This window comes from Diadema antillarum, unplaced genomic scaffold, assembly GCF_040938485.1.
Source record: "Diadema antillarum isolate AM-2024a unplaced genomic scaffold, OU_Dant_1.0 seq00001558_RagTag, whole genome shotgun sequence".
NCBI lineage: Eukaryota > Metazoa > Echinodermata > Echinoidea > Diadematoida > Diadematidae > Diadema > Diadema antillarum.
Window position 1 is genome coordinate 1,163,461 of NW_027272284.1, and position 110,944 is coordinate 1,274,404.

Consider the following 110,944-nt stretch of genomic DNA (forward strand, 5'->3'; position numbering starts at 1 on the left):
TGAGGCACACGGGACTGCAGCTGGTTGTCAGATGGTTAAAGACAGTGATACATTTACAATCTTAAGGAATTCTGTGGCCATTTTTGTAAAGTTTTGAACGTCGATGAAACAGCGTTTTGCTATACTTTCTGATCCTGAAGTTGACAACGATCAGTTTGAATATGCAAATATGCAACAAATATATCGTCAGGTGTCATTAAGACTTTGATGACAAGAAACAAACACAAATTCACCACCTTTTCTTCAAGTGGTTTGATGAATGAATCGGAATTCCACATGAAGATAACGATTTCATTAACCTTATAATCAAGTTTGATTCGTACAGATATTGAACCCACATTCAGCATCAAGTCAGTTTCAAAACATATGTATTTCCCCCTCTCCCTTACTTCTGCTCAGGTACATTATCCTAAGTGGTTGTAATCGGCAGAAGCAGATTGTCTGAAAAGTTCCAGATTTGACTAAACTCCGATGTGAGCAATTCTTAACACGAATATACGCAGAAATCCTCCCAACATTATTACTGAGTACAAAGATTATTATAAAAGTGAGTTTTTCTAATTGTCAAAACTTCGTAGTGGATACTATCGTTCGCCACTATATTACTCGAAAATACAACCTTACATATATATACATATATACATATATATATGTACATACATGGTGATATCTGATTAAACGCATGTCCTTTTACACACTCTAAAATGTTTGCCCTAGCAAGGTTTCTCTATTCGCATACAGATTGTGCCTCCTCCTCCCCCTCTCCCCACGGCCATGTAAATTCGGTGTATGTACATTCTTACTTAAAACCTCTTTAACTTGTTTGATTTGTGCTATCTTATCTGTGTCATTTTAACAAGGCGCAGACCTGGATATCTATAGCGCACATGAATAACTGAACAATGTGTTTGTAAAATTTGATGATGAAGCGCGTACGTGCGAAGCCTGGTGCGAAGGCAGCGATCAACAACGAGCGCATAAACGCATCTTTTGTCACAGTGGTGCCGATGCAGAACACCCGGATGTTATAAAATGTTCTGATCAGACTAAACGTGATGATGGGCTGATATTCTCACAAGAAAAGCAACGCTTTCACTGTTCATTGCTTGAACGATGAGTCTGTTGGAGGTAAGTTTATCATCTCATAATCTGCTTTTGTTTTCATTGTCGCATTTGTTTGACCGTAATTATGACAACTGCTTTTACTTTACTCCCCCACCCCCACAAACATTCGCAATGTCTACATCTTTTAATGTTGTATTTCACCGAGACAAGACATGGAAGTGAGGTCCTGGTTAAGTCCACGAAACCCTTAGTGGAGTTTTGAGAATGCAACCTCTATAGGTGATATGCGTACATGGAAACCAAATGGAGCAATGAACTGCAATTTGTTTAGCTGCTCTAGGCCAAGGTTAATTGTGAATAAGGCTGCAGCTACATAGACATAATAGTTATGTAATCACGTTATACGCATAGGATATACAGTGAGAAATTATTGATATAGATATAATTAGAAATGGTTTGTATATAGATATGATTATAACTCTTATCTTTGAATGTAGACGGAAGAAAATATCAACAGCAACAGAAAGGGTTTGGCAGGGAACGACTACCAATAACGACAGCTTACATTAATCAATCTCCTATTTGAATATTTGATTTTTGTTTGTTTGTTTGTTTGTTTGTTGTTTTTGTTTAGGTTGAATGTCAAAGGTCGTTCTCACTGATTGTCCTTACGTTGCCTTGCGCAGATTTAAAATGAAAACAACAACCTAAACAAACAGCGGGACATTCCTTCGTCACGTCCAGAGCGGTAGCTCTTCGCTCCCTGGGCCGGTGGGTCGGCGCGGGATATTCCAAGCATGCCGCGGGTCAATGAAACTTGTCCGCTGGCAGGATGTGGGGGAGGGGGAAGGGGTGGTGGTGGGGGGAAGGGGAGGGAGAGGGACGTGTCTGACATGACACCAGTAGTCAATAAAGAGAGATTAAAAAATGTCTGCACTGCGCTTCGAATTCAAATGTTTCCAGCAATTCTATGAGAATCACTTCTTTCACTTCAAAGCCTCACTCAAAACTGCACATTTTCAACGGACATTCAATTGCTAACTGTCTTGGAGGAGTCTGCTCCTTTGAATGTTTCTATAACAGATATATTCATGGGCGTCACCAGGGGGGGTGCGTTGGGTGCGAACGCACCCCCCTTCAGATCCTTAAAAAAAAAACAAAAAAAAAACAAAACAAAAAAACAGTCTGCGAGCGACCTCAACGCCGGACGCTAAATAATTATTCTTTTCTATTTTTTTTTTCATATTTTGCACCAGGGACACACACACACACACACACACACACACACACAAAAGAAAATCGTCGGTAAAAACAATTCGCACCCCTGGTTCTGGCAGCACTGATTTTATACATATCTATTAGTATTCTACAGTGTTTACTATTTATCGATGTACTGTACATCCGTATATACGATACGGACCACTTTGACGTTTGCATGTACGTGTGCTACTTACAAGTATATAGGGTCTATGTACGTTACTTCTGACCAATCCATATTGCCAGCCCAAGAGCGAGCCTTAGCCTCATTAAAGAAAAAAAGAAAACAATGGAGGGGCAAACATATTTTAGTTTTGCCCCCCCCCATATTTAATAATTCCCGAAATGAGAAGATTTTCTTGCTTTTGAAAGAAAACAAAAATGTTGCCCCCATAAAAATATTGGAAGGCAAGCGCACCATTTGCCCCACCCCACATAATCATAATTCCCGCGATGAAAAGATTTTCTTGCTTTTTTGTTAGAATCAAGAAACCTGTCCAATTATTTCACCCAAAAGCAGTGGCGTAACTACCGAGGGGGGGGGGGGGTGCGCCCCCCTCCAAATCCGCTGGTAAAAAAAAAAAAAAAAAAAAAAAAAAAAAGATTTACCGAAATAGTAGTTCAAGTGTTAGTAAACTGCTTTTGAATGTAAGGGTGATCCAGAAATAAGATATTTTTCTATTATTTCTTTTAACCATAATTAAATAGGTATATAGTGTGAAACATTGTTTAAAAAGCCCGGACCCGACAAAAGATTGTGATTCCTGGTTGGCATTCTGCGTATAAGCAGGATGTGCGCAATGTACTCAGTACATCCGAACGAAGAGTCGCTACAATGTTGCGCAATGTGATGTAGAATGTATACCTTTGTACCTTACGCTTCGTTTTATCAAAGCTAGATCATTGCATTTTGCAGTGTTGCTTTTACATCCTAGTCTATATGAAAATGTCTTGCATTGCCAATAAAAAGACTTGACCTGGGCTAATTCCTAACTTTTCCATGTATATAACACACGCACACAAACAAACACGCACAATTAGTTTAGGGGATGCTCTAAAGTGCAGATTTTGGACATCCTTTCCCCGCTTGATCACTTCGACGCCACCTCGCTGGTCATACCTCCCCCAGTCATAAACATAAACCCACACCCTGGACTACCAGTGGCGGATCCAGGGGGAGGGGCGCACCGGGCGTCCCCCCCCCTTTAATTTCCAAAGCGAAAAATAAAAAATAGAATAGCTGCAAACGGCAGTTTTTGGACAGTAAAATGTCAAAATTTTCAAACTCGCTCGCTCCTCTCGCTCGCATTTAGTCGTAATGCCATTCTCCGAAGTTGCTGCCAGTAATTGCCGGCAGTTGCGCCTGGTGCGCCCCCCCCCCCCCCCTTCATTTCCAAAGCGAAAAAATATAGCTATACAAACGGCAGTTTGGGGACTGTATGAAGAGATGATGTCAACATTTTCAAGCTCGCTCGCTCCGTTCGCTCGCATTTAATCTTTATGCAATACACCTGATGTTGCTGCCAGTAATTGCCAGCAGTTCCGCCCGGTGCCCCTCCCCCTTAATTTCCAAAGCGAAAAAATATGGCTAAGAACGGCAGTTTTTGGACTGTAAAATGTAAAATTTTCAAGCTCGCTCGTTCCGCTCGCTCGAATGTAATCATTATGCTCTCCTAATATTGCTGCCAGTATTTGCCAGCAGTTGCGCCCGTTGCGCCCCCTTAGATTCTAAAGCGTAGAAATATAGCTATACAAACGGAAGTTTGTTTGTTTTTTACTGTAAAATGTCAAAATTTTCAAGCTCGCTCGCTCGCTCTATCGCATTTAATTGTTACGCAATTCTCCTGATGTTGCTGCCAGTAATTGCCGGCAGTTGCGCCCGGTGCGCGCCCCCCCCCCCCTCCTTTATTTCCAAAGCGAAAAATATGGCTCCAAATGGCAGTTTTTGGACTGTAAAATGTCAAATTTTTCAAGCTCGCTCTCTTCGCTCGCTCGCATTTAATTGTTATGCCATTCACCTGATGTTGCTGCCAGTAATTGCCGGCAGTTGCGCCCGGTGCGCCCCCCCCCCTCCTTTATTTCCAAAGCGAAAAAATATGGCTCCAAATGGCAGTTTTGGGACTGTAAAATGTCAAAATTTTCAAGCTCGCTCTCTTCGCTCGCTCGCATTTAATTGTTATGCCATTCACCTGATGTTGCTGCCAGTAATAGCCAGCAGTTGCGCCCGGTGTGCCCCCCTTAATTTACAAAGCAAAAAGATATGGCTACAAATGGCAGTTTTGGGACTGTAAAATGTCAAAATTTTCAGGCTCGCTCGCTCGTTCGCTCGCATTTAATTGTTATGCAATTCTCCTGATGTTTCTGCTAGTAATTACCGGCAGTTGCGCCCGTTGCGCCCCCACCCCTCCTTTATTTCCAAAGCGAAAAAATATGGCTCCAAATGGCAGTTTTGGGACTGTAAAATGTCAAAATTTTCAAGCTCGCTCTCTTCGCTCGCTCGCATTTAATTGCTATGCCATTCACCTGATGTTGCTGCCAGTAATTGCCAGCAGTTGCACCCGGTGTGCCCCCCTTAATTTCCAAAGCAAATGAATATGGCTCCAAATGGCAGTTTTTGGACTGTAAAATGTCAAAATTTTCAAGCTCGCTCGCTCGCTTGCTCGCATTTAATTGTTATGCAATTCTCCTGATGTTACTACCAGTAATTACCGGCAGTTGCGCCCGTTGCGCCCCCACCCCTCCTTTATTTCCAAAGCGAAAAAGTATGGCTCCAAATGGCAGTTTTTGGACTGTAAAATGTCAAATTTTTCAAGCTCGCTCTCTTCGCTCGCTCGCATTTAATAATTATGCCATTCACCTGATGTTGCTGCCAGTAATTCCCAGCAGTTGCGCCCGGTGCGCCCCCCCCCTTAATTTACAAAGCAATAAAATATGGCTATAAAACGGCAGTTTTTGGACTGTAAAATGTCAAAATTTTCAAGCTCGCTCGCTCCCCTCGCTCGCATGTAGTCGTTATGCCATTCTCCTGATATCGCTGCCAGTAATTTGTCGTTTCACACCGTCACTCCAGAATCCATTTATAGGGGGTACAACCCCCTCCGGCACTTCCACACCCTCCCCCCACCCTTGCTCGCTCCCTCGCATACTAACCCCCCAAGATGAAATCCTAGCTGCGCCGGTGCCCCTTCCCCGCTTGGTTTCCCTCAAAAAACAGTAAAAGTCTAGGGATTGAGAGCTTCCTATATTCCAAATGTCTGTCAAAAAAATCTCGTAAACATTTAGTGTCAAAACGCACCCCCCTTGAAAAAAAGCTGGTGACGCCCCTGTATATGGCGCCATACAAATGCTGTGGATCATTATCATCATCAACTGACATTAGTTTCATTAATGTTCAACTTTGTTTCTCCCTAATTATTCGTCTCCTCTTGAAAGAACTTTAATCCTTTCTGTGTCATGGACTTAGGACAGTGTGTTATACAACGCTATGGAGTTTTCTGTGCCAATCAGTATTCAATGCATATAAAGAGTTAATGTGTTAAAACATTGCTCGGGAGCCACTGTAGCTTCACTTTTTCTCTTTGCTTGAAAAATGAAATGCAGTGCATGCATGGTTAAAGGGATCGTATAGTTTTAGTTGTGACTTAACTTCCAAGTTTTTATTCATTTATTTTTTTTTTGGTGAGATAGTGAGAAACCTCTTATGAAATATGAAAGAGCATGTAATTCCATGAGGATTTCAAAGTTTATTTGATGAAAATTGATGTTGAAATGGCTGACATATCCAAAACAGAGTGATCCTAATAAAGTGTGGGACCCACATTTTATCACGATCGTTTTGTTTTACTTTTTTTTTATGTTTCAGCTATTTCAAACCCGATTTTCATCAAATAAACTTTTTATTCCTCTTAAAATGGTATGCTCTGTATTATTTCATAAGTGTTTTCTTGGTATCTCGCAAGAAAGTTAAAGCCCAGTTTTCATCTCCACCAATACTGTATCATCCCTTTAACCATTTCTGTGTCAGGGACCATTGGAAAGTGTATTCAACGCTACGAGGTTTTTCACTCGAAGCACACAAAGGGTTAATGCGCGGGATTCCGACTTCCAGCAGTGAAAGGGTAATCGCCAGCCAATGATAGATTGAAGGGGGCGCGTCAATTCAGTACAATTTAGTATTTCAGTCATAAAACAATGTAAAAGTACATTACCAAGTAACATTATGTCAATTGCTATCATCCATGGTAAAGAAATATACAGTAGATTAAAAGAAAGCGTTGTGGAACATAAGTCCTCCCATATTACAAATCAATGTTACGTGGTTGTTACATCATTCATACACTGTAAAAACATCGGTGTTAGATTTAACACCACGGGTGTTAAATCTAACACCGATCAAACTTCAATAAAGGACCACACCCACAGGTGTTGAAAATGCACTGTGATGGTGTTGAAAAGTGTTCACCTGACACCTCGTGGTGTTAATTTGACACTGTAGCTGGTGTTATTTTGACATTGTACTGATGTTAATTCAAAAATGACACCACATGGTGTTGATTTGATATTTGTTGGTGTTAATATCAATGGTTTAACACCCGTCCAGCTTCAATAAGAGACCACACCAGCTGGTGTTACTTTGGTGTAAATTTATTTTCAAATTTTTTCAAAAATCTAGTATTTTAATGTAAAATTCTTGATCGTCTTGTTTCAATTAAAAATCAACAAGAAGTGCAGTTACTAAGAAACTCTTCAAAAAACAGTTTAAAATTTGGAAATGACACCCGGAGGTGTTAATTTAACACCATAAATGAGCACCGAAAATTTAACACCAGCTCGGTGTTCACTATTTAACACCGGACTTTTTGCAGTGTACAATAATAAAAACAATCAGTATATTTATATTGACACAAAAAATACAATTCATTCAGCTGCAAATGAGCTGTGTGCATAACTCTTTCCCGGTTTTAACACCCACAGAGGAGAAATATGTATCTTTTTGCAGAGCACCACCCGAAATCAAACTGAATTTATTGAAGTCTGGATGATTTTCCGTTATCTTTATCTCAATTCAATAGATGTATGACTTTGTTTTTTTAGTTCTTTTAACCCTTTGGGTAATTTGAGTTCCAAATAGCAAAGAAAACCCAGCAGAGAAAACCCTAACCCTAAAACCACAGAAAGGGTTAAATTAAGTGGGCTTGAAGATGCGCCACACAAAATAATTATAATATGTGAGAATTTTGAACTCTAATGTAAAGTGCAATTCAGTCATGCAACAAACCATTTACAATTTTAACTATACCGGGTGTCCCAAAAAAGCAAGAATCAAGACGTAGCATTCTCCCAAAAAAGCAAGAATCAAGACGTAGCATGCTGAAATTAAATACTACTTTACGTATATGGTATAAAAGTTTGACAATGTAAAGAAAGGTCAGGAATAAACTAAAGTTTCGGAAGAGCACCGGAACAAAGACTTGTACGAATAACTCGACTTTGACAATAGTCTGTGTCTGATAGGAGAAAAATATAGTCCTCCTTGCTCCTTCTAGGAGCTACTTAAGGTTTTCATGGATTCAAAGTTATCACTGATTCATGCGATGAACATCAGAACTCCTAAGGAGAATTTTGGCTTGCTGTATAAACTTCACTACAGTCGCCTCTTTGCTTGCATCTGAAATGGTTCGTGCGCTGACAGTGAGAGACACATTATGTGCGCTTCTTGACTGTATCGATATCACGTCAATAGCAACACAACGATAGTTAGTTCATTACGATGTCGCCTGCTTGGCGTCGGTCGCGCACAGACGACGGAACTCTCGCTGTCTTTGCTTTGTCTTTACTACGCGCGTAATTATCGCTAGGAATGTTTTCATCTAGCCGCCGTGACCCATCGCAGGGGTGAAGTTAAAGAGAAAATCCGCTTCACTCTCCCAGTGACTTTGCTAGGGCATATTGATCGAGAAACATCAAAGATACAGATCCATGAAATCTTCAAGAAAAGCAGGCGAAAATAAGGAAGTTGTAGAATGTTACAGTCTTGCTTTTTATTGTAAATGAAACAGTAATATCAGTTACATACACAGGAAGTATGATGTACATTTGTAATTCCTTTCCTAAAAGACAGCTATTCACATGCACAAGTTTCGTAAAATCTGTGTTTCTTTTCAAATGAATTCGCACTAACGAGTTTGTGCAGATCGATCGAATGATGTTAAAGATGCTACGTCAATGATTTGCATATTCTTATGCGCAACCTAATGAGAGAATTGTAAATCAGTGACGCCATCTGAGTTACATGTCACTTTTTCAGATAAAGGGCATGAAAAACTAACAAATGTTGTAACTCTTCTTTTCCCTTCCTTTTTTTTTTTTTTGGCGGAGATGTGGGTTCGAATTTAATGGAACGTTTACTGTGATTGCCGATATTTTTCTTTCTATAGGGAGGGGGTGAATTAACGAAAATATTGAGTAGACTTTCCCTTTAATTTTACTCTCTCCTCCCCTATACTGAAAGCCTCATGGAGGAGAAGAAACGACCATTTATATCTCTGAGTATAATGGCTTTATGACCGGATTCATCTCTGCTTATTGCCGATCGCTCACAGCGTCGGGAGTGAAATGCATGGAATGGGTGTCACAAACATTCTGATGTTAGCAGGGCAATTACAGCTGGCGAACTTCCAGGCTCGATAGAATGAGCGTCTGTCGAATTTCGTAAGCTGTAGTCTTTATAACACGCTCTTTGCAAAAACATTATAAAAAAAAACCCAGATCGACCCCTCCCCAAACATACACACAAAACAAAAGAACAACTACCAAACATAACAATGAATTAATACATTGCTGAATAAATGTTTATATAAACGGATACTGAGTAGATAGACAAAGAAATAAAATGTAACCTATGACACTCCTACTGCATTTGGCAAAACTTTTCAGTATCTGTTCGGGTATTGCCAACGCTTTGATGTTTGACATACTAGTATAGCAAAGTTTCTCGAATTTTCTTGATTTACTCACATCCGCGACCCTCTCTTTGGATGATGCGGGAGAAAGTGTTCTAAATGTATCTATTGATAATGTCAGTGCATCACTAAAAGAATTAAAATAAAGTACAAATAAATTTCAGAGGGTAATTTGGCATTCAGCGAGCCACATCATGAATTAAGGTTCGTCCATTTTTTTGAGAGGATGAAAATGAATGAAGATCACTATTATACGCTGCAATATAGAATTGAGTGTAACTGGTAATTATCGGTACTTGAAAAACATAGATAACCCGGCGGAAATATGAATGGACAAAGGAAAATGGAACATATACAACATAATAATATACATAAATAGATCGTAAATGCCTTGAAGCGAGACTATGATGAAAACGCATAAGCCAACGATAACAACAACAACAGTCAGAATGTCAACGATGTGTCGGCTATCTTCTCGCCACTGGCGAGTGGCTGATATTTGAATACGGCGAGTATTAGGTTGATTCTCGGATCAAGTGCCAGCGTATCAGTTTGGTGCTACACCTCGTTTGAAGATGCCGCCCCCTGTCGGCTGATATGTTTGGTCGCCGAGGCCGCCTTTTTGGCGGGGCGCTGCGGAGGAGAAAGCAAAGGTGTAGTATAGGTGTGGATTGCGTAATCACTTTCCATCGCGATGGAAATCGACACTGAAGTGTTTATGCGATCCATGTCAACATGCATTTACAAACGAGATTTACAAACGAGATTTGCAAACGAGATTTGTAAACAAGTTAAAGAGATTGAAATACGGAGAACACTATTAGCTCAGCGGTGAAAGATGAAAGGAAACTTGATCAAACGTATAATAGTTCCTATGTGAGAAGTGCTGTATAGTATGTACATGCGCTAAAATGGCTTTTCTGAGAAATCACGCCCTTGAACCAATATTCAGAGAAAGGATTTTAAGCTCCAAATACTATTCTTACATCAGGATTTATTAAGGTTATGTGGAATACACAAAACATACAACTTCTGCAAAGTTTACTCAAAGTATTTGTTTAATACTGCGTTTAATTCATTGCTCCATTATTGTCATAAAAAGACATAACTCTCATGCATCATCTTCAGTTAGTCTTTCTCTTTATTACAACAAGAAGGAAAGTTAAAACAATATTAAAGAGTTTGATTGCAAAAGGTGTTAACCGCCATTCATAGAAAATAGAAGTAAGTTATAAGTAAGTCTATCATCGGATAAAGCAAAACAGGCGAACTTTTTTTCTAAAGTTTATGACACCTGAGCGACTTTAACGTAAAAGAACGGCACTCTTCAATTAAAGGTTGATTAATATCAAGACCAACAGCTGCCGACAATGACCCAAAGTGTAAAGAACAGCTAGAATATCATACTTGAAGAAAGAAATCTCTTTCCTTTATTCCCTCTTCCAATGAAAGAGAAGTTCTTTTCGAAATTCTGCCTCAGTCATCTGCCTTGACTCTGAAATCGTTCGAAAGAACACGTTTGATTGCCAAAGCTTTAGTCCCAAACCGAGACTGTTCAAGTTTCTACATGACACGGAGTCGAACTCAGCAGATTATAATCATTTCCTCTAGGTCTGACGTGCAGAAATTTTGGAAGGTTTTCATCAGTGTGCTGTGGCGTTCAAGGTTTTGAAGGCGGTGGTAATCCCAATCTTTCCTTCTAGATCCTGATATCAGTATTTGTTTTGTAGACGACAAACCAGGTTCTCCAAGGAATGAATTTAACAGTATCTTGGAGTAATCTTAAAGGGATGGTATAGTATTGGTTGAGACGAAGATTGGGCTTTTGCCTTTTTGCAAGATACGAAGAAACATCTTATGAAATAGTCAAGAGCATACCATTCTAGGAGGAATTCAAAGTTTATTTGATTAATGATTTGAGTTATGGAGTGGCTGAGACAGCCAAAAACAAAATAAAACAAAGCGATCCTATTAAAAGGTGAGTCTCACCTTTAGGATCGCTCTGTTTTGGATATCTCAGTCATTTCAAAACCAATTTTCATCAAATAAACGTCAGATTTTCCTTGGAATTACATGCTCTTTCACATTCACTTCATAAAAGATTTCTAATAATTTCACCAAGAAATAATATAAAACTGAAGTTAGGTCTTAACCAAAACTAGAGAGGCACTCTGAGAGCGCAGACCTCCGCCAAGCATGCAGCTCATTTCCACCACTGATCTTGTTCTTCCATAGAGATATCAGTGACTTCCACTCATACGTACATTGTACTTATAGCATTGAGTGCTGAAAGTCGCCAGATTTCCCAATATAGAAAGTCTTTGTTACGTCATAAACCCTGTGCTGTACGGCGAGCCTCGCCCTAGCAGAAATTATATTTTGGATCAAAAATTTATCCTCTGATGATTGGTTGAAAGAGCTTCACGTGATTAAAGGTATTTTTAGCTATTTCCGAAAGTTGACACTCCATAAAGTAAAATTTGCAAAATGACGTCACTTCCGTGACGACATTTTGCAATAGCATACTATTTGCAAAATGATGTCACAAAGCAATTCTGAAATTGTGTGCAGCTTTGCACCATTAGTCTGTGAAAGGTAACAATTTGTAACAAAACAATTGTGACGCCACAAAGCAATTTTGACATTGCGAACTACTCGTACCGTCACTCTGAAAATATATCAATTTCTATGCGCACGGCTCTTACCGTCACTCTGAAAATGTACCAATTCCTAACAAAACGATTGTGACGTCATATATAAAAACAACACTGACATTGCGTAAATTGCCTCGCACCGTGCGTCGCGTCGCGCTTGTCAAATTTAAAGGGGCATAGTCCCGGTAGCGTGTTTTTTTTAGACGGCACAGATTGGGGAAACTAAAAATCTATCGGGGACCCTATCCCTAAACCTAACCCTAATCCTAATCCTAACCCTAACCATCAAACCCTAACCCTAACCCTAACCCTAACCCTAACCCCAACCCTAACCCTAACCCTAACCCTAACCATAACCAAAAACCCTAACCCAACGTTTTTCCCATAGGTTTAACACGCGCCATGCCCCAATCTGTGCCGTCTTTAAAAAAAACGCGTCCCGGTAGTGTAGATGGCGCTGTTGATGACACTGCCGATCACCGTTAGCATTGATACGAAGATTACCGAAGTTGAGCTGCCATCAAGAGTAAAGTGCGTAGGTGTTGCTAAGTAACCTTGCCTTTGTTGTCTTCTCTGCGCATCGCGCAGTCTGTAGTAATGCCAGGGTGCGTGCATATGTGCTTGTTATTATGACATCACAAAAGAAGTTTGCTAAAGCTGTCATCCCCCTCAGCCGAATCATGAGCCGAACTGTGATCGGACCACTGACTACAGTGAATCGGACTTCTTCGGACTCGGGAAAGTGGGCCAAAGCGTAAGCGCCAAAGAGAAGTCGATAGCGTAGGTCTCTATAGGAAACTTGCGCCGTGCGCCCGCGTACGCATTTGACTAAAACACGGGGACCATGCACCTTTAACAATTTTTAACAACATCAGTTCTGCATCGTACGCTGCTAGCTAGCTGCAAGGATCCCTTCACAACATTGCATCCACCATGACTTCTGGCTTTCCATTTCCTTCATTTTCCTTTCTTTTGTTTGTAGTTTTGATCCAGAATATAAAAAAATATATATACTTTACCTAATTTCGAGTTTCTTGTTCAAACTATAGGCCTTGGTGACTCCAAAAGAACTATTCACTTCGGGGCTGCGCCCCTCAGTGAATAAAAACTTAAAAACAGGACATTTTTCTCAGCAAGTCACATTCCCCTCGCAAGCAATAGTAGTATCCACACCGTCGCTGGGTTCGTATGGTACTGCGCGCCTACGTGAAAATCCTGTAGATATAATTTGTCGACATCGACGACCAGGGGGAACTATTTGACGTGACCTTGATGTACCCCAGTGTCGCAACCATAGTCGCAACTCTCTCTATCAACCCGCTCTGGGTATACGTATTTGCTGCCCTCTTATGACAATCATCATTACATGTCCTGCGCACTCACTCTGTGTGATTTATGTGTGGTTTAATTGTTCGCCTGTCCCGCACTCTCAGACATCCCTGTCATCAAAACTCAAGTGGGAGTTAGATCAACTATCTGGTCCATGTATAACTACAGAATGATTACCTCCGCCAAGGGGGGAGGTTATGTTTTCGTTACCGTTGGTTTGTGTGTTTGTGTGTTCGTTAGTTAGTTAGTTAGTTAGTTAGATAGTTAGTTTTTTTCCAGCGGATCGTGTTTTTTTTTCTTCTTTCTTTAAGGCAGAAATTACTAATCAGTCACAGACTTCTCACATCATTCACTAAGGCTGCAGCCACTTATAGGCTTCCATCACTGGTCAGATATGACTTCGGAGTTGAATGATGATGGGTGATGGAAGTTGTGAGAGAACCTCGGTGGGAAAGTTCCCTAAGGGATATAAGTACCCAAAATCAGCGGATTGAGAGATCATGGGTAGACATGTGGTGTGGTGCCACAAACCTGTGCTATGGTCTGTTTGTATTTCTGGAAGCAGAAGGATAGTGAAGCTCCTTGGATGTAGATAATGTTGTACAGATTTCGGCACTACATTACAACTTCCTACCTATAGGATCAATGACGACTTAACATTATTCGTGGGTCAGTGGAATAACCACAGTCTGCAGACGAAGGGATCGAAGCAGATCACCATTACATTATTATCTGTGCAACACGTCTTGACGCTGCAAGGCAGCAAACTTACAGCAATTCAGGATATGTTTGCAGAGTCTGCACATCAAGAGCTGCCTCCAGCACCAGAAGGCTTGTATCTTAAAAATCCTGTGGAGGTTCCCCCTGTTGAATGTCCCATTATTGAACACCAACTTAAACAGCTGAGGGAGTTGGTAGAACTCCTTGGAAGTTTTATGCCCGGACCTTTGATTTTGTTCATAACTTGTAGATCATTTATATGTGGTTGTTACAACTCACAGCTTTGCGTTTATCTCGCTTCAAAAGGCTCCTAGAAACAGGTTTCTGAAAACCTGTTTCGAAAAGCTCAAATTTGCGGCTTTCGAAAAGGCTCTCCGAAAGGGCTTTCAAAACAGCTTTGCGTTTATCAACTCGTAAAAATTCCTTGAAAACTGTTTGGAAAACCTCGTATCCGGGTAATTACCCCAGAGGGCAATTACCCCCCGGCCAAATACTGGTTAGTGGTAAGGTTAGAGTAAAGATTAGGGTTAGGGTTAGGTTTAGGGTTAGGAGTTTGGAATAGGGTTAGGGTTAGGTTCAGGATTAGGATTAGGATTAGGGCCAGGGAAAGGGTGCGGGGTAATTGCCCAGGGGGTAATTGCCCTAGACCCCCGCAAACCTGTTTCTGCCGAGAAAAAGAGTTGATAAACGCACCCTTATACACAGGCAATTGTCCAAGTGTACACTTTTGAACTCAAAATGGCGCTAAATATAATTATGAAATATTAAATGTATGATAACTCAGAATTTTGCACTTTTTAGACTTGACGAGTTTGTGTGGTTGTTAATAAAAAAAAAACTACATTTGTGCAATATCTCATTTAGTTGCCACATGGGGGTCACAACAAGCAAAAATTAGTGCTCTTTTTCTTTTTGCATCTCGGTCTATTGTATGGAAAATACTCCACCACGGGCAGTTTTAGACCAGGCTCAAAAGGTGGAAGTGCGAAAAGTGCCACATGCAAAAAGGTGTTCAGCCTTTTTATTTGTGAAATACTTATAGAATATAGGCAACAATATTGTTTTTTAACTTTGTTTGTTATAATTCTATTCAACGATGTATGCGATCATGCATTCTTTTTAAATTTGTATAGAAAACATACAACATTTCATGTTGCGACTTCCCCAGAGGCTCATTGTTTACCCTCCAGAAGAGAGGAAAGAACTGATGCAGTCAAAAGACATGGTTAGGCTCCTTGAAATAGAAATCGATGACCCGAGAAGGACTGGGTGGGGTGTCAATTAGTGAAGCAGTTTTTTTGACACACACCAAACTTGCGCTTTTCACACGGACAAAGACTTTTCTTTTTTTTTCTTTTTTTTCAGATAAAGTGGTTTTTATTTCCCACATTGGCGAGAGAATGGAGCAACCTATGTAGTGTAAACTTCCGTACTGCTGACACTACACTATTAAAGTTGTTTACTGATCGAGAGCCCCTACCAAACTACCGTCTTTGCAATGGACTATGGAATTGATGAATAACCCTATTCAGTACACCACCCTCAATGTCGTTATGAATGATGTTCATGTTGAATTTTGCAGACTGTTTTTTTAAGATTCCTTATATCAAATGATTTAGCAATTTCTTGAGTCAGGAAACTGTATATCGTATTTTTCTCGCTCCTTGATTTCAAAAATAGATGGAGATGGTGCAGTGGCAAAGCTAGCTATAATGTCACTCCCATACTGGGTATGCTCACAGTGACGAAAAATAGCAAGTTTATTACTCTTCATCATAATAGCGTGTCTTTTCCTACCTGCGCGGAGAGCCAGCTAAAATTTATTAGCCATCAGCTGGAAGCGCGTTGCACTCAACATCCTAAACTGGTCATCGTACGAACAAATATTATTTATTATAATAAGAAGAACAGGAATAATAATAATAATGATATTTATAACAATGACGATGATAGCAACAATAATAATGATGATCACAATAGCGATAATAACAATAATGATAATAGAAACAATGATAACAAGGTATAGTTTACTGATATGCCTGATGTCACGTATAATATAGATATGAGATGTTGATAATACTATAGCAAAGGGCCTGTACAGTGCCGTAGATTATAGATATCAAATGGGAATCTTGAGCATCACTTCTATCACAAATCTGCACTTTGCGAAATATAGACTGGTAAAGCATTCTGCTTGTCTGTCAAATGTTTTTGTGAAAGCATTCAAAGGGGAGACAGGAGCTTCACCAAACACACTGTATCAGAAACACTTCACTCCTCACCCGACGAATAAAATAAAAGAGACAGAAAATCGTCTTCATAAAAAAATGATGATAATAAAGGTAATGGACTGACTTCTTTTTTTTTTAGTACGATGTTATGAGTGATGAAATGTTCATTGCAACTCCTTTCACAAAAGATCTCAAGTATAAAATAGATAAAAATGGAGGAAACACCCCTGATCGTACACTTCGTGAACAGTTGCGAAACTGCGATTTGTTTGCTTTTGTTTGGTTTTGTTTTTTACGTGGGGGGTTGGATGGCGGAAAATTTGTGTCTATCGTGATTCCATTTCTGGACCACCTAGAGAATGGTTTAGCTATTTATGTATTTACATATATTGTTGATCCGCATTAAATCCATCTTTAAGTGTATAGCAATATCAGATTAAGGGGAGGATGGGGGGGGGGGGGGGTATGACCCTCTTTGCACCCCAAGCTGATGATAATGATATTAGTATATCATGATAATAGCCTAATACTATCGGTACTACGAAAAAAAGGAGGTGAATGAAAATGAAAATAAGAATGATATATATTTGAATAATTGCACTGTAGGCAGGTTACAATGAGCTACCACTCAGCCATTCCTAATCCGCACCTCTCAAAAAAGGGGTAATAACGTCTCTAATTTTGAAAGATTGAAAGGCTCGCTTTTTGAGATTTAACACAATATCATGTAAAGCAATGTGATTATAATTTAATAGTGACTTTACGAAAGGTCAGTTTTCGCATCATGTGTTATACATCAGGAGAACGGGACCGCAGACACTCAGTACCCCCTGCCATTCATTACCATAGGACACACTGCTAATTCGGAATGAAAATAGAAATACCCTTAAAGGTAGGGAATCCCATTTGCACGCCTTAAATGAAGAGTTGTATAAATACAGTGGTATGTTGAAGAGAATATCATTTTAAAAACTCCTATAAAGTATTGAAAGTGGAAGATAACATTTAGTACATTTTTTTGACGGTTAGCTTTTGAATTGAATTGTTTTCGGGGCTCACCGTAAATTCCAGTACATTACTAGGCTCCCTTTGCAGACCCATGTACTGCATGTGTGTCCATCATGTATATTTTGTGAAGAAAGTTCATCAACACTTACAAACATTTCTATATACATTCTTACCACACACTCTATATGTTATTACATCAGCTTTTGTACTTTTAGATTTGTGTTTATAGATCACAAATACAGAAGAATGCAACAAAAAGGGTTAAGTGTGGCTGACACACAGAACTACTGAGTAGTTGAGTTTTGTGCATTATTCAAATTTTAGATAACTGTTGACTTTCAAATTTGTAAGCAGTGGCCTAAGCAAGTCCCCTGAGGTTCATATTTAATGTTTTGCTGCATTTTGGGAGGTCTGTAAAAGGTATCCCCTACCTTTAAAATGTGCATCAGCAAAATGATTATGAATATCTTGTAATCCAAATAATCAAAAAAATGTCCTACATCAGTTACAAATCGGGAGAACGGGACCGCGGACACGCATACCCCCTACCATGAATTATTATGGGATACATCGCCAATAGACGTGAAAAGAGAAACATACCCTTAAAATTCTGTTTCAATATATCATAAACATTTTATAACTTAAAGAATTAAAAGTGAAGTTGTCCCACACAGATGTTGTCAACATCACAACATGTTGTCTCGGCTGCGATAGTGAGCTGTCTATCTCCCCCCGGGGACGAGCTGTCGTGTGGCCGAGATGTCCAGATGGTGTTAGACTGCGCGCCGTGGAGTTTTGAACACTTCTGCAGGATTACGGAGATTTGACTGTAACGGGAATTCCGATTGGACAGTCATGCACGGGCCAACAGAAAACTGCGCATACGTATGCTTAGAGCGTACGGTTGTTTTGAGCGTACGTACGGTAGTTTAAAGATAATAAAGTTTTGGTACCTCAAAAGTTTCCCTGAATTTCCTTGTCTTAGATTGTGTTTCAGGTTAAAGTACCTTTCATATAACTAACACTGTGAGACTTACTCACCCCAAAGTGCTCTCATGTCTTAGTAATCATGCAATAATGGTTTCGTACCAGAGCCGCCGCCGTACGGCGGCGAGGTAGTACACGTATTGTACGAAACCATTATTGCATGATAACTGCGACCAGCAGCGTGCAGCGCCATACGCTTCCATAGCTAACTGCGACCAGCAGCCCCATACGCATAGCTAAATGGGGCTTCGCATTTTAGCTTAGAGGATCATGACAGATTTAGTATCGCGGGTAAATTTCAACTTAAAATCCAAAAATTTCTTCAATTTGAAGACTTACCAGTTAAGTTGAAGTATTGAAAACAGGCTTCGGGCAACGTTTGGTTTTGCCAATAGTCCCTTTCTGTTCGAATTGATGACTGAATGTGACTCGGTCGAGAGGACCTTGGGAGAGCTTCACTGAATTGACGGCCAGCGCATGCGCACACAAACATCTTATCCGTTCATGGATTTGAAATTTGTTCGCATGTGATGTGTGCGTATGCGCTGGCCGTAGTAATCAGTGTATGTAGCTCTCCTGCGAAGGTCCTCTTGACCGAGTCACATTCAGTCATCAATTCGAACAGAAAGGGACTATTGGCAGAACCAAACGTTGCCCGATCGAAGGCTGTTTTCAATACTCAACTTAATTGGTAAGTCTTCAAATTGAAGAATTTTTTGGATTCTTAGTTGATATTTACCCGCGATACTAAATCTGTCATGATCCTGAATGCTACAATGCGAAGCCCCATTACGCTGTGCGTATGGGGCTGCTGGTCGCAGTTATTGCATGATTAGGGGCCTACTAAGAAATGAGAGCACTTTGGGGCGAGTAAGTCTCACAGTGTTAATTATATGAAAGGTACTTTAACCTGAAACACGGATATTCAGGGAAACTTTTGAGGTACCAAAACTTTTTATTATCTTTAAGCGTATATACGTACGGTAGTTTGATTGTACGTACGGGAGATGACGTTAATGGCAGCGATGGCCAGCCATAGGGGTGGTATTCTGAACACTGTTTTCTCTCTGTTGTAACTTGTGTTGTAACTTCTGTTGTAAGTCCGTGACTTACAACACCGCTAAAACAGTCATAAATCGGTATTCTGAGAACTGTTTTAGCGGTGTTGTAAGTCTTGAAAGCCACGCCCAACCAAATGATCATATCCAATGGGAAATATTGTTAGAAGTTGCATCTAAGACATTTTGACGGAGAGTTGATGCGGTAGGGGGAATTTTATTCGAAATTTTGTTCAAAAGATAATAAGATATTTGGCGTTCATGGGAGAAATCTAAATTTCATGGTTTATGAGACGCTTCTAGATCAAACTAAGGCCTTGCAATGTCATATATGCTATCATTGTTATCATTATTTCCGCATCTAAACTATGGCATTTTAGTTTGGGGGGAAATGCCTCATCAATATTACTCAAAAGGATTATATCATTGCAGAAAAAGGTTCTTAGAATAATAAACCATAGTCTATTTACGCACACACTCGTGATTTGTTTATTCAGAATAGAATCCTTAAAATCACTGATGTATATCAGATGCAACTTGGTCAATTCATGTACAAGCTCCATGACAATGATCTTCCATCAGTTTTTTTTATTCAAAGTTTTTTCTTAAAAACTCCGTAGATGTTAAGTTTCCTACCTGTATCCATCTACCTTTAAAACGACCCAAGATGTGGAACCCCCTTCCTACTGAAATGAAACATTCAATCAGTATTGGCAAATTTAAATTTAAAAAAAAAAATATTTAGTCGTTACTGAAACTTGATACTACACACAACCTTCCTCTAAAATCAGTGATTGTTTCCAATTCTCATATGCGGATCTCATTACACAAGCTATAAAATATACTGACATACTGTATGCTCGCTGGCTTCCTCGTCTCGTGATCCTTTGTTGTTTATTTGTTCGGGTTTGCATATGAAGATGTTCCTGTATTAGCGTGTGTTAATTTGTTTGAATGTGTGTGTCTGTGTATCTGTGTGTGTCGTCTGGTCCCATTGCTTTACTTGTACCTCTTCCTCTTATCTCTTCTGAATCGTAATGCCCACTCGATCGTTTATTCGAATCTATACGCACATGTGCATAGACTCCCCCCCCCCTTTTTTTTTTGCTCAGGAACTTGCTATTGCACAAGCTTTGCTTCTTACGCAAGTTCCCTCCATATTCGTTACTAAAGCTAGCGCTGTTCCAATGAAGTGATTTCATGAAGATCAAATTATTTGATTAATACGTATAGGTTCATTGTATGTTTGTAGTTACAGGTGTGTAGGTATCATACTTCTGTTACACTATTGTTTGTATTTGTTTTGTGACACTCCAACCTTGTACAAATTCTTAATGTCCTACGTAACAATAAATTTGTATTATTTGAATATGGAAATAAATAAATAAATAAATCATCATTATTATTATTGTTATTATTTGTACAGGATTGTCTATTAGAGGGGAAGGGAAATTATCACACTTATTGTGTTTGTTAATATTCATTGTTTGTTAACGGCACTCACGGTATTCAGAAGATTTACTGACTTCCTGATATTTGGGAAAAAAATTAGTATCCAATGTCTGCTTTTTGAAATTTCTCGTAAAGCAAGAATTTACGAAATATTTTTGAAACACCCAAAGGTACTGAAAATGAATTCTTATTGGTGAAGAAAGTGAAATCATGTAAAAAAAAAAGGTTTGATATTTTGAAATATGAATAATCGTGGACAGTACAATAAATAGAGTTAAATTACTTTTCTTTTCTCGGGCCTTCCCGAGTTGCCGGTCATTGATTGAGTACTGTGATTATGGAGTGTAGTTCAATCATAAAAACCTACACTACTTCTAATCATTTACAAAAAAAAAAACAAAACAAAACAAAAAAACTAATTGGAGGGGGGGGGGGGCTACATTTTTTCTTAGTATTTACAAGTGAGATGTTTACAGAGGAAGAAGGGGACAGGTTTTCCGAACATAAACCCTCATAGTCTTGCGAACATAGACCTTCGGCTCTATCAGAACGAATCCACGGCGACCACACCTACGTTCAGACCTCTAACGGCAGACCGTTATGGAGACAAGGCGGTCTTGTCCTTTTCTTTCCTTGTGTGTCCGTTAATCACTAAGTTAATTGGGAGATGGAAAATACCGCCCAAGCAGCGGGCTAACCGGTATGTGGATCCTCCTTCTCTTCCTCCTCAGTGGCGGATCCAGCCCGGGAGACCTCTTTTTTTTCTTTTTTTTTGAAACAAAAGAAATAAAAAGAAAAACATTAAAGACGCCACTCTTAACGGAATTCCTGGTTCTGCCCCTCCTCCTCCTCCTCCTCCATCTTCTTCTTCCTCCTCTTCCTCCTCCAATCAAAGTATGCTGATTATCTCGTGTCCAGTGAATTTGGTGTTGTACTTGTACTTTGTAGTGAAGTGTGAATCTATTCAAAAGATCCGGAAATATACCATGGTTAGGCCTATTTGCATAGATTTGACTTGAACAGAAAATCACGACCCACTTAATCTTTTAATCATATCTTTTTGAAATTTTCATGTTACCCACCATTAATGTTTGTTATGTTGTGCCGTAATGTGCCATAATGATAATGATGATGATGATAATAATAACAAAAATAACAATAATATCAATTATAATAATAATGATAATAACAATAAAAGTAATGATAATAATAATAAACATGATAATAATAATAATGACAATAATAATAATAATTATTATTATAACATGTCGATTATTACTATCATTCTATATCATCATCTTTTTTGCTCCCATTATCCTTTTTTTAAGGGGGGCAGTTTGTATTTCTGGTGTCACGTCCGAGTTTCATCAACTAACAAGCCATGAAAAAAAAAAAAACAAGCCATGAAAAAAAAAAACAACAATTCCTGCGCTCCCGCTTTTCGGCTGACAAACAAAAACATCTCTCTGGTAGGGCCTACAACTTCAAAATCCTAAATACTTCCGGGGTTTACAAAAAGGGGGGGGGGGGCATAGGGATTACACCCTATATGCTTTCCTATACATATTGGACACAAAAAGTGGGGCCTGAGCCCCCTTTCCCCTGCCCTTTTTGGTGATACATGTTGCCATATTTAAACATGCCAACCTGCATGGATTTCACCAAGTGTTAAAACCCGGTCCTGTTAAGTTGGGTCTGTTTTTCATAGACTAATTACCTTCCTTGAGGGGATCCCCGGGATGACACGAGACTGTGTGTAAACATTTTACAATCTCAGATTCTCTCAGGCTTACGTTTGGAAGAGGACGAATTACTAGTATTCTGCGGGTAGATCTGACTGGTGAGTGATGAATGTACGTTTTTCTGCACGATCATCACTGAAGGAATGAGTAAGACGGCGATGTAGACCTCTGTCACGGTGGATGCCTTTAATTTTTGAATGTCCATCAGTTAACAGCTTAGACTTTTGAGGTAAGTTTAGTTCTGATATTTTTGCAGGCAGCCGAGTATCTGTAGGATAGGCGCCCTGCCTGCTTTGCTTTGAATTTGAAGACCACTCAGTTGTGCCTGTGATCCTAGGTCTAGTGCCATGCATCCCCCGCTCTACAGAAACATATGTTAATCTGTTCTATAACTTTGATTATTAATCATTGCATTGTATATGAATTCATTGTACACTTTGTAAGTTGCTCAGTAAGATATTTTTACAAGAGAGATTTGAAACGTGATCAAATATGTTAATCAAGCTGAGTTCTTTTAATTGCCAGGGAATACAGGATCACGTCAAAAGGAGAAAAAAATTTCATTACATGAGGAATATTGAAAGTGATATTATACTTCTACAAGAAACAAACTCTGACAAAAGAGACGAAATGTCCTGGAAATCCCAGTGGGGGGAATCCGCCTGGTTTGCTAGTTTTTCTTTCAATAGTAGAGGAGTGGCCATTCGTATCAGAAACTCAGTCTCAGTACGTGTGATTTCGGTATTTTATGACCCCAGTGGTAGATTTTTGATCTTAAATTAGATGATGTAATCCTGGTGAATATCTATGCCCCCAATAACGATGACCCGGATTTTTTTTTTTTTATTGGAAGAATTTGCTGAGGTAGACAAGATCGACAATTTATTCCTCCTTGATTATCGGTGGAGATTTTAATGCTGTTATTGGCCCCCTAGATTATCAGGGTACTAGACAGAAACATTGTAATTGTAAGGTTAGTGATATGCTTTCAGTTATTATTGATGGATATAATTTAATTGATGTTTGGAGACACTATCATCCAACATTAGGACAATATACAAGACATCAAAAAACACCACGAGTATTATCCAGGTTACACTTTTTTCTGGTTTCAAATAATTGTTTGAGTAACTGTAAAATCCAAAATTCTACCAAATATTCAGTCAGATTATTCAGTTGTTTTTATTCAGTTTAATGATAATCAATTATTGAGAGGCAGAGGATATTGGAAACTAAACTGTTCCTATCTACAACATGATAGTGATTTTATTAATCTGATAAAGGATAAGGTAAAAGAATTTAAAGAATTTCATAAAGATTCAGAATGTAATCCTAATATCTTATGGGATTCTTTAAAATGTACTTTATCTGGAATTTGTATTGAGTATACTACAAGGAAGAAAAAGGAGAGAAAGAAAGAAAAGGATCAATTAAGAGATGATATAGATAAGATAAAATCTTTGCTTAATTCCTAACGATGATCCCCAATTGTTAAAACTTGAAGAGCTGGAAGATAAATTGAATAAAATTTATGATTTTGAAACTAAAGGTTTAATAGTAAGATCAAAAGTAAGATGGTTAGAAGAAGGAGAAAAATGTACTAAATATTTTTGTAATTTAGAAAATAGATCTTGGCGAAAGAAAACTATTAGTAGAGTTCAGGATTCACAAGGTAATGTGATAACAGATCCAGATAGAATTTCAAAAGAGATTCATTCTTTTTATTGTAATCTTTATTCCAATTTTGAGAGAGAAGTACAAAAGGAAGATATTAGTGAAGCATTATTCGACAAAGTAGTTATCCCAAACTCTCTGAAGAGGAAAAACATTTTTTAGAGAATCCCTTATCAAAGCAAGAGATATTTGATGTTATCAAATCCATGAAGTTTAATAAAACTCCTGGTTTTGATGGATTTCCAATTGAATTCTACACAGTATTTTGGTCAGATATTAATGATATGTTAATGGATTCATATAATTATTCTTTGCAAAATGAATTAATGTCTATGTATCAGAGAAATGGTGTAATAATTCTCCTTCCAAAGATGGATAAAGACCCACTTTTAGTTAAGAACTATCGATCAATAACATTATTGACTGTGGACTATAAGATATTAGCAAAATGTTTGGCAAACCGCATAAAAAAGTTTATGAATGGATTAATCCACCAAGATCAATCTGGTTTCTGAAAAGGCAGAAATATTGGTAATAATGTGCGATTAATTCTTGATATTATTGAATATACTCAGTCTAATGATATTGCAGGTGCGTTGATATTACTTGATATTGAAAAAGCTTTTGACAGTGTAAATCATGATTTTTTGTTTCGCACTTCAAAAAACACTTTAACTTCGGAACTACTTCTATTGATTGGATAAAGACTTTGTATACAACAAGACTGACATACGTTATGAATAATGGATTTCTAACCGATCGCGTTTCAATGCAACGGGATATATTTCAAGGATGTCCCATTTCACCGTACTTGTTCTTATTTGTCATTGAGATTTTGGCCTTATATGTTCGTCAGAATGAATAGATTAAAGGGATAAAAGTTAGGGATCATGAAGTGAAAATATCGTTATTTGCCGACGACTCAGTTTGTTTTGTTGATGGGGCAAGAGATTCCTTCAACACTCTTTTGGATATTTTAGAGACATTTGGTAGATATTCTGGATGTAAAATTAATTTAGATAAAACTGAAGCAATTTGGATAGGCTCAAAGAGAGGATGTCAAGAATTTCCCTAACAAAATAAAGGAATTAAATGGATTACTTGTACTTCTACATTCAATTCTTTGGGAGTTAAATTTTCATTAAATCTGGGATCAATTTTTGATTTAAATTATAAAGAAAAGTTAAAACGAATGGCTCAGATTGTAAACTGTTGGCGAATGAGAAATTTGTCTTTGATTCGTAAAATATGTGTTATCAAATCTCTTGCTCTTCCTCAATTATTGTATCTTTTTTCTGTTCTTAGTATCAAGATACCACTTTCTTTTTTAATGAGTTGAGTAGTTTGTTTTTTAATTTATTTGGAGTGGCGGTAAAGACAGGGTCCAAAGGAAATATATGTGTAACGATTATATTAATGGTGGTTTAAGAATGATTGACTCATATGTATTTGCTTTAGCTCAGAAAATGTCATGGGTTAAGCACTTACTTGATGGTGATTTCAAGTCAGCATGGAAATTAATTGAAATATCTGCTTTGGAAAAATTTCACCGAGACCCTTTTATACTACGGAAATCATATATATATGCCTCTGAAACAAATTTACAGTCCCCGGGAAACTCTCAAGTAGCAGGTTCTTTACGCACGTGGTATACTTACAGAGAATATGCTACAATAGATTTATTTAATTGTAAATTTTCGGAGATGGGCGCTTGTCAGTCACTCTGGTTTAATAGATTTATCCGATCAAAATCTAAAAAGTATTTTTATTCTGATACTTGGTTTGATAAGAATGTTTTGACAATCTCTGATTCATTGAACCCTCCCCTTCCTGGCCATAAATTGTTTGAAGAATTGATTCTGGATTTTAATATCCCTCGATCGGATAGGAAAAAATTCAATTTTTTTATGAAACAAATCCCAGGGGAATGGTTAAGTGATACATATTTACATAAAGTGGATGTTCAAGATATTTTAATCACAAAGTTGATTGCTACAAGAAAAGTACCGTCTCACGCTTATAAATTAATGAATGTTCAATATCATCCTGATTAAAGATATGATTATTGGAAAAACAAAATAACAGTCCCTGTGGACAACATATGGGAAGATATACACAAGAATGATTTTATTTGTACAATTGACACTACGCTACGTTCGTTTTATAATATTTCATAAATCCATAGCTTTGAATGGATTTTTGCATAAAATCAATCGGAAAGATTCATCAAACTGTGTTTTTTTTTTTGTGATAGAGAAGAAGAAATTATGGTCCACCTATTTTGTGAGTGTGACAAGGTCTCTTCCATTTGGAAAGCCTTGTTAGATTTATTATTGCAACGTTATGATGCCAGTTTCATTTTCACAACTTAAAGAAAAACTCTTTGGCGTTCCTAAAGACAAATTTGTAACATATCTTATTTTATTGGTGAAATATTTCATATATCTTTGCAAATCTAAAAATGAGTTACCTAATGTGACTGCCTTTTAATCATTTGTTAACAAACAAAAGGAAATAGAATATTACTTGGCTAAGAAGAACACTATATAAGCTCCCTAAGCATTTTAGAAAATTGAGATTCAGTTTATGATTATGTAGAAGCTAGTTTGTCTTCCTCTCAGTATGTTTTTTTGTTTGTATTGCCTTAAAAAGTTTAATTGATATATTATGTACAGTGCATTGTATGAAATACAGATTATACATGTACAGTACCATGCCACCGTGATTTTCCAGTGGGAGTAACATTATAGTTTTGGCATTGACAAGGTCTACATTAGATACAAATTCTGGGCCCATAAATTATGTTTTCTTTCCCCCTTGGGTCACTGGGGTCAGGACGCTCTCTACAATTTAATGTTTGTTTCTGTTTAAACAGATGAGTTCAGAGTTCGAGAAATAGGGTTGGTTTTAACGTGTGATATTAGTACATGATGTGTTTAAGCACGTGTAGTGTGTCCTGTTTTCATTGACCCTTGATGGATTGATTTTTTTTCCTTCTATTTCTAGATAAGGGCTGCAAGTACAGTGTCAGTTTGAAGAACCCCTTTTTGTGATGACATATTTGTTTAAGTTTATGTATGTAGTCTATTTATTGCGTCGGTGGCTTGGTACACGTGCATTACTTACTCGATATTTTAGGTTATTTTCAACGTCTTGTCACCTTTTTTTTTCTTTTTTTGTGTGTGTTTTATTCACACTTTTTCTAATCATTTGTAAATGATTTGATTATGTTTGTGTTATGATTTTACAAAACATACAACTAAAAAAAAAAGTTCGGTGCTAGTGCTAGTGCTAGCCCCAAGACCTCCAACACCGACGGTCAGATTAACGAGGCGATACCGATAAGAATTATCGATCACCAGCACTACATAATATGTAGGTGTTGGATCACAGCACCGCGAGCTCCGCGGGAATTGCGCGAAGAAAAAAGTGGTGGCGCATAGTTAAAGTCTTTTTATGGTGGCGCATAGTTAAAGTCAAATATAAAAAGATTTAGCCAAAACTGCTTAGTTTTAGACACGTAACGAGGGAGACTGATTAAAATGGCACAAATTTTGTCACTTCTTTAAAACGCAATTATCTTTATTTTGCTCCCAGGCTCAGATTTCTACGGCCATGACTGGTGTGTTCGTGTTCTTTACGTGGGCGACCATTACATTAGCATAGACTTTGCGCGTAAAACGTGCATCTCTTATGGAAGTGAATACGGGTATCGCACGGCAACGCTAACACCAGCACCGAACTTGAAATGAGGAAAATGATAATCCCTAGGGGCTGGTGTTAGTCAATAGGGAAAAAGCACGTAAATCGCTATCAAACACAGACGGCGGAGCTCGGTTCAGCAGACGACATTCAACACCTAGCCCAGCACCAGCAACCGGAAATACGTCATAATATTTGTAGAGCCCACCGGAGGTGACGGGAGACTAAAGTAGGGATCGCCTCTGGCGTCCGTCCGTCGTCTGTCCGTAACGCTATAATAACTTGAATAACTCTGTACTCTAGGTTTCAATTTGAATCAAACTTGGAGGAAAGAGTGGTCATACAAGGTTTTACCTTTTGCCAAGTATGAAGGTCACCTCAAAGTTAAAGGTCACAGGCAGGGGTCAATGAACCCTTAGGGCCCAATGTAAGTTTTTAGGGCGCGTTTTGATTATGGGCCATGACTTTTGATCCGTGAGTGTATTTGTGACCAAACTTGGATGGTAGATGTACCTTGGGGAGTTGGTGGTCACCACAAGGTTAAAGATCACAGGCAGGGGTCAATGAACTTTTAGGGCCTAATGTTAAGTTTTTAGGGCGCGTTTCGATTGATCCGTAAGTCTATTTGTGACCAACCTTGGTTGGTAGATGTACCTTTATAGGGAGTTGATGGTCACCACAAGGTCAAAGGTCACAGACCGGGGTTAATGATCTTTTAGGGACCAATGTTAAGTTTTTAGGGCGCGTTTTGATTATGGGTCATAACTTTTCATCCATAAGTCAATTTGCGACCAAACTTGGATGGTAGATGTACCTTGGGGAGTTGGTGGTCACCACAAGGTTAAAGATCACAGGCAGGGGTCAATGAACTTTTAGGGCCCAATGTTAAGATTTTAGGGCGCGTTTCGATTATGGGTCATAACTTTTGAATAGGTTTGTGACTAAACTTGGGTGGTAGATGGCCCTTGGGGAGTTGATAGTCACCACAAGGTCAAAGGTCACAGGCACGGGTCAATGAACTTTTAGGGCCCAATGTTAAGTTTTTAGGGCGCATTTCGATTATGGACCACAACTTTTGATCCGTAACTCTATTTGTGACCAAACTTGGATGGTAGATGTACCTTTTGGGAGTTTGGTCACCATAAGGTCAAAGGTCACAGACCGGGGTCAATGAACTTTTAAGGTCCAATATTAAAGGACAAGTTCACCTTAATAAACATAAGGTTTGAGAGAAAGTAGCAATATTAGTAGAACACATCATTGAAAGTTTGAGGAAAATCAGACAATCCGTTCAAAAGTTATGAATTTTTGAAGTTTTTGTGCAGTAACCGCTGGATGAGAAGACTACTACAGTGTACGATGTCACATGCGTACAACAATATAAGGAAAATATAAAGAGAATTTCACAAAATTCCATCTTTTGAAAAAAGTACACATTCCCCTGACTCGTTACCGACAAATGTTATGGGTAATATTATTCCCCCTGCCTTTAGAAACAGGCAAGTCAAGTGCTCTTTTATTATGCGAAAAAAGTGAAAATATGTTGAATTTTCTTATACATTTTCTTTATACTGTTGTACGCAAATGACTCACAAGGTGTAGTAGTCTCCTCATCCAGCGGTTCCAACACAAAAATTTTAAAAATTCATAACTTTTGCATCGATTGTCCAATTTTCCTCAAACTTTCACTGATGTGTTCTACTAATATTGTTGCATTCTCTCAACCCTTATGTTTATGAAGGTGAACTTGTCCTTTAAGTTTTTAGGGCACATTTCGATTATGGGTCATAACTTTTGATCCACAAGTCCGTGTGTGACTAAACTTGGGTGGTAGATGTCCCTCGGGGAGTTGATGGTCACCACAAGGTCAAAGTTCACAGACAGGGGTCAATGAACTTTTAGGGCCTAATGTTAAGTTTTTAGGGCGCGTTTCGATTATGGACCATAACTTTTGATCCGTAAGTCTATTTGTGACCAACCTTGGTTGGTAGATGTACCTTTATAGGGAGTTGATGGTCACCACAAGGTCAAAGGTCACAGACCGGGGTTAATGATCTTTTAGGGACCAATGTTAAGTTTTTAGGGCGCGTTTTGATTATGGGTCATAACTTTTCATCCATAAGTCAATTTGCGACCAAACTTGGATGGTAGATGTACCTTTTGGGAGTTTGGTCACCATAAGGTAAAAGGTCACAGACCGGGGTCAATGAACTTTTAGGGTCTAATATTAAGTTTTTAGGGCACATTTCGATTATGGGTCATAACTTTTGATCCACAAGTCCGTGTGTGACTAAACTTGGGTGATAGATGTCCCTCGGGGAGTTGATGGTCACCACAAGGTCAAAGTTCACAGACAGGGGTCAATGAACTTTTAGGGCCCAATGTTAAGTTTTTTAGGGCGCGTTTCGATTATGGACCATAACTTTTGATCCGTAAGTCTATTTGTGACCAACCTTGGCTGGTAGATGTACCCTTATAGGGAGTTGATGGTCACCAAAAGGTCAAAGGTCACAGACCGGGGTTAATGATCTTTTAGGGACCAATGTTAAGTTTTTAGGGCGCGTTTTGATTATGGGTCATAACTTTTCATCCATAAGTATATTTGTGACCAAACTTGGATGGTAGCTGTACCTTGGGGAGTTGATGGTCACCACAAGGTAAAAGGTCACAGACAGGGGTCAATGAACTTTTAGGGCCCAATGTTAAGTTTTTTGGGCGCGTTTTGATTATGGGTCATAACTTCATCCATAAGTATATTTGTGACCAAACTTGGATGGTAGCTGTACCTTGGGGAGTTGATGGTCACCACAAGGTCAAAGATCACTGTGCATTTAATTATGACTCCTAACCTTTGATCCATAGGTCCATTTGTGAACACAAAAAAAGGTGTACGTTTGTGGGCGGTACACGTTACGGCACTTGCCATGTTGAGGTTAACTCTCAACACCGACGTGATTTCAAGTTCGGTTTTATCGCCGGTGCTAGTGCTGAGTTGAGCACTAGCACCGAACTTGAAATCACCCATTGATACCCTGATTCAAGCTGCTACAAACAACACAATTGTGGTGAATGGCAAAGATATGAAAAGGGATAAAGCTGTGTATGCATGGTGCTGATGAAATGGATGTTTTGATTTAGTTTTTTAAAATAGAAATGAAAAGTGTGTTTAACATATAAAAATATGGTGATGTATTCTGTTACTTGTAATGAAAATGTATGTTGTTCCTTAATTTTGAGCTTGTTGTTTAAGGAGATAGCCATTTTAAACTTGTGTAGTAATGGATGAGTTCATTACTTCATGGAATGATTTTGTTTTGTTTTTAATACAAAAGAGAAATCACACTTTTTGTTCAAAGGCTGTACAGTAGGCCTACTGGTTGAGGTGGGGATTCATGTTTTTTTTACATTCTTAAGTGAGTTAAAATGGTTATCAATTCTCTTTGGCACCTATTTTTTCCCAACACACATCATAATTCTAAAAGTATGAATTAACTGTCTGAGGAATATACTTTGTTATCCTTCATCAGTGGTGGATCCGGGGGGGGGGGGGCGCAACGGGCGCATGCCCCCTCTTTAAGTTTGGTTAAAACCAAAGAAATAACAATAAAAAAATGCGTGGGGGAGGGCTGAGTGCACCCCCTTTAATTTTGCAAAAGCGCCTCCCCTTTACAGAATTTCTGGATCCGCCCCTGTAGGCCTACATGTCACACATAATGGCTCGGAATTTGACATTCTTCCCCATGATATTCAATCTGTGTCACTCTAAAGGTTTTTTACACTTGTGTTTCTTAACCCTGGACTTTCTCTGACCCAGGACTATCGTTAGTCCCGTACCAATTTGTTCAGCTTTTTACACTCGCCAATTAGTCCCGCACTATTTCTTGTCCGGGGCTAAGGAGAAAACTGACCTTTTTACACTCGTATTTCTTAGCCCCGGACTTTCCAAACCACATGAATATTCATAATTACGCTGTGTACTGTACATGTACACGCACGCACCGGCAGCACTTGTTTACCTCGTTTCTGATTGGTCAGTGAGGGTCGGACTTCGTCTCCGTCGCTTAGCCCAGGATTATTTTTTCGTTCTGTTCAATCTCACTTGCTTGGCACCGCAATTGCGGTGCTAACCCTGCTATTTTGCAGGGCCAGATAGTACCGAACTATCGGTGGGGCTAGCCCACTTTGGCAAAAACGAGTGTAAACAGAAAGTGGCCTAAGGATAGTCCCGTACCAACGGTGGGGCTAAGTCCCCCCCCCCCCCCCATTAGCCCCACCGTTGGTACGGGACTAAGTAAAAATGTACAAGTGTAAAAAGCCCTTTATAGGTGATGCATGTTAACAAGTGCCAGTAGTACAGTTTGGTGCATTTTAAATGACACAATCTGTCATAGTTTGGTCCTACATTCAGATACAATAATCCAATAGGAGGGTCCCAATTGAGTCCAGGATTGCATCTCGATCTGACACGGCAATTATCATGATCAGAATCCCTGAATTGAAACTGTTTGGCACATGAGTTTGGGCTAAATATTTGTACAAAGTGAAAAGGTTATAAAATAAAGATTAGGATTAGCGTTAATTAGGTTTAGGGTCTAGAGTTTGGGTTAGGGTTAGGGTAAGGTTCAAGGGTTAGGGTTAGGGTCAGGGGGAGGGTTGGGGTAATTGCCCATTGGGTAATTGCCCATTGGGTAATTGCCCTAGACCTCCATGAATTTATAAAATGCTCTGTTTGGAAAGGTCCATTTTTTCTGTCACAATTAAAATCAAGAGCAAAAGACAATAAGCATTTATCACAGAGGGTGAGAAACACACACACACACACACACACACACACACACACACACACACACACAAAACCTGTAGCCATGCTCAATTGCACTCATTGGTATCTTTACGTGATTTCCATTACTTTCATCGCTAACTGAAACACCAGAATACCAATTTGTCATTAACTTGGCAATTACAGTGTAGGTCGTATAGTGAGAGCTTATGTGTAAGACTTTCCCAATAGAATGTTTGTTGTCGTGGTTCGTGATTATTAAACCTGCTTAATTGAGCTCTCAGAAAAGCAATTCACTAATGAAGTGCTGATTTAAAGCTAATGAGCCGTCTGAATATGCCATTCTTTCCTGCAATCATGTCATTTATCTTTTGGAAATGATGATTAAAAAAGACCGCCATCAAAACAGTTGCTTGATTTTGATAATGGCCTTATTAAAACAAAATCTACTCCTGTCTTTGAGTAAATAAGGGTAGATACAGGGGTGGATCCATGAATTCCATAAAAGGGGGGGGGGTGCACAAAAATATTTTTGGTACCACTTCGGGTTTCATCAGTTGACACTTTCTTTTCATCTCTTTTGTTTTACCAAAAAATAAAGGGGGGCACACACCCAGTGCGCCCCCCTCCGGATTCGCCACTGTAAATGTGCTATTAAAAAAAAATACATATTTAGCATGGATGGTATAATTTTGGTCGAGATGGGTATTCAGATTTTTTTCAGACTTTTTGTGAGATAATTAGAAACCACTTTTAAACATCATAATATGAAATATTGAGCATACAATTTCATGAGGAATCAAAAGTTTTATTTCATTAAAATCAATGTTGAAATGGCCAAGATATAGACATAAGTAATGTTCAACAAAGTGGTCCTAATAAAAGGTTCGGTGTAAAAATGGCAGAGGTAAAAATGGCAGAGGTAAAAATGGCAGAGGTAAAAATGGCAGGGGTAAAAATGGCAGAGGTAAAAATGGCAGAGGTAAAAATGGCAGGGGTAAAAATGGCAGAGGTAAAAATGGCAGGGGTAAAAATGGCAGGGTAAAAATGGCAGAGGTAAAAATGACAGAGGTAAAAATGGCAGGGGTACAAATGGCAGAGGTAAAAATGGCAGAGGTAAAAATGGCAGAGGTAAAAATGGCAGAGGTAGAAATGGCAGAGGTAGAAATGGCAGAGGTAAAAATGGCAGAGGTAAAAATGGCAGGGGTAAAAATGGCAGACGTAAAAATGGCAGAGGTAAAAATGGCAGGGGTACAAATGGCAGAGGTAAAAATGGCAGGGGTAAAAATGGCAGAGGTAGAAATAGAAGAGGTAAAAATGGCAGAGGTAAAAACGGCAGAGGTAATAATGGCAGAGGTAAAAATGGCAGAAGTACAATGTCAGAAGTATAATGAGAGCGATTTCGTCAGATATAAACGTATGAAGAGGTTTTGAATAATAACCTAGCCAGAGCAAACTGTATTTATCGAATTTTCAAATCCAAATTGCAGGTTTGAAGAATATTGAATGAATTATGTTTTAGATAGTTTAGAGCACTATCATTATTCTGGGTTTGATTCAAGTGCAGTGGCGTAATCTGTCTGTGTGCAGAGAAATAATAAACCAGCTAAAAGCCTAGTAGTCCTATGGGAAATTATTTCATTATTCAGTATTATTATTATTATCATTATTATTATTATTATCATTATTATTATTATTGTTATTATTATTATTATTATTATTATTATCATTATTATTATTATTTTTATTATTATTATTATTATTTCCTATCATTACAAGGGGGTTCAAACAATGCTGCAAAGCCCATAAACAGTTTGTTTAATCCTACGTTGTTTCGCCCAATGAAGTTATCACACACATACACACACACACACACACACACACACACACACACACACACACGAACCCACTTTTGGTATAAACATATGTGACAGTGTACCTCAAAACGAACATAAAGTCGCACACACTGATTTTGCGTGAGGACTGAAAATAAGTGAAATGGGTCAACCTAGCCGAACTTGACTTTTTCATATTTTCTGAAAGAGGGGGTCTTCTTTTACATTGTGCTAAAATTTGGCATCATAAAACGGGCAGGAAAGTGTGTTTTTTAGCAGTTTATCTCGAACATTTTTGGTAGAATAGTATGATTAGTTGTGTCTTTAGAATCCCTTTTTCATTTCTGAAAAACCTTTTCCACACTCTTTACTTTCAACTCTAATAACTTTTGAAAGGATGGTGCTACTGCTTTGAAAGTTGGCATTACTTATGGACAGAATGTGTTAATGAGGCGTGCTTGATTTCAGTTTGATCTGATAATCCCTTCATTGTTGTTACTGTGGTGGTTTACTTCCTGTTTTTTTGTCCAATTCATCGCACAGCCAGCACGGTTTGGTAAAGATTAAGCGCTTGAATAGACACTGTACTTCAGAGCCTCTTTTCTCAGTTCACACTTTTCCTGAGTTTGTGCTTTCTTTCCGATATTTAGATAGGTTAGGAGAGTCCATTTGATTTGAGTTATACATCATTTTAAAGCTTAAAGTCTGCTCTTTCAGAATGTGGTCTTAACTAAAAATTAATGTCGACTTTTTGTTTTGAGGTGCAGGGTCACATATACGCAGATATACATACTCTCACATACACACTCTTACACAAACGAATTTCGCTCACGTCCTGGCCAGTATATTGTCATTATTTTTCATTTCTTGAACTGTTTAGTGTAAAGAAGTGAAGGAGACATAGTCGAAGCAAACCGCTAATTTTTCACCTGTTCAATATTATTTTCTCACATTTAGGTTTCGTAGGAGCCTATTTATCTCACAAGGCCTGATCACGGCATATGTAGAAGTAAAAATACAAAACGCAAAAAAAAAAAAACTACAGCAGATGTATCGGCAGACACAATTAAGCTCTTGCAAAATATCTTATTACATTGTTCAAGTATCACACGGCGCAAAAACAAATAAGCTTTTGCAAAATATTTTATTACATTGTTTAAGTATCACATGGCGCCAAAAAAAAAAAATCTCGAAGTTTAATGAAAACTTTGTGGTCACTTTACAAACTTATGCCTATTAAAACTGGAGACGAACTTTAGCAATAAACTGTTCTAGTGAGAGTAAAACCTGATAGTTTGCCATGGAATTTCTTTCAATCATTGTTGAACGAATCCGCAGACGAAAAAAATTAAATATTTGATGCCTTTCAAAGTTAGCTGTTGCTCCAAAGTCAGATTCCATTACGTTATCAACATGGTGTGTTGCTAAAGATTGGTAGATTCAGCCATCGAAAATGACGTTGTTCCCTCGTTATACAACAACAGTAAGAAAATCCAATCCAATCCCATCCAGGTAGATTGAAATCACCGCCTATGACTACCATAATGATCGCGATTCAATTTACACAGGGATCGCTGAAGCTCTGCAAGACTCTCTTTGCATGTGCCGCGGGGAGAAATGTAACACTGCCCTATTAAATTTCTCCCAGTGGTAACGGAAACCAAATGGAAACAGTAAAAGATCCGTGCAATTAATATCATTTTTCATACCTGCATGTCTGTTATCAAGCAATTTTATTTTCAGAAGTTTGCACGCTTTTAAAAATACTTATTAATATAGTATAGGATCTACCAGATCTAAAGTGAGTTTGATATTTTACTGACAAGATACCTGTAGAGCTGTATAGTGGTTAATATGTCCATTTTCAGGTGTACCGAGGCTCATCTTTTTACTGATATAATTCGATTGTTGACTGGCCGAGCGTTTTTCAAGTTACATGAGTGTCCCATATTTCTCCCCGTGTCCCATTTCTCCCCGGTCTCCCCCGTGCTTTATTTCAGGAGAAGAAGGCACGAAAAACACGTATTGCGAGAAAGGTGTCAGAAACATGAAGGGAAAAAATCTCTGTCAATTTTACCTCGTCCTCTCACATTTCAACGACTAAATTTTTATCAGTGGCATTTTTATCTCTAGCATTTTGACCACTGACAATTCGACCACTGACAACTTTACCTCTGACATTTTTACCACATAATTATTTACCTCTGCCATTTTTACCGCTGCCATTTTTACCTCTGCCGTTTTTACCTCTGCCATTTTTACCCCTGCCATTTTTACCTGTGCCATTTTTACCCCTGCCATTTTTACCTCTGCCATTTTTACATCTGCCATTTTTACCTCTTCCATTTTTACCTCTGCCAATTTTACCCCTGCCATTTTTACCTCTGCCATTTTTATCTCTGCCATTTTTACCTCTGCCATTTTTACCCCTGCCATTTTTACCTCTGCCATTTTTACCTCTGCCATTTTTACCTCTGCCATTTTTACCTGGCACCTAATAGAAGGTGGGACCCACCTTTTATTACCACCAATTTTTTCTAAATATACTGAAATATTAGGGAAAGAATTATTATTTATGTTATACAATTTTCAATTATATCATACAGTGTGATGTATGTGCGGTATTTAATATCATTGGGGCTGGTGCAGGGTTAACAAAATTATTAAGACAAAGTTTGCACCAACTGCAAAGTTCTTCTATACTTGTATGGTTGATGTAAAGCTGAAATGGTTGTCCGATTACTTGTTTGCATTGCTTAATGACAACAGGCCTCATCCTTCCTGTCGTATGTCATGTTTCAGTTTCCGAAGCTTAAGCACAAGCCTCAGTCACCACCATGGAAGTGGGTGCATCCGAGCCGGGAGTGCTAACGTGGCCCTGGAAGACCGACGCAAAGACGGTCTCTGAGGTGGTCGATGAAGTCTGGCGCGAGATCGACGACCAGTGTCGACTCTTCAAGTTGTCAAAGTCGAAGAACCCGCTGGCCCTGACGGGATGGAAGGTCGTCCGGCTTTTTGTGTCATCGACTTTCAACGACTTCCAGAACGAGAGAGAGATCTTGGTGAAGAAGGTATAACATCATGACTTAACCCTTTTGGTGCTCTGAGTGCAGACTGGTGAAGAATACTGCGTAGATTGTCTACACTGTGGAAAGCCCATAGCACAGAAATGGTTTATGCCGAATTCTCTGTGTTCGATTCGTTAGCTCTCCTTCATACTCTGTGAAGGCAGATTTTTGTAATGTCAACTTTATAGGGCACTTGCGATTTGTTTGTTTGTTTGTTTGTTTGTTTGTTTATTTGTGTGATTACTTGTTGACAAGACTGATTGAAATGCCAGTTAAATAGCTTCTCATGAAGACAAAATGAGAATAAGAAGTAGATAGATCAAAATAAATGAGCAAATAAGGCATTGTCAATGTGGAATGTTTTACAGTATACAAGCTTTCCGTCATTTCTCATTGCGTGATACAATTCTGAAAGAAAAATGTGCAAACTTTGTTTACTTTCCAGAGGAAGCTGTGCTATGATGTGATAATTATACTGTATGCTAATTGCCAGCAAAATGAATGATCAATGGAATACAAAACAATGCAAGAACACAATACAATGACTGTTCAATACACTCTTTCCATGAGGCTGAGAGCACTTATAAAATTACAAAAATGGTATAGTATTTATAAGCAGAATTCAGAATGATAAATAAATACCATTCTACCAACCTTCAGTCCACCACTGGATGAGCTACACAACGGGTCCACATCAAGGCAATCAATACAGTGTACATATACAAGGTGTTATCTGATAACTGCTTGGTACATACATGTATTATAATGTGTATACTCATAGTCTGTATCCAGTGGTATGCATATGGACTGTATAATATATGTATGCGCGTGTGTAATATACTTCTATAGACAAGCAGCAAAAACATCTCGAGACTGAATCAAAACCACAGAGTAGTGGTCAAAAGTCAACTTTTGGATGAACAAAGACATTTCATGTTGACTTCTTGAACAAATACGATTATAATGTACTTTGTGAGGTTTCAAGAAGTTGTGTGCTCTTGAAAGATTTGATACTTAAATGGCCATGCTAATGATGTATGGTTTCTATTCCATTATTTTTGCTCAGTCGCTTGGCCCAGTAAAGTTTCTATTTCTTTTCGGGATGAACAGTTTAGTTTCTGTTCTGCCACATCAAGGCAATCAATACAGTGTACATATACAAGGTGTTATCTGATAACTGCTTGGTACATACATGTATTATAATGTGTATACTCATAGTCTGTATCCAGTGGTATGCATATGGACTGTATAATATATGTATGCGCGTGTGTAATATACTTCTATAGACAAGCAGCAAAAACATCTCGAGACTGAATCAAAACCACAGAGTAGTGGTCAAAAGTCAACTTTTGGATGAACAAAGACATTTCATGTTGACTTCTTGAACAAATACGATTATAATGTACTTTGTGAGGTTTCAAGAAGTTGTGTGCTCTTTAAAGATTTGATACTTAAATGGCCATGCTAATGATGTATGGTTTCTATTCCATTATTTTTGCTCAGTCGCTTGGCCCAGTAAAGTTTCTATTTCTTTTCGGGATGAACAGTTTAGTTTCTGTTCTGCCACATTAACCCATGAAAGACTACAGTCTCAAGCAGTTGGGTACATTATAGATGTCTATACATGTAGGATACATGTGTTATAGCAAAATCATCTTGTCTTCAAAGGATTCACATCTACCACATGACACAATGATTCTTTCAAAGCCACTTTTTGTTCAACTAATCATTCTTGTACCATTTTTTTTTTTTGGGGGGGGGGTCATTTCTTATTGCAACTGATGACAAATTGCTCAAAATCAAGGTAAATGAGCACCGATTGTTCAGTATTTGAGTAGCAGCCATAAATTGTTTTTTTTTTTCATTTTCCACCTTTGGTTGTTGGCCTAATTACAAGTAGTTGGGTGTTTGTGTGTTTTTATGCGTGTTTGTGCACTTTCACTTCATTCATTTCCTTCCGTTATCCAAGCACAGCACAAGCTTCAGTCACGGGACCGTTCTTCCCCAGGTCCGTGCAGATAAGATACAACAGAAATGTAGCAGAAATGAAAAAAAAAAAAAAAAAAAAAGAACCCAAACAAACAGAATCAAAGCAAACAAAGTATCAGTGTGGTATGTCTATATGAGTGTGTGATTTTGTGTGAATTTTATACAGGTGTCTCTGTTTGTCGATGAGATGATTTGAACTCTGCTCATAAAGTTTTTGTAGTTACATGATGTAGAATGAAAAGCGTTTATGCATACTTTAGTTTATCACTTTTTATCTATTTAACAATATAGGAATGGCACCACTCTGGTCCTAACCTCATAAAAAGTTTTGTTTTTGTTTTATCTTTGATCTTAATTTTGCCTTGCTGATCAGTGATCCAGGTGATCTAACTTTGTGTAAACCTTTAGCGAAAGCAGACAGACCTCTCCCTTCCTTTTTCCTTTCTTCTATCCTATCTCTATGCAAGTCATCCTTCCCTCCTATTTTTCCCATTTATATTATTTACGAGGGCTGCATGCAAATCAAGCTATATAAGCTGTAGCCCTTCTGTATCATCTATTGTATTGCTGACACGTTTTTCTGTACATTGTAAAGGCAACGTAGAAAAATACTTTGTGAACAAATATGCTTTAAAATGAATATCTATGCTACTAACAGTGTATGTTTACAGTATGTCCAAAAACAAATTACAACGGGACCCTCCGCAATGATATCTTAAAAAATAGTGAATCAATCTAAATACAAATCCAAGGTATGAAACTGTAACTCATATGCATTGCCCACATCTTACAGAAAACCCCATTTGATTTACTTCAGTGGTCAAAGAGAAATGAGGAATTTTAGGGGCTTTCTACAAAATAGAGCTAAAATGTTATATTTTAAGACCCTGAAGTAGCACATATTGGGTGTTATCAATTCGAAAATCTGATCGTATTTTTTTTTTTTGGGGGGGGGAATATACTGCAGTATGTGCAAAAAAAAAATGCAGTCAGATTTTTGCATTGATAACACCCAATATGATTCTTTTTTTTTAAAATGCTACTTAGGGTCTTCAAATATAACATTTTAGCTCTGTTTTGCAAAACTCCCCATTAAATTTGGTTAAGCGGTCACAGAGAAATGTGGATTGTTGTAAAGCATGAAATGAGTCTGATTCTTCCAAGTTTAGCACTTCGGTGATCTTGCGTGTGAATACAATAGACAGAACTTGGAGGGAAGATATTCCCGACATCCTCTACAAAATTCTGTATTTTAGTCAAGGCTAGGCTCCATAGAAAGTGTACCTAACCTTGTTTTTTCATATATACAATGTTTTTTGATGGTTTCTTGTCAATTCGAGGGTGCTGATTCCAAATCCGATTGATGCCACTCGCGTAACCTTGAGCATTTTCGGCAAAATGCAAAATTCGGCCATGATAATCCCAGTTATGTCCATTTTATGACCAATTATTCCATCAAAGTTTTTTTAAATTTTTGTTCCTTGAGTAATTCTACTTGCACATGCAAGACATTTTTCATTTGAAGAGGTACATTTAGTATTTTAAGCTTATTTTCAATTTAAAATGGCCGCCACTCCTATACTCATGTACTATATGAATGGCAAAATATATGCACAGAAATAGAAGACGAATTTCTAGTCACATACCTACGCTTTTATCAAGTTTTGCATATGCAATGCAAATCTGATGAGTGCCACTAGCAAAATGAGTAAACAAACAAGCAAACAAACAGAAAATTTATTGTTTTTCGGCTTGTTATATTCTTCTTAATACAAAACTTCAAAATGGATGCCACTCATATACCCCTGCACAATATGAACGGCAAAGTGTACATGGAAATATACAATTTTTTTTCTGTCACTCGTTACACTGTTTATCAATTTGTGTGCTGATTATATATCAGAAGGTTGTTAGTAACAAAAGCTGTTTTATTTGTTGATGCAAACATCCAAATTTGCTACCTCAATCTGAATTTTTCCCTAGGAATTTGGAAAAATCCACCAAAGCTTGAATTGACGCCAACATCAAGATTGTTTATCAGGAATTATTAGATATGAACATTTGATACTTACTTGTCTTGAGATGTTCACTCTGACTCTGGTTTACTGAATTAAAAGGCTGAATCCTAGATGATGACACTAATGAAATTTTCAATTACCTGTCCTGTTCTACGTTATCTAAAAGCGATATTATACAAACTTTTCAGTCCCCTCATCCGAGAAAGAACATGAGGCAGGGGAAAATAGAAAAAAAGGGATCACCTCACTTCCTGTCGTCAAATCTCTGAAATGAAAACAATGCCCAAAAGTTGTTCTTGTTAACCCAGATGAATTGTAGATGAATTTTACTACCTTTTTTTTTTTTTTTGGAGTGAATGTGTTTGCGTATAGTTATGATGTCAAGGGAGACTCTGAGATCTGTACAGTGCTGCCTCATTCTGAAAGCAGTGTTATAACAACTGGACTTCACACTACTTGTCTTTAATCTTCAGCACTTGCAGATTTAGGATTGCTCTAAGTAACCAGACCAGCTGTGTTAGGACTCTGAATGATGGCCTCCTTAATTGTGGCTGAAAACTAACTCCACTAGAGTTCTTTTTAACATAATGGTGACATAACATTCACTTCACGTAGGAAGTTTGCAGATGATCTTGCCTTTACGCAGGGCTCGACACTAACGGTGGCCCGGTGGCCAGGGGCCACCAAAAACGCACGTCGGGCCACCGAAATTTCAGAAATGAAGAAATTGGTGGCCTGATCGGGCTACCAAAAAAGGTCGGATGTTTGCCTTTGGGCCACCAAAAATAAAAGTTCATAGTTTGGAGCCCTGCTTTACGTCTCATAGAAAGTCCTTAGATGATATCAGCCGAGTACTGACCCATCTCAAGACAATAGAGGAGTACTTCAACTTCTGGAGACTTTGCTCCAACCTTTGTAAGATTCTCATCAGACCCATGCCTTCCATCTTAGTAACCATCTTGCCAGCGCTATGTTCAAGGTTGTCATCTGTGGCAAGCCTTCCACGCATAGGCCAAGGAAGTCTACCCTCTTTCACTGGCACTCGATCACTCTCCCTCACGCTGGAAGGAAAGGATGGCAAGTATCACCAGTGCCGTCTACGCATACCCTGACCTTCTAAACACGAAAGCATGGGGGCATTTCATGAAGCGTTTTGTCTGACAAATTTGACAAATTTGCTCTCAGCCAATCAGATGCAAGGATTTTTATAGCTTATAACAGTTTGTCAAAAAAAAAGACCTGACAAAACGCTTCATGAAATGCCCTGTTGCGACACGGATTGTCGCCCCTACACGGATTGTCGCCTCCTGCTCGGGGCGACAATCCGTGATGGGCGTTGGCGGCACGGATTGTCGCCCGCCCTCGAAGCACAATTTGCTGGGTAATATCGTTCTGGACATAATCTTTGAAATACTAACACATAACTTACATGGCTACATCCATGCAAACATGCCATGTAAAAAGTCATGGTGAGGTTTCAAGGAAGTGTGTATGTGCGCGTGCACATGATAATTTAGTGTCCGTTTGTGCGTGTGCGCGCGCGTGTGTGTGTGTGTGTGTGTGTGTGTGATGGAAGAATGTGTTTATTATGTCAGTTTTTTGCGTATGTGTTTTTTAGCTTCGCGTGGGGAGGGATACCTAGTAAGCTGTTGCTGGCATAAACATTGATATTGATTTTATCAGCAGCTTTGAATTTGATGGGTTTGTTTGGCAGATTTGTATATGAATTCGGAGTGGAGCTTGCGTGCGGGCGGATGCTGCTTTTCTGCATACGGTCCATTATGTCTTATTTATCAACATTGGGAAATCGTTTCATCAGGAAGGATGTGGTATCGGTTCGGGTGTGCGTCGATATGTGGGAAGGGGGTTACATTTCGTTATTGCAAAAGTTTGTTATTCTGAAGGCTCATTCGTCCGAAGGCTCATTCGTCCGAAGGGTCATTATTCCGAAGGTTCGTTATTCCGAATTTTATTTTTGGATCAACGAACCACTAGGTATAGGGAATTGTGTGTTTCGGATAAATGAAGCCTCGGAAAAAAACGAAACTTCGGAATAACGAACCTTCGTGTGTGTGTGTGTGTGTGTGTGTGTGTGTGTGTGTGTATGTATGTATTTGGGTCGGTGAATGTGGGTGTGGGATGATTTAGGTTTTGTTTAATCAGGGGTTGGTGGGTTGGGGATTGGATTTGAAGAAGGATAGTTATAAATGGTATGACGGATGTTGGTACGATTTAATATTTAGGATAGATGTAGGCCCTAGATTTGTTTCGGTTTGAGAGGGGAGGGGGTGGTGGGGTTTTTTATGACTGATTTCATTCTAGATTTGTGTAATATATTTGTGTGTTTTTTATGTATATGCCCTTTTAAGTAAGAAGGTGTTACATGATCCAAACCAATATATTCAAGGAATATAGGTTTGGTAGGGCCCTATACATGTCAAAACTTTCTCGTGAAGAAATTATTAGTAGGGTTGGTCTATAATCGAGTTATCTATGTTGAAATGAGATTATTTGTGGTATAAATTGACACATGGATTTGCTTTTGTTTCGAATTGCCATTTGTAACTTTTTTTGTTCATGTTGCACCCAGAATGGGTCGATTTATGAATGATTTGAATGAAATCAATAAATATCAAGGAAAAAAGTGTTGAGTTGGTTTGTTTGCATTATGAGGTTTGTTTGAGTGTTTGTTGGTGTTTGTTTGTATTACGTATGTATTAGCGGTGTGCAATGGCAGTTCGTTTGTGCTAAAATCAAGTAACGATTGACAAATTTTTTTACGGCGTGTGGAAATTATTCGCTCATGCATAAAGCATGCCAAACCTATTCTGGGAGAAAGAATAGTGGTATGGACGTTCTAGTTTATAAGACTGATGGAAGAAAATGATTGCAGGGAAAAATGAACAAAGACAAATAACATTTGGGGAGGGTACCTCCCTCGTATGTATTTTCTCTCGGTCTCTCTCTCGCCTAGCCCGCCTCACCGCTGATATTTGGTTGACACACCCATACTATTTTTAGATCAACGCTGGTGTGAATTCTTTAAACACGTGCTCATACACTCTGAAGGCGTTTGTATTGCCACAGTAGCGCCACTATATTCCACATACACACGTAAACATACAGGCACACGTATACACACAGACAAACAAACCACTACCACTATGTAACCACCATACATGCACAGTTTCTACATATTGTATTATTATACTCCAAACACACACACAAACACACACACACACACACACACACGCACACACAACAAATCATACACATCACATATCATGCAGCTCACAATACACACACACACACACACACACACACACACACGTACACACACATACGCATAACTTACCGGTCATACCCATCCCACCAAAGCTTAACACCGGAGGAACCACCCCGAGCCCGGGGCGACAATCCGTGACGGGGCGACAATCCGTGTCGAAACAAATTTTTTGCCAACACGGATTGTCGCCTTCGAGGTCAAAAACTGGGAACTGCACAAGCGTCATGGATTGTCGCCAGGCGACAATCCGTGTAGGGGGCGACAATCCGTGCCGCCAGCGCCCGTCACGGATTGTCGCCCCGAGCAGGAGGCGACAATCCGTGTAGGGGCGACAATCCGTGTCGCAACATGCCCCCTTGAACAACCTGCCATAAATGCGTCTGAAATCCCACAAGAGTAGATATCCCTCCCGTAACTTGAAAGCTTTGACCCCAAAACAGGTTGGTGCAGATGCTGGTCTGATGTCATCTCTGATACCACCAAAGTTACCTACTACTGTCTCTGGCCTGGCAACAAAGCCATAAGGCTTCAACGGGTGGTGATCAAGCCAATCTTCATGTCTTTATTCTGTTTCTATGGCAAATAATCGCCCTCTGACCCCTGAGGAAGTGCTGAACATCACCAGATGTGGTTGCTATTAAAGCAATATTCATTGCAGGGCTAATATGCATCTTTAGCCTGAGCTAGAATTCTACAAATTTGGGGCTGATGTCGCCTGCTGCAAAACATCCAATTAAAGGGTTCTATAAAGACAATAAAAATGACAGTTTTAGTTTTAAGACAAGACTGAATGAGATCATGATGTCAAATTGTATATCATTAACACCATGGGAACTGTGAGAAAACTGAAAGAGGTATCTAACATAGCTGGTTGGTTGATGTTGAATAGTTTATACGGTATTGCGCTATAAGGACAGTTTATGACTTCACCAGTTTTTGTTGTTTTAATTCAAGAAGTAAATCAAGTTTGCTCGATAATATCAAGGCGGTACTTTATTATCATATCAAAGTCATGGATGTTATGATCCATTTCAAACACGCCTCAGGACTCCTCCCTCCCCCCCCCCCCCCAACTTCTTGCTGAAAAATAAAATACAATGTAAAGGGTTTTTAGTTGTGTCATTAATGTCCGATGTGTTTTTGTCTGCAACCATGTGTCACTGCACTTACTATGTAGGATTTTTCTGTAGTTTGTTGATATGGTTTTAGGGGAATGTATTATATCAGAAACTTTGCTTTCTAGCTTCCCCTCCATTTTCAACATTATTTGACAAATACCATGCATCTAGGTTTCGTAATATATTGTGTTAGTATTACATTTCGATATTTAACTTGCATGTATATAGAGTATGATGGTATATTGATTTCTTGCGAGACGTTTAGTGAACTTATATTCGTTGAGACAAAATGAAATATATAAGAAATTGTGTTAAACATCGTAATGTTTATGAATATTAAATGCTCAAATATACATGTAGGCCATCTATATTGTAAGTGACACCCAACATATTTGTATGACACATGCAACACTTCATGACAGCGTAGGTGTGGGACTGGAAATACAGTAAATTTGTTCTACATTTCCATGCATATGTTTTGCCATTCATATAGTACATAAGCATAGGAATGGCGGCCATTTTGAATAAAAATGTGCTTTAAATACTAAATGAACCTATATGAAATGCAAATTCTCTTGCAAATGCAGGTGGAGTAACTTTAGGAACAGAAATGTACAAAGTTTGGTGGAATACTTGGTCATAATGCTCATTATTGTGTTTATCACGGCCGATCTGGCGGCCATTTTGGATTTTTGCATTTTGCCGAAAATGCTCAAGGTTACGCGAGTGGCATCAATCAGATTTGGAATCAGCCCCCTCGAATTGACAAGAAACGATCAAAAACATTGTATATATAAAAAAAAAACAGGGTTGGGTGCCTTCTATAGCCTGGACTATTTCTCTTTGACCGCTGAAGCAAATCGAATGGGGTTTTCTGTAAGATGTGGGCAATGAGTTATAGTTTAATACCCTGAATTTGTATTAAGATTGATTCAATATTTTTAAAGATATCATCGCGGAGAGTCCCGTTGTAATTTTTTTTGAGACATACGGTACATGTATGTGCATGTACAGTGATATTACAGGAACCAATAAATCAAATCAAATCAAATCAAACTAGGAAAGCACACCTTTGCACAGCACCTTGCCCAAGCAGAGCACATGATTTAGTGAGTGTATTAAACCTCCAAGTTAATTCGTTGACCTGATATGCCTAAAAGATGAAAAATCCTTCAAAAATCCATAAATGTTCCCGGATCACTACCAAAATTGAATGAGGTGTTCCTTGTGTCAATATCAGCTTTTTATGCAAGTTTCATTTTTGATAATCCGTACTCAACTTTTTGAGTTATTTTGCAAACAGACAAACCAACGTCGTTGATCACTTAAACCTCATCCTTCCTTGGGGGAGCTAGGTAATTAACTGTTGTTGTTGATGTACATCTGTATCTGGCAGGTGTTACCAGAGCTTAAGGAGTGGTGTGAGAAGAGGAGTATCCATCTGATAGAGTGTGATCTCCGCTGGGGCGTGCCTCGGGACTCCACCACCCGAACGGTCCTCTGCACCTGTATGGAGGAGATTGACCGGTGTCATGAAGACACGGAGGGCGAGGCGTTCTTCCTGAACATGCTGGGAGAGAGGTTGGTCAAGAAACAGTCTCTATTTACACCAGTTATAATCATTACATTGTATTTGTAACAATATACCAATATTCAGGTGTGAGTTTCTTCAATTTGTCTTCCTCTACAAATAAGCCAGTTCGGAGATCATGGGTACAAATGACCTTTCATTTTTCTCAGTCGGTTAGACACTTCACTCAATTCAAAGCGACATAATGAAGCACCTTGCCCAACATAGCAATTTATGGAACTCGTATTCTAACAAAGAATGAACCTGTGTAGATGAAGTGACCAGAATAGTTCGTCAATCAACACTTTGGGAAGCATCCATGTCATTGTGCTGTCTTGAATACATTAACAAACTTTTTCTATTAACATTGCCAAATACCAGGCTTGCTGTCAGGTGGATGTACTGGCAGGCACCATTTATAAGGATATCATGAATAATCTAAAGCCCCAGTCACACAGCGCTTTACGGCTTAATCACGGCCAAAACACGTCAAAAGTGGTCTCCCGTGAAGCAGACGATGTTGTTCGCGTTGATGTCGAGCTTAAGACGAGCTACGGTCGATTTATAGACGTGGCAGGACGCGGAGAAAATTGGAACGGCGTCGGACGCGGTAAAAAGTTTTGAACTGCTCAAAATTTATTCCGCGGACAACCACGGGCGGCACACGTGGTAAAGACGTGCAACACACGTGAAACACACGTGATAATCCGTGTTCCGGCAGTGATTAAAACTGGGGGAGACGCGGTAAGACGCGAAAGTTTAGCCGTCTGTCACGGGCAGAGCACCGTCATCTGACGCGTGTTACGCGTTGATATCACGGAAAATAGCGTGTGTTTAGCGGCTTATCACTGACAAATGGATTTTCCGCGTACACACACGTGGCTGGACGTGGTTAGCCGTGCTTAGGCAGTGCTTAAGCAGTGGAACAGCCGCCAACTGCCATACCCCGTACAAATCACGGCCCAACCAAAATTAACCAAAAAATTGCCACTTACGACCACGTCCACCAGATTTTCATGATTTTTTGTACGTGATTTAGACGTGGAGTGCTTTGTGACCGGGGCTAACGACCCCGTTTGTGCAGGGCTGGGCCGTGGTCGGGCCACGGCCGAGCCATCCTTCATTTCACTGTAAACGCCCAAAAAGCCAAATGCGCGGGGCCAAAATTGGCCGCGCATTTGGCCACGCTCTGGAGGTGCGGCCGAGCCCGGCCTTTTCTCAGTGCAAATGCAAACTGGGCCAAATGCGGGGCCAATTTTAGTCTGGCTTCCAGACCCTCTTCCTGTACTATTTCGCTATTCAGGATATTAACCCCCTCAACGTCGAAAACTATATAGTTTGAGGTGGTTTTGTCCTGCAAAATATTTTTCCTTCGGCAAAGGCCTGTAGGAATTGCCCGAACGGCGACATCGTCGCCACGGAATCCAGTTGGCAAAGGGTCTGAAAACCAGACTATACCAAATTGCGTTTGTTTACAAGCAGAACGCCACTACGACAAAATATTGAAAGGTTTGACTTAAAAGCCCGGGCGGAGCCCGGCAGTATAAACGTATAAAATTGCGGGGCTCAGCCCCGCAATTGAGGCCGGGCTCGGCCGCGGCTCGGCCCAGCCCCGCACTGTAAACGGGGTCATAGTATTACAGATGCTTATCTCAGTGAATTTAAAAACCAACTTGTCTCTCGGTACAAATGATCTTTTTCTGCACATGCTCAATCTGGAACCCCGAACTGGCTTATTGAATTTGTTAAGATCGCAACTGCTGATCTGTAAATTAACAAACTGAACCTTCACTCCTCTGAATAATATCTTTCTTTCAATATATTGTTGCACAGCTTGAGGTAACCTGCCATGCACATATTTGTACTGGCACTTGCTTTATTTTTCCCCAAACTTCCCTATGATTTTAAAGACAGACAAACTTCCACAGAAAGGTCCTCTTTGTACTCTGGTGATAGGAGAGATTATGTAATCCCAATTCATTTGCAGCTAGTTTCAACACTTTTGGGAGAATTAGCTTATGAAGCATACTACACGAAGTCACAAATAGAATTCATAAATTCCATACAGGGCGTATAAAAAAAAGTTACACTTTTGAAAAAAATTGTCTAAATTACATTTCAAAATATATAGAAGATTTTTTCTAAATATTTATGGATGCCCCATAGTCTCATTTATTAAGTGTAATCAACAAAACAAATTTTTGTTCACGCTTGGCTGAACACTGACGCTCTTTGTCCAGAGTGTGAAAAATGACTTGCGCTAAAATGAAAGAAGATGGAAAATTCAGCCAGCAGTCCAAATAAGTGCTCCCATTCAAACAAATTGCTCTTTTGCTTAAGGCTTTGATTATGTTATGATAGTGTGAGATTTTTTTGTCAGCTTTATCGTAGTTTTAATGATTCAATTTCTAAATTAATAGGTGAGAATTAGAGTATGTAATTATTTCAAGCTCTTTAAAGCACAGTTTCAACAAAACACGGACACATCAATACCACATGCCAGTTATTCATTAATATGGTGGTGGTACCAAATTAATCAACATTCAAATAATTCATCCCATTAATCAATCAATTGATTGACCAAATGATCAGTCAATCAGTTAATCAATCAATCCACCCATCAATAAATGAGTAAAGGGGCTGGTGGTGGAAACAAAAAAGGGAAGAGAGGAGTGGCCATTTTGGATGAACAAAATACCAAAAACCTAAACAAAAAAAGCCACGGGGGGGGGGGGAGGTGATATGCCCGATGTAGATCTGCCAATTTAAACATGCATACAATTGCGACTGACTGATTTATTGATAGATTGATTGATCAAATGAATGATTCATTGATTGATTGCTTATGCTTGCTTGCTTGGTTGATTGCTTGCTTGCTTGCTTGCTTGCTTGATTGATTGATTGATTAGATTTATTGGATTGATTGATTGATTGATTGATTGATTGATTGATTGATTGATTAGATTAATTGGATTGATTGATTGATTGATTGATTGATTGACTGACTGATTGATTGTTGATTGATTGATTGATTGACTGAAGGATCTGAGGATGCATTGATTTTGTACTTTTTTTCTTGACTGAGTGACTGGCATGTAGGTTCGATAGAATGTGTGTGCATAATTTGTGATAACTGTGCTTAAAAGATCTTGATGTTGTTATTCAACCTCCCATAACAGAATGGAATCATTTAAAACGTGACAGAAAATTGCCAGAGAATTCCTAAACTATCATAATATAATCAAAACTGTGAGCAAAAGAGCAATTTGTTTGAATGAGAACACTAATTTGGACTGCTGGCTGAATTTTCCATCTTCTTTCAATTTGGCACAAGCCATTTTTCATACTCTGGACAAAGAGCGTCAGTGTTCAGCCAAGCGTGAACAAAAATGTGTTTTGTTGATTGCACTTGATAGATGAGACTATTGGGTATCCATAAATATGAAAAAATCTTCCAAATATTTTGAAATGTAATTTAGACCATTTTGTTTTGATACACCCTGTATAGGGAAGCCAAAGTCAGGTCCAATTTTCAAATTTTCATATTCTTCGATAACATATGGTTTTATTTTGATATCAAACTTGGCAACTATAGCTAGAATGACAGTTTATTTGTGTGAATGGGCACCGTTCTGATATTCTTTTTTTTTTTGGTATGAATAAATGCCTGGTCAAATTCTATGGTATCACCAACAATGTGATGGTGGATTATACAAAGCCACCAAAGGCCCCCCCCCCCCAAAAAAAAAAGTTTCTTCTTGGGTATGGTCTGCAAAAATATGTAAAAGGTGAACTTTTCAATAGTGCTGGACTCCATGGGTCTCTTGTTATTTTTGAGCTGGTTTCTTTGGAGTGCAATATTCATGAAAATTGTTCTGGAATGTCTGTTGCCAGAAACTTATTGTCAGTGAATACATCACCTTACTCCCTAATCTGTGTGTCACAATGGTCTTTCTGTTGGACTGTGGCACATTGCTATTCCTAAATTGACTAACTAGGCCTTATCTTCAACTAGATCAAGTTTGCACGGATTAGTATACTTTTAAGTGAAGAGTCTGGCACATCAAGGAAGAATTAATGTGTGCTGTGAGTCGTTATCGTGCTGCACTGTGACATTGAGACCAGCTAGTCTGCATATATCACTCTTGGCAATCTGACCAGGGCTGCACATTAAGCCATTTTCCCTACTGGTCCAAAAATTACATTTAGATGTGCTGGTCCTGTGCTTTTATTTCCAACTGGCCAGGAAAATATTATTTTTGGTATTTTACCTGTCATGTCGGTCCAGTATATTCAGCAATTCCTGAAAAGCTGCTGGTCCGACAGTGATCTTTACTGGTCTGGGACCATCTGACCAGTGCCAGTGTTCTGCATTGTGATATCTTACCCCACTCAGGTACGGCTGGATTCCTAGCGAGGATGATGTACCGGAGGACATCGCCCGGAAGTATGACTGGGTGGGGAACTCCTCCATCACCCACATGGAGATTCTCCACGGGGCCTACCGCTTCTGCAACCGCAACGCCGCCTTCTTCCTCAGAAAGGTGAAGGGCATGCCGGAAGATGTCAGGTTAAAGTTTGCTGACCCCACGGAACTTGGCCGAGCCCAGATAAAGGTAAGTTATCAGGTACTACAACTGGATGTGGACCCCCCCCCCCCCCCCCCCCCATATCATGTCTATTACACACATCAGTTTGATGCAGGTGCTGTTTATGGTCCATGCCCTTGGAGATAGAACATTGTCTGGCCTGTGTACTGTAAATCAGTTAGGAAAGATTGTAGTGTGTTGTGCAAATTTGATGTAGCCAAAGTCAAGATAGTGTTGACTCCATAGCTGTTGTATTCCTTATATTTATATTTGTATTTTTCTCTGCCACTGATATAATTTGGTCTTTTACTTTTCAAGAATCTATTTGTGCTCTCATTTTGCAATTTGCAGTCTTGTGTGTAAGACCAGGCGTCCACTAGGGCGCGGACAAGACGCAGACAAGCTCCGGAATGCAAATTTGGTATTCCGCACTCCTTCGGGAACCTGTCCGCACGTTCCTGAACGTGTCCGCTCACTGTCCTAAACATGTCCGGGCGTTTCCGCACCTTCGGGAGAGAGAAAAATTTCCGCGTCCAAATTTTGATCGAGACCAAAATTTGGACGCGGAAATGAACTTCCTGACACCTTCGGTGACTTGTCCTGACGATGTCCTGAGGATGTCCCGCTTGTCCGGAACCCTTCCGCTCCTTCCGCACACGCTCCGGAAAGAATCCCGCGGTGTGGGGAAGCTTCCCGAATGAAAGCGGAAGACACCAGGAATGTTTGATAGGACAGCGCGGAGCCGATGCGGATCTATATATGCAAGTGTCCGGAACCGATGCGGAAATTTTGTGATCAAGACTCGAAAATGTCGACACTTTCCGCGAGCGTCATGCCAATGAAACGTAAAATGAGTAAGAAGGGAGGCGAGGCCCCCATGCAAATATCCCCATCACAGGCACACCTTTCGTCTAGTGATGAAGAACAGTTAAATCTAAGGAATTTCCGGTCCCAGAAGGCAAAGAATAAGGTAGTAGAGACTGTGCCAAAAGCAACCAGAAAGAAGTGAAATCAGCCCCCTAACTTCCTAGTAAGTTTGTTTTGATTTGATCTTTTCAGACATTATTTTTCATCTGGGTGACTTTCCTGGTTCCTATTACTTACTATAGTACATTTTCCTTTATGTTGTTTTCGTATCTTATTTGCAAACAAACTAGGTTGTCCCATGTGACAGCCCAGCTGAAAAATCACAAAAGTAGGTGGAAGTACACTCAGAAAAAAAGCATAGAATTTTTGGCCAAATGTTAATGTATTATATACGTCGATGTAGGGCAATTTGTCAATCAATTGCAATGAAAACATCTCGACGGAAGAAAATCATGAATTTGAATGAACAAGTTGTTATTCATACGTAAATGCTTTCTAATGATACAACATATTAGAACAAAAGACAAATTCATCACACTGAAAAGCATGAATTCAGTTGCAAAGATATACCTGTGGTCTCATTACAATGTAATATCTTTGAAGCCCAAAATAACAATGACAGATAAAGATGATTGAGGAAAATGAAGAATTTTCTGTCACTTCAAAATTCAAGTGAAATGAGAGAAAAAGTAATAAATCATGAACTCGAAAAAGTGTTAAATGTCTGTCTTATTTTTTTTTTTGCTGAGTGTATATATCTAAGTACACATTAAGCATCACAAATCATTTCAGAAATATTCTTTACCTGAATGATTTTCGTAGTTGTTATTATCTAATATTTTTTCTTCTCTTTTTGTTTTAGTTGCAAATAAACTCGATTGTCCAATTTGACAGCCCAGCTGAACCCCCCCCCCAAAAAAAAAGTAAATTAAAGTAGGTTAAAAATATTTCCCTATTTTTACACTTCATTGACAATAGGCAAGTAAGCTCTAAGCATGAAAAAAAAAATTCTCGGACTTGAAAATGTTCAAAAGTGATCAAAATAAGAGAGGGTTAGAGATGCACAAGGGTAAATATCAGAGAAAGAAAAAAATGTAATGATTAGGATCATTTTGACATGCTCTACTGAAGTATCAGACAAAACATGTGTATACCTCACGATGGATAAAGCACATGTCTTAAAAAAAGGGAATAAAGAATATATATATATATATAATAAGTAACAAAACTGCAACAAAGTTCATGCTGTATTCACCAACGGTTTATTTCTTGTGAAGAAATAAACCGTTGGTGAATACAGCATGAACTTTACAAAGTTCATGCTGTATTCACCAACGGTTTATTTCTTGTGAAGAAATAAATCGTTGGTGAATACAGCATGAACTTTATTGCAGTTTTGTTACTTATCTTTTTATCTTGCCCACACGTGGACTACCTTATCAGCATGATTATATATACATATATATATATATATGTATATACATTTACATTTTTATGTATATATATTTATATATATATATATATATATATATGGTTCAAAAAGTTTGCGAATATCATCCATGTGACTGGAGGCAGAGAAAAAATTGTTCTCCCAGATGAGACAAAAAAAAAAATGAGTCGTCAGCCGACATGCAGACAATCCTATTCTTCGACTTTTGGTGGTCACATCTATCAAATGATATTGACCAATCATATTAATATAATATCAGCCGCTACTGCGGAAGCACAACAAGGAGCATCAACGACGGCTAGCAGTCAAATGAGGAAAAGTCAAAGTCAGCGCCAAATTTATACCTTTCCATTTTCCTGGTATTGTCCGCAGTTTGTCCGCATGCCTAACTTGTGTTGTCCGGAAGGCATCCTGATTGTCCGCGTTCATTCCTGGTGTAATCCTAGATGTTTCCGCGCTGCCCGGCTACGATTAGCATATTCCGATGTATTTCGCGCTCTTCCGGAGAGATTCCTAGGAATGTCCGCAGTCAGTCCGCGGACAGTCCGCGGACAGTCCGCGGACAGTCCTAGGAATGTCCCAGGACAAGCCGATTCACAAAGTTATTCCGCGTCTGTCGCGGACAGGATGCCGAAATAACAAAATTTGCTTCCGCAACCCTTCCGGGGCTTGTCCGCGCCCAAGTGGACGTCCGCCCTAAGAGACATAGAGTCGTTTCCAACACTTTAACACATGTGAATCCAAGGCTTGCTTCCGTGGAAAGGATGTGCAATTCCTGTTTATTCTTGCTGATATGGGAAATGAAAAGAAAAAAAAAGAAAGAAAAAAAAATCTAATTTTTGTTCCTATTTGTAAAAGAAGAACAACATATATGGTTTCCCACGTAGACAACAAATGATTTTCTACTCATAATACCTTATGAAGCCATTCCAAACATCTGACAATCACATCGTCTCCAAGCTTTATTTTGATGACTCAAGCTTTGTAAATTGGATATTGAAATCAGTTGTTTTCTCATCATTTTTCTGCAACAGCATGTCTTTTCAAACAACACAGCAAGATTTTGTTTGGAATAGGAGCAACCCAGGAGCACTATATTAAAGTATCAACTAACCCCTTGAGGATGGGCTGATTTTGCTACAACACGCATTTCCCATAGACACTTGCCCGAGTATACTCAGGACTCATCCTCAACGGGTTGATAGAAGACTGACATACACTGAACGATTATTGTTTACCTACAGTACACACACAAGCATAGTTACATTGTAGGGATAGATCTCAGATTGATATTAAAGCCATAAGTTACCATTTGCAGATGAAACAAAAACCCAACATTAGTGCTTTAGAATAGTTCCAAAATATGAGTTTGGAATATAACAACTACAGTAAAAAATTGAATCCATGTAATCAATGTTAAAGGGGATGGCTAGTAACTGATCAGTGGGAACCAGTGAGAATGCTGGGGATGACTGTTCCAATTCTTGTGGGATTCATTTAAGAGTACATTATATATCCAATGTTGTGTGAAAATCATCTTCAGAACGGTCTTATATTCAAGTAATGTGCAGTTTAATGCCCCGTCACTGTACAGGTATGCTAACCTGGAAACATTAACTTAACTGACATTACTTGAATATGAGACCATTCTTAAAGGGTGTGTACAGTTCTTGTCGAGGTGAGGATTTAGCTTTTAACGTTTTGCGAGATATTCAGAAACCGCTCTATGAGATGTCAAAGAGCATGCAATTCTAAAGGGTATGAAAAGTTTATTTGATGAAAATCGGTTTTGAAATTGCTGAGATATCCAAACACATGTCAAGGTGAAACAAAGAGATCCTAAGAAAGTTGTGGCCTGTCGCCTTTTCTTATTATCACTTTTTTGGATATCTCAGCCATTTCAAAACCAATTTTCATCAAATAAACATTGAATCCTTCTTAAGATTACATGCTCTTTCATATTTCATAAGAGGTTTCTCATTATCTCACTTAGGAATGTTCAAACATGAATCCCCACCTCAACCAGTACTGTACAACCCCTTTAAGCAAACAATTTTCACACAACAATAGATACATGTAGATGTACTCTTAAATGAATCCCCAAGAATTGGAACAATCACCCCCAGCATTCCCACTGATTCCCTCTGATCAGTTACTAGCCATCCCCTTTAAGTATTGTTAAATAGACAAAATGTAAACTATAGTTATAATGAAAATGTTGCAATGCTAAACCGTCTACGACTATGGTCTAATGAGAAAAATAGTGATACTTGTATTTCCTTATATTTCAGGCTTTATTTCAATAGATTTATATGGGAGGATGTTTTTTGATACACCAGACCTACGCATATGCATCAAATGTGATATCTTACGTTTCTTTAAATCACTGCTCCCAAAGGTCAATAGGACCTTCAAATACATTCTCACAAAAGTGATGGAAAATGCCACTTACAGTCGTTGATCTGTATAGATAGAATCCTCAGCACTCTTCTGTCATTCTTTGTCTTTTTTTAGTTCATTCATCAACCAGTATTCTCATCTAATGAGAAGAATTACCCCCTCAGCAATACACTGTAGCTTGAGCCGATCCTCAAAGTGGTTCTTTATTGGACATCAAGTGTAAGGTTGACCTCTCTTCATTGGTATGATCCTATTTTTGTCGCTTTGTGCAGAAACTGAGGTCTAAGATTCAGAGCCGGTTTCCAGACCAAGCCCACGTCTACTCCTGTCAGTACGACCCTTCAGACACAAGCTCAGTGAGTTTTACCCAGTTTAAATCAAGTAGTCATGGTAATAACAGCATACTTCTGTACATCTGACTTACTTTTAAGGGACAACATTTTTACAGCGTCTGTTTCTAACAGTGGTTAAAAGTTAGGATTTTTAGATGAATGAGAACAAGTGGGACTTGAGTGAGAAAAGGCAGAAAACCAAAATTGCTGAGATTCCTTTATTCCTTAGTCAAATTTAGTTCTAGATATTTTAAAAGGAGTTATTTTTTTTTACATACATATATTTTTGAGGATGAAGATGTCACAGACATTTTTTTGTGAGACGTGGTTTTCATGATTTCATGCCGAGGCTATCATGTGCACGCCACTTTACAGTACATGGTAATATTTCTGCGTGTTACTGTAATTAAATTTGGAGCCCTACAGTGCTTCAGGAAATTAAAAAAGAAATAAACCCTCGCAAAAATAACAGCTTTTACAGGAGGTGTCAATTTACAGCTGCACTTTTCCTGTTTAAATTTTGGAGACCAAGGAAGAAGATTAGATGATTAGATTGAGAAGGAAGAAGCTGTGCTAAGATGAACCATTTTGAAAATGATGTCGCTGACATTCAACCTTTGTACATGTATCTCTTTTGTAGAAAATGATCTTAAGGATATTTGTGATAAAGTTAATATTTTTGAGAAAGATGAAATATCAGTGTGATTTTATCATGGTATAATAATGGTAATCTCAGCAACCAAGATGAAAGTGTGAGGGGTCAATAGGTCAGAGAGTGATTTTTTTTTTTCATTTTTCAGGTGAAGTTGATTGGACTGGAGAAATTTGGTCAGGAAGTTCTAGAGTTCTTCCAGTTTGCCATCGACAGAAAGTATCCTACACACACTGCTGAGCTGACTCCAGAAGAGCAAGGTAGATTTGGGGGTAATTTGGGGTAATCAGGTAGGAACGGATACTTTTACTTTAACTGTGTAATTTTCAATGAAATCCCACGTGGCTGCAATATGATGGAAATATCAAAATTAGGTGTAGATGTGAGTTTTTCAGGGACTTTGACAGTGGAAAATAGAAGCAAAGAAGAACAGATCTACCCTGAAAAGACAGGTTTCTTGTGCACAACAATTTATAACCTGAGACAGGTGCTATCACTCACAAACAATTCCCGTAACTAAATAATGACTTGTGGTTCTCAAACATTACCCTATCTTTTTATGGTGTCTCCAACCTCAGGAAATGATAATTGGTTTGTCTGTCTACTGTATCTGTTTAATTTTTATATTCCAGGTCACTTGAAATGAAGTGGGCTCTCAGAATTAAAGAAAAAAAAAATGATAAAGAACAGAAAATTCCCCGACAATTGACTACACAGAAAGTACCACATGAGTTGATATATTGCAGACAATCATTTCCTTGGAATAGTTTGTCAGAGAATTTAATGACGGAAATTTTATAATACCCCCGCCACACTTAGTGTGAAGGGGGTATATAGGAATCACCGTGATGTTGGTCGGGCGGGCGGTCGGGCGGGCGGTCGGTCGGTCTGTTGCAAAATCTTGCGTCGTGAACTCCTACAGTTTTGAAGCAATTTAAATGAAACTTACGGTAAATGATGATATTATGTGCAAGACATGTTTTTTGTGTTTGTCGGACAATACGTTGCCATGGTAACCACACTTTTACTAAAAACTTGTGGAGGGAACTACTTCCATAGTATTTAAGCAATCAACTTCGAAATTGGTATCTATGAAGATCTATAGGTGTAGTTATGCAAGACACTCTTTGTGTTTGTACTTGACAAAGCGTTGCCATGGCAACCGCATGTTTTCTTCGAAATCCTGTGGAGTCAACAATTTCCACAGTTTGAAGCAATTGAAATCAAATTTGGTAGGCATTATGGCCTTGAGGCACAGATGTGGAACACATAATTTTTGTGTTTGTCAGACAAAGCGTTGCCATGGTAACCATAAGTTTACCAAAACCTTGTGGATTGAATAACTTCCACATCATTCAAGCAATTAAGGTCAAATTTAGTATTTATGGTGATCGGGAGGTGTAGTCATGCAAGACACCAATGTGTTTATATAAGAAAAATGTGTTGCAATGGTAACCATTCATTTTTGTATAGCATTGAATCGTTTAATCTATGAAGGTGAAATTTGGTGTGCATGATGCTCTGTAAGTGTACTTTTGCAAAATGTCCTTTGTATTTGTATCGGACAATGCGTTGCCATGGTAACCGCATATTATTTTTTAAAATCCTGTGGAGTGAACTTCTTCCACAGTTTACAAGCAATTGAAACCAAATTTGGTAGGCATTATGGCCCTGAGGTATAGATGTGGAACACATAATTTTTGTGTTTGTCACACAAACTGTTGCCATGGTAACCACAATTTTACCAAAACCTTGCAGATCGAATAACTTCTCCATCATTCAAGCAATTGAAGTCAAATTTAGTATGTATCATGATCTAGAAGTGTAGTTTTGCAAGACACCAATGTGTTAGTATAAGGAAATGCGTTGCCATGGTAACCACTCATTTTTGTATCAAAATAAACCATTCAAGCTATGAAGGTCAAATATGGTGTGTATGATGGTCTTTAAGTGTAGTTATGCAAAATGTCCCTTGTGTTTGTATCAGACAATGCATTGCCATGGTAACCACACTTTTTACCCAAACTTTTGTGGAACTCAGTGTCAAATCTGTAATTGTACAGTAAATTAAACTAAAATCATTCTGTTTCCAATTCGACAAGTGCACAAACTTGGTATTAACGTCCTTGCCCTCATGACATCACATACTATAAAGCAACACTAGGGACGGAGGTATTAATCACCTTCGGTGATAATTCTAGTTTTGTTGTGAATTAGTTAACTTTCACATATTGTATGAATTCCTCCTGCCTGAAAATTTGAAAGGCAAGCATACCTTGATAAAGTTTTATAGCATTCATTTCTGGAAATTGCCTTATTTTATTCTAAACCCTTGTTATATTTCAGCAAGAAAATCAGAGAAAGCTGTACTTCATTTTACAATTTTGCACCAAGTTTGCTATACCCTTTTTAATTCTTTTTGTATTTCTATTTTTTTTTTTCAGAAAATGAGAGACAGCAGCTTTATCTTGGTTACAAGGGTCAGCTTATCTTTGGACGTGAGCGAGAGATCTCTTTCCTAAATAATTTTGTGTCTGGAAAAGGAGACTATGAGAATAAAGTTCTTGGAGATGAATGGAATGCTTCCTGCTATGCACAGAGAGGAATTCTTGAGAAAGACTCAGGTATCTCTCCATTGCCTCCGTCAAAAAGGTTATGTTTTCGTTGATGTTTGTTTGTTTGTTTGTTTGTTTGTTTGTTTGTTTGTCTGCGTGCAAAATAACTCACTGAAAGTTGTGAATGAATTTAGATGAAACTTGCCAAAAAAGTTGATAATGGCACGAGGAACAGATGATCAAATTTTGATAGGGATTCAGGAATTTGTATGAAGTTTTGAATAATTTTTCTTCTTTTGGCAGATAGCGTCAATGAACTTGTCAAACAGTGTGTGCGTGAGGTTTGCATACACGAACCATAGCGCGAGTGTACTGGACCACACTGTAACTGAAACAGTTGGTCAACAAAGCCAAATATGCGGAATTCAGCCATCATTGGTTTCAGTTTTGGACATTATGTGCTATGAAATTATATAAGATTTCTCATAAAACTCAATTGTGGTGGGTATTGAAAATAAATAAAAAAAGGGGAAAAAAAAGCCCTGCACTTCCCATAGAGATAAAATGTCTTTGTTTTCATCAACACTGCATTTCCTTTGATAAATGCTGAACAGAGACCAAAACATCAAATCAAAGGTATCATGGATCATATGAATTAACTTGATCATGTTTTTCACAGGTGGGACAGATGTTATTCACTCATTTAGGTAAAACATCAGCTTTGATCATGTTCCTGAGTAAAAGCATGCATTCTGAACACAAAGCAAGGCCAATTTTTCTTTTTAAGTTCATTTCTTTGAACTTGACAGGATATATTGTTTACAACAAACAAATTCAACCTGCTTTGTGATTTCATGTTTTCCTTTCAACTGAATTGAAATTTCATTGATTTTTATCACTTATGCATTCATCAGACAAGTGCAAAAAGTTGTTTTTCACAACTATCACTCATTTGTTTGTGGTGTTTTTTATTCTTTCATATTCAGAGGAAGAAAGTGAAAAAGAAACTATTAAGGGTGGATCCGAAGAGAAGAGCTTCCATCCTCCCGTTGCCGTGATAGCCAAGTCCGGTGAGGGTAAATCATCTCTGATGGCGCGGTTCATCATCGAGGCAAAGCAGGTGGGATCGTCTGTCATCTGTCAGTCAGAGAGGCCTGAAAAATATATATGCTGTAACCATGGCAACATGCGTAGCATACCTGCCAACTGTTCCTTGTCAATTAAAAATTCTTCAATTTACTTCTCATGAGTGGCAACACTGTATGCAATCTTTTATTTTCACATTTTACGACACATGTTTTCATCATTTGGAAGATTGATGAAAATGTATTATTATTGTGGATTCACTTCGATTTGTTCCCATTTTTTTAACCCTATAAAGCCCAAGGGGGGCGCATTGTGCCCCCCATATGTGCCCCCACCATATTTTCGTTTGCCACTCCCACACCCTTTCCTCGATTTCAACCAATTTTGGTGACTTTTCCTAGAATCTTATTGCAAACATTTTGATATATAATCTAACTATGTCCGATATTGCTGGTTGCCATGGCAACCGTAAACTGACAACCATGTTCGTCAGATTTTGCGTGATTTTCTGTTCCAATTTCAGTTAACAGTGTAATAATGGATGAAATGGGGGTTTTCTTGGCTGTAATTTGCTGAAGGACCAAAATGTGAAGTAATAATGGTTGTGAATTTCCCTGAAATGCTCTTCTTATTATTTCCTGTATATCTATACGACATAGGCATCAAACAATAGATATAATAGAAATAATCAAAAATACAGCATTTTTCAAAGACTACCCTTTTATTTTGGGTCATTTTCACACAACCTGTAATATCATTTGTTTATCATATCATCAATCTGCAAACTCAAAATGTCAATATTTTGGAAATATGAAATGTGGTACCAATTATTGTACCCATTCCAAGCAATACATCATAGGTTTCATATATTTCTTTATGTTGTAATGAATAGCGCCCCCACATGTTGACCGTGAGAAATTTCAACGATTACAAAGAGTGAAGGTTGACTTGCTTTTCCTTTATGGTAATTATGAAAATGATTGACATAAAATAGAAACAGATATACATGGGATAAAGAAATAAAAAGAAAAAAACTTGATTTAGCATATTTCCTATGTATTTCTTTATATTTTGGTAAATAGCGCCCTCAGTGGATAACCTTGAGAAAGTTGCTCTACCCATGTGCCAAATATGACGGTCATACATCATATAATAAAGAAGTTATATAGGGGGCCCCTATATATGTGCCCCCCCCCCCCCCCCCCCCCTTGGGCCTGGAAGGGGTCAAAATAGCTTGGGCTTTATAGGGTTAAGCTTCGAGCTTGGCAAGTAACTTTGATAGAGATGCTGAAATTAAAATTGCTATTAAGACAGTCTCCCGACAATCACTATTAACTGAACTCATCATCTGCCCGCTATCTGCATTCCAAGCTTCTTGCTTTAAGACTTTTATTTTGTTTTGGGTATTTTTGCTGTTGTTGATACTTTCAATGTGTTAGAAAGGTATTCACAGCAGGCTGAAATACCTGTGCTGTTCATTCAGCAAAGTATCAAAGTCCTAGTTTGCTGATCATTAGATGAGAGATCGATATCAGTCGTAATTTGAATTCTCTACTAGATAACATGGGTTGTGGTTTGAGATCTTAGCTAGTAGTCGCATTCCTAAGGTGTGTAAATTTGCCTTGGTAGCATGTCAATCCATCCATTTTGTCAATCAGAGTCAATCTCAAAGTTCAAAGGTCAAGTGTGTATCTGTAAACAGTGGCTGCATGTCGTCTCCTCATAGGCTGGTTTGAACGTCTTCTACCACATGATTGGCTGCAGCGGGGACAGTCGTAGCCTATCAAAGCTCCTCGCTAGGCTCTGCCAGCACATGGCCCCCGCCGAAGGTGAGCTGTGACATTATTTTGACCCCCTCTTCTCGCCGCTGCTCATTTGCATATTTGGGTAACATCATACTGTAAAACGAGAAATTCTCATGTGCATTTTGATTTCGCAAATTTCGCGAAATCAAAATGCACACGAAAGTTTTTGTCTACAATACAGGCATTGAATGCCAGTGGTAGCGCCAAGATTCGCGAAATTAAAATGCACGCGAAAGTTTTTGCCTAAAATACAGGCATTGAATGCCAGTGGCAATTCGTGAAAATTGTAAAATTCACGTATTTTACTTTGTTACTACATTGTATTGATGTTGCATTATTTTGTGTATGAAAATGTTGTTGGAAATGAAATAAAATGAAATGAAATTTCATGCCACGAAAGAAGCTGTCGGCTCCAATTCGTGAAAATTTCAGGCCGCGAATATATCATGTTTTACAGTATTTGATGAAAATATGGGAATTCGGTGTGTGGTTATGATAAAACATATGCCATTCTATCTGTCTGATTTTACTGCATTCAATAAAACCCACCTGTAAATATGGCTGAAATTGCACTTCAAGATATACAGCACTGTAAAACTGAATAAATTCTCGCGAGTAATTTTTAGGGCTCGGACAAGTAAGATGAATTTTGTGTGTTTTTGATTATGTGGAATCAAGACATATATGTTACATAAAACAAGCAAAAATATTCCTGTAATTTTATGTTTGCACTAGTTTCTTGTTGCACGAAATATGCAAAAATTTCAACACTTCAAAGCTTTCCACTTTTACAGTATATCTTTGTGTGAAAATTCATATTGATATACAGATGTATGCTTGTAACTTTTCCAACTGTCTGAGGGCGGACAAGCCTAGGAAGGGTTGCGGAAGCAAATTCTGCCATTTCGGCATCCTGTCCGCGTCAGACGCGGAATAAGTGTGTGAATCGGCTTGTCCTGGGACATTCCTAGGAATGTCCGCGGGCTGACTGCGGATATTCCTAGGAATCAATCCGGAACAGCGCGAAATACCTCGGAATATGCAAATCGTAGCCGAGCAGCGCGGAAACATCTAGGATTACGCCAGGAATGAACGCGGACAATCAGGATGCCTTCCGGACATGCGGACAAACTGCGGACAATACCAGGAAATGGAAAGGTATAAATTGTGACCCTGCACCTCAAAACAAACAAAAAGTCGCCAGACATGAAATTTTAAGTTAAGACCATATTCTGAAAGAGCAGACTTTAAGCTTTAAAATGATGTATAACTCAAATCAAATGGACTCTCCTAACCTATCTAAATATTGGAAAGAAAGCACAAACTCAGGAAAAGTGTGAACTGAGAAAAGAGGCTCTGAAGTACAGTGTCTATTCAAGCGCTTAATCTTTACCAAACCGTGCTGGCTGTGCGATGAATGGGACAAAAAACAGGAAGTAAACCACCAGAGTAACAACAATGAAGGGATTATCAAATTAAACTGAAATTAATCATGCCTCATTAACACATTCTGTCCATAATTAATGCCAACTTTCAAAGCAGTAGCACTATCTTTTCAAAAGTTATTAGAGTTAAAAGTGAAGAGTGTGGACAAGGTTTTTCAGAAATGAAAAAGGGATTCTAAAGACACACCTAATCACACTATTCTACCAAAAATGTTCGAGATAAACTGCAAAAAAAAAAAAACACACTTTCCTGCCCGTTTTATGATACCAAATTTTAGCATAATGTAGAAGAAGACCCGCTCTTTCAGAAAATATGAAAAAGTCAAGTTCGGCTAGGTTGACCCATTTCACTTATTTTCAGTCCTCACGCAAAATCAGTGTGTGCGACTTTATGTTCGTTTTGAGGTGCACGGTCACAATTTTCCTCATTTGACTGCTAGCCGTCATTGATGCTCCTTGTGCTTCCGTAGTAGCTGCTGATATCATATTGATATGATTGGTCAGTATTATTTCACAAATGTGACCATCAAAAGTCGAAGAATAGTATTGCCTGCATGGCGGCTGACGACTCATTTTTTTTTTTTTGTCTCATCTGGGAGAACAATCTTTTCTCTACCCACAGTCGCATGGAAACCTAACCGAAACTGAGATATTCGCAGACTTTTTGTACCATATATATATATATATATATATATATATATATATATATGTATATATATATATATATATATATACATATCTTTATTCCCTTCTTTTTTTAGACATGTGCTTTATCCATCGTGAGGTACCTGTTTTGTCTGATACTTCTGCAGAGCATGCCAAAATGATCCTAATCTTTAAATTTGTTTTTCTTTCCCTCATTTTTAATGAGTTGTGCATCTCTACATATCTCTTATTTTGATCACTTTTGAACAGTTTGCAATGATTCAAGTCCGAGAAGTTATTTTTTTTTATGCTGAGAGTTTACTGTTGTCAATGAACTGTAAAAATGGGGAAATATTTTTAACCTACTTTTATTTTATTTTTTTGAGGGGGGGGGGGTTCAGCTGGGCTGTCAAATTGGACGATCCAGTTTATTTGCAACTAAAACAAAAAGAGAAGATAAAATAGGTAATAACAACTACGAAAGTCATTCATGTAAAAAATATTTTTTATTTTCTGAAATGATTTGTGATGCTTAGAGTGTACTTAAAAATTTACACTCAGCAAAAAAAGAAAGAAAGAAAGAAATTAAACACTTTTTCGAGTTCATAACTATCATAGAAGATCTTGGTGAAAATCAATGTGATATAAATAAAATTTTATTAAGGGTGATTTAATTGGTTATTAACCTAGTAGGTCAATATAAAAACAAAACCTTACGCATGGGTGGAAAAATTCGTTTGTGTCCTCCTATTACGCGTATAGGCACAAAAGTAAACATTGCAAAAATTGACGTATTGCCTTTCATTTGCAAATGCCCTTTAAGATAACAATGATTACAAAAGACCAGTGTAACACAATGAAAGACATGAATGAAATATCAAAAAGAAGATTTCGTTCTCTTTATCTCTTTATAACCTCAAACAAAATCAAAGTAGGGAAGCTAAATGGGAAATTGATTATTTTCTTTTGACAACTCAAACTTCAAATGGCATAGAGAGTAAAGGCACAAATATGATTAAATGAACACAATACAGTTCTTTCATTCATTCAGTTTAGTTATGTAAGAATAGATGAGACAAATTCAAGAACCAAATATAATTTGAAGTTTTCCTAATTTGAGAAATCAATTCAAAGCCCTATCATTTATGTCAATATTGCTTTTTCTCATTTCACTTGAATTTTGATTTGACAGAAAATTCTTCATTTTCCTCCATAATCTTTAGCTTTCATTGTTATTTTGGGCTTCAAAGATATTACATTGTAATGAGACTATAGGTTTATTTTTGCAATTGAATTCGTGCTTTTTATTGTGATGAATTTGTCTTCTGTTCTAATATATTGTATGATAGAAGAGCAATTACGTATGAATGACAACTTGTTCATGTTTATATAATACACTAACATTTAGCCAAAAATTCTATGAGAAATGTAAACTTGAAAAAGTGCTTACATGCTTTTTTCTGAGTGTATTTTGACTTTTGTGATTTTTTCAGCTGGGCTGTCACATGGGACAACCTATAGTTTGTTTCCGCAAATAAAATAAGAAAACAACATAAAAGAAAATGTACCGTAGTAGGTAATGACAACCATGAAAGTCACTCAGATGAAAAATAATTTCTGAAACGATCAAATCAACATAAACTTACTAGGAGGTGAGAGGGGCTGATTCCTCCTCTTTCTGGTTGCCATTGGCACAGTCTCTGCTGCCTCTTCTTTGCCTTCTGGGACCGGGAACTCTTAAGATTTACCTGTTCTTCATCACCAGACGAAATGTGTGGCTGTGACGGGGATATTGGCATCGGGCCTCGCCTCCCTTTTTGCTCTTTTTACGTTTCATTGCTGGCATTGCGCTCGCGGAAAGTATCGACACTTTCGCGTCTGGATCACAAAATGTCCGCATCGGTTCTGGACACTTGCATATATAGATCCGCATCGGCTCCGTGCTGTCCTAAAACATTCCTGGGCCCTGTTTTATCAAAAGATAAAAATCGATTTTAAATTTCCTTAAAACACAAGCTGCCATAGACTTATCATAGAAATCAACTTTATAATCAATTTCAACTCTTCATAAAACAGGGCCCTGGTGTCTTCCGCTTTCATTCGGGAAGCTTCCCCACACCGCGGGATTCTTTCAGGAGCGTGTGCGGAAGGAGCGGAAGGGTTCGGGACAGGCGGGATGTCCTCAGGACATCGTCAGGACAAGTTGCCGAAGGTGTCAGGAAGTTCCTTTCCTCGTCCAAATTTAGGTCTCGACCAAAATTTGGACGCGGAAATTTTTCTCTCTCCCGAAGGTGCGGAAACGCCCGGACATGTTTAGGACAGTGAGCGGACACCTTCAGGAACGTGCGGACAGGTTGCCGAAGGAGTGCGGAATACCAAATTTGCATTCCGGGTCTTGTCGGCGTCACCTTGTCCGCGCCCTAGTGGACGCCTGGTCTAAGAATATTCATAGTTTTGCTCAACATTATGAATTGATCAACAGCTGTCACGGAAACTCTCTAGATCTGTAGATGTCCTCGGCCTGGGCTACATGATACGCATTTTTGGAACTGTGGCAGTGCTATATAATGAATGTGTGTGTCAATATATGATTCTTCGTACAGATGTGCACGTATTAGGCTATGCTAGAACGTTATTTACATGCACATACATCACAGCTATCTGTAAATGCCCTTACCGAGTATTCACATTGTGCGATTTTCCATTATCTTTGACCATTCAATTCAATTCAAAGTTTATTTCATTTTTCGACAAAACATATGTTTCACTTCTTTTGATAACAGAGAATAAGGTAAATAGAACATAGTGAAATGAAAAGACTGTACAACAATTGAGAACCTATAGTAATCATACATTGTATAGAGTAAAAAAGAAACAGAGGTGATCAAAGTGAAGTACTTGTATATCGTTGCTTAAGTGCGAAAAATGGAGGGACCCACTAAAAAGACAGAGCTTGTAGTATGTGGGCCCCTCTGGAAAAAAACATCGATGGAAAGATAATTGAATCATCGCAGATACAAAAAATAACAAAGTGGAAGAAGTCTGGAAGCCCACTGAAAATTAGATTACCAAATAAATACACTTTCATAGACGCGAAGAAACATGAACTGGACTTGACAACAAGACAACTACTGAAGAAAAGGTTGTACAGGACAAAACGGGATGGACAAGACTGACAAACTGAAGACAAAATAGCAGACAAGAATGCACAACAGAAACAGAAACAGAAACAGAACAACAGAAACAGCGATCCTCGGCAGAAGCATGCCAAGAGAAACAGAAAATAGTTGTGGGGAAAAAGTAATATTTTGACGCCTGAAAATTACAATGAACCAGTCGATGTAGTAGCTGCTTTACCATAAAATGACAAGTGTGCAGATGAAAGTTATATATAGATCCTATATGCATTATGTTGTATCCAGAGCCTATAAGAGTTGCTGTGTTTGTATAATGTCGAGTGTAATCACGCCTGATATGGTCAATAGAAGAGGGAAAAGCAAAAGTTACCACAATGGAGAAAACTTCAATTTCAATTTCAATTTCAATTTTATTTCCATTTCCATTGAATAAAAAGGGAAAATTATAAACAATACATTTACAGAACATATTTGTAACAATTTCAAAGAAAACGTACAAGTGGTCACGAGTAACAACAGAAATTCCTTTCTAAGGTATATACATATACATAATACAAAGATTAGAATGGAAATGGAGGGTCCCACTAAAAAGCAAAGCTTGTAAGGTATGGGACCCTCGTAAAATACGTACACAAAATCAAAGAAACCAATGTCAACTGACATGAAATTAACTTAGGAAGGAAAATAGAAAGAAAAAAAAAGGAAAAAGAAGAAAAAAAGGGGGAAATGAGACTATGGTACAACACACGCCATCGTGGACACGAGCATACTGTACTTCATGATGTAAATGCAATGATAAAACGATAAAACGCTCCCTGGTTTGATATTGCGATTGATTGGGTGCATATACCGGTATGAATGCATAGGAACGGATATAAAAAAGAGAAAGAGACTCACTGTTGTCTGGTACAATAAAAGAAATATCTGAGGGAAACTTATGTTAAACAGATTATTTTCTTCAAAAGATGATTTCTGTGTGATATCTTAATACTTGTAAAAAAGATAACTTGATTGAGACAATAAAACCGAACCTAATTTGGTTGTATATCATAAGATTTCAATAGAAAGAATTTTAATTTGTTCTTAAAAGAATTCAAAGTTTGTGCTGTTACTATGTCGTTGGGAAGTGAGTTCCAATACTTTGGCCCCTCGTAGATGAAGGTTTGCTGAGCCAGCAAAGTCCTAAAAAATGGCAAATGAAAATCATTAGATTGCCTTGTAGGATAATTATGAACGGATTGATTTTTTTGAAAATATTGATTCAAATATATATGGAAGATTATTTTTATTGTAATTATACATAAATTGTCCTAAATTAAACAAATACAAATCTTTAATTTTTAATATTTTATTTTCAAAAAATAACGGATCAGTATGAGACAAATATGCAGTGTGACATATAATACGCAGTTACTTCTTTTGTAGCAGAAGTAATTTATCCAAAAGAGTTTGATATGTATTTCCCCATACAAGAATACCGTAATTTAGATAAGGCAATATAAGGGATGAATATAATGTAAGCAGGGACGACAAAGGAAGACAAAATTTAATCTTGTCGATTGTACCAATATTTCGTGAAATAATCTTACATATATTATCAATATGAAATTTCCATATATCAATATATCAACATATCAATTATGGTCATAAATTTCCATGGAAACCACTGTCTTTCATCTAAAAATTGGAAATGGCCACTATGATGTAAAAAGTGATGTGGAAATTCTCCCACATTTCATGTGACACAATGTATAGATTGATAATAGAGCATTCAAATTTGTTTGCTTGTTATTTGTAAAGGTATTTCACGTTTTGATACTGCAGAATTAAACACATGAGAAAATCATCTACCCAGCGAAGCATTGAAAAATACTGGCACTTAAAACTTATGTCACCATACAAGGGCATTTTGATATATGTGTTACAGGTGTCCTTTTATGCTTTGTTGTAGTAAAACTTTCAATAACACTTCACTATCACTTTGTGTTTAGATGAGCGATTGTCTGGTCTTCATGATAAACCTGCAAAAGAAGTGATCCCGCTATTCAAATCTCTTCTTAACACCATTGTGAAAGATGGCAAACAGCTTCTTATTGTCATCGATGACCTAATGCAGGTGAGAAAAAGAAAATTATTTCTGTGAAATGATACTAGTGAAGGTCAAAGTCAAAAGTTGTTGTACTTTTGAAGAAGTAATTTTTTGTCAGTATACTTCATCTAATGATGTCCATTGTGTAAGTTTGTAGAGAATGTAGAAATAAAGTGACAATCATTTGCATAAACATGGTCAGTGGGATAAGGCCAAAGGTGACTTTACTCAGATTAAAGCTGTTACTGAGCCACTATTTCAACTACGAATATCTCTTGGTAACATAAGTTGATAAGAAAAATAGAAAGGAGTAAATGATTAATTGCCTGAAAAGAGAGGGATGAAAGTTTAATTGCCAAGGTGAATAGTCACCAAAGTTTGGCTAAAATGTGTTATACTGGCTATAAGTGTTACTCTGCAGAAGTCAAATGATAGGTGCTACTTGGTGTAATGGACAAAAGTGGATTTGATGATATTTTCGTCAAGCAGAAAGGATTAGAGTTCAATCTTAAGTTAGTGACCAAAATCAGGGAGTTTCATCTAAATGGATATGAAGAATCATGTTGCTTTTGCAAATGTAGTGATTATGTGAGAAGCGAGTCACCCCAGTCGACAGTGCAAATAGTTGAATTTCTCTAGCTTTATCTCTACTGAAAACATAGTCGTAATTATAGACAGTCACATTATTTTACCTTTTGAATGTTGGCACTGCCACTGTGTTGGTCAGAAGTGATTACTCCAAGAAATATAGGGTTTTAGTAAAAATTGCAATGAAACACTGAAAACTGTTTTTCTGTGCTAATAATATTTCTTGATGATATCCTTCTGATGCACCACAGTTAGAGCTTGAAGACACGAAGTGGTCGGACTGGATCCCAGCAGAACTTGAGGGCGCTGTTTACATGGTCTTCACTCTTGTGGAGGGTTCTGCCACAATGTCTGACATCAATAAGGCTGTGCCCACCATGCAGTACCTGACACTAAACCACCTTGACTGTTCCTCACGGGTGGATATCGTTGAAAATTACTTCGCTCAGTACAACAAGGTTAGAAGCAGCTAGAGTTTAGTATGATGAACATGTCTGTATTGAATCTGTATCTAGTCTGTATTCTATCTTTATCTCGTGCATATTCAATCTGTATTGAGTCTGTTATAGATTATTCAGTCTGTATTCACTCTGTGTACTTTTCTCGGTTCAATTCTAGTGGCACAGTTTGATGTGCATGTCTGTATTTTGTGTCTGTATCTAGTCTGTGTTCAATCTGTATTGAGTCTGTGTTCAGTCTGTATTCAATTTGCATTGAATAGACTTGCACTCAGTTTGTATTAAATTTGTATCAAATCTGTTACATTTAGTCTGTATTGAGTCTGTGTTATGTCTGTATTTAGTCTGTATTGAGTCTGTATTGAGTCTGTATTCAGTTTGTATTCAGTTTGTATTCAGTCTTTATTGTGTCTGTACTCTGCCAGGTATAAATATCCATTCGGTGATGAGGTTGCATGATCATACATATTACAACAGACCTTCTTGCAAATGTCTCCCCATCCCCCCCCCCCCCACATCACAGATTTTCTTTAGTTGTCCTTGCATTCCTCTTCTAGAATGAGCAAACATAGGCTTGCCAGGCAAGTTGTTGAAGATATTATCTGGATATCTAATTGTGGGCTAGTAGCTTTTGTATGTTCTGCAGTATGTCTTTGTACGTCGGTCTTGTTCAAATCAATATGACTTTATAGTGTTAGATATAGGATTTAACGAAAACAGTCATTCCAATCCAATGAATCCATCACATAGAGGAAGCATTCTTCTATCGCTGCCTTCGGTTTGGAATTCAGTCGTGACACATTTTGTTTTCATTTTTATGATTTTGCAGAAACTTGACAGTCAGCAGCTAGACCTGTTGACGCGTTCCAACGGAGCGGAGAACGCCCTCTGGCTGGCCCTAGCCTGCGAGGAGCTGCGAATTTTTGGCAAGTTTGAGACCCTGACGGATCGGATTCAGAGTCTGCCGGACACTCTGGAGGGCCTGGTGTGTGACATTCTGGGCCGCCTCACCAAGGAGGATGAAACAGGTCTAGTGGACAAGGTGACCATCATCTTCAAAAGTTTTATTTCTTTGTTTCATTTTCCAGTTGAGAAGATGGCTGGATAGCCCATATTTCAACTGCAGTAGCTGGTCTTCCATGGGGTCCAGTTGGAATCGACTGTGAGAGCCAGACGCCCGTTCTTCTAGGCAATCTTCCGACAGACTTTTATGCCTTAAAGTCTTAAAGTTTCAAGCACCAAACTTGATGTTTTTATTACTGCTTGATGAAAAATGATGTACTGGGTTCTGTGGAGTCCGTTCGAGACCCACTTTTGAATGTCATACGAAGCTAATACCTTAGAATGAAGAATGAAATTATTCTACAGTCTTGTCAGTTTTTGTTAAAACTAACGATTTTTGCAATGAGTTGTTTTTATTGCAATTGATTAACAAATTGCAATTTATCAATGTAAATTCAAGCTGATTACTCAGTGTTTCAGTAATAACCATGATGGATAAAAGATTCATGGACATCCCGCCAGTGGGTACAATGCATATTTACCCTGAGTTTCTTTATCATGATGATTACTCAAACACTGAATAGATATAGTATTTATGTCAATGAAGATTTTAAAAGTATTTAAAAATCCCATATTCCATCAGGCCCTGTGTCTCTTGGAATGTTCCATTCGTGGACTGACGGAGCAGGAAATGCAGTGTCTTCTGGGAGATTTTGACAGTCAGACACCCATTCCCATGCTGCACTGGGCGATAGTGCGGCGTACACTGAAGCCCTTTCTAAGACGAATCAGTGGAGTGTGTGAGATAGAGTGCTTGACTTTCTTTCATCACGCCATCGGAGAGGTGAGCTCTTAACTTCACTTCCTGTTCTGAGTGAACTTAATGAGAAGAGTGTAATCCATCAAACAGAAGGGTGAAGTTTCATACCGTATGTCCCCCCAAAAAATTACAACGGGACTCTCCTCAATGATAACTCTAAAAAACAGTGAATCAATCCAAATACAATTTCAGGGTATGAAACTATAACTTATTACCCACATCTTACAGAAAACCCCATCTAATTTGTTTCGATGGTCAAAGAGAAATGAGGAGTTTTGTAGAGTATGTCAGGAATCCCGTCCTGTCCATTGTGTTCACACATTCCAAGAGCATCCAATTGCTTAAATTGGAAGAATAAGACCCATGACATGCGTTACAATGATCTACGTATCTCTGTGACCCCTCAACCAAATTGAATAGGGTTTTCTGCATAATATAGCTAAAATGTTATGTTTTAAGACCTTGACGTAACATTTAGATGGTTAAATCATATTGGAAGTTATCGATGCAAAAATCCGATTGTAATTTTTTTGACATAAGAGTACTGTAGAGCGTGTTTCTACTGAATGCTAAAAATTCAGGTTGATGCAAGGTGATGCATTGTCAACATTTTTACATTTTTGATTCGGGGTGATGCAAGGGACGATTTTCAGGAGGAACAAAGCAGGTAACAAAATTTGCAGTGTGCAAAGTTGCAAAGTCTTGTATTCTCATTGACAAATTTTGTGCGTTGTTCAAACATTATACGACTTGGTCTGTGACACTGTATTCTTTCAGCGTAACTTTCAGTTCACCGCAATTTGCAAGTTCCCGCAGCGCATATCACCAAATTATTTTATTGCTGACTAGAAACAATCAAGGTAGTAGTAAAATGTGAGGTGGTGCAGATGACAAAACTTTGTAGTGATACAAGGTGATATAACATGACCAGTAAAATCACACACCTAGATATTAGACAGGAAATGATTATGCTGAAAATATGTCATATTGTCATGAAGCAGTGATATTAGTGACAGTCAGACATACATACCAAATGATGATGTCATCACCTCACAATTCTGTAATAAATCGTGCTTTCATTTTGGGCTCTGTTCTTTTTAAGTGATTTAGAAACTATAAAAAGCCAACACTCTAGAAGGCTATTATTACTAGGAAATACTACCCTTAGTTAAATAAGATATCACGGATGTACTGCAAAAGAGGGATATTTTTGCACAAGTTATTATTATTTTTTTTTTGTACTTGGCCAGATAAGATGAATCTCACATGGTTGATTGGGATTGATGTGTAAACAAATAGGAAACTTGTGGTGCAATAACATTATTACTGCTGTCTAATTGGCATATCTGAATGTGATTTACATCAAACAAAATAAAATACAAAACTCGAATGTGAAAGACACGACAACAACACCAACAAGACATCCAGCTTAAAGGGTGGAACGTCCATAGATTTGCAATGTATTATGAAGATGTATGCCCTTAAGCAGTGTGCCCATATGAATCTCTGGAGATAGATATCCCCGGCTTTGAGACGGCAAAACAACATATCTGCATCAAACAATTGCCAGTAAATCGAGTTTGAAGTTTCGCAAAGCTACAGCTTTTTTTCTGTTTTTGTTAAACACTTCATATCTTACCCTAGAAGGACCAACAGGGGCAGTAATATAGTGAATGCAAATTGAATCCACTAGACCCTTTATTTTTGGAATAATTTTTGCATTTAATCAAAACATACATGTGTTACCAAATGCCGTCTCAACGTCGTTACCATGCTATTGTCATTGCTACAGCAAAACAACGTAAGTCTTGATCACTGGCAAGTGTATAATGTCCAACAACGTCAATCTGTGACCCGCGACAGCAAAAGGATCCGAAAGTCGCGGAGGACAATTTTCTTAAAATGACATAATATTATTCCCTTACTCTTCCACTTTTATTGCAAATGTAACATGACTCATGAAAGTAATCCATTGCGGAGATATCGATGATTATATTAGCGCATATCGATTGTTTTATGAAATCAGCGTTTCGAGAAAACCACCTTGAAAGTTTTCCTTCCGATGCTATCATGATCAAGGGGGGCAAGACAGTCCTCACTGCTTGACAACAGAAAGTATGCTCTTAGCAACATCCACGATGTTCATTCAAGCTTAGCGCCAGCGGTCTACGCACGATCAATCGGTAACCAGGATGCCACGCACTTGCAATAAGATCACTCCCTTATTGCTAGGGGCAGAGTCTATAGACCGATTCAATTTCGATGACCTATTCACCTACCGCCGCTAGCGGCGCTATAACGGTCGCCATAACTGGGGGCCAACGGGGGCTTCCGCGAACTAGCTACCCAGAGCGAGTTGCACTTGCAGCTAGCAGCCTAGCGTACCCATCGCGCATAGTTAGCCGGGCCTGGCTGCTGCGCCGCGGCCGGCGACCGCCGGCACCGCGCTAATATTGTGATTGTTTACTCACTATGTAAAAGTCATTCAGCGGCTTTTAATGCCCTTCTTTTGGACAAATTGAGTGATTCAGACATATTGATCTACTTTGAAAGCTTCAAAGGAAGGATCAGGAAAACACATGATCGTGTAGTCGTTGGGTGCACAAATAACAGAAAAAATGGAAATGGAAGCTGCACGGCAGTGTGTGAAATTCACACACCGCTGACGCATGATAGATTAGGCAAAATTAAAGACAATTAAGTGAAATACAACGGTATAAAAATGCACAGATTTCGAAACAAACTATGTCTACTAGATTCTCTATTCAATTAGGTTATCACTGCATATTCGTAAAATATGTTGTTCATCTTAGAAGACAAGTTTAGATCAAAGATCAAAGAATTTGATAATTCACCGATTTATTTATTTTTTTACAAATCCTTGGTGTCCTACTTGCCAAAGTTAGAATACACTTAACTGGCTAGACTATATTATTATGACAAACATTTTACAGCCTACACTACAGCTAAATAAATGTTTCAAGATGCGTTAAATTCTTATACATTGTTTGCACTTCTTCAATGTTCAGCACTGAATTAACCATAGGCCTATTCAATTTTGGCCTGGAACTCTGAATTTGACTTTTGATAAAGTGATACCTATAGATATTAAACCATGGATGGTGGCAAACATTCGTTTCATAATCATACTAAGAAAGTATGATTTAAAAATCACTTTTGTAGATTATGATATTAGGCGTTAGTGTGATGTTATGCAAGGTTACTTAGACCTAAAACAGTACAAGTTTTGGTTGTATCACATCAGGGCCCCGTTGCTAGAAACTTTGCGTTTAAACGCAACTTGCAACTGATTGTCACTGGCCAATCAAAATCATTGTTACATGCATGTCTTCTTAATAGGGCAGACCCTGAGCCAATCAGAATGGTTGTTTCAAAATTAGCAATTATTTGCAATTGATTGCAACTTTCTTGCAACGGGGCCCAGGCGACGTAGTCGTTACGTAAGTTTAGGCATATACGGCCTAGAAACGCCTTGATTTATATTCCGTTTGGTTTGCTTAGTTTGGCTTGCCTGAAGTTTAATATCGACAACCGTCGTGTAGGGTTCTAGAAGTCAATTGTAATAGGTCTAGATCTAGTCTGGACTCTTGCCTAGATTTCTAGACAAGATCTAACGTTAGACAGATTGTACCCTGCTGGCCCGACACTCCCGAGTAAATCCTAGCCTGCCCTAAAAAGGTTAAGTTAACTGATAGCTTGCAATTTATTGCGCCATATCTAGCTCAAGATTCTTATTCATTATTTGTATTTAATTATATCAGTTAACTTGTCAACAGCCTAGGCTTATTAGCAAGACGTCTGCCTGCGCCTAGCAATAATTCTCCCCAGCGGTTTTTATTCTCTTCCACAAAGAATCTACGGGGCTTACACGCGAGTACCCAAGTCAGAAATAGTCTACAAACATTCACGGATCGTACCGATATTTACCTTGAAATTCAAGTTTTGGCTACAGCCGTATGTCATCTACCCTGATTCGCTCATAGTCGGTATAAGTTGTTTAATTTTATTTATTTTTAATTAGCTAGCGAAAAAAAAAAGTAGACTCTAGTTGTCACAAAGCCAGATGCGTCGATCGCTGCCAGCGCCAGAGATAGCTAGCTGGCCGGCTGGCGCCGGGTGGTAAAAGCACTGGCTGCCGCTGGCACCCTTGCTACGCACGCAGGGCGCTTGCCGACCCAGCCTGTTTGGCCCCCAGTTATGGCGTCGCCTTAAGAGGGCGCACTTCCATGAACAGTCGCTTGAATCGGTCTATATGCGGCGCTAAATCCAAATCTTTGGACACGTTCCTGTTCCGTTGAAAGTCGGAAAATCATGGCCAAGAAAAACGCTATTTTCTTACCTTTCCTTTGACCATTTATCTTCGAAATTTCGGCAGATGATAGATGATAGATTAGACTACAAAATTCTGCAATAAACAGAAAACCGATAGTTTTTGACCGATTTAGATGATCTGACTTTAAACTCGATTTTCTCGGCTCAGCCATCGGCGAGTTTAGGAACCTTTTGTTGTTAGCGGGTCGCTTATGCATGTGCTCCTTCAGCCGTGTGCGGCGCGCAGCCTATTACTGCGTAAACATGTAGATGGCAAAACAATGTATTGCACGTAGATTTGTTGTTTTGCCAATTTAGTCCATGCCCGACGTCAACGTGTTTTGAGCATGAAAAAGCGTAATGCCACTTTTATTGTTTTGCCAACAAATTTGAACAATTCCCACTGGGAGAGGGCGTCATATCTCAGTAACGGAACGGGTTCTGATTTCAAGATTTGTTCTAGAGTTAGATTATACTAAAATAAGCTGAAATATGTAACTAAGTCAATTTTCATGAATTTTCGACATACAGTGTACTACATTGTTTTGCCATCTCACGCAAAGTCAAAACCAAGTGTCAAACGACAAGCCGATGAATGCCGCCACGACAGATTTCTCTCAAAATGATGAATTTCTCACTGCCGTAAAAGACGCAGTCAAACAAGCAGTGCGCGAAGAAATGAAGGAAATCAGGTAGGAACTTTCAATGATGACGACGCAGATTGAACTCAACGAATCCAGAATACTTTCTCTAGAAGTTTGCAATGACCAAAAGACAAAGAAAATAGACGAATTGGAGAGAAAACTACTTGAACAAAGAGAGCAAATACAATCACTGGAAAACAAAGCGAAAGAATCGGAGCAATATTCGAGAAGAAACTGTTTGAGGGTATTTGGAATCCCGGAAGTCAGGGGTGAGAATACTGACGATATTGTCCTCAAGCTCGCCAAAGAAAAGCTCGGTATCGAAATCGACATCAATGACCTCGACAGGAGTCATAGAACAGGACCCCATCGAACCTCAGAGCGATCGTATGCCCACAAAAAAGCAGAGCGTCAACAAGCGCACTCGCAAGATACAGCGACATCGACGTCATCATCGTCATCGTCATCGCGCGTGAGTGAAGCCTCGTCTTCTTCCAAGGCGAACAGCAAGCTGTATCATCGGCCCATCATTGTCAAATTCGCAACATACCGTGCACGGCAAGTCGTCATGAAAGCTAGGCGCAAACTCAAATAATCGGGAATCTCTATTGCAGAGGATCTCACGGCATCAAACTACAGAATTCTCAAAACAGCCAGACAATCCAAAAATGTCTCTGCTGCGTGATCTCAAGACGGCAGAGTCTATGTTACCATTGTTGGGAAAAGTGAAAGGAAGCACGTGACCTCTCTCCAGGACGCGCAAAAGTTGTAAAACATGTTAAAAAAAAATCACGTCAGACACGATGAACAATGAGGGTGCTTGTTGTCATTATAATTATTCCCACTGGCGGCACTTTTCTGTTGTTTTAACTTTTAAATTGATTGATTTTTTTTTTTTTTTTTTTGAAGTCATAATTTAGATGTCTTGTAATTCAGTTGAATTTATGGGTAAAGATTTTTTATGTGGTTTATGTAATAAGTCAGTAAGGGTAAATCAAAAAGGTTTGAAATGTACTCAGTGTAAGAAATGGGTTCAATATCTCATGTAATGGTATCGCAGAGAAGCTGTACAATGATGTAACAGAGCAGTTTGTAGGCTGGGAATGTCGTAAATGTACTATGAGGCGTATGCCGTTTTACGGTGAACAATATGAATATGAAAAGAAAACTGCAAGTGCATGTAATCAGAAAAGTCATAATTTAGAAAGTGTAAAGAATGAAAGTTTAGAAATTTCGCATATGAGTCAGAATGGACTAAATTGTGCACATTTAAATGTTGTGAGTTTAATGAAGAATTTTGATGAGATCAAAGCTATACTTTGCAGTAATGATATTCATATATTTGCTATAAATGAAAGTCGGCTTGATGAAAGTATTCATTCTTCGGAAATTAAAGTTGACCATTATAGATTGATTCGAAAAGATCGTAATAGGCAAGGCGGTGGTGTTGCTGTATACATTCATGAAAGCTTGAATTACAAAGAAGTATCAGATCCCTCCATTAATGAGTTGGAGGCGATACTGTTATTGATTGATGTTACAATATGTACACCCCTACTTTTTGCGAACTGGTACAGACCTCCTAATTCAAAATGCAATATTCTCTCTGCGTACGAAGATATGTTGGTTTTTATTGAAGGGTTCGGAACACCTGCGATTTTCAATTCAATTCAATTCAATTCATTTATTTTTCATTCTTCTTTTTTCAACAAAACATAACGCATAATACATTTGGAATTACATCATAAACATAAACATTCGACTTTGTGAAAGATAAATGATACAAATAAACAAAAGAATGCATACTGGCAAAAAAGTACAAAGTTATGCTTCAATTGAGGAAAAAGAAAGAACTGAGAGGTCCACTAAAAAGCAAGCTTGTATGTTGTGAACCACTCAAAAATGAACAAACTTATGAATTACTTATATACAAATACTTATCACAGTTATAATTTACGACAGAACGGAACAAGAGAGGAGAAATACAAAAGACATGACAACACTTGACAAAAAAGACGGAAAGAATGGGGAGAGAGAAAGGAAAAGAAAAAAAAGAGAAAGAGAATAAGAGAATGAGAGAATGCCTACACGCTGAACTAGGGAAATGGAACAGGGGGTGATTGAGAATGTGCTTCAGAGGGCTGGTACTGCACGCAGCTGTGCAGGGATTTAATGGCTATTGCATAATAATCCATGCAATCCATTACGTAATAATGAAGTCAGTAAACGAAAGATTGGTGGATGGATGATGAACCCTGAGGTTGATGAGATCTAACTAAGGACGAAATATATCAAAGAGGATTTAACAGAAATGATTTCAACTTGCGCTTAAAAGAATGCAAAGAAGGGGAATTTTTTATTTCACAGCTTAATGAATTCCAAAATCTAGGACCGGTGTATATAAATGTACTCTGAGCTAATAAAGTTCTCAGGAGGGGCAAATGAAACTCATTAGATTGTCTAGTTGGATAATTATGAAAAAACTGATTCCGTGGAAACATTGAATTGAAAATACTGGGAAGTGCATTTGCATTGTAATTAAACATAAACTGACCAAGTTGAAAAAAATACAAATCTTTGATTTTCAAAATCTTATATTTAGTAAACAATGGCTCTGAATGGGAACGTGGCGGGACGCCGCATATGATACGAAGTACCTTTTTCTGCAGTAATAGTAATTTATCTAATAAAGTTTGATGGGCACTACCCCATGCTAGGAGTCCGTAATTAAGATACGGTAAAATCAGAGAAAAATACAAGGTCAACAAAGAGGACATTGGAATATAAGACTTGAGTCTATTTATGATACCAATATTACGTGAAATGATTGTACTAATGTTAATAATGTGCGGTCTCCATGAAAGTTTATCATCCACTGTGATACCAAGGAATTTTATATGAGATACACGTTCTAACAGAGTGTCATCAAAAATGATATTTGTGCGCAAAGCTTCTACAGAATTGCTAAAAAGCATATACTTAGTTTTCTTGAGATTAAGTGATAATTTATTAGCTCTTATCCACTGAGTAACTTTTTTCAGTTCAGAATTAACAATGCTTACGAGAGTATCTGGATTTCGGTGAGAAAAGAAAACATTGGAATCATCAGCAAAAAGTATAAATGAGAGTATATCAGATGATCTACAAAAGTCATTAATATAAATAATAAAAAGTAATGGTCCTAATAAGCTACCCTGTGGGACGCCACATTTGATAAATTCTAAATTTGAGTCATTCTCGTTCAGAGATACATATTGTTTTCGATTTTGTAGGTAACTCCTGAACCACTCCAAGGCCTTCCCCCGTATTCCATAATGAGACAATTTATATAATAAAATGTCATGATTTATCGTATCGAAGGCCTTGGAGAAGTCCAGGAAGATACCAATAAGATGAGAATGATTATCAATAGTATGCGCGGCGTGGTCAATAAATTTCAAAAGGGCATGAATGGTACTGTGTTTCTGACGAAACCCAAATTGAGAATTTGTAAAAACATTATGAAAATTAAGAAAATTAATTGTTCTTACAAACACCAATTTTTCCAAAATTTTAGATAAGGATGAAAGCAAAGAAATGGGTCTATAATTACTTACATCAAATTCATCTCCTTTTTTAAATAAAGGAAAAACCTTAGCTATTTTCATAATTTCAGGAAAAACACCACTTAGTATAGATTTATTGAAAATATATGAAAGTGGGTCAGCAATTGATGATATAATTCCCTTTAAAATAAAATTACTTATATCATCATAACCGGCACTTCGTTTATTATTCATTGCAGTAACAATATCTATTATTTCATATTTGGTAGTTGGAACAAAAAAAATTGAACTAGAATTAGGCTGACCTAAGAATGTAGAAAAATGCATATTTGACTGTGGTACTTTTTCTGCCAGATTTTCCCCAATCATTGAAAAATAAGAATTAAAAATATTAACTATATCATTAGGATCTTCAACAATTTTATTATCATATTTTAACTTTGTAATATTTAATTTCTTTTTTGATATATTCATAGCCTGCTTCAATATCTTCCATGTATTCTTTATATCATTTTGATGGGAGACATCAATCTAAATATTATGCAACATTCATTAAGTACTGATTGCCGAAGGTATTGTGAGATAAATGAAATTCATGATCTTCATCAAATTAATACATGTGAATATACGCGTATATCTCCTGATTCACGGTCTCTCATAGATCATATGTTGTGTAGTCAACCTGATAAGGTAATATGTTGGGGTATACATGACGTGGGATTCAGTGATCATTCTCTGAGCTATCTCTCATGGAAAGTAAAGCAGATGAACAATACAAACAATTATGCAAATGTGATTATGTTTAGAAAAACTTCTGGTGTTGACATAGATGCATTTAAAGATGAAATGCGGTCACAAAATTGGTCTGAAGTAGAAGAATGTGGTTGTTTAGATGATGCAGTGTCTCAATGGGAGAAATTGGTAATGGAAGTTGTAGATAAGCATATGCCAGTCAGAGTCAAGAGAGTAAAGAAGAAACACTCTCCATGGATTAATGAGTTTATTTTTGAACTGATGAAGAAACGGGATAAATCGAAAAAGAATGCGAAATTGCACAACAAGGTCGAAGACTGGAGAGAATATAAGAAAATACGAAATAAAGTTACGTTGGAAATAAAAAAGGCAAAAAAGAAATATTACGTTGAAAAAATATGTGACAGTCAAGGTCGTGAGCAATCTTGGAACATCCTCAAATTATTCATGCCTACTAAGTCTTCAGAAATGGTTCATATTGCTGGAGACGGAAAAAATATAGCTGAGGAATTTAACAGTCACTTCTCAAATGTTGCCAACTCTATTCTTTTCGAGGAAAATGAATCGCAAGATATCCCACTAAATTGTATGAATAGAAATGGAAACTCATTTGTATTAAGTCCAGTGAGGGAAATAGATGTATTTAAAGAAATTTCTGCTCTTGCAAACAAAAAGTCGGCAGGCATTGATGGTATAAGTTCTTATGTTTTGAAGTCATGTGGCTTGGAGCTTGTTAAAAGTATAACGCACATTATCAATAGATCGATTCGTGAGGGACGAGTTCCGAAGCGATGGAAAATAGCAAAGATCACACCATTGTTTAAAAAGGGAGATAAATCCGATCCCGATAATTACAGACCTATTTCTCTCTTACCATGCGTCTCGAAACTCTTAGAAAAAATCGTCCAACGTCAACTGATCCGATTTGTTTTAGACAATGACATTATCACGCACCATCAGTCTGGATTTCGATAATTGCACTCGACAAGCACTGCTGTAATCAAGGTAACAGATGATTGGCTTATGTCACTTGACCATGGCATGTACACTGGAGCTGTTTTTGTTGACCTCCAAAAGGCTTTTGATCTGGTTGACACTGACATTCTACTGAAGAAGCTTGCTTCTACCTTTACGGGTAAATCCTCAGACTGGTTTCATAGCTATCTAAAAGGCAGACATATAAGAACTGCTGTTAATGGTACGTTATCATCAGAATTACCGATGACTCATGGGGTACCACAAGGATCTATACTTGGTCCGATATTGTTTTTGTTATTCATAAACGATTTGCCAAACTGCTTCGAGAAATGTTCGGAACATTTTTATGCAGACGACACTGTCATCTACTATTCAAATAGAGATCCGAAAATAATAGAACATGTACTTAATGAAGAATTACAGAAATTAAGCGTGTGGATGAATCATAATAAGTTGAAAGTAAACTGTTCAAAAACTGTTTCTATGTTAATCGGCACAAAACATATGCTTCATAAACATAGTACACTCAACTTAAGAATAAAGAACAAATTTATATCTCAAGTTGAAAGTTTTAAGTATCTAGGCATTATCATTGATTCGCAGTTAAAATGGGACTTACATATTGGGCAATTGTGTAAAAACATTAGTAAGATGATAAGTTTTTTGGCCAGGGTGAGAGGATTCGTCAACGAATCAACTATGAAATTGCTGTATAATTCAGTAATTTTACCTCATTTTGATTATGGTGATATGATCTGGCACTCAGCAGCCAAATCCCATGTAGAAACGTTACAGAAACTACAAAACAGAGCAGGCAGGATAATACTCAAAGTAAAGTCGTCTGAACATAAATCAATAAGTGAAATTCATGATAATCTGAAGTGGGAAACTTTACAAAGTCGCAGCACAAGGCATGTTTATTTGATGATGTACAAAATTCTTCATGAAATGGCACCTACCTATTTACGTGATAAATTTATTTACAAAGAAACCGGTTACTCTTTAAGACAATGTGAGAAACTGATTTTACAGAAACCTAATTCTCAGAATTGCAAACGTACATTTTTATATCGTGGTAGTACATTGTACAATGATCTACCTTTGTCTATTAGACAGTCGAGCAGCCTTACTGATTTCCACAGAGAAATCAAAAATCGTATGTGTAGATTTTGAACCGTAAAATAGTACAATTATTGAAAATGAATTGATGAATATATGTTGTATGTATTTACATGTATATTACCCTATGTTACCAGAGATCTAAGATGATTCGGGGGGGGGGGGGGGGGGGAGGGGGTGTTTGAGGGATTGTTTTGTGATATGATTTTAGATATTATGTTTGGTATGAATGAAAGACATGTTAGTTATTATATGTTTATAAATCTTGGACCCCATGGAAGAACAGATCTATCATGTTGACAGATCTGAAATGGGCTATCCACCGTTACATGTTATCATCATTATCACATGTCAACTTGTTTTCATTGTATTTTGATACTTCAATCTTGATTCATGTTTCAGTTATGTTCAACACTGTTTATCTTGTATATGATTTTATTGTTTCGGAAATAAAAACAAACAAACAAACGTTTGTCCCCACATTCTCCTGCCACAAGGTCGTCAGACGGCACTGGTTGTCAGCACCAGGGAGAGCTGAGGAGATCCACCTGTTAATGGCCGACTTCTACCAGCACTGGTCGAATGAGGGTGGGTTGTCTGCTGCCAAGAACACAGCGTATCATCTCACCAAGGCCAAGCAATTTGGCCGTCTTGTCACGTTCATCAGAGATGACCCAGACACCAAGTTTTTTGGTCCTGGCCGGTCATATTACCTCAAGGTAATAGAGTTTGACTGTTTGACATAATCTGATCTCCGTCCTTAAGCTTGTTCCACATCTTACATCAAAAATAAAATGAAAATATAGAAATCAATTTGCATCTAGTTCCAGAAGTTGAAAACCCCCTCTAAAGCATTCCAAAGTCACATGTTAACTCGTTGAGGACGACTTGATTTTACAACAAAACCCATTTCTCATAGGCACCCCCCCCCCCCCCAAGTGCACTCGGGACTCGTCCTCAACAGGTTAAACTCCGCTTGTCTGGGAATATTTGAACAAGCAATAGCATGTATTTATATTTCATCGAGAGACAGAGTTTGGCAGTTGCTTCAACCATTTCTTTCTTTAACCCACGAGTGACTGAGCTGTTTTTTTTTTCGTGTACAGATATTTGGGGGGGGGGGGAGATTGCAAGATGCTATCATACATGTATATATAAATAGCACTAATACCTGTCAGTTCGAGATATTTTAGTGCATTATGTAATTCACGGTCCAACTGTGATTCAGCTTATAATAAAGCAATGATAACAGCCTATAGCTTATAATAAAGCAGTGATAACAACTTATACAGTAAATAGAAAACAATATTCATAAAATGTCATCTTAGCCAAGAGGACAAGGTGTGGGTGCTTGTCATCTCGTGATCTAGCGCCTACATTCTCACCCCACTTGCAATGTCAACTGAAAGAAAATAGATGTAGCAAATCTTTTTAGCTTGGAAGTTTGGCATAAATAATACGTCTTACCTCGCCCTCCCCCCTCTTCCAGCATACTACGCATCACAAAACCCACAAAATATTGCCAGACATGGATCTTTAGTTGAGGGCAGATTCTGAAAGAGCAGACTCGAAGCTTTAAAATGGTGTATAACTCAATTCAAATGGACTCTCCTAGCCTATCTAGATATTGGAAAGAAAGCACACACTCTGGAAAAGTGTTAACTGAAAAAATGAAAATGAAATTAATGCCAAACCATGGTAGGTGTGTGAAATGGGACAAAAAAAGGATGTAAATCACTCGGGTAAAAACAATGAAGGGATTATTAGATTAAGCTTTATCAACACATTCTGTCCATGATTAATGCCACTTTTAAGTTATGAGAGTTAAAAGTGAAGAGTGTGCAAATGATTTCCAAAAAATGAAAGGGGCATCTAAGACATAATGTACCTGATCTCACTAACTTTACAGAAAAAAAAAATGTAGTAGAAAAACTGCTGAAAATACACTTTCCCATTCATTCTGTGATCGCAAACTTAGGGGATAGAAGAACAACTGTTTCAGAAAATAATCATGAAAAATTCAAGATTGACTTGGTTGACCCATTTCACCTATTTTGAGTCCTCACATGAAATCAAGATGTGCGACTTTTTTTTTTTTTTTTTGATGCACGGTCACAAATAATACCATCTCTCAGTACCAGGGGATGTTTCATAGAGCTGTTCTTAAAGTTACCAATGACTTAAGACGACTAGTGATCAGTTCTGATGTGCTATACTCATCAGAATTTCCATAATTCAGCAAAAGAATTGATCGCCAGTTGTTCTTAAGTCGTTCGTAACTTTACAAACACATTTATGAAACACCCCGATAGGTTTTATAATCTACTTCTCATCCACATCCTGTTTGTTTTCTTCTTCCTCTCCCAACCATCCCACACTCCCAGATGTTGTTTACCACTGTGACGTAGGCGCACGTGGGTATTTGATTGCAAAAACTAATGATGTGCTAACATATGCATCCATTTGTAACTCATGAATGAATTAAGATAATATGCTACCTTGAATAAAAAAAAAATGTCTGTAATGCCTTTAGAGTTTCATATTTGTGACTGCCCAGCTCAAAATCCAGAAGAAGTGACCCCTAATTCATTTTGACTTTTCTACATAATTTGAAAAAAAAAATATCTCCAAGCTTTAAAATGATATACAACCTGCTAAAGTGAACCATCCTAAATACCTGTTAACTCTTTATGTGCCACGTTCTCATACCCGACTCAGTCAACGCCATGCCAACTTTGCATATTCCGCTCAAACGCACAAATCCGCCCAAACTGATCATAAAATTGCCAAATGCCTCAGTACAATGAAAGCGTTTCTCGCGATTTCCTTCCTCTTGTCTATAGCTTGCATCGTATGTGGTGATTCCCATTTCCATTCCAGTCAAAGTTTTTAAGAAAGTACCTTTTTTGTTGTCTGAGTCTACACTGGCAATAAATATGTGTCAGTTTATTGTCCCCGCCGAACGAGTTCGAGCAGGGGACTATGAAACGGGCTCCGTACGTGTGTGTGTCCGTGTGTGTGTGTGTGTGTGTGTGTCCATGTGTATGTGTGTGCGTCCGTGTGTGATCAAAATGTTCAATTTGCTACTTCTCTGTCATTTATGAGCCAATTTTGATTCTGTTTGCTTTATATGATAGCACTACATGGGAGCTTTGAAACTTCTACACAGAATTTCAGTTGTGACCTTTGACCTTGACCTTTGACCTACATTGTACATTTTGCTACAAAATGCTACTCCTTCGCCATTTCTAACCCGATTTCGATTCCGTTTGCTTTATGTCATGGCACTAGGTGAGGGCTTCAAAACTTCTACACAGAATTTTGACCCTTGACTTCTTTGAACTTTGACCTTGATTTTTGACCTATATTGTACATTTTGCTACAAAATGCTACTCCTTCGCCATTTCTAACCCGATTTCGATTCCGTTTGCTTTATGTGATGGCACTAGATGAGGGCTTCAAAACTTCTACACAGAATTTTGACCTTTGACGTCTTTGACCTTGATTTTTTACCTATATTGTACATTGGCTACAAAATGCTACTCTTTCGCCATTTCTAACCCGATTTCGATTCCGTTTGCTTTATGTGATGGCACTAGATGAGGGCTTCAAAACTTCTACACAGAATTTTGACCTTTGACTTCTTTAACCGTTGACCTTGTTTTTTACCTATTATTGTACATTTTGCTACAAAATGCTACTTCCGGCAGGGACATATATTACGCACCGCGTAATTTCTACTTTTCCTTGTTCTATTTAATATCAAATATGTTTCTCTTCATAACAGTTATGGTCTATTTTCTTCTTTGCTATGTTTCTTCATTATCATATATTGTGTATTATTTCTCACTGACACATTTTTCTACATCAAAGCCTGCTCGGTGCCGTGCCATGATCCTCACACACGGCCCATTTCACACTCAGCTCTTCATCTGCTACTTCTGCTCCATGAATCGCAATGGGTTTAGCGCCAACCAAGCCTGGCCCAACGGAGATTCCTGCCCCATCTGTGGACAATATGTGTCTCCTTTTTTCAGAACAGTGGAAAATCTTGGTAATTGCAAACCTTCTTTCCTGGTTCTTGGCTGAAGAAAATGTCTTTATCAAAATGCTGCAAAATCACAATCTGCAAATTGAAGCCTAAATCCTCATTAACATGAAAAATAGTAGTGCATGTATATTATGTAAAACAGTTTCATGCATATGAAGTTTCAGTCGTATTGGCATGCATCCTTTGTCAGGTAACAGTAACAGATGGAAATAGCAAATGTGAATAAAATGATATTCTCCTTTTTATGTGAGTAGAATTAGAGGATTCTGTCACAGTAGCAGATGAAGTAGAAGTTGAAGAAAAATATACATGCATCTTTATTCAAGCACATGATTCTCAAGTGACTACTGCTTATTTGTCAACTCTACCGTGGGTGCGTTCAAGCGCTTTCCCATAAACGCGAACTGTACCGTACTGTACTTGGGTCAGAGGAGCGCTTGAACGCTCCTAAAGTGTACCGCACCGTACTGTACCATGCCAAAAGTGGACCACTTCCCCATGTGCTCCAAAAGAGTACCGAAAGTATACCAAAAGTTCGCATCTGAGAATGCGCGTATCACGTGCGTACGTCATAATGCAAAGATATCATTCTCTTTGTTCGTAACATCTGAAAGTAGTTCAATTCTCGCTATCGCCAATGACGTAAATAGTACCCGGATGTTGATTTAAGCGTCATTTACGGTGCATTATGGGATAGTCCGGTAGCAAAGTCACTTCCGTTCGTACGCGCGTGATAAGTGACTAATGTTATTTACACACACAACCGACCGTATTCTACATGTACTTCCTGTTTTCTCGACTTGAATTACAGCTTTAATATGATTTGAAATTTCTCCATTCTTAAGAAATTGCTGTTAATACGACTATTGGTTGTTGCTGCGAAGCTGCCATGTGTTGTTCGCACGACAATAAATGAAAAAAAAAATCTGTAGAAATAGGACCCTTACTGGCATGCGAGACGTGACGTGGCCGCGTGGGTGAAGTTTGCGGGTGACTCCACAGCGCAGTACGTGCACGCGCGACTTACTAGTAGTGGTAGTATAGGCTTAGGCCTAGTGCCTACGTACATTGTACGTACAGTGTACTTACTTGGAAGAAGTTGCTTCGGAGACAGGATAAGTTCGAGATCACTGTTCGTTCCCGATTGTTTTCGCGACATTTCGACAGAGAACAAATAAAAAAAAAAGATGGGCATTCAATGACGATATCCAGGTGGGTGAATATTTTCCAGCATATTTTCAGAGTATGCAGAGATGACTGATCCGTGATGTGCACATCGATCGCATGATCAAGCAGTACGCTGTACCGGTATGTGTTGGCTTATGCGCTGCGTGCAGTGGGTTGGTATACAAATGATGCACAGGATAGAGTGCGTTAGTGAAATACCTGAGAGTGAGCTACGCCTCCACTAACGCCACGAAATAATCCTGTGCATAATTTGTTTTATAAAATGGGTCGAAAATTCGAAAACTAACAGCATTTGTCAGCGTTTTTCACGTACCTTTGTGGGTCAAGACGTCCGAGGATGTTCGTCCCAAACATTTACGCACGTCGCACTCGGAAATCCCGCACATGTAAGTACTGTACGTATAAGCGTATACCATGCCACATGATTGTTGTGCACAAGAAAGGCCGGCTGGCAGCCCGAACGAGAAGTTGTTTACAGGTTTGACAGCGCGTATGGTAGCGCGCGACGCACTTGTAACAACTGATTAAGTGCGCACTGCTAGTGTAAACATTGTGACGTCAGTGACTTTACGCATTTTTGCAAGGCCGTGCATGATAGTAAAAATTAATGCACGCACACGTGACTCATTTCAGCGCTTCCAATTGGCTACATTCTTGAACCCATTTTATAATGCATGCTAATGCAAGGCCGGCCGCCGGCGGGGACTACAGTGTACGAGTATAACAGGCCTGGCCACGGGCTGGCTCAGGCGGTACAGCCGCCTACTGTATTAGTATCCGTGGTCGGCGCGGCGCTATAGGTAAGGTACACGTACGCGCACGCTAGCGTTGTGCAAATTATGCCCCGCGCCGGAAGTGCCCTTGCTACCAAGTGCACTAAATCTTGACGAAAAAGCCACATCCGGGTACTTTTTACGTCATTGGCGATAGCGAGAATTGCTCCAGGTGAATGACCCTTTTGCTGCAAAATGCTTGACCTCTTCTAAAAATAACTCATAAGGTATCAGAGTGCTCGAACGCTCCAAAGCTAGCACAGTACGGTGTTTTACAATACGCTTTAGTTCAGTTTGCGTTGGTTCGCTTAGGAGGGCTCGAACGCACCCTTTATTCGCAGTCAGACTTGCAAAAGATCGAGAAGATTAAGTTCGCCATCTTTAAGATCTCTCAGTTTAGCCAGTGTGACCGCAAACTTCCTGCAAAACTACTCACAAAACTTCTCGCGAAGCCTCCCACTCCAACTAGGGGTATCTATCACCCCCGCCAAACTTCTTGATTTGTTTCGGGCGATGTCTCCCAAGTGGAAGGCCATTGTCGTGTACACATGTGCATTGTTACGTCACTATCACTAGCCATGGGACGGCACACTCTTTCTTCTTTCTTGTGCGCGTGTACCAATGACCCAAACTTCTTGATCCAAGTTTGACTGCCAGTATGACCGCACGACAAAAGATCTCGAAGACTTCATGATCTTAAACTTCTCGATCTTTTGCCAGTCTGACCGCGCCTTTTGAGAAGGGTAATCATTTTAGACAACCTTCATGGAAGACCCAGTGGCATTAGGATACCACGGGGCAGAAAGGCTACCCATACTTGGGTATCGTCAGCTGAGAAACAGAGGGTGCTAGGTAATATCGCATTCTGAGATTTGAGTGTAGATAAAAACAAAACAATCAATATTCGTGAATTAAAGGGCTACTCAATCAAAAGTTGGAAGATTTATAAGTATTGTTCCAAATATCAGGTAAAATAGTGCCCATGTGGTTCTGATTTTGTACATTTTACTGAATATGAAATTAATTGTGTCCCCCGAACAGAGTTCGGAGGATACTATAGATTTGGCCTCGTTGCGCCGCGTCCGCCGCAGAGATTTTCTTGTGAGCGCTCTACTGGCTGCAGTTCTTCTTCGGTCATCTTCAAATTTGGCATGAATATATTATGGGAATTAGACGAAGAAGCCTATTGTTTTTGGTGATGGCATCCTCACTTGTTCCTTCTTTATACATGAAAAGGTAAATTTAACAGGTTCTGCTTGTGTGTGCGAAGCTGGCCTTGTTTCTCGACCAATTTTTTTTTTTTTTTCAAATTTGGTATGTAAATATATCATAGTAAAATCTATACACCTATACCTATTGATAATTCCGCCCTCACTGTTCCACCTTTTACAGAGTCAAAGGTCACCCTGATCATGTCAAAATATGCAGAAGTTCTTATTTAGGCAATAACTTGATTGTTACTCAATGGATTTTATTCAGACTTGCTAAGGAGATGTATGGGTGGTCATTCTACATGAAGGACACAACAGTTTGTGGTGACGGCGCCCTCAGTGTTCCGACTTGGATGCCAATGGACATTTCTTTTGTGTGCTCTATCAGCCACATTTCTTATCAGATTTTCTTCAAATTTGGCAAAAGATGCATTATAATGAAATGAAGATGCCTATATTGTTTTTGGTGGTGGCGCCCTCGCTTGTTCCGTCTTTATACATGAAAAGGTAAATTTAACAGGGTCTGCTTGTGTGTGCGACGCTGGCCTTGTTTCTCGACCATTTTTTTTTTCAAATTTGGTATGTAAATGCATCATAGTCAAATCTATACACCTACACTATTGATTATGCTGCCCTCACTGTTCCACCTTTTACAGGGTCAAAGGTCACCCTGATTATGTCAAAATTTGCAAAAATGCATGCTTATTTAGGCAATAACTTAATTGTTACTGGATTTTACTCAGACTTGCTAAAGAGGTGAATGGGTGGTCATTCCTACATGAAGGATACAACAGTTTGTGGTGACGGCGGCGCCCTCAGTGTTCCGACTTGGAGGCCATGCCACATTTCTTGTACATGCTCTGTAAGCGACATTTTATTCAAACTTGCTATGGAGGTTTATGAGGAGTTATTCTAGGTAACAAAAGTTTTCATTGCCAGTGCTCACATTGTTCAAACTTTTATAGAATGATGTCATATTCCTTTTATGTGCGATATATATTAGCCTCATTTATCGTCGGATTTTATTTCATCCTGCGACAGTTGCCATATTATACAACATTCTGGCCTAAACAGTATATTCAGATAGGGTATGGGAGACGGGTTCATGGGATACATGTGATCGATTGCGAGTGCTCTAGTTAAAGGCACATGGACCTGGTGGTTTAGTCGGATGCGTATGCGGGCGCAACTTTCCTACAGAGACCTATGCTATCGACTCCTCTTTAGCTCTTATGCTTTCACCCATTTCCATGAGTCTGAAGAAGTCCAATCCACTGTAGTCAGTGGTCCAGTCACAGTTCAGCTCATGATTTGTTTGGAGGGCATGACAGCTTTAGCAAACTTCTTTTGTAACGTCATACTAAGAAGCACCTAAAGCACGCACCCTGGCATTACAACTAGCCTGTGTGATGCGCAGAGAAGACAACGAAGGCAATGTTATCTAGCTACACTTACGCGCTTTACCCTTGATGACAGCTCAACTTCGGCAAACTTTGTAGCAATGCTGACGGTGATCGGCAGTATCGTCCAATAGCGACCCGCACCCACCAGGTCTGTGTGCCTTTAAGATTGACACCATGATGTGCAGGAGATCAAGGTCTACAACACACACACACACACACACACACACACACACACACACACACACAAACTGCAAGACAGCCCTCCTGGTTCTGGCAGCCAACAATACATTCGAGACTGCATGATATACCCCACAAATCGTACACAGCTTTACCACTGATCTCCCGGTAAAGTTTACACTCAGCTGCAGAGTCTTGACTGGAGTCAACCGTTACCATTGAGTATATGCTTCAGTATGTATTCGCTAACAGGTGCTTTTTGTGGTTTTAGAATGTGCCCCAGTTAGCAATGAATTAAAGGGACTGTACAGTACTGGTTGAGGTGGGGAATCATGTTTTAAACATTCCTAAGTGAGATAATGAGAACCCTTTTTATGAAATATGAAAGAGCATGTAATATTTTAAGAAGGATTCAACGTTTATTTGATGAAAAATTTCAAATGGCTGAGGTATTCATAAAAAAGTAATAAAAGGCGACAGGCCACGCCTTTTATTAGGATCTCTTTGTTTCACCTTGTTTTGGGATATCTCGGCCATTTCAAAACCGATTTTCATCATATAAACTCTTAACACCCCTTAGAATTGCATGCTCTTGCCATCTCATCTCGCAAAACGTTAAAAGCTGAATCCTCACCTCAACCAGAACGGTACACACCCTTTAATCCAGTCACCCATGAATTCACACGCCGCCGGGTCTTAAATGTTATAGTGAATGTCAAAGACAATAATATTCATAATTCAAGGCATTATGGTTTCTGTAAATCACTTCATTACCAATCTCACCCCCCTTTTTTTTTTCCCTTTTGCAGCATATCGATGCCAGCAACATCCGTTGAAAGGACCTCGGATGCCTCACGTGAAAACATGTATGCTGTGTAATACTATGATCATGATGACCTGGCAAGAGCATCCAGTGTACTTGTGTGGATTTTGCCACACTGGAGGTGTTCCTTTCTGCTGCTACCTCAACACAGACTCTTAAGCTCTTTCTGTGCCATGGACTTTGAACAGTGTGGACACTGTCATGGGGGGGGGGGGGGGGGGTGGGGGTTTCAGCGCACACCTAGTTTTAACCCTTCAACACCCAGCGATTTCTTCCGGTAGCAACATCAGCTCAGTGAATTCTGAGGATGAAGTAACCGGTAATAGCATACTCAGGGTGGAATCATAGAGCAAATTGCACAGGTTGATATGGGGCTGATGTTAGCATGGCAAAGTAGCCCGTACAATGTATATATTTTCACACATGTTCAACCTACACTCATGCATCCTTTTTTCCGTGGTATTCATTCATTCCCAGTCAAATCCTATAAGGACAGCAATCTAAACTGTTATTTCTGTGAATAATGTGTAGCAAAAAAAGCTGCTGAAAACTGCTTATCAAATAGTGGCGTGCCAATGGAGTAAAATAGAGTCAAAAGGGGCCTGAGCTTTTGATCCTAGCAGAATCTTCATCCGAGACAAAATTGTCATTTTGCCTCTGACAAAGATTCTGCTAGGATCGAAAGCTCAGGCCCCTTTTGACTCCATTCTGTGAATAATAACAAATTATTTGCATAACTTCTTTGCACACTTATGCATATTTTTTTTTCAGTGGTAATCATTCATTTCCATTCAAATCCTATAAGGACAGCAATCTAAACTGTTTTAGATTTCTGTGGATAATGACAAATTATTTGTATAACTTGGACACAACAAAAATAGAAAGAAACAGACATACACACATATACTCAAATAAACACACACACACACACACACACACACACATATTGTACATAAACACAAGAACACCTGTTGATGGTTTAGTGACTTTTCTTCAGAGGTGCAGGTATCGAGTGTTTAGGTTCTGAAGGCTTAACCCTATTTTGACTGGGCTATTTGAGAATAAGTTTTTACTGGGGGTCAATTTGACCCCCTCCTTAAGATCTAGGCCGCCGATCGCGCGATCGCCGCAAAATTTTGCCTGCCCATAGAGCCGGATGTCAACTACAAGATTATATGGTCATACAATAGAAAAATTTGATTTTATATTTTTTTATAAATTGATTATGCAAATTTACGCATGAAATCATATTTTCACCTATAACTCCATTGAAAAGATTAAAGGATTGCTAAATTTTTGTGTCAGAGTTCCTCAAGACACATCAAACAATTTTCTTGTAAAAAAATAGCACAATCAAAATAGTTTCTTTTGTTCTTTTAGTGTTTTGTTAATATCTTATGTATTTCATTGTTTTTCGACCGTTTGTTTTCTATTGTTTTTTTGCCAAAATTTGTTGCAGTCACTTTTTTAAGCTTATCTACATTAGAATTGATTAATATCAATGGTCAAAAGTTGAAATAATCTAATAATCAATTTAAAAACAACACACACAATTTGCATTGGATTTGCACAGGAAGTCGTGAATTTGAGCTGTTTTCGGGTTGACATGCATATGCAAAACATTGCGTAACTTCAGAACGGTGTACCCAGAAAATTTGGTCTCAAAATATGCGGGAGACTTCAATGAAAAAAGTCATGAAACGACGTGGCAAAATCTTTGCGCAATCGGAATCGTGGCGCCCCCCCCCCCCCCCCCAGTTAAGATAGGGTTAAACCTGTTTATGAGTGCTCAGGATGTGGCACGTTCTTAACCCTTTGACTCTTGGCAGTGTAAAGAGGTGACAAGACATAGCCAAGTTCCTTGCCAACACTCACATATATATACTTTTTTCCAATTTGTGAATCAACTCGTGTCAGTCTCAGATATAAATTATGAAATATTAATTTTGAGATACTCTTTTGTCAGTAGTAATGTGATTGTCATTATCACAGAGAGGTAGAGAATTTATTTTTTTATAATTATGTAGATTTAAATTCATATTTTGGGCATGCAGAAAAAATGTCTGGAGAAGAATATACGAATATCATGACAATGAAATCAGAGCAGCAGAGCAAGTGTCAAAGAGATGTGTAGAATTTGGATTTAATTATCATCATCTAGATTTCACTTTATGTTTTAGTATGCAAAACTGCTATCTGAAGAATGGCAGAAAGAAGAGAGAAATGAAGGAATGAACAGTAATACCCCCATCTCACTAGACGACACATCAAAGCGGCCCCTATCGCCCATGAATATTACCACTTTTACAGTATTACGTAACAGGAACCAACCATCAACAAAAGAAAGTGATGCACCAGACCAGGGAGGTGGGTAGGGAGAAAAGCGTATAAAATTCCTTTTTTTCCACTTACACTCAGTATGAATCTACGCTGTTTATTAAATTTGATTGTTTGTTATATATGCTGTGCCATTGCAAGTCAATGCAAGTAGATTAATTTGCAATCTTTTCAAATATATCTTCGTAAAATTGGCTCATTGTAGGATGGGATTTGTAGTTTGCTTGTAAGCGGGTCTCTTATGTTATATACACATTTTACCCTTTTAATTGAATGGTTAACTATAGTGCAATTTCATATCAGGTTCTAACTGGTGTGTTCTAGAATGCTAAGATGTAAGGGTAAAACCATATTCTGCATATCCATGTCGGTTTGACACTGACATCTGCCTGAAGAAATTCAATCCTGAAACCCATTTTACACCCTGATCGCTTGAGATTGTATCATGAGCCCGGTGTTAATGTATCACTGTTGCTCCGATGGTATCACTAATGTAGAGAGGTCTTGATAAGCGGACAAATATCGCAATACAATCGGTTCAATCGCAGAAGCAGCGCATCTCGTCGGCCTTGAAATGTGGCCATCATGTGGCTATCGCCTACAGCGCAGGTTGAGCGTATAGAGGAACTGAAGTGTATTCGCCTTGGAGGCCAAAAATGGAGACGGTTGGCGATGGCGCCACGCTTCTGTTAAATCGTCACGGATCGCAATGGTTGCCTTCCTAGTGAGATGGGGGCCTGAGACAGGATTCACGGTTCAATTTCCATGCCATCCAACATTGTCTGTATATCTCACCTACATGTACAATGTACCATCTTCTGTTGGTGTGCCATGTTGGACATCGCAATGTTGATCTATGTCAGCCTCTAAATGTTCTTTGTGTAGGATGTGTTGATCTTTGATATTATATGCAAGTGAGTAAGTGAGAAGTATAAAAGTAAAAAATGGTATCGTTGTTTAGTTACAAACTGAAATATGTCAAAATTAGATATTAAACTATGCATATACAATGCAAGATTACAGCTGTAATTCTTGCTATTAATAAATGCTGTCACATTCTAATTTTGACCAAGTGACTTAAAAAAGTTGATAAGATATTTGACATCACAGACTTGAAACAGACTTGAAACTACCATTATAGGCCTATATTTCTTTATATGCATTGCATACGTGATGTAATATTTTCACAATTATGACTGATAACTTGTGAACAGATTTATCATTTTTATGATTTGTTATTGCTGATTGCTATCATTATTATAGTCAGTTGGAGTAACAATAGCAGCAGCATAATTTCACGAGGAAGTTTCATATGTATGATTTATGATTGTATAATGTCATAGTATAGTGAGAAGATGTTCAAAATTTTGCCAATTCTGTAAGAATTTAGCTAAGCTCACAGACTTTTGTCACAGCATGCATCAAGCAATGCAAAGAAGTAGAGCATGTTATTACTTAAAAGTATATCTAATCATTTCATGAGTCAAAGAAAACTTCCACTTTCCAACTGTCTTAATAGAAGATGTTGTAATGGTAGCAAAATCTTAATTTGAATGAAGCAAAAAACAAAAACAAAAACAAAAAACAAACAAAACGTGGTTTTAGTCTCTTGCCAGCATAGACTAGGTCTAGCAGTTAGAACTGGAAAAATAACAACAACCATGTATATGTAATATCATGTTATTTGTGTAATCACCATGTATTGCTGTATAAGTCACAGAACTTGAGGCTATCATATTTTCATCATAGAGTATAGAGTGTATTTTTATGAGGAGACCAGTGGCCTTACATTACCTCATTCTGAATTTGAGAAACAGAATTTTCAAAATTTGACCAAAAATTTGACTGACATTTTTGAATGTTTTTTTTTTTTATGCCTCCACCACGAAGTGGTGCCAGAGGCATTATGTTTTCGGGTTGTCCATCCGTCCATCCGTCCATCCGTCCTTCCGTCCGTAATGAATTTTGTGGACTGGGTAACTAAAAAATCTTTTGAGGTATCCTAATGAAACTTGGCATGTATGTGCATTAGGGGGTGAAGTTGCGCCTATCAACTTTTGGGTGCACATGTTCAAGGTCAAAGGGCAAAAGGTCAAGGTCAAATACGTAAAATTTCACTATTTCCACCATATCTATGCAATGCCTGAAGATATTTTCTTAAAACTTAGTGTATACATGTATTACCCAATTAAGCTTCTCTTGTAAAAGTTTGGGGTCATGAGGTAAAAGGTAAAAGGTCAAAAGGTCAAGTAACAATATCAAAACTTACCTTTTTTTCCGTAACTTGGAAATTGTTCAAGGTATCTTCATGGAACATAGTATATATATATATATATATACTGACTGGCAGTGATTATCTAGAGAATCTATGGGGTCAAAGGTCAGGGGTCAAATGTCAAGGGCAACACTTCAACATTTTACTATTTCCCTCATATTCATGCAATGCCAGCAGGATTATTTTTTTTAAACACTTGGTGTAGGCCCTATGCATGTATAACCTAATATAGATTCTCTGGAAACTTTTTTTTTTCTTTTTTGCCTCAAAGGTCAAAAGGTCAAAGATCAAGGGAAAGTGCTGAACTAATTTTTTCCTCCATATCTCAGAAGTGGCTCAAGTTATCTTGAAACTTTCTACATATTTATGCTTATTCTGCCTGACAGTGATTATTCTATGAATTTTAGGGTCAAAGGCCAGATGAAAATGGTAACAATGTACATTTCAATACAGAAATTGCACTTTTTCTCCATACCTTGAAAATTACTCTATGCATAAACTTATGAATGGGCAAAGTCAAGTTAAAGTCCTTAAATCCCCAAATACATGCTCTCCTTTTCATCCAATTAAAGGTCAAGGAAGGTGAACATTCAACACATTTGTGACAAACTTGTCATTTTAATATTTTGTGAAAATGTAATCACACATTGTCCACATGTACTATAGACCTTTAAGGAGAATCATGCATTATGGCGGAGGCATACCAGTCGCCTTAGCGACATTTCTAGTTTTCATTTTAAATACAGTTAAGTCACTTTTCAAATGTCTTTCATTTAAAGCTGTATACATTGTACCTGCAACAGCTTCAGGAGTGTTGATCACATCTCAGTGAATTTGTGCCAATGAATATTTTTAGATATAGAATAAAGAATTCATTGGAACTGATGTGACCTGTACAATTGTATTGTTTGTCACATCACATTTTGTAATGCCATGTATTGGAGTATACTTGTGTTGGTTATGCCTATCTGATTCGTGTGTGTGTGTGTGTGTGTGTGTGTGTGTGTGTGTGTACACATGACGTGTGTATGGACAGTGTATCCCACAATTGAAGGAGAATGAACATTAATTTATATTGTGGATTGAGTGAATGCAGAAATCTTAATCGGTAGAACACATCACTGAAGTTTGAGGAAAATCAAACTATTTGTATAGTTGTATCCCAATTGCTGGATTAGAAGACTATGCACAATAGTTGCACACAAACGACACAACTGTATTTTACGACAGAACTGTATAAAGAAACTGAATGATTTTTTTTTCTATTTCATAAAAAGTATTGATTCGTTTGACTTTTACTGACATATGCTGAGGGCAATGTAACTATTCCCCTGCCTTCTGAAAGAGTATATTATAGGCCAAGTGCTTTTTCATCATGGTAGAAAAAATAATAGATATGTTGAATTCTCTTCATATTTCCTTACATATATTTTTTTTCCGTGTGTGACATCACAAATCGAAGTTAAAGAATGGGTCAAATTGAAGACTTCTTATCCAGTGATAGCTGTACCAAAAGTTAAAGAATTAGTCAATTTTGAATGGGTCAGATTTTCCTCAGTGTATGAGTATATCTGTATGTGTGTGTGATGTCCATGTGTTTGTGTGTCTACACGTGTGTATGCATTGATAACTATGACTATCATTTTGAAGTAATGTATTTTGAACAACAGCCCTTCCATTTGCGTTTCGATGAGAAGCTTATGTATTTGTTATGTTTATATTATTGTAATTTGTTAATGTGGAAACTTTGCATATACATTCAGCAAAATACAATGGGACTGTTTCAAGTCGGTATATAAAACAAGCAAAAACATGCATCAAATCTCACCATTTACAACATCGAAAAGCAATTTCAATTCTTACCGTGAAAGGGGGGACGACCCCCTCCCCCTTCGCTAGCTCCGCTTCCTCGGACTCGGTCACGTTTATGACATCAGTTTAAGAATCGATACAAAAAGTTTATTTAAATGATATAATTATTTATAGGTACATTGTTCAATAACAATTTACACCAAAATGCAATGGTACCTGAAACAAGTGGGACTGTTTCAAGTCGATAAAACACTCAAAAACCTGCATCCTATTGCACCATTTACAACATCAAAATGCAAAAAGTTCCACCGGGGGAGGGGGACACCTCGTCCCACACCCTCCCCCTCGCTCACTCCGCTCGCTCTTGTTTCGTCGCGTTCATGATATTCAATGTAACTATCATAACAGGAAGTTTATTTTGATGATAGTATTTTATAGCCAAATTGATCAATACTAATTGACATCAACGTATAATGCTACCTTAAACAAGTTGAACTAGCTGTTTCAAGTCGATAAAGCAAGCAAAAACATGCATCAAATTGCACCATTTACAACATCAAAATGCAAAAAGTTCTCACCGTGGTGCCTGTGTCACTGTGAGTGTGATGAATGAAGTGTAAGTAATCTGCATGTACCAGGGGCCATAATGATACTTACCATCAACATGGTCAAGCACAACGGAAAAAAAAATCTTTTAATATTGTGTATTAAAAACTTCCAATGCACGTTGTTGGCACAAAATATCTCATCCTTGCTCTGGGTATATCTCTGTTTGTTTGTTTTTGTTTGTTTGTCTGTTTGTTTGTTTATATCATTTGTTGCCCACCCCCCCCCCGAGATCCCGATCAATGTTGTAATGAATGTACTCATCCCCCCCCCCCCCCAAAAAAAAAGGCCTCATGTGAATAAATGATAGGTAGGAGTAAGTTAAGGATGTTATTGGTCTGAAGACTGGTTCTGTAGTTCATGTTGGGCTAGTGTTTACTTGAAGTTGACTGATTGTGTTGTAACAATGAGCACCCCCTCCCCCCATTTTTGTTTTTCTCTTTTGGGCAATTCCATAAATTCGGACGTACATTTTGGACACATTATTAAGCTGCATAGGCAAAAAGATTGAGAATTAGAAACTTTTCTCTGGCGATGATATGACAAGTGTTACGTAGAAAACAAGCAGCTATGAAAGAATTATGTCAACACCTTAGTGATCTTAAATTAAATGATTAAAAAATAGCATAATATGTTCGGACGTGCACAGAAAAAGCAAATTTTCTGACTTCATAAGTTCAGTCACAAAGTTCTGTGAAGTAAGCAATATTTTTCCAAAAAATTAACATTACATCAGGTAAAGGACATAATTATCATGAAATGATGTAGAAATGTAAAAAAGAATCAGCAATTTAAACTACTACCTTGGAAATTATTATGTTTGGTTTTTTGTTTCGGACGTATACTGTACGCAACCGGCGTTTCTGACGTCCACTATGTGCGCCCTTTACATTTATAACAAATGCAAAAAGAAATTTCTTGCATAACTATCATTCGTCCTAGGCCCTTTTCAGATGATAGCACTTCTCTATCATGTCAGCATGTATCAGTGTAAATGGATAAAACAGCTTCAGAACATGACATTAGGGTCTGTGCTTAAACAGCTGTCTTAAAACATATTCAGGCATGAAGTACGTACTTGTAAATTACAGCACCAGAATTCTAATATCAGACTTTGTGATTATAACATAGATTACAGCCTACTAAACTAAATCGCCAGAACGGGAGAAACACATTTGTGTGTTGTAAACAGTAGGCAACCAATTACTATATTGATAAGGTTGTAAGGTTGTATATAATACATATATAATTATATATATATATATTTTTTTTTTTTTTTCACAGAAGGATAAATCAAAGCACAAAATGATACAGTCAACGAAGTCCTGTACCGGATATGTGTGTTTATTCACAAACAGAAAGAAAAATATATAGAATTTGTGGGAAGTGCGAAGAATTAGTGGCCAATTACTGTTTGTGACATACTGAGATTTTTTTTTACATGTATACCGTATCATTTAGGTCGACTCCGTCCCCCCCCCCAAAAAACAACAACAACAACAACAACAACAACAACTTTCATTAGATTTTGGTGGTACCTGGCCATGGGAGTATGTGACACGATAATTATGTAGATGTGCTGCTTAGATTTTGGGAAAAATCTGCAAAGGGCAGTGGTTTTTTATCGTACACCTTTCTTTGCCATGGACTTTGAAGAGCGTCTATAATATTTTCTGTGGCAATCAACACTCAAGGCGCACAAAGGTTTTATTTTGAAAAGTGCGTTCTTGTGTTGTTTGTGTAGCGAAAGCGAGACACAGGTATCGGTAGGTACTATTCCACAATTTTCACCGTTGTCAGTGGGCAGTGGTTGCGCCGGCGTCAACAATTTGGTGTACTCTCAATAACTTGCCACGTCTTTCAGTTGTGACCACCAAACTCACACCAAAGGCACATAGCCTAAAAATGCAGGTCAAGTACGAATATGAGTGTGACAAGATGAAAAGTCAAGAAGTTAAAGGAAACCAAAACCAAAAGACATGGGTCTAGGGCAATTACCCCCTGGGCAATACCCCGGACCCTTTCCCTGGCCCAAATTTTAATCCCGATCCTGGATCTAATCCTAACCCTAACCCAATGTCCTAAACCTAAACCTAAACCTAACCCTGATCTTTACTCTAACCTTACCATTAACTAGTATTTAGCCGGGGAATAATTATGGATGGATATCGGATAATCGATGCAAAAGTTATGAATTTGTATAGTTTTATTATTGGAACCGCTGGATAAGGAGACTACTAGGGGTTATGGCGTCATGTGTGGACAAGAATATAAGGAAAATATAAAGGAATTTCCACAAAAATTCATGTTTTCATTAACATTACACATTCTATCAACTTGATACTGACGGGTACTGACATATTATGGGATTATTCTCCCTTTTTTTTTGAAGATAAATAGTCAAACAAATGCTCTTTCATGATGCTAGAAAAGTGAACTTTTTGTAGAATTCCCTTTATACGGTGTATTTTCTTTATATTGTTGTCCACACATGACATCATAATCTCTGATAGTCTCCTCATCCAGCGGTTCCAACACCAAAACTTTAAAATGAATTCATAACTTTTGATCGATTGTCCGATTTTCCTCAAACTTTCACTGATGTTCTTCTAATGTTGCTGCTTTCACTCAATCCACATTTCTTTTTTGGTTGTGGTTTTCTTGAATGAACTTAAAGTACTCACAGCATTGTGTTTTACTCTCAATAACTTTCCGCAGATGGTAAAGGTAGGACCACCAAACTCACACCACAGGTGCATCGCCTGAGAAATGTCATGCTGTAATATTATTTCTGTTACAGGGATGGAATTTTTGCCTGAAGTGACCTGTCACAGGTCAAGCCCATGTGCATAACCGAAACTTAGGCCTACATATCTATAACTTAGAATGCCATTTTTGGCCACAATTTTGACCAGAAACTTTTATATCAATATGATTCCATGCAATGGATAAAAACATGTTGAAAAATATGTTTATTCCTCCCCAATGGATATTTTTTTCACATGAAATAAAAAAAATCCTTGGAAATGAGAACCCTAAATAATTGTGTCGTCATGTAAGATTTTGTCATGCTATGTTTTGGAGCATACTTGTGTTGGTATGCATATGTATATGTGCATGCATGTGTGTGTGTGTGTGTGTGTGTGTGTGTGTGTGTGTGTGTGTGTGTTTGTGTGTGTGTGCAGGGCTGCCAACTCTCACTCATTGAGAGCGAGACTCACTCATTTTGGTCCTTTCTCACTCTAAAACTTTATTTCATTTGCATACATTTCTATTGATCTCACTCATTTTGACTCCTAAATTACAGCATTGGCCTATGGGAGTCTCACTCTCAACTAAGTTTCCAATGTTGGCAGCCCTGGTGTGTGTGTGTGTGTGTGTGTGTGTGTGTGTGTGTGTGTGTGTGTGTGTATGGTAGCGAGAGGGGATTATTCGTGATTAGTACCGGATCATCTACCGTAGATGTAAAGGTATAGCACTTAATTATCATGATTAGTTTGTTCATTTTCCATCTGAGAAGATGGCTGGATATCCCATATTCAGCTACGTTAAGCTGGTCGTCCATGGGGTCCAGTTGGATGTGAGGTGGGACTACTACACCGGGTTAAACCCCCTGCTCTTTGCGATGAATGAATGAAGCGTGATCTTTTACGTGCGTGAGTTGTTACTCTCTCATACACGGGACCTCCATTTTAGGTCCTATCCGAGGGACAGAGTGTTTTGCCTCTTGCTAGAGGGGACGGTATGCTTGTATACATACACACAACATTGCTCAGTCCAGACTCGGGTTCGAACCCCGGCCGCGTGATCGTGAGGCAGACACGCTACCGACTGAGCCAACTCACCGCCCCTTATTAACTGACAGACTTTGGATCCCAAATAACTCACAATAGCCTCAGAATACACACGCTTGTTTATTTCGTATTCAAAGTCAGTAAGTCGATAGTCGTGAGTCGTATTATAGTGTGCGGCGGGCTTAGTGCGACCAATCTTATTCTCTCTCTGACGGTACAGATTGTATGAACTTACACTTAAATTATTGTAGAGTTTGACTGATGATGCCTTGTTATTTATACACTCAGCAAAAAAAAGAAAAAGAAAGTAAACACTTTTTCGAGGTCATATTTTTCATAGAAGATTTTTATGAAAATCAACGTATTATATACCATATAAAAGGTAATTTAATTGGCTATCAAGCTCATAGGTTGATTAAAAAGAAAACTTTACGCATGGTAGAGCACATTCGTTTTTATCCTCAAAGGCACAAAATTAAAAATGGCAAAAATTGACATATGAATTATTCTCTTTCATTTGCAAATGCCCTTCACGATGAAATCGACAACAAAAACCAGTTTAACACAATAAGAGACATGAATGATATAGGAAAAATAAGTTTTTGTTCTCTTTATCTCTTCATAACCTCTAAGAAAAACAAAGTGGGAAACTAAAGGGGAAAAATAAGAATTTTCTCTCAAGTCAAAATTCAAATATCATAGAGAATAATAAGCATAAAGATGATTAAATGAACAGAATTTCTTTACTTATTTCTTTTAATCTAGTGATTTAAAATCCATGTGACAATTTCAAGAACCAAACATTATTTACAATTTCCTAATTTTGAAAAAACCCCTCAATTTTCTATCATTTTTGTTAATTATTACTTCTTCTCTTATTTCATTTGAATTTAGATTTGACATAAGATGCTTTATTTTCCTCCATTATTTTTAACCTTCATTGATCTTTTGGGCTTGAAAGATATCATAGAGATCAAAGGTTTATTTTTGCAACTTAATTCATGTTTCTTTTTGTGTCAAATTTGTTGTTTGTTCTTATTGTTCTACGGAAGAGCACATAAGCATGAATGACAACTTGTTCAGTTTTGCAATTTTTACTTTTGTGCCCTGGAAGAGAAAAACAATGGTGTTCACTCATTCGTAAAGTTTCCCTTTTTGTTGACCTACCAGGTTGATAACCAATTAAATTACCTTCAATATGGTATATAATACATTAGCTTTCAGCCAAATATTCTGTGAGAAATCTAAACTTGAAAAAAGCGTTTACTTTCTTTTTTTGCTGAGTGTAAATTCAACTGCAAAGAATGATACATGGTATAGAGATAAAACAGTGTTATCATTAGTTGAAAAATATCAAAATGATTTGAAAATTGTGCGGGTTTTAGCTACGGCATTTCAGGACCAAACCAAGAACCTTTATTAAAACCTATGAAGAATGAAGATTTAACAAACCACAATAACGTCCCGTTCCCGAAACGATTGCTTACTTCTTGTTAATTTGCTTTTAGTACTTTAGATTATTGCTCTGGAATTGGTTTAGAAGTCTTGTCTTAAGCGATTGCATAAAGGTCCTTACTTTGATTGATTCAGTACGGTGTTGACGAATAGCAATCATGTGAATCTGTCATAAGTATGATATCCATCTTAAAGGTAGGGAATCCCATTTGCATGCCTTAAATGAAGAGTTGTATAAACACAGTGGTATGTTGAAGAGAGTATCGTTTTAGAAACACCCATAAAGTATTGAAAGTGGAAGGTAACATTTAGTACATTTTTACTGACCGTTAGATTTTGAATTGAATTCTTTTCGGGGCTCACCGTAAATTCCAGTACATTACTAGGCTACCTTTGCAGACCCATGCACTGCATGTGTGTCCACCACGTATATTTTGTGAATAAATCTCATCAAAACTTGCAAACATTTCTATATACATTCTTGCCACACACTCTATATGTTATTACATCAGCTCTTATACTTTTAGATTGTATTTGTAGATAAAAAATACAGAAGACTGCAACAAAAAGGCTTAACAGGTGGCTGACACACAGAACTACTGAATAGTTGAGTTTTGTGCATTATTCAAATTGTACATAACTGTTGACTTCCAAATTTCTAAGCAGTGGCCTAAATAAGTCCCCTGAGGTTCATATTTAATGTTTTGCTGCATTTTGGGAGTTCTGTAAAAGGTATCCCCTACCTTTAAGGTCGCGTCGAGTCAAGATCTACACAGAATACAAAACTATTTTAAGGAGAGTAATGTGTACAGTGTCGCCTACCTAAACTCGTTTCCCCAAACAGTTCTCTCCCTCCTCTCCCCCTTATTTTATCGCATCTTCCTTTCCTTTCCGTAATCCTCTCTGTATATTATCCGCCCTTCTATCTTTTTCCTCGAACCTTCCCTTTCTCCATCTCGATCTTTCTTCGCCATTTTTCCCCCTCCCCCTCTCTCGCTCCCCATATCACTGTGTTAGCATCTAACGTATACGGTTCTAGCTCTTTTCTTCACCCCCACCCCCCAAGTTGGTAACCTTCTCATGTAGATTGATAAAAACATGCTGAAAGAACTCGATGAGAATATGTACGCTGATATTAAAAGGCAGGGGCTCACATCGGAGCGAGGACTTCAAATAGCAACGCCGCCGGGGCCCTGTTTTATGAAGAGTTAAAATTGATTATAAAGTTGATTTCAACTGTAAGTCTATGGGAGACTGTGTAGTAAGGATATTTAACGTCGACTTTATCTTTTGATAAAACTGGGCCTGGGAAACTTACCCTCCCTGACCGGTCTAAAAAAAACACACACACAAAAAAACAAAAAACAGAGCAAAAAAAAAACAAAAAACAGAACAGAACAGAACAGAACAGAACAAAACAAAACAAAACAAAACAGGGCAGTATGAAGGGCGCCCTCTTGGTATTGTGTTATGTAAGGTTGTCTAGAATCCCCTAATGATTTAGATCTGGAAATGAAATTTGAGGAATGAATAAAAGCATATACATGGTAATAGCATGTAAGTAGAGTAATCATTGAAACAAGTTAGCAGCTTCTTTTTTTTTTTTACACCAACACTTGAACAATATAAAAACGTCATATATCCCATGTATCACACATCCCATCAAAATATCACACGTCCCATTGATCCTGTACTTAATTTCATTCATATCTCATGAACAACCGTTGCACAGATAAAACCTTGGCAAAAGACACAGCATGAAATATACCAGAATGATGTAAATTCTGTAATATATAAATTTGATTTTATTCCATGACAAAGAAACAATGCTCTCTCATGCTGAGGAAATAAGTTTATAGTATAATATATACAATCATCTACAATACAAAATCAACAATGTGAAATTCATCGAGGACATTACAAACAAAAAGACGACCAACGTAGAAGTGAAAGAACTAAGCCAGAGAGATGTAAGACAAGTCAATCTCAAGTGAAAGCCTGGTGAACATGATGCACATTGTGAAATTCACTGAGAAAAGTTTTTTGGTGAGATCCAATAAACCCTTCATACACAAAATATCACACAGAAACGATAAAAATAACATACACTTTAAGAGAAACGGTTACCCCTCTACCTGGGAACAAATATCACATGGTATGAGTAAGTAATAACAGAAATCAAAACAAAACAAAACCACCATAAAATAATAATAATGTCTTAAAAAAGTACATCATCCTTTGAGAAAACGGTCAGAATTCACAATGGTATTCTAAAATCATGTTCAATGGTTTCAATTCATTCAATGGACTATTAAACCGAGCACAAAATAGTTCTTGTACACTACAGGCGTGTGTCAGTGTGCAGTCAGCATAGGCTGTCTGTCAGCTAATCTACATAATGTGCCATGAGCATTTACACAGTCAATATTGTATAATCCATGGAATGAATCTAAAACTGCCTTTGAAAATTCTGGCTAATGTTGGGTTTGCTTGCTACCGTTCAAATGATGTACCGACCTGTGGTCAAAAGAAGACCAAAAAATAAAAAAGTAGGCAATCGTGCCCTTCATTTACAATCTGTATTATGATGGCTCAACATATTTTCATCATCTTTTAATCTTCATATCTACCAGGTATCTTAACACGATTGTACGCTTGTGGCTTTCGCAATATATGGATTTGAAAATATTCTTTTGTGTGCTTACTTGCATCAGTCATGATTAATGAGCTTTAAAAATCTCATAAATTACCATCTCTTTACAATTCATGTCTACAATGAATGATTGTAAAAACCCTAAGCACAATATTACTAAATATTTCCTAAGAGCTGACTTTCATTAGATTTCAAGACACATTTACCATAATTGTAAACTATTTCCATCTTCAAGAGTAGTTGTCAGGTGTTACAAGTCCTTTGTAAGTTTTTGCAGTGTTATCTACATATGATGATACACAGATATGATGTACCAAACTAAAATGGAAGCTGACTTTTTGATTTGTGGTGGGAAAAAAGTCCTTATACTATCCCTTCAATGACTGTGATTCAAATACTTGTGACAGGAATTGCTTAACTTTGCCAACAAGTGATATAAAGTGCTAAAATCACATGAAAATACAATGCTACAATGACATCAGTGTGCACTTCTTAATTCAAGCATACATTGTAATGTAATTCAGTGGTTTGCCTTTACAATGTTATCGTGGTGTTCTGCTCAAGAAAGAAAATATATAACACACATTTCTTGTTCTCACTGGAGAGGGAATCAAAGAGCAGCATTGGAAAGTTTTGGTCTGGAAGCAACGAACAATTTTGACTGCAAGTATAACGTTATTCTGCCAAATTGTTCAGTCAAGACGGGTGACTGCTACATTAGGAAGTCAACTCAAGTATATAAAGATATTTTTGAATTCAAATGGAAGACAAGAACATGTTTAGTAATACCCTGCGTGAATAAAAGTTTGGCTTTTATTTTTCCCTCCTTTGAAGATCTATCTGAAGGTCTGCGATAGACCACCTCCGACTGGATTGACCAAGCTTGACCAATCACCACTACCGGTCAACTGCAGTTGGAAGCAAGATTTGATTCCTGTGGGGCTAAGAGCTATGTGGAAAATTTTCACAGTGAATATGACTATAATAAATTCTACATCCCACTATCACTCATTTAAAAATGGAAGCAGTTTTCCTGTTAATCGCAACCAAAACACCTCCTAAAAAATGTCTCATAAAAAAAAAAGAATTTTCAAAATGAACATTCATCAACATGTTTGGATTTAGTGAGTGTGTGCACTTGTGTGAAAATATCTGGGGAGAATTGGTAATGGGATATATTCAGCTGGTGTTTTACATCGTAGATACTACTTTCAGCCTCTAAATGTCAAACAGAGAACTAACTTTGAACAAAGACAACAAACATACAATTGGCTTCACCACAGATACTTCCACATACTTTCTCAACTACTGACATAAAATTTGAAATACACGTGATTCTCTCTCTTTTTTTTATATCATAACATGATCAATTCTTTGGCAAGACTATGTGTGCAATAATCAATGATGAAAGAGCTACATAAAGCAACTTTTTCTTTTCCTGCTATTCATCAATAGGTACCTGAAATTCTTTTTATAAATTGAAGAGGAAATGAAACTGTTGCGGTGTAGTGCAAAGACAATTGTTTCAAAACTGGTGTGAAACGACATCTGAGTTTGAGTTTAAAATCTCTATGCAAGAAAGTGTTTCAA

The 110,944-nt window shown here is 38.1% G+C and overlaps 1 protein-coding gene across 1 annotated transcript; it reads left to right on the forward strand.

Annotated features, from left to right (window-relative positions):
• Positions 1-22,522: 22,522 nt before the first annotated feature.
• LOC139710715 (TPR repeat-containing protein DDB_G0287407-like) lies at positions 22,523-94,627 on the forward strand. Its single transcript, XM_071622634.1, has 16 exons — positions 22,523-22,694; positions 37,259-37,527; positions 47,332-47,516; positions 51,902-52,121; positions 57,084-57,167; positions 57,944-58,055; positions 60,240-60,419; positions 61,337-61,470; positions 63,163-63,265; positions 70,460-70,584; positions 71,397-71,603; positions 72,433-72,645; positions 73,249-73,449; positions 85,294-85,515; positions 88,670-88,850; positions 94,409-94,627. Exons 2-16 carry the CDS (start codon positions 37,294-37,296, stop codon positions 94,579-94,581), a joined length of 2,574 nt encoding a protein of 857 aa, XP_071478735.1. The 5' UTR covers positions 22,523-22,694; positions 37,259-37,293; the 3' UTR covers positions 94,582-94,627.
• Positions 94,628-110,944: the final 16,317 nt, after the last annotated feature.

Excerpts from the sequence above, each read along its gene's own strand:
- LOC139710715 (XM_071622634.1), top strand. The coding sequence starts at position 37,294 with ATGGAAGTGGGTGCATCCGAGCCGGGAGTGCTAACGTGGCCCTGGAAG. Across the intron at positions 52,122-57,083 it reads TTGGCCGAGCCCAGATAAAG|AAACTGAGGTCTAAGATTCA; the intron begins GTAAGTTATCAG and ends CGCTTTGTGCAG. Across the intron at positions 71,604-72,432 it reads ACTTCGCTCAGTACAACAAG|AAACTTGACAGTCAGCAGCT; the intron begins GTTAGAAGCAGC and ends ATGATTTTGCAG.